Here is a 144,179-nt window from a genome sequence, read left to right on the forward strand (position 1 = left end):
TTTAACACTTCGTTGAGCTTTCTGTAATTCTGCTCTCTAATTGCCACCAGTTCATGTCCGCTGTTGCTGAAGCAGCGAATACCAAGTAATAAATGTGCGTCATTGACAATGGGCTTACATGGGAATGTTGCTGATGAGACGTTGTACTGGTGACCTCTGTCTGACAACGACGGGGGAAACACAATGACTTTTACTGTTTGGCAAACGACAAGCTGACCTCTGCTGATGTTGGTCTTTGAGTTAACTTGACCTGAACCTGAAACTATCCTAAACTTTTGTATAGCATGGTAGGACCACCCCCGGAGGCTTTGTAGTTTGGGTCACCAAATTGCCACCCCATACCCTGTCCAAGCAGGACACAGTCTAAAACAATCCTGGCACAAATAACTCTCAGTTAACATTGTTGGATTCAGTGCAAAATGAAAAACATTTAAGCTGTTTATAAACATACAGAACCATCACCATGCTCATAAACAGAAATTTTGCAAAATGTTTGCATGCTTATCCGTGATATTTGCAATAAAACAGAATCATTTCCACTTTGCGCCTCATTTTTTGAATCTGAAAGATCTCACCAGCTCTCGTCTTAGCCATGCCAACGCACTCTCAATGTCTAGACGCCCGGCACGATTGCGGGTCACACTCTCGTCTCGGCACGTTTCCTCCGCTGGTGGCTGCTTTCTGAACACCACGGCTGCTTTGTAGTCTTCAAAGCTGGCTTCCTTACATGAGAAATCTCTCAGTCTGGTCAGGACGACTTCCATCCTCCTAAGAGTACTTCTTGAATATGTTTTTTTTTAAAAGTAGCCTGGATATTGCTCTACGACCTAAAGCACTTTCTCAGCTGGACAGCTTTGTCTACTTTAAGAACTCTGAACACTAGAGCTAAACTCTTGTTAGTAAAGGGTCTCGTGCACCCGTATTACTGACGAATCTGCGTCCCTTTCCTCTTGTGTAGGTTAATAAGAGCTAGGAGCGCTGTGTGTGAGCTGTGTGTGTGAGCGTGACGTAGAAACAGGGACGTCACCTCTAGCGATTGTGAGACCCTGGTGACGTTCTTGTTTACTCTTGTTGCATGTCTTTACGGGGTATGTGTGGGGACGGTGTTGTCATGGTTATCCGAGCTGTTGGTCTGGGGAATGTCTTTCCTTAGTCGAGTCAAGAGACACAAAATGGAGCAAAGATGGAATGGACAGAATTCACACAATTGAGAATTATTATAAACTTCTCCTAAAGTCATAAAGAAGCTTTAGATACAGATTGGAAATCTGTTGGGTTGACCATAAACTCACTTACTCACACATCATCTATACTGCTTTATCCTGTATTCAGGGTCACGGGGGGCCTGGAGCCTATCCCACCTACCTGGACAGGGTGCCAATCCATCGCAGGGCACACACACATACACACACAGTCTCTCTCACACACTATGGACAATCTTGGGAACGCTAATTAGCCTAATCTGCATGTCTTTGGTCTGTAGGAGGAACCTGGAGGAACCCACAAAGCACAAGGAGAACATGCAAACTCCATGTACACAGAGACGGGAATTGAACCTGGGGTCTGGAGGTGCAGAGCGAAGCCACTGTGGAACCTATTAACCATAAACATGAATAAAAAATCAATAATGTATGGAACTTTTATTGCCCATTTATTAAAAAAGAAAAAAAGAAACCTCGGATTGCAAGTAACGGTTTGCGAGTGTTCAGCAAGACGAGCAAAGATTTTTAATAAATAAAAAAAAACGAACAAGTGGTTTACGAGTACTGAGTATCATGTATCACGCATGCGCTTCTTGTTCTGACGCTAAGCGTCACGTGATCACAACTGAGTCAACGGTTTTTCTCTCTCTTGTGCTGTGGAATTATGGGTAATCGTCTCCCCTGCTGGGTCTTAGTGCGCGTCTTTTACTGGTATAATCAACATCCGTGCACAGCGTGTACTGTTTACTCTAACACTGTGACCACATGTGTGTGTGTGTAAAACATATTTTATTTTGTGTCTGCATGTGTGTACAGTGCGCGTGTAAAGCATTTTTAGCAAGCAAGTCAGATTAGAGAGGTTAAAGATCCATTTTCTCTCTCTGCTCCAGACTCAGCCTGCTCTGTGTCTATTCTGTGTCTCTGTAACCCCCCTGCCCCACACACACACAGACTCCTACTTTCGCCTTAACGGACACACACACACTCTTTCTCTCTGCTCTACACAGAAACACTGCTCTGTCATGATTCTTTTCAAAGGTAAAGTGCAGGTTAATTTGTTTTATTTTTACTTTACAGTAGTGATTCTCTTAGTGTGTCGCTCAATCGAGTGTCATTAGAGAGGTTTCTTGTTTATTTTTCTGTGGAACAAATAATTAAGAGTTTCCATTATTTCTTATGAGAAAATTCGATTTGGTTTACGAGTGTTTTAAAATACGAGCCCAGTTCTGGAACATAATCCAAGGTAATCCACTGTATATGTAACGTGTTGTAAAATCTCTCTTAAATAAAGTTTGAAGATTAAACCGCCAATTTCCTGCAACGTGCAAGTGGTGCGGAGGTTGTGCATTGTCCTGCAGAAACCGAATGCTTGGACTCGGTAAGTGCATTAGTGTAGCAGAAGATTATATTATTTAGATAAATAAAAGTAGATTTTAACTCTCATATGTTATACTGTGCAATCAAAAGTCCTGGTTTGACTCGAATGCCCTTTTCTGATCTATAAGTGCTCCGTCTGGGTGCATGGTTGCACGTCCTGCCTGTGTTGCTCATGGCAACTTACACAAATGAGCAGAGCACAGGACAAAAAAAATAGCCATGACACAACTAGAGCTATAATTAAAGCTGAGTTACTCAGACCAACAAAGAGCTACATCACTTCTGACGCAACAGAGCCGCTTTTGATTAGCCACTTTCTTCTTCTGAATAGTGAAACACTAGGATCAGTTGCACAGTCTTGCTTCAGGTTTATTTGCATTAGAGCAAAGTTGCATTTCACAGTTACAAGTGCAGACACACACTGCAGTATTTCAACATTCCAGGTGTGATCCTGTTTGTTAATGTAATGAGCCTCACTCTTCTTCGAAGGCTGTACACTAGGTTTTGGAACGCATCCGGTCAGTTTTGTGAGCATTCGCTCTCAAGATTATTAGTGGACCCAAGACTGGTGCATGTCACATTTCATTAAGTTCATCCTAAAGGTGTTCAGTTGGGACGGCCCTATGCAGGTTACTCAAGATTTTAAGATTTTTTTTTTTTTAGCACTGCTGCTGGAACAGGTTTGTGGGTTGTGTTAGTGACGTGAAATTGTAATGCTGCAGTTTTCTCTGAGGTCTAGACATCCTAGACTTAAACACTCATTCTTATGGCAACCCAAAGAGATATCAGACATTAGAATATTTTTTATTATGCACAAAACTGACACTGGGTTTAGAAACTAAAACTGGACATACAGCTATCAGCAGAAAAGATTTTAAGTGATGGAGCAGAACCTTTACAGTGACCTTTATCTCCACCTTGTGGTGGTCACGAGACTGCAGGTTACAAAGTCAAACATCGCAATACAATGGTTTTATCGTCTGCTCACACTGGTGGCTCTAGTGATGTGTGTGTTTATAATAAAAAGCCTTACTTTCATATTTTAACATGATATTTCTCATCTACTGAAGGTATTTAAATGCATCCATGAACTTCACAAAGCCATCCAGCAACGCAGACAACCTGTTAATTGATGTACTGACTAAAGATTTATTAAAAAATTCGAGTAATGAACAAGAGGGAGACTCTTTTAAGCTGCAAGTCATGACTGAGCACCAGAAGCGTTCGGGGCCACACCGACAGACGCTCCAGCAGCGCTCCTCTTCCGGTGCCTGCTCCTTTTCTTCTTCTCTCCGTCTGTCCTTTTCGGCTGCTGTGGCATCATCTTCTTCTTCTTTTTTAGACAGCTGAGAGGGTTGGGGTTGCCTGACTTCCTCTTGCGTTTTTTGCCCTGCTGCTCCTCGCCGTCCTTACCGAGGCCCTGTTCGACTTTCAGGCTCTGGATGCTCTGCTGCTGATGAGGACTCACAAGCTCGCCCAGCTGCACAGCCTCCACGTGCTTCGTTGAACACGCTGACGGTTTGTCTAACACCATGGTGTTGAGGATAATGTAAATCAGGGGCACGCCAGGGATCTCCATCAGGGCTGTAGTCAACTCTCTGTCCTGCAATACATATGTGATGTAAATAATTAACAACAAATTAACTAGTATCGTTGTTACACTCACTTATTCTCCATATCAGGTGTACCGAATTAAAATATAAGAAGGTTTGATTAATAAAATCTTCTTCGAGCCGAGGTCCGAATTTCATGTTTCTGTTAGGATTCAGATCTCTACACTGTATATGCAGTCATTGTAAGTCTTGACAGCTTGAACTTGTCATATATATATATATATATATATATATATATATATATATATATACTTTTTTTCTTCTACAGTGATGTGAAAAACTATTTGCCCCCTTCCTGATTTCTCATTCTTTTGCATGTTTGTCACACTTAAATGTTTCTGCTCATCAAAAACCGTTAACTATTAGTCAAAGATAACATAATTGAACACAAAATGCAGTTTTCAAATGAAGGTTTACATTATTAAGGGGAAAAAAAAAACTCCAAATCTACATGGCCCTGTGTGAAAAAGTGATTGCCCCCCTTGTTAAAAAATACCTTAACTGTGGTTTATCACACCTGAGTTCTATTTCTGTAGTCACCCCCAGGCCTGATTACTGCCACACCTGTTTCAATCAAGAAATCACTTAAATAGGAGCTACCTGACACAGAGAAGTAGACCAAAAGCACCTCAAAAGCTAGACATCATGCCAAGATCCAAAGAAATTCAGGAACAAATGAGAACAAAAGTAATTGAGATCTATCAGTCTGGTAAAGGTTATTAAGCCATTTCTAAAGCTTTGGGACTCCAGCGAACCACAGTGAGAGCCATTTACCACAAATGGCAAAAACATGGAACAGTGGTGAACCTTCCCAGGAGTGGCCGGCCGACCGAAATTACCCCAAGAGCGCAGAGACAACTCATCCGAGAGGCCACAAAAGACCCCAGGACAACATCTAAAGAACTGCAGGCCTCACTTGCCTCAATTAAGGTCAGTGTTCACGTCTCCACCATAAGAAAGAGACTGGGCAAAAACGGCCTTCATGGCAGATTTCCAAGGCGCAAACCACTTTTAAGCAAAAAGAACATTAAGGCTCGTCTCAATTTTGCTAAAAAAACATCTCAATGTTTGCCAAGACTTTTGGGAAAATTCCTTGTGGACCGACGAGACAAAAGTTGAACTTTTTGGAAGGTGCGTGTCCCGTTACATCTGGCGTAAAAGTAACACAGCATTTCAGAAAAAGAACATCATACCAACAGTAAAATATGGTGGTGGTAGTGTGATGGTCTGGGGTTGTTTTGCTGCTTCAGGACCTGGAAGGCTTGCTGTGATAGATGGAACCATGAATTCTACTGTCTACCAAAAAATCCTGAAGGAGAATGTCCGGCCATCTGTTCGTCAACTCAAGCTGAAGCGATCTTGGGTGCTGCAGCAGGACAATGACCCAAAACACACCAGCAAATCCACCTCTGAATGGCTGAAGAAAAACAAAATGAAGACTTTGGAGTGGCCTAGTCAAAGTCCTGACCTGAAACCTATTGAGATGTTGTGGTTCGACCTTAAAAAGGCGGGCCAAAATGAGTGGGCCAAAATTCCTCCAGAGCGCTGTAAAAGACTCGTTGCAAGTTATCGCAAACGCTTGATTGCAGTTATTGCTGCTAAGGGTGGCCCAACCAGTTATTAGGTTTAGGAGGAAATTACTTTTTCACACAGGGCCATGTAGGTTTGGATTTTTTTTCTCCCTAAATAATAAAAACCATCATTTAAAAACTGCATTTTGTGTTTACTTGTTATCTTTGACTAATAGTTAAATGTGTTTTATGATCAGAAACATTTTGTGTGACAAACATGCAAAAGAATAAGAAATCAGGAAGGGGGCAAATAGTTTTTCACACCACTGTATATTTTGTAATATTTTTATTATGCCCTTGTTTGTAAAGTTTATTTTACTAGTTAAATTTATTTTCTTTAGAATTTCTCTTTATCCATATTTATTTCTTACGTATACTTTTTTTTTTTTTTAAGGTCAATGGCGGTGGTATAAGCATTTCACTGCATATCGTACTGTGTATGACTGTGTATGACTGTGTATGTGACAAATAAAATTTTAATTAGAAATTTGAATATTTCCTTGTATTTGTGTGGACTACAAACAATCTTTAATCAAGCTTTATTTGCGCAATGCTGGGATGTTAATTAATGTAAAAGGATCATGGTTGCTCTGGCCTCTCATTTCAGGAATTGTACACGCCCTCACCTCACACTGCTGCAGATATGTTTGCGCTAATGGCCCGTGTTTTATCTTGTACTCGCGCTTCACATTACTGCTTTTTACTAGCGTCACGGTTTCTGAACATACGGGACATAGTGGTTTTAAACTTCCTACCATTTGTCTATTGATCCGCCCGTTTATCTTTAAAGGGTCAATTTTCATAGTCTACTTTCTTTTTCTTGGAGTAAGCCATGGTTTGTCATGCTTTCGTTTCTGTTTCTTCCACACACTTTTGAGCGACATGTATAGCCACACCAGGAAAAAAGCGCTAGATTACTGGTATATTAAGCGACATGTATAGCCACACCAGGAAAAAAGCGCTAGATTACTGGTATATTAATTTATCTAATTTATCAGAAAAGCATCATGGTCATCAGCAGTCCAGCATTTTAATGATGTCGGGTCTGGACTGTTTATCCTGTAGAGAGGGTCTACAGGAGGCCTGGAGCCTATACCAGGGCACACACACTCACTCGGAAATGGCAGTAAGCCAAATTGGCATGTCTTTGGACATTAGAAGGTAACTGACTAAACATGGGGAGAACATGCAAACCACACACACAGACCCGAGGCAGGAATCGAACCCATGACCCTGGAGGTGTGAGGCCACTATTATGAGCACTGTTATGGCTTTTGGTATTATGCCTTTTATGCACAATAAAAGGCAGAATGCCTATATGCCTAATTATGCCTTTTGGTAAATTAATATGTAAAATAATCCCATCAGCATTTAAACACAAGGATCAAATTTCATCTTCGGCCTGTGTGCTTATGTGTTTTGTCGGTTTCCTCCTATCATCTTAAAACAAGCGCCCTAGGCTGACCGGGGTTCGAAATTGCCCGTAGTTTGATCAGGTCTGTGTGTGTGTGTCTACATGTGCCTGACACCTCACCAAAGTTGTACCCCGCTTTCTCCTCTCCACAGGACAACCAGATAACCAATTTCATCTTACCTGTGTGGCGATGAAATAGTGGTGTGGATTCTTCTCTCCCAGCATGGACAGCAGGCATTGAGAGGCAGACACAGGCTCCTTGTGTCTACAATTCCGCACCTGGAACCTCTGCAGGATTAATTTAGCTCCATACAGGTCTTTGGAAAGAGTCTCGAGTTCCTTCAAAGCACATCTGAAAAACAGTAGATCAAAAGATTAAGAGGTGATGAAACAATCCAGACTCCAGGAACTTCATGAACTCTCATTAAACTGAACTTACTTGGTGGTACAAAGCTGAACCTCCCCCATGAAGTATTTAGGCAGCTGCTCCTTGATTTGGATCTTATTCTTTAACGCTGCCTGACAGAAAGTGCCATCGATCAGGATTTGAAAGGGTTCCCGAAATCCAAAGTTGTACTTGTAGAAGCTGATGGTCTTCTTGGCATGCTTCTGTCTTTTTATCTTCATCCTGACAAACTTTACCTCGGTACTTTAATCCTGTCTGGGTGTGGAAGATGTCAAAGAAATAGGCTGATCAGACAACCTAAATTTATAAGGAATTTTTCGATATTTATTACAGAAATAGAACTAGGTTAGTTTAAAGATCAAAACAAGCATGGTTCTCGCGTTGTTACAATCAAATCGTTTCGTGCGGAAACACGATACAAGTACGTAAACAATTAAATTAATATAGGAACTAAATAAACTCTAAATATTTTTTTCTCTTTCAGAATAAAACATTAAATTAATTATATAATGTAGAATAAAAATAAAATTAATAATAATAATAATAATAATAATAATACAGCCACTCAACCAGAACCATTTATTGCACCGTTGTTCCTAACCGTGCTTAATCTCCAGCTGCATTTATAGCGGAAGTCGCTTGCCAGCTTCCGGTCTTCTATCGCGCGTGTTTGGAAAGATGGCGGCTCGCAGAGAAACCTCGTCACCCGGGACCAGCTTGGAGTCTTCTGTTAAACAAGTCCAGATTGAAGGGCTGGTAAGGGACCGCGCACACATCTAAAGTGTCACCTCAACACCTTAGGTGGACATTAAACCTGCAGTTATTTGTGCTTGTTAGCGAGAAAAATAGTGTAGCATCACCAGCCATGACACTGCATGCTAATTCATTAACTAGCAGCTTGTTTTGTACAGGATGTGCTTTTCATTAATTCACCCCTAAATTATTCTCTTGTACTGTTTTTGTTTATCCTTAAATATAAATGCGACACAAGCGGATGTACAGCCTGTTTAATGCACTGTATGTTTTGTAAAGGGATCAGCCATGTGTCTAGATTGAGACATAGATAAGTGAAAGACAGTTGTTCTGGTTTAATCCATAAATCTAGTAAAGCTGTGAGCTTTATGGAAAGGCTTAGTCACATGTATTTTCTTCCATCTATCTGTACATCTATATATCTAATATTCTGTACAGTACTGTGATGGCTCAGGAGATGTTGTTTCTGGTACTTTACTACTTAAACCAGAAATTCATTCCAAATTGAACTGACCAGACTTGTACTGTGTTTTGTTTATTTTTATATATAATATTTATATATTCACACTTAAATAATTCAGATCATCAAACTAGTTTTAACATTGCAGCGAGACGAGCCCTTACAGAAATAATTAGCGTATGCCAAATCCCACCCTCTGACCTCAAACCACTGATAAATCAATATATATCAAATAAATGGGAACAGTACCAAAACAACAAATTATTCTAAATAAAACCAGTGGTAGGAAAAAGAAGCTATCACCCACTTGAATCAAGACACGACCAGGTCGTATATCTGAGGTGCATACAGAATGCATATATTTTTTTTTGTAAATAGGCATAAACATGTATATTTTTAGATTAAAAAAATTGCTTTTAAATGCATTTTCATGCCCTTATGTTGTCGGTTACTTTTTTTTTTTTTTTTTTAAACAGTCATTCAGATGAATCTTGGTCAGTTTAAATTTCACATGAAAAGACATTAATCTGAAAGTGTTATTCTAAAATTGCAAAAATGTAAGATATTGTATCATGAGTTTGACATGGTTATGGAAACTACAGATTGTGTGTTTAAGCTTTTACCAACAACAGCAAAAAAAAACTATCTAAGCAACGATCTTTACAGGTCATATGCTTCTAGGAGCTTACACCAGTTTGTGTCACCACTTGTGACACCACTTTCACCAGTGTTAGTCATACAGAAATATTAATAATTGAAAAATGGCTTATAATAATGACATATAAAATCGTCTCTCTAAAACAGCTGAAGTTAGCAGCTTGAAATTTTTAAGGAAGTCAGACTGGTCCCCTCATGTTGCATAAACTTCAGAAATAGCTTTTTTGGCCACAGACATTTTCAGTGTTGTATGTATAACATTAGAAAACAAACATAAAATCAGCACCAATACTTTTGGCTCTGGTGTTTCAGTCTGGGTAAAATAGTTGGCTAAGTCACATATATGGACTGACGAGATGGTAAAAGTTTAACTTTTTGGAAAATGTGCATCTAACACAGCGTTTCGTAAAAAGAGCATCATACCAACAGTCAAACATGGTGGTGGTAGAGGTGATGGTCTCGAGCTGTTTTGCACCTTCAGGACCTGAATGATTAGAAGGAACCATGAATTCTGCGCTCGGCTGGACATTCAAGATTTTTTCGCAATCGGTTCATGAGCTCAAGCATAATCGTGTTCGATCTAAAACACACCAGTGAGTCCACCTCTGAATGGTTTAAAAAAAACTGGCACACCAAGTTTAGTATTCGGGGGACAATTACTTTCACATTTTTTAAATTTTTTTTTATTTTATTGGCCCTTTTTTCCCCCTTAATAAATGAAATCATCATTTAAAAACTGCATTTTGTATTCATTTAGGTTTTCTGAGGAAGGAGCAAATACTTTCACAGCACTAATGTTTTTTTTCCTGTTTTAATTATCTGTCCCAAAAAAAACTTGACGACTCATAGACCGGCGCATAGCTTGCATGGTTTCTTTATTCAGGCCGACTGTTTAGTAAACTAAGTTTTTAACCTACGTGAACTTTACAGGACGAGAGCTAAATTGAAATAGTACATCTACATTAAAAATACATGATTTGGTTAAAAAAAAAATGCAAGTACACTTTGGCGTAGAAAAACATTTGGCCGTCACTTCTGGCGGGTTTCCCAGGCCTCCACAAGTCTATAGCTAGTCGGTGTTGTATACATGCGATGCACAGAGCCGTAGTGTGGAACCTTTGTGTAAAAATAGAGGCAACGTGGGAGAAATCACGGCCAGGAACGTACAGAGTGGTGCGTTAACCTCAGTTTGAAATGATCTTTGGGTTACAGCAACAAACCGTTAAGTATTTAAGGAAGTTTAGTTCTGGCTTTTCAGTATAACACTTTTTTTTTTTTTTTTTGTGATTAACAGTATGGTTGTTTGAGTTGACATTTTTCGTACCTTTGTTAGTACAGCTTGTGTTGACTTGCACCACGTCGTTAACTAGCACACTGTAGATTGGTTTGTGCACTAGTTTGTTTGATCAGATGTTCTCAAAAAAAAAAAAAACTGGGGGGCGTTAAGTCAAACTGGGACTTGATTGGGCAAAATACGAGAACATTAAGTTTGTTACATACACTGTATGACATGAAGTGAAATGCTTGTATGACCGCAGCATGACCTAAAATAAAAGTCTTCAAATAAATATGTAATAAAAAAAATGAAGAAAAAAATAAAGTATAAAAAAAAGTATATTTAAGATTATAAAATATAAAATAATAAGTAATAAAAAAGTAATAAGTAAAGTAATAAGTACTAGTAAAAGTAATAAGTAAAAAAATAATAAAAATTTAGAATAAAAACAGTATAAAAGAGAAATATTTTCTTTTTAATATTTAAATATTAAGATTATAAAATATGAAAATATAATAAAAAAGAAAAAATATTCAAATATAAAATGGGAATAGAAGAGTATAAAGAGAGAACACATTCAATAAAAATGAAATATAATGGAGTATAAAGAAAACACTTAGGAATATGAAATAAGAATATAATAAAAGGAAATTAAATGAATATTTTCAAAATATTCAAATATATAAGAGGATAAGGAACTTTAAATAATATAATAAATTATATAAACATTTGCTTTTTAATACAATTTCATGGCTAGTCTTGGTTTTTCTTATTTTATTTTTTTTATTTAAATCTTTCAACGATCTTAACAGTCATTCAGATGAACCTTGGTCAGTTTAAATTTCACCTGAAAAGGCAAACCTGAAAGTGTATTATTCTAAAATGTAAGATACTGTAACATGAGTTTGACATGGTTATAGACACTACATATTTTTTTCTTAAGCTTTTACAAAAAAAAAAAATCAACACAACTTTTACAGGTCATGTACCTCTACCAGCTTACACCAATTTTAGTATTAATACTCAAAGGAATATGACTAATTAGCAATCCTTCCAAGATTTTAAGAGGACTTTTTTCTTTTTTGTCGCTTTACAAGATGGGTTTAAGGACTTCGGATGACTTCATGTAGTCACGAGGTGTTACGCAGGTGGATTAGTCTTCACTGCATAGTGGTAGGTCCCTGACTTCATCAGAGGCTCACAAAAAATCCTTGCTCTTTGCTGCCTTTTTTCCTGCTCTGTAAAACTTTTTTTTTTTTTGTTTTTGACCTTTTTCATTTTGTAAAAACCAACAAATCCCAAGTCATTTAGATGTAAAAAATGCAGTGCCAACATTTTTTGCTTATGCTAGAGGGCTTTGCGGGTTCACAGGCTCCCTAATTTTCACCCGAGATTGCGCATTCTCTCTCTTTATTTTGCGAAACCTGCACAAAATGAACTCGCAGCAGCCGCTTGATGGTCTTTAGGCGTGCCCTGGTGTCTAGACAGGCTTTTGAGAAGGCTAATTGATAAAACTGTACCACAGGCCTCAGTTAAAGAATAGGAGGAGGCAGCGGTAGGTATATTTTTGGATCACTGTACTTCACGTTCAAACCACGTGTCATTAGCAGGCAGCAACAAAATTCCCTCATTTCCTTTTTTTCCCCACGCAGTTTGAAAGACGTTATCTGGCCCGAGGCACTCGCGGCACAAAGGAATACGATGAGGCTTTTCGCGCACCTTGTTTGGAAAAAAAATAAAAAAAGGGACAGCTTTGTGCCCATGCAGGTTGAGTAAACCTCCAGCAGGGGGCACAGTCGCTCCACTGACAGTGTTTGTTTTGTGGAGGAGGTTTTGCTCAAGCCTGTCATTTTAAACACCAGGATTTGATTATTATATCATTATTATACACGCACAGCAACACGACGGTCCGATTCCACACAGCAATTCCATCAAATACATATATATATATATATATATATATATATATATATATATATATATATATAAATGAATAAATAAATAAAATCGTCAAACGGCACCGGTGGAAATTAGCTGAACAGGAAGCGTGAAAGGGAAAGGCGTGGAAAACGTGTTGGCAGGGGCCGAGCTGGAGCGATTAGCAGTTCAGCAGAGAGCGCGGGTCGGGCTAACAGGTGTAAAACAATGGCGTTTTAGCTCATTAAAGGGCCAGCTGTTTGTGTTTTTCTGCGGCCCTCCAGAGACTTAACTGCACCGTGAGCCGAAAGGACCGGGCGTCATCCACGTCCGGGTCGGACGCGATGCCTTTGGTTGTGATTAATTTACAGGACAATTAGCTTGGCCATTCATGTCTCTTGTGTCTTTAATGTGCTTCAGCGTGATGTACGTAGCTATTGATGTCAACAAAGACTTTTATTTAGTTTATTATTAAGGAAAATGCTAAAAATTAATACAGATTTTAATTTCTGATCAGACACCAGAACCATGGGTTTTATTTAGATTGTTCAACATGACCTAGTGTTGTTTTTGTAAAAAAGTTTTGTTTCATGAAGTAAAACAATGTTTGTATAAAAAGAAAAAAGTTAGTGGTGTGAATTATAAAATCAGTCTGACCTGTTCCTGACTCAAACATTAACAATATAAAAGCGTAAAGGTTATAATAAATAGGAAAAGTCTCATCTGGGTTTCCCCTCTAAGGCCCTCTAGTGGCTAGATGGAGTACATGTATTAGCCCCGCCCACTCCTATGTAAGTGAATGCACAACAAGAAAATTCTTTTCAATTATATATATTTTTTGCGTGCGACTTTTTAAGAATCAAGTTAGAGCTAGTATGAGAATTTAAAATTCATAGACTCCGCCCTCCCTTTCCGCTATGCTTTAAGCTCCACTCAGTCCTTTAACTATAGACTATTGTATAGTATTGACTGTATACGAAGTCAATCAGAAATTGTCATGCGTATGGAAAATCCTCTCCTTTCTCAGCTTCTCTGTGTCTGCTGAAAGCGGCACTGGAGGGGAAAAAAAGTCGAAAAATTTTTTTTTTACTATTTTGATTCAGGTTGAGAATTTATAAAGCTTTTTTTTTTTTTTTGCCTCCTGGAATATTTTATATATATTTCTATTTTTTATTCTGCCATTTTATTCCAGTATTTTTTTTTTTATTGCTTGTGCATTCTGTAAAAGTCCTTTACATCTAAAGTTATTTGCATATTTCTTGTATTTCACAAAAACTTTCCTTTTGAGATTTGAGGTCATCAGCATTCATATAAGCATTCCACTTCATATCATACTGTGAATGACTGTATGTGAAGAATAAAATTATTTGAATCTGACGCTTTGTAGCCTGTTAGACAGACAGAGCTGAACAGGGTTGCCAGATCACTGACAATTCCGCTTAGACAGACCTAAAAACCCGCTCACTGATAAAAAACCGAGCTAAATAAGAACACTGCACTATAACTTGTACTGTAGCCGTTATTCTCTATACAAAAACTGTTTCACTAAAAGTCTATTTTTCTTTTCTTGCTGCTCAAAAAATGGTCCACGATAAGACCGGTAAGGGACTCCTCCCCTGACTCTGGAGTTCTCTGATTGGTTGGAATGGTGAAGAATAATCTAGCGCTTTCAACCCCTGGCTTACAGAAGTTTTAACATTTAGAAAGGTAAATACTTTTGCATATATAAATAAAAGCATGCGAAGCCCGAAGCTTTCAACCATTCTCATTCTAAATGCGCTTAAACAAAGGTCTTCGCTCATTAAAAAAAATTGCATCTTATGAAGTGAGCGGTGACCTTAAACGCTCTCGAGTGTTTGTGAAGTTGGGAATAAGGATGCCGTCACTGAGTCAGCAGCTGTGCTCGGCGTCCTGAGCGAGAAACCGAAGGACAGACGATATTCAGCTGATTAAATCACCCAGGGAAGCCACCACCCAGTCCTTTACTCACACAGATGTTTTACACATGCAGGACAAGAGTATGAGCAGGTGAAAGATGGATCGAGAGAACAGCAGCGTCTACACACACACGGTGTGTTCACAGCCTGCAGGAGTAAAGAAGATTGATGGCTGTATAGCAGCGTGTGTGCTGAAAAGGAAACAGGCGAGCATATGGATAAAGTAAAGCAAGAGCCAGGTGCTGACCGTCCTTGAGCGATGGCCGTCTGCCCCGGCATCTCGCCGATTCTTTCACTTATCACATCCCGATTCGAAATTACATTTTGTTAAGCACGATGGTGGAAAATGTCTGTCCTGATGGTGAATAAACCTAATTCTTATTACGGAAAATCCTCAACAAGAGTTCAGTCCAATACAATGGAAAACAGCTCTGAGATAAGTCTGTTCATGCTTTACATTGTATATTCGTGTCAAAGGTATATCTTCGGACTTGCGAACCCATCCGATTTACGATCGTGGTCCAGGAAAGGAACTTGTTCGTAAGTCGAGGACTACCTGTGCTTCAATTTTGGCTTGAAGTTTTTTGACCTGCACCATAAGTAAAATAAAAAGAGTAAAACCGATGTTATGTGCCGAATTTAATCTACTTTAAAGTAATTAAGACTGAGTTAAATATAATTTGTGTTCTAATTTTCTTAAGTCTTAATCCCGTCTCCTCCTTATAGATTATCTGAATATTCAGGGTTTGACTTTGTAGAAACAAATAAAATTATAAATTCAGCGGGACTGAAATCCATTATGCTTTCTTGTTCAATCAGAAAGTGAACAGGTTAACAACATTAAGTTTCTTTGCCTGTGTTAAAAGCGATTTAGTATTAAGACGGGTCTCTCTTCCCCCTGCGGTATTGAAAGAAGGATTGAGCGTGTCTGACAGAGAAGGGGTCTTGGAGACTTGCGCTCAACCCTCCACCACGCTCGGTCTTCATTTGTCCTGTGGGCTCCTCGTGACAAGCAGCTTAGCCCCTTGTCGATTGCACCTTCATTCAGGGTCGTTTGTTTTCACGTTTCTAAAAGAGGATCACAGAATAAGTGTACGGGATGTACCGTATTCCTGTGCCTTTTTTATTTATTTATTTTTTTTTTCATATCACCGTTAACTTTTGGCTTTAATAGCGATCAGCGGTGGGCAAATCATTGTCATTAAATAGCTCAGCTGGGTAAGTCAAAGCGCCTGGGTGCTCGCCAGGAGCTTTAGTTGCTTTAGTTGGCTGGAAACTGACACGGGTTAAACGCTGAAATAATATAATAGCAATAAGGGCAGTCAGGCTGGTCTGCTACTTAAGTGGACTGAAAGATGAAAATATCAGTTTAACTGCACAGCACAGTTGAGGGGGAACCTGACGTATCATAAAAAAAAAAAAAAATTAATTTGAGGTACAATTACGTTTTTTGGCCACACATTATATATTTGTGTCAAATGCGAATAAAACTCACTTTATCTGGGTTAAGAACAAATCGGACTTACGAACGTTTTGTCGGAGACTACTTGTATTACCATAGGTTTTGTTCGCCCTGATCTGCACACTGATGAGTTCATTACCTGGTTCTCGAGGTCAATATAAGTAATCGGGGGCCAAATTCCACAACCCTCTATTACGCTAAGCTAAATGGAGTTCGTATTGTTAAGGTGTAATTTATTACAAATCTAATCTTTAGATAAAGCACATTTAAGCGCCATGGTCAGAGTTCACATATCTTTGAAAATGTAGTAAAAACTTTTTTATTTATTTTTCTGGCTGTTAAATCGACTTGACCATTAGCCACTGTAATGATGACAGAAGGTTGCTGGACCTCTACAGCGTTTTGCTAGTTCCACTGCATACAATTCCCCCCTCCTCTCCTTTTCTTATTTTTAACCTGACTGTTTTCCCTGGATGCACAGAATCTGGGCCTCCTGTTGTGTTCTTCGCTGTAATAAGTCTGACATGTTCTGGTGTCATCTCCGTGCTAATTACCCATGTAAACAGACCTCCTGCCACTGTAGACCTGTACGCTCTTGACGAAAGCTGTAAGCTTTTGATGAAAGTTCTCCCTGCTGTGAAGTAGCCAATGAAACCAGCGTGATACCAGAAGGGTTGTGGGTATTTATTGAAGATTCCGTGTAGTAATTTCTGCCAAATTTGTGCTTTCTATTCTTAGTTTGTTGAAATATTTACTGTTTCATTATTAGAGTCGGCCTGTAATTATTATAAACTGCTCCAGACATTAGCTGCAGCTTTATACTATCATTCTTATTGTGACCACGTGTTTGTGGTTTCAAATTTTTCAGTGTTGATTTAATTCTCTCAATGGACAGCTATTGGTTTTTGAAATGTTGTTTTCGTAAAAAGCGGTTGTTTATGGTCTCCTAAATTTCTTTCTTTCTCACTGACCAATAACAACGAAATGATGTATTTAGGTCCCGCCTTCATGCTTTGGCATTAGCTTCCATTTCTTTTAATTAACCAGGAACAAATCATAACACAGAAGGCAGCATGTCCTGCTTAATCACGTATGGTCAAAGGTAAGTTTCACAAATGATTGTAGACTATGTCTGCATTTTTTTTCTTTTTTCTCCAAAATATTACCAATGACTAATTTCTTAGCCGATTCTTTCTAACTTTTTTCTTGACATTTTTTCCTGTCTTGTCTTTAAACACAAATTCAGTTGCATGTACATATTACCACATCATTTTTTAAAAACATTTTTTTTAAATTAAATAAGTTACCATAGCTTTTGCAAGAATGTAGAACTCACTTTTTTTTTATTTATTTATTTATTTATTTTAAGTATTGCTTCTTCTTTCGAGTTTATGGACAGTTGGTGCAATACCACCACCTACTGAACTGGAGATTGTACATGAACAATCAACACAAGTTGCACAACATTTCATTGTTTATTAAATACTCAGTATACTTTTAAAAAGTAAGATACATGCATACATGCATGTGGTTAATTTAAAGTAATAAATCGCCATATCCAAAATGCCTAAGGTTTAATACATAAGGTCTTTTATTTAATTATATATATATTTTTCAGACCTCAAGGTAAAACATCGAGACATATTATGACATAAACCTTAGACTGAATAAAAAAAAAAAAGTTTTTTTTTTTTTTTACTTGAAATCACCAGCCCCCCCACATTGCTCCAACTCAGACGGATCATGCCGGTCGGAGTGGACAGGTGAAGACTCCGGTCCTCAGAGGTCACGGAGCCTCGGTGAGGTCTGGAGCTCATCCTGGCTTGTCTTTTGAATTCTCGCCTAATAGACCCTGTGCCTTCTCTCCAGCCTGTCAATTTTTATTGATCATCAGACAACAGGCTTTTTCTGGTTCAAGCCAGCGCTCTAAGAGCACAGAAACCGTGCCAACTCGGATTGTGTAGCTCTTTCCGTACGGGTTCATACTCAAGCGTATGGGGTTTAGGATCTGTTATCTGTCATCTGCAAATCCCCCCCCCCACCCACTGGAAGTCAACAAGCATCAGATCCATCCATTGATGGATGAGTGAAATGGTCTTCGCAGAAGTTATTAGGCCGAATTCATCAGCTTATTGATGCGCTCCAGGCTTTCAAGGAAGGGGATTTGCTAGACCGATTCGTCCCCGTGGATCTCTTGGCTAACCCAAGGAAAGGGTTTGCCGTAATCGGATTCAATGTAGATGCTCATCACAGCATACGAATGCAGCATACGAATCCTGTCAGTTTTTCTTAAACAAAACAAAAAAAGATAAGTTGACTGTCCACCTTAATATCTTCTGAGAGCTTTTAGCTTTACGCTCCTTTCACTTTCCAGTCACTTTTTTTTTTCTTCAGTCGAGTCTCCAGGCTCGCTCTTTTACCGGTACGGCTCTTTACCTCAGGGGCGATAAATTATCCAAGGCCTGTTTTCAGCTCCTAATTACTTTCCCCCCCAAAAATCCCCAAACAAACAAAAAGACTATTAACCGTACTGCACTCTGAATGAGTTATGAAATTGTCACAGGATTATGAAGGAGAATTTCTTGCTGGAAATTTTTTTTTTCACCGCTTTCATAAGGGACCGTGATTTACGGTCGCGCCTTTTCTCTGCCGTTTGTAAAGTAAAACCCTCCTTAGTCAACGTTATGAGGTGAATCAAAGTTTGTAAAGAAAAATCTTTTTTTTTTTTTTTTTCTTCAACTGATACACCATTGTCCAGTTGAACTGTAAGCTACAGGGAAACATAAATGTCTAAAAGAATGGACTACTCATTGTAAGTACATGAATTTGTTAGCTTATGAAATATTAAGTTCTCTACCAGCGAGATAAAATCAGTATGAATCTTGAGGTTTTTTTATTGATTGGTACCTCGGAATACGAATGCCTTACCTCACATTTTTGCCTCGAGAAATTTTGTGCTGGCTAGGTCGTGCACACGTCTGGGCGCCATTCAAAACTTTTGTTAGCTAGTTGCTGTCTGCTGGATAAAGCCTCATATGATATCGTCAGAGATTTAAAGTGTTTCTGTAAAGGTCGGGAACTCGCCACGTCCTAAAAGTATAAAGCAGACAAATTCTTCCTTCTCATTGATGTATAAAGTTTTAGAAAATGGCATAGCATGAAGACTACATCTGTTCCACATGTTGTTTAAGGCCATCTCGTTTACTTTAACCCCCTCTTGTTTAGGTAGTAAGTATTGGCCCTCATTTATCTATAACTTACTAAAGTTACTGATGTACTAACGTTCCTATTTTGAGGATAGGATACATTAATTGGTAAGTGCTTGTTTGCACATTTGCATGTGCACTTTGTCTCTTTTGTATAGAACTTGAATAGTTTTGTTAGTTTAAAAATGTCAATCGGTCTTGTCTTAGCTAGTCGGCTAATCAGGTTTCTTAGTTAGCTGGTTACAGTGGTTACTTAAGGGGAATGTCTATGACTGCCACGCACTCTGTCGCGGCAAACGGCAACAGCCAAAATAAATCGCAATTCAAAGTAATTTGTGAAATGACCGCCAGGTGGCGCAAAGGGACATTTTGCAAATGGCTGCAATTAATTTTGTTTAGACAGACTCTGTTTCTATCTGTCTATTGTTATTATTAAAGAAAACCGCACAAATAGCTCAAGGGCTTGTAAATTTTTATTTTTTATTTTTAACGGTAATGTCAATTTTGGAGTCAGTGGTCCGAGCACAACGTAATAATCTTTGTATGATAAAATGACTCGTGGCATGAATCTACACGAGGCGCTTTAGTTTTAAATAATCATTTAACGCTGAAGCCAAACAGCAAAAGAACATGATGATAACAATCTAAAGAATACCATTCATCTTGATTTTAGCTGTTTATGTCCAGCATTAAATAATTGTTTAATTATTAATAATTAAAGCTGCTCACATCGCACGCGCTTTTACTTATTTAGACTAGCTAATTAAGTTCACTAGCTAACGATTTTATTTGTACAAAGAATAAACTGTTACATAGCTTCTGTTTGTAACGGTTTATTGTTTTTATAAAAAAATTAATTTTATAAAATTTATATATATATATATATATATATATATATATATATATATATATATATATATAAAAATTTATAATTAATATATAAAAAAAACTGGGAAAATAGACCTACAGAATAGAACATTAAAATAACTTAAATATACACTTCTATCTTTGGTATAATGTGGTTATAGTATATCGCGGCTGGAATTTTGTTTTATTAAATATTTATGCAGTATAATCATGGCCTCTTATTTCTATTTACTTTAGGTTGTTCTTGCAGTGTGTGCTATGAAATGTCAGACAAATCTTCTGGATTCTACATTCTAAAATTGACATTGCTACCGTTTTTAATCCCTGGAATAAGATTTTTCTTATCATAACATGCATGTTATTAATCACTCTATACTGTTTTTAATTACTCTACAATGTTTTAATTTAAGAATTTATTTAAAAATAAATAAACCAAATAAATATATTCCATTTGTATTTTCCTTTTGTAAAATAGCATTTTAACCGATGGGTTGTGTATCGAGCGATTAAAAACAAGGCGTGGTAGGATAAGGAAATTTTCTATCTCTTCCATTACAGTGATTATAAAACGGTAAAAATGTCACTTTTGGAATCCAGACGCTTAGTGTTCCGAGCACAATGTAATAATCTTTGTATAATAAAATGACTCGTGGCATGAATCTACACGGAGCGCTTCAGTTTCAAATATTCATTTAATAACATAATAATAATCAAAAATAAAATATTCTTTTTGCTGTTTGTCTACCATTTAATGATAATTAAATAATCATAATTAAAGCTGCTCACATCGCGCGCACTTTCAACTTAAAATAAAATTGCAGTGTTTAATCAGCAAGTATATGTCGCCTCTCTTTATGCTAGAGGAATATTCTGACTGAAACAAACCTGCTCGTGTCGGCTCATATCGGGAGCATTTTGATTAGGGAAGATTAGAAGAGGAAAAGTAAGTACAAACAACATAGCACAATGCATGTGTGTGAATCACCGAAACGTGGTTGTGAATAAATCTTTTAGTGAATGTAAAATGTTCGCGTAAACCCCCCGCACTCGTGTGTTAGATGAACGCGCGCACCGATATGAGAGATTTCTGGGAAAGAGAAATCTCTTATAAATCTAACAAACACACATTTATACGTGTTAAATATGCACTGTCTTCGCGGCGCTGTGCGAAACGCATGCCGATGCCTTGTCTCAGTCATAATACATGTTACAAATATATGAAAAAAAAATATTTTTTTGGTGAATTTTTTTTCTCAGGCGGCTCTGTGGCCATGCAGCTCCAAGGTGCAAAAGTTTTTTTGCCCCGGGTCTTTTGAAAAGTTGTCCTCCCTGTACTTGGTGGGTTTCCTCCGAATAATCCGGTTTCCTCCAAGAGTCATGCAGATTATCATGGACACGTTTTACGAACTATCACATTACTCATCAGTGAAACACTTCCTGCCACACGGCAACATTTTTTTTGAACCTGCACCAGGACGGGCTACTGTCATTCGAACTAAGATTGTAAATATTCAATTCAGCCAGTGCAAACAGATAAACCTCAGCCAACCTCAGGTCAGCATGGGAGCACCACGCAGTCATCTTGCTCTGGCGGGTTTTGTTTGAAAGGAACAGAGGTAGAAACGCTTACTCAAAGACTGGATTTATAGGCAGCTCAGTTAATCATTTCATCGGTGAGAAATGAGGGTGAACCTGGAATGAAGCGAGTGATTTTTAAATTCCAGATTCAACAATCGGTTCACCCCCGCCTCGAGGTTTGCACAAAGTTTCCTTAATTCGTTTTACAAAACATTTACGCTGGCTTTAGCGCTGCAGGCTTTAACTGTTCATAGATTATTTTCAGCTCGCATTCAGGGATGCTTTAAAGTTTATAGAGTCGTAGATAATTATACACTTTCAAGTCTACCTAAATTTTTTTTTTAAACAGATTTCCAATAGTGCCGTGCACTGGATTTGGATTTGGCTCATTTTATTAAAAAATATTTTTTTAGCTCGCATCTGGAGCAGAGCCAATCAACATTGTCGTCTCTCTTTTTTCGTAAGGTTACTCTATCGTCTTTAAACCGAGGAATATACCGAGCTGGAGGGAAGGGCACGACTCGTCTGTGTTTTTATCGCAGTTACATTTTTTGCCTCGCAGGCTGCATCGACTCGTCCTTTTGTCAGCGATCTCTTAAAACGGCAAATAAACAGAGGTAGCTACAGGGTTAACCCGTGGGGTGCTTTGTATGCAGACGGGGTTCAACGGGGGATCGGGGGACGTTTATCATAGGGGAGGAATCTCTGGTTTGAGTTCTTCAGACGTTCATGGATGAAATGCTCTAAGGGGTTGTTAAATTGGCTCTCTGGGTCGAACAGATGTCGTTGGTCACCTTTACTGTCAGTCCGAGAGACGTTAGCCAGTGGTGTGAAGTCATATTTGTGGAAGAGGGAAGTGCATGTTTTTTTCCGCCGGTTCAGTTGTACCGTGATGCAGTGGCTGGGTTCATCTGATCGGAAGGTCAGCGGTTCGAGCCAGAGTGCCATCAGGATGCCGTTGTTGTGCCTTTTAAACGAGAAGCTTAACCCGATCTCCTCCAAGGGGCACTCTGATCCTGAAAAATCTGGGATATGCAAAGAGATAATTAATCGTGAATAATACTGGCTTGGCTTATTTAACTTGTAAATGAAAACTAGTGAGGTTTAACGGGTAAAAAAAAATGGAGAATCTGTAAACTAAGCAGCTAATATATATATATATATATATATATATATATATATATATATATATATATATATATATATATATATATATATAAATAATAATGAGATTGTTTAGCTGTACTGGTGCAGGAATAACCCTCGAACACTATTATGGGTTTTGAAGCAATTTGAGAAAGTGAAGTCACCGTTTCAGCATCTTTTTTTTTTTTTTTTTTTTTTTTCCCCTTCCTTCCCCCCTTACCAAGGTTGTACTTTTTTTCCTCAACGCAAGATTTCTCGGCCTTGTCATAGATTGCCTTCAATGCTTTCCACGGAAAGCACTTGTTGGCTTCGGTGAGAAATTACCTCTAAATACTGGCTCAAGGTGAGTGTGTGTGGGTGGCGGCGGTTCAGATTAATGGAACGTGTGCGTGGTATCGATCCACCACCCCTCCAACGGCCCCCTAATCCCTGTCAAGCTCTTGGAGCCTGAGCCGATGTCAGAGGTGTTCTTGGGCTTTTTTTTTTTTTTTTTTTTTTTTTAAAAAGGGTCTTTACCACGGCTTTTTTGTTTTGCCTCACTACCACAAAGTGCATTCTTAAGTCCTGTTTTTTTTTTTTTTTTTAACATTAAGATTCAAATGAGGTCGAATCTTGTGGTCATGTTAAATCTGTCACGTGAGTGAGGGCAGGTCTCCTGGACATGAGAGATCGATGGTGCATTGTTGGCAAGACGGAGGTTCGCTCGGCTGGCGTCCTTATCTTCACCCCAGGGTCCTCGCTTCTGCAGCTGGCTCTCATAATCCTCTGCGATCGCTTAAAGGGTTATACGGGGCACGCGTTCAGCTTTGTTTTTTTCAAATGACACGGTTTGCCTCTCTGCTTATGGTACTTTTAATTACCCACTTGAAAAGGGCAGATTAATTCTGCCCTATTAGCCCCGGCTCTGTTGTGTGTAGAATGGGGTTACACATGTTGGTTAATCACAATCCGAGCTCAGGAGCTGTGTCTGGCGCCATCAGGGTCGTGCCTTCTGCTTTAATTCTAATATTAAAGCAGAAGGCATTAATATTAGGGACGGGAATCACCAGAGACTTCCCGATACGATGTCATCACGATACCTGGGTGCCGATTCAATACAAATCGACATTTTAGCACTAGTTTATATACACAATACAGCTAGTCTCCGACTTAGGAATGTCCGAGTTATAAATTTCCGTAGAATGGCCTGCGGTTTTACGAACAAATCATGTAACTAGCTCCCACATATTGTAAAAAAAAAATGTATATATACATTTCAATGCACCAGATACCAATATTTACAATTATGTACAGTATTTTCAGTGTAAGTGAATGTATAAAGTGTCTAAAGTCCGGTATAGTGTGTGTGTGTGTGAGGGGGACAGCTGTGAGTCACACCCGTTTCAATGAATCAGTCTGGGTACACAATGAGAGAAAATGTCTGTCTTGTAAAGCTGTCCGTACTTATAGTAAATAATACTAATAAAAAAATTAAAAAAAACTTAATTTTTCTTCAGTCCAATGCATTGGAAAACAGCTCTGAGATTCGGGATTTCCATGCGCGATCTAAAGGCGTGGAGACAAGACTGAGAAATTAATTTCCTTAGGTGCAGTTATGGGTTTTGTGTGCGGAAAGGGGACGGATTTAGTCAAGTGCTTTACGTTGTATATTCGTGTCAAAGGCATACAAGACTCACTTTGCCAGACTGAAGAACAATTTTTTTTTTTTTTTATTTTATTTTTTTTTATAGTATTATTTACTTTCAGGACGGACAGCTTTACAGGACAGACATTTGCTCCTGGAACGAAACTTGTTTGTAAGTCAGGGACTACTTTTAGTCTGTAAAAGTAAAAAGTATCATTTTAATAAAACTACTCCAAGTAAATTACAGATACGTGAAATATGTATTAAAATGCAGTAACAATGCATGTACCGAGTTACCTCTCACCTCTACCGATGGCCGACGCTGCACTCTGAAATATCCAATTAAAAGTATTTACATTTAGGCATTTGGCAGACGCTCTTATCCAGAGCGACTTACATTTTTATCTCATTACACATCTGAGCAATTGAGGGTTAAGGGCCTTGCTCAAGGGCCCAACAGTGGCAACTTGGTGGTTGTGGGGTTTGAACCTGGGATCTTCTGAACCGTAGTCCAATGCCTTAACCACTGAGCTACCCCTGGCCCCGGGGTATCATTATTTGTAATGATAAATTGTGCTGTTACGGTATATAGCCCGAGAAAGTATAGAAAGTATCATCAGATAGAGTTGAGTTCTGACATTAATTGCAGTGATTAATTGGTCAGGTGATGGATGCGGAGAGGAGGTCTAAGTGAGTGCACCATCGACTCCTCTGCTTTACTCTTAGTTTGAGAAAGCAATAAAAATTCTCACGCCAGTTCTATTTTAGATGATTGACTCGAACCCTAAGACGGGACGTGGCAAGCTTAAAATGCGTTACTTTGCTAACTTCTTTTAAACGACTTTTCCGAGCGTCGATTGAATTGTGATTTAGTCCTATCCTAACACAAACTACAGTTATCCTCATTCCGTATTACTTTCCGAAATTATTCATTCATACATTTATAAAGATTTATTTACCTAGCATTGTCAAACCTCTGTCAGAGCAGGAGACACCGCTTTCATTACCCGCATGAGGGGAGTACACTGGAAGTAAACACACGGCTCAGGAAATAGCTCAGACTGGTTTCATTGTCCTGTAATGCAGCGTGACACGATGTCGATTCTCGAGCCTTGTAGAACGTCAGCCATTTCTCTCGTGTTTTTATATGTTTAAAGACCCGCTGTTTGTCTCTCTGTAGGTAGTGCTGAAGATTATTAAACACTACCAGGAGGAAGGCCAGGGCAGCGAGGTGGTGCAGGGAGTTCTCCTGGGCCTGGTGGTAGACGACCGGCTGGAGATCACCAACTGCTTCCCGTTTCCTCAGCACACCGAGGACGATGCTGATTTTGATGAAGGTGAGTGGAGGAGAGGCTGGGGGTGGACTCTCGGGGAGCTTAAACTAAACTAAGACCTGACAAATATCGTTACATGACACTTTGACACGTTACATGACTGCTTTAAAAAAAAAATTTAGTAATTTAAACAGATATTGATAGCAATACCTCGGCATACAAATTTCTTCCGGAGGAGAGTTCCTAAGGCGAAATTCCGCCTTTTCCCATAGGAAATAATGTAAATGCAGATAATCCGTTCCAGCGGATTTAACCAATTTCCAACACTATAATCATATTTTTGCATATAGACACAAAACATTTGGAAAAGACATTTAAATGAAGTAAAACATTAAATCGACAGTTAAACCTCATTTAACTTAATACTTTTACTTCAAGAGAAGAGGTGAGGAACATCCTGGTGAGAAAATGAGTGTTTATAAGATCTGCAGTAATGTCTGTGTCGACAGAAAGGAACTTGCAGTTGTTTCACAACATAAAATATAATTATAATTACTTTAAAATGTGTAAAATTCTTTAACATGGTTACGTCATCAATTAATAAATTATTAATGGTTAATTATTGATTATAGATTAAAAAAAATTTCACAATGATTTTTTTCCCCTAGATTTTTACATTATATTTTTGAAAAGCACAATAAAACAAATGTCCCCTGTATTTATACTCGTACTCAACATAGACACCTTTTCTTTTTCAAGTTTATTTTTTTTTTGTTTTTGGCACAATCCCAACAAATTGTGTGAGACAAACTAATGAAGCCCAAAACTTGACAAATACAAAAACGTAATTCAACAAAATGTCTTTCTAACATTTAATTCTTCTTTCTTGGTTGTCTTCTAAAAAAAAAAAAACGCCTGCTTAACGTATTGTGCAAAACATTGAGTTCATACATTTCTAATTTCTAAATATTTGGTGGTAATTAATGTTTATAATTAGATTTATATATTTGATTAACCAACAGCGATATTAATCAAGTGTAAAAAAAAAACACCTCAGATTGTGCTGGTATTTCTAAAGGTAAATACATGACTCTTATGAAATGTTGCAGATGTATGGTGTGCACATCATGTTACTAGAACGCAGTAATGAATAAAACGGAATAGCTTGGCTTGTTTCTATTACGGAGCTCCTCTGTCCAGGGTCCTATTTTAGTCCTTCATGTTACACCAGTAAGACTGTGACTTTTTTTTTTTTTTTTTTGCGCTGCAGATGTTCGAGGCTGCTTCAGACAAAAGTATCTGACTTCAGCAAATCAAAGCCATATTATTCTGCCTCGCACTCAGCAACAGTTATGTCCTTGCAGTCTTGAACATCTTTTCAGTTAGATAGAAACCAAGTGATCAAGCTTGATGGAACACAGTTCTGAAAGGAAAATCAGATTCAACTTCAAGTGGATCTTACCAATTGTCAGCTCCAAGTTTGACGTTCTAGGCCACTTTCTACCCCCCCCTTTATCTTTTCTTACAAAATAGACGAGGTTAGCATCATATGTTCTCTGAGCTGCAGGTAAAAAATGGACCTCATCATCTGGGTTATAGAGACAAAGAAGTGTGGGACCGAGGGAAGGACGGAGACAGATTAGGGCACTTTGTAATCTGAGCGCACACGCGCAGGCAGAGTGGAAACAGATTCCTTGCTGCTGTTATGCAAAAATAACTTTGAAAGGGTTTGGAATCTTGAGACATGGCAGGACGAGAATAGGACGGTGATGAACCTTCAGGCATTAATAAGTTAAGTACAAATTTCATTAAGGGTAAATGTGAAGTCAGAAACAAGACTTTCCTCTCGGGACTTTAGCTTACAATGTGTGTGTATGATGGCAAAATCTTTTCCTGTTCCTTGGAGACCTTTTCATTCTACTCACTTTTCCACTTTGCTATGAATGGATTAACGTAAGTAAATGAGGCCAGGTGTCCAAGCCTTTCTTTGTGTGCTGTAATAACTAGGACACTTCCTGTATCGTGGAACAGAATTCGTGTTTGGATTGAGATCGTCTGGCATTGCAGTTCATCCCAAAGTTGTTTAGTGTGGGGGGGGTTTGGTTAAGGTCAAGGATCTGTGAACTTCGTAGTGTTGGAACAGGTTCTGTTTTTTTAGTAGGGCTGGACTGTATCACGATATCAGTGTTTCATATTTATTTTATTTTATCTTTATTTATCCAGGTAAACTGTTTGAGAACCACTTCTCATCCACTTCTCATTTACAAACATGACCTGGTATATCGGTCGATATCATATCGGTCGATATCGATAATTATTGATATTTATGACCTTAAAATAAGGAGCAGGAGAAAAAATATTACTTTTAAACTTAACCTTCCTCTGATCATAGTTCCCTCAGTTATTAAGACAGAAATGTCAATAACCACGGAAAATGATTAAAATGTAAACATAAGTCTAAAGTCACGATGTTAACAATTATTTCTTAACATTTAAGGTGCAAAATGAAAGAAAATGTAAGAAATGCTTAATAAAGTGTAATAAAATAGTGCAAAGTGCATTTTCTGCTTATGAAGAGGAATCCCCCAGACCAGCACGAGACAACAATATGGCGCAACCAAACATGATACTGTTACATGATTGGCGTTTGCGTATCTCTCCCTACATTGCTAGGTTAGCAGAGAGCAAATTGCCTTTGTTAATGCAACTGTCACGGGTAGAGATGCTCCGATCAGCATTTTTGGGACTGATCACCAAGATCATGATCTGCCGATTGCCAATCACTGCCGATCACAATGGCAGGGGAATGGAAATCTATAATCTAGCAGAGTTTGCACCATTTGTAGAAATGAAACTAACTCTAAATTAACTATATTGAAAAAAGAAAACTGTAGAAATAGGCTACAGTCAAGATCTTGAAGAACCACCAAGTGTTTATTTTAGAAAATTAGAACTTAAAGCTACTGTAGACCATCTTTCCCAAATATGGCAGAGTAACTTAAAATTATTCCAAAGAAAGAGGGGTCAGGCAGACCAACACACATCAGATCAGCTTAATGAGATGTAGCCTCTTAATACACATTACATTTTATAATTGGCAGCAAAATGTAAAACCAAAACTGGCTACTGCCACAAAGGACAAAACTATGGCATGTGCTTTTTTCTGTTATTATGAACATCTGATGTAGTTGAGGAACAACTACATCAGATCCAAAAAATAAAATGCAAGTCTGTATTTTATTGAATTAGGTTAGTTTCCAATAAACTTACCAATTAAGTATTTCTAATCAATTAAGTATTTTTAATACTTAATTAAATTAAATGCATAAATAAGTAATTAAATAATCACCGAAGACACGTCGTATAAAAGAAATGATGCACGCGCGTGCAGACAGTTGAGCGCGCACAGAATCGAGAAGCCGCGCATGCGCTGAGAATTCAATTCAATTTTATTTGTATAGCGCTTTTAACGATTTACATCATCACAAAGCAGCTTTACACAATCAAAAGAATTAGGTTTGTATGAAATGTGAATGTGTATGAATCAAAATTATATGATTGTCCCTGATGAGCAAGCCTAGGATGACGGCGACAGTGGCAAGGAAAAACTCCGAGATGGTAACAGGAAGAAACCTTGAGAGGAACCAGACTTAACAGGGAACCCATCCTCATCTGGGTGAAAACAGATAGCAGGGATTGATGTGCATAATAATATGCGAGACTGGAAGTTCAGTATAAGAGGAGATGTGTAAGATTAAAGTCCAGTTTGTTCCTGGAGGCTCAGGTAGACTGTGAAAAATTCCAGTCCTGAACTATTGAGCGACTGAAGTCACAGGTCCTCAGAGAACAGCTGTCTGCATCAGTCAGGACGGGATCACCTTCATGGAAAAGTGGAACCAACCCCAGTCACCACACGCATTCCAGGCAGACCACACGGGGGCATCCATGTGATGAGATCTCCAACCAGAAGCAGGACTCCAGGATGAGTTAGAGAGGTCCAGCAGGCAGAGGGGGTCTGGCTCACTGGCAGCTCAGGAGCGACATGTATAGCTCGACAGAGAGATAGGTAGAGGAAAAAGGAGAGAGCAGAAAAGGAGAGAGCAAAGAGATGGAGAAATAACAGTTAGGTATGGTCACAGTCGAACAATGTAAAAAGTGAATGTATATTTAGTGCAGAGTGCAAGCAGAGACTCTGGCAGGACTAACTATGACAGCATAACTAAAAAGGGAGAGCCAGAAGGAAACACGAACATGAGGGCTTCCAGAGATGTAAGGCAACCAATCACCTCACCGTCAACAAACCTGAGTGATCAATGAGAGTGGGGAAGACAGCATCCAAACATACCAGTTCACCTAATACTCTACGTCCATGAGTCCCCCAGATCTGCTCCTTTACCTAAGGCTAATCTATTTATAAAAATGCTTGGCTAAATAAATAGGTTTTTAGCCTGGACTTAAACACTGAGACTGTGTCTGAGCCCCGAACACTATTTGGAAGACTATTCCATAACTTTGGGGCTTTGTAAGAAAAAGCTCTGCCCCCTGCTGTAGTTTTAATAATACGCGGTACTGACAAGCAGCCTGCATCCTTTGATCGAAGTAGGCGTGGCGGATTGTAAGACACTAGCAGTTCACTCAGATACTGCGGCACGAGACCATTTAATGCTTTATACGTCGAGTAGTATTTTAAAATCGATGCGAAATTTCACAGGTAGCCAATGCAATGTGGATAAGATAGGGGTGATGTGCTCATATCTTCTGGTTCGAGTGAGGACTCTCGCTGCTGCATTCTGGACTAATTGAAGCTTGTTTAAGCACCTAGTTGAACAACCAGACAGTAAAGTGTTACAATAATCCAACCTAGACGTGATAAAAGCATGAACTAGTTTTTCTGCATCGTTTAGTGACGATATATTTCTTATCTTGGGAATATTTCTAAGGTGAAAGAATGCTATCCTGGTAATATTATCTACATGTGCTTCAAATGAAAGGCTTGAATCTATAATCACACCGAGGTCTTTTACTGTTGCACTTGATGGAACAGAAAGGCCATTTAAAATCAGTGTGATATTGAAAAGCTTACTTCTAGCTGCTTGTGGTCCTATGACTAGAACTTCTATCTTATCAGGATTAAGCAGAAGGAAATTAATAAACATCCAATCTTTTATGTCCTGCACACATTGCTCAACTTTAGTAAGCTGGTTTTTCTCATCTGGTTTTGCTGAAACGTATACTTGTGTGTCATCAGCATAACAATGAAAACTAATACCATGTTTACGAATTATGTTGCCTAGAGGAAGCATGTAAAGGGAAAAAAGCAGTGGGCCTAAAACAGAACCCTGTGGAACACCAAACTCAACTTGAGAACATGAGGAATGGTCACCATCTAAATCTACAAACTGATAACGATCAGTCAAATAGGATCTGAGGGTCCATAAGAGGGCCGTTCCCTTAATTCCTACTACATTTTCTAATCTGTGAAGGAGAATACCATGATCAATAGTGTCAAAAGCTGCACTGAGGTCGAGTAACACAAGTATAGTGACACAACCCTGATCAGAGGCCACTAGGTCATTTACTACTTTAACGAGTGCTGTCTGTGCTGTGATGAGGCCTAAATCCTGACTGATACAGTTCATGTATGCTATTCCTATGTAGATATGAACATAGCTGTTGTGATACTACCTTTTCCAGAATTTGAGATAAACGGGAGGTTTGATAATTGGAAAGCTGACAGGGGTCAAGGTCAGGTTTTTTGATTAGTGGTTTAATAACTGCTAATTTAAGGGATTTAGGAACATACCCACTGCTGAGTGAACAGTTAATTACTTTTAACAGGGGTTCAGTTATTGCTGGAACTATCTGCTTGAGAAAATGTGTCGGTATAGGCTCTAATTCACAGGTTGACTATTTTGAAGAGGAGATGAGTGAAATTAGTTCACTCGCTTCAAGGGGAGTAAAGTATTCTAGGTTCTGATGTGATGTGATTAATTTATCATCTGTATCACTTAAATTGTCTGGTTTTAAAGCCTGAATTTTTATAAAGCTCTGTGTGGTATTTGATGTGAATGTACGTTTAAGGCAGTAGCGCGGTGCTGTGCGTACATTATTACTATGAGACACTTTAATCGAGACAAGACAGTGATCTGATATAACTTCAGACTGTGGAATTGTAGCTATGTTTCTTATACTCAATCTGAAGGATAATATTAAGTCCAAAGTGTGACCTGCTTTATGAGTGGGTCCTACTACACACTGATTTACTCCTACTGAGTCCAGTATGGACATAAATGCCGTTCTCAGAGAACACGTTGAGCGAGCAGAGGAGTAGCGTGGACGGTAAACCGAAACGCGGAAATAGCGCGAAAAGGCAGGATAACCACGAGAGATATTGTAAGAACTCTCACACTGAGAGCAAGAGTTTACACAATCCTGCGTTCTAACAACTCGCACTCAATCAGGAATTGGACCCAAAATTGTGAGTACTCTTATAAGATTCGGCGAAGCGTCGGAAACGGCATGGGCAGACGGAGCGATGTGAAGCGCCATCTTCTCTCCTTTTATGCTTCCTGAATCGCGACGGTACTACTTTAGGGTCCTAGTGCCGGTCGCGAAGCGAGTGCGCATGACAGCAACCAAACTTGCTTCTCGACCTCTGTTTTCTTCCAACAAAGAATAAAAATTATTGAACGTTTTATCAAACACATTTTTTATTGATATTGATCACGTGTCTATCGCGATGCATATAGTTATCGTTTTACTGCCCAGGCCTATTTTTTTTTTAGTCCCAGTAAATTGGAAATCTAAATCGTAAGGCATACATGGGCATCATGATCAGCCATAACATCAACACCGGTCATCAGTAAACCTGTAACAGGATCATCGGCACCCAAGACTCGTTTTAAGCCTGAGGGGGAACCATCTGGTCCAATTCCACAGAAAAAAACCAATGTAGAACAAAAAAAAAATGGAAATCCAAACACTTGGCCTCCATGGGATTAGCAGGAAGAGTTTGTGTGAGGTTCTTAAGCCGGGATTCAAATTCTACAGATCTCAATCCGATCAAGCGTCCTTGGAATGATCTGCACAAGCAGGTCTGATCCATGGTGGACCCACCTTACACCTTACAGCACTTAACGCATCTGCTAAGATCCTGGTGCCAGACACAAAAGCACAGCACACCTTCAGGTCTTGTGGAATAATGTCTTCCACATTAATAAAGGGCTCAGAGCTGTTGTATTAACTGACTTAATGCTTCAAAATAGTAATGTTTTTGTGGATCTATATGTGCAGTACTGTGCAAAAATTTTAAGCCACCCCTCATTTCTTCAAGTTGTTGTCTTCCTTCCATCAAGGGGACACCATCTGATCCACACACAACTTGGCACAGGCTTTGTCGGATGCCCTTCCTGGTTCAAACCTCCTGTTTTGTCTGAGCTTGGGACTGGCACTGCAGTGGCTGGGCCCTCATTCCTTCAGATTTAAGAAAATTGACTTATGTCAGATAAATGAAAGTAACGGGAACAAATGTTTTATTGCGACAGGTTGCAAAGTGCCTGAAGATGCATTTAAAAAATTGGTTATGTAACAATTTCAGCAGCGACCTCATTTCCTCTCTTGTCTGTGCCATCATCTGCACCCGTTTCTTACTGGTTCATGCCTGAAGTTAGATGATTTTTATTCTCGACTAATTCATAGGTCACTGTTCAGGTACAGGGACTGGTCTGAAAATGCCTGGACAACTATTTCTTAAGATTACATTGCAAATGCAAGAAATTCTGAGTCTGAGCAAAATATGTCTAAAGACTTTAGCACAGTATCGTACATTGTGATGTTCTGTGGGTGTGGTGGTCAGATAAATCAATATACATTTGGCCATATGGTATAGTTTTCAATATAAGAACGTACTGTAATGTTTTCAAAAGACATTTTTAAAAGTTAATAAAAATTCACTATTATAGCATACCTTTTTAGCCTCATACTGCTGCATGCATAGGACGTCTTGACCTAAACAAATGTTAAATAAAAAGGAAATCATTCAAAGTGCCATAATTTCCAGCTAAGCTCACCTTTTTATATAAATTTCCTACAGTGCCAAAAACATTCTCTTTAGACCATAACACTCAGCGTTAAGCGATCGAGCAGGTACCAGGCGCTTTCTACAAGTATATAATAATTAGCCGCTCACTCACATTCCAGCTTTACACAAGACTGCCAGTTTAACTTTAATTCGCTCAGCAATTAATTTTACAGGCTACAGATTTAACAAGGAACTGAAAACATGCTTTCTGCAAACACATTGCAAGTCCCGTCTTAGGGAAACCAGTGTCTCATCATTTGCAAAGTCATTATTGTGCTGTAAGGCGTTGCGATATGAACAAGAAGAAAATGATTCACATGCCAACAGTCAGTGTGAAATTGGTTAATTAGCATCGTTCGATGGCGTTCGGAACGACACCATGATCTAGTCCAAATCTAGTACTATCCAGGTTCTTTCTGTTAAAAATGTACTGTAGCTTTTGGGTTTTGCTTTGTTCTCTTGTATCTATCACAGGATACTGGATACGTCATGAATTGTAGTTCTTTTTTTGATTGTTTAAAGTTTGCTAGAAAGTGCTTTAGCAGCAAAGCTGTTTGAACCCTTCTAGAAGTCCAATTGTGGTCCAGCCACTCCATATTTTGAGCCTTATAATTAAATAATTTTCTTCAAGGCTGCATGTCATGGTTATTGTGCAGTCTTCGGGGGCAAACTAACTCTTCCTGAAAAGAATTCTTAACCCAGCAGGAGTTAAGATGGGGAGAAAGAAAGGGGAAAGACTCCTGCTGCCTTTATTTACATCTTTCAGCAATTTGTTGTCTCTCTCCAACACTTTGTGAGTTCCACTTTTAGAGCCCCGCTGCTCTTGAACAGTCTAGCGCCTCGTCTCGTTCGGCACCGCAGCACATCTCATTCGGCTTCTCACCTACTTACCCGAGGCCCTTGCGATTTTGAAGCACTTTTGTTACAGCAAGGAAAACCCCCTCCTAAACTTAAGAAAGCAGGACTCGCTTGTGAAGAAACTCTTCAGACCTGATTCACAAGAACACGAGTCCTGTGTTTGATATCCTGTGCTCAAGTCAAGATAATCGCCCTTGTTCTTTCGCATAAACGCTTATTATTTTATGCACACTTGGGCATTGACCTGTTATAGCAGCTTGGCATACGCTCTAGGTTAAATTGGCGTTGGAAACGAGCTTCTGAAGTCACAGTATGAGTCAAAAACGTTCTTGCCAGCTCAATTGGAGACGTTTGCCACCAATGCCCTGCAACCTTATAAACCACGCTTTCCTACGGTTTTGAGATTGGGATAGGATTGAGTGTGGGCAATATGAGATCATATAAAAAGAAAAACTTGAGTTATTTTGTCCAGAAAGCCACAGCAATATGGTAAGCCACAAATTATCATAAGCAGAACCAATTTAGAGTTAATCTGACTTCTGTGTAATGTTTGTTTATTTCTCCCCCCACCAAATTACATTTCACTTTTTCCTATTCCTCAGATTTTCCCTGATTTAGTTTATGTAATTGGAAAGTTTGTAACGTCTGTCTCACATCTCAATATTCTGTCTCACATCTCATACTTATCACATAATTAGAAGTAGCAGATTCCATCATGTTTAAGTTATACATAAACATACATGCATCCCTGTATACATAGTATTTCCAGTATACTCTCCTCTAATCTACTGTCAACACATTTTGAAAACTGGAATGATTGCATTGAGCCTTCAAAATCATTAAAGAAAATCTAGAAAAAAAAACATACATGGAGATGACTGGCGACCCCTGAGTGGCGTAGTAGTGAAGTGCTCGCCCTATCATCTGAAGAATGGAGATCACTTAAATATTTGGTCAAGTTGCATTATATAACATTGCTCTGTAACAAAAATAATTTTAACACAGTTATGGCACAACAATTTGAACATAATTGCTAAAAGCGCTATACAAATAATTTTATTGAATTATCATTGCCGCAAAGCAGCTTTACACAATCAAAAGAATTAAGTTTGTATGAAATGTGAATGTGTATGAATCAAAATGGTCAGTTGTCCCTGGTGAGCAAGCCCAGGGGGACAGTGGCAAGTAAGAAACCTTGAGAGGAACCAGACTCAACAGGAACCCATCCTCATTTGGGTGAAACAGAAAGCAGTAAATGATCTGCATTTATACAGTGTGTTAGGTGGCGGGCAGTTCAGCTATAATAGCTGATGTTAATATGGAGTCCAAGTAGTTATTGAAGACTCAGGTAGACTTAAAAGGAAGTTCCAGTCCTGAACTATCGAACTGTCAAGTCCTCAGAGAAACAGTTGCCAACACCAGTCGAGGCCAGAACATAAGCCCATGCTTGCCAAAAAGGGGAGACAACAGAAGAGTAAATCGGCCAAAGTGTAACACCACTACAACGTCATGAAGAAAAGTGGGGCAAAAAATAAAAAAACCTATATAAACGTCTATCAGAAAATACATGTGTCCACATGCCAAATTATATGGCTGTTTTTAATAGTAACAGTGAGACGAGAATTCGCAGAATTGGGATAAAAAAATAAAAGCTGTGTCCATAGGAAAACCAATTGAGACTTATAGGAAGATAGAGATTGCCCTTTGGAGCAATGAAAAAAGGTCATGTGGTCTGAGTCCAGATTGAGCCTATTCCAAAGTGAAGGGTGGGTCAGGGTAAAAAGGGAAGTGCCTGAAGCCACTGTACAAGCTTCTGGAAGCAATGTTGTGATCTGGAGTTGCTTTAGTTGCTTAGGTCTAGGCTCAGTGGCAATAAAATGAAGTCAGCTGAATGTACTGAATGACCAGGTCTTCCCATCTAATCTAAATGTGCGACCTTTTTAAAAAAAAAAAAAAAAAAAAAAGTTGAAAAGGTTTTTTTTAAATGTAGCTTTCTTAAAGATCTGGGCCCGTATTCACAAAGCTTTTTAAGCTTGCTCCTAGTGACAATTCTAAGAAAATTCTTAGAATTATAACATTTTTCTTAGAATTTCATCTTAAATTTAAGCATTAAATCTTAGTAAAGATGAAAAATTATTCACGAAACATCTTATCCCTAAGGTAAAAATTAAGAGTATAGAGGAGGACTTTTAAGAGGCTTAAGTTTCTATAGCAGAGAACAAAATGGCGGAAAGAAGAAATTCTCTAAACATACAGCTTAAAGTAAACACTGCTCTTCTGTCCAATTTGATTTTCTTGTTTTACTATTTTCCAGAAGATTGTTGGCTACATACCATCCAAAAGCGCAACTTAAATAGACTGTCCTACAATCATGTAAATTGGTAAAACGGTGAGCCATTTTGCTCCCTTCAATCTGAAAAGGATCAAGTAATAAAATCAGTATGGTAAATAAATGTAAGAACTTAACTACTGTGTGGAAATAGGGAGGTTCAAAAGTAGACACATTTTCAACATTTGGCTGTTTTAATTAACTTTAAGATTTAGCCTACAACAGTAACTTTGCATAAGTGGCCTGTAGTCATGATTATACAATTTCTTCATATACAAACATTGATTTTGTCTATTCTATTATCATGTATTCTATTTTTACCAAGAATGCATTTAAAGACCTTTACAGAGGTCAGTAATTTTTTTTTTATCCAATCAGTCCTTAAATTGTTGCATCATCCTTGGCAATGGGGTCAACCATACCTCACTAAGATAAAGGTTTTTACTCAATTGCTTTAAAATTTTTCTAAAAGAAAAGTTTTTTAAATCACTTTTAATCTAAGACTCCCAGCTAGGGTTTTATAGTCAAGATAGGAGCTTTCTAAGAGAATTCTAAGAAGCTTTGTGAATACGGGCCATGGTGTGAAGGTAGCCTAGAGAGTATAAAAGTAAATTGCGCAAAGCCTTTAACTTTGCTTTGTTTTGTAATACACTTGTCTTTAATCTCAGAAATTCACTTTACGTTTTGTGCATGTTTATTAATTTTATTAATTAGTTTTAGATCCCTAATTTCATGAATTTAGGGATCTAAAACTAATTAATAAAATAAACATGCACAAAACGTAAAGTGAATTTCTGAGATTAAAGACAAGTGTATTTAGGAAACACAGGCTGCACTCAAGCAGGCGTCAGTTATTGCTTTTGCTTTCGGCGTCACCTTTTTATATGGTAAAGTTCAGTGTAGTGAAATATGGCAGCCGTGACTGCTCGTATGTTGTCTTTTACCGTTTTTTTTTGTGTTTTACCACATTCACTGACTTTTGTCTGCCATTTCCATGTTTGCAGCCTGCCAACTTTTCGATGATCACTAAAGTAAAAAAATGTCATTGTCCATGGAGCCAATAAAAAGCATGAAGAATTGCGGTGTAATTCAGCTGAACTCCTGTATTGGACTTCATTTTTTTTTTTTTTTTTTTTTTATCGAGCTTATCCAGAGAGTAGTGCCTCATCAGCTTCCGAACGGATGATGGGAAGAAAGGGCTTGTTAAGAGAGAGGGAAGAGAGATGGAGCGTGAGAGCGTGCTCTATTTGCTTGGGTTTTATGGCGTGTGAACATGCAGGTATAGCCAGGGAGACGGGCCGTGCCTCAGGCTGGAGAGAGAGCAAAGCGATGGGGCATTATTAAAAATATAATGGGCTGAGGCCACGCTGCTTCTGAGGGAGAAAAAACACAGAGAGGAGGGGAAATCATTGCGATAATGCACTATGTGCTATAGAGCTGTGCAGTCATTGCGTTTAGTTCATATTTTTATGTAGACGGCACCCTGCTGTAAATCCCCACATTCAAGTGTATAATTTGTAAAAATTTTATACGATAGTTTAGTCGATACAGCAAAAACAAGCAGTGTCTGAATAAAAGATTTATTAAAATATTATAAAAAATATATAAATGTACACCAAGTCCCCGATTTAAACACGATCGAGTTACGAACTTTTTAGATACGATTGGACCTCGCATTATGTACATTCGTAGATGCGAATAAATAGAATTTTAGGATTTAAAAATTTTTTGTGCAAGATTTAGTGACAACGCAGCACCATGGGTCCCAAGAAAATTAGCAGGGATGGTATCAAGAAGAAAATGAAGCCACTCTCGGGCAAAATTAAGAAAGAAGTAAAGAGGAATCATAAATTAAGGTTAAGAGAGGATTAATGTCTATTTTATTTTACTTCATTTACTCACACTCAGCTTCTATACTGCTTTATCCTGTATTCAGAGTCTCAGGTACCTGAAACCTATCCCAGAAGGCGTAGGGCACGAGGCAGGGTACACCCTGGACACGGTGTACCCTGCAGTCCATCGCAGGGCATAAACACAATCATGCACTTATTCACACACACAATCATGCACTTATTCACACACACAATCATGCACTTATTCACACACACTACAGTCAATTTGAGAACGCCAATTAGTCTAACCTGCATATCTTTTGGACGGTGGGAGGAAACTGGAGTACCCGGAGGAAACCCACAAATTACAGGGAGAACATGCAAACTCTATGCATGCAGAGACTGGAATTAAACCCGGACCTTGGAGGTGCAAGGCGACAGTGCTAACCACTACTTTATCGTATTTTTTTTTTTTTTCCTGTATATTTTCTAGTACACAGTCCAGTTCAGTAGGTGGTGATGTTGCGCTAACCACTATAAACTGGAAGAAGAAGCAATACCCTTGTAAAACACAAAAAGTATTTACTGAAGATTCAAGCAGTTTGTTCTTAAGGATATACATTTTTGGGATTTTTTAATTTTTAGGTTTACCTAAATAATTTATCAAGTGTAAATTGATTCTGAATAATAAAAAAAAAAAAACCTGACTCATTGATTTTAGTTATTTTAATTCACCCCACCCCCCACTCCAAGCTAACAGCATGTTAGCCACTCAGTTAAGGAAGAGTGTGTTATTTTGCTAATCTCGGATTTAAGATAGTTACTTTTTCAGTACAGCTTTTGATGCAACTTGATTTTATATGATTTATTGCCAAACATATTCATAATACAGCGTATCGTATTCGATGGTTCTATACTCCACTCTTGATTCTATAAGAATTATATATTTAATAATGCATTCAGGCAAAGCAGCACATTCTAAAGTAATTCTTCACTGTTCAATAGAGTATTATTATTCGAGTGGTTTGATTGATGTTTCTGTCAAGCTCGTATTTAGGACCGGAGGTACACACACGGAGCAAATCCATATATAGCACACACCCGATGAACCTGGCTCTAGGCAAGATGGAGGACGTCTCAAGACTCTTATTAACACTCCGAGTTTCTCATGCTCCTGTGCTTTGACACATCTCTCCACTGGAGCTGCTGTAAAAAGGCTGTGAATGTCTATAGGTGGATGTTGGACTATAGAAAACGTAATTAAATTTTAATCGCCGTTGATTAACGAGATGTTTAACAATATGGTTCTCCAACTCCCGTCGTTCGTTAGTGCTCTTTTGGCGTCCGTTTGCATTTAAGCCTGAGCTGTGCCTGGACAAATGATGGAGCCTGATAAGTATTTAAACAGCCCTCGTAAGCGCCGAGAGAGTCCTTGAACTATACAAGCTGAAAAAAAAAAGTTATAGACTTGTATCATAATGAGCGAACAGATCGCCTCCACCCTCACCGGTCGCTTGGAAACCGCCGCATTTATTAATGCCCCTCGGAACGGCGGACCGGAGCCCGTCAAGTCTTCTCCTTCACCTCGTCCCTTTCCCAGAGCAAGCGCTTTCATTTTGATGAGTTGCAGCTGACCCGTAGAGACTGTGGCCTGTGGGGGCGGCAAGCTAGAGGGGGGAATACGACCAACTGAGGCAGCGGAGATTGTTTATCTAACTCGATAGAAGGCATATACGCTGCTAACAGGCACAGTGGAGAGAAAAAAAGTTCAGGCAACATCTAGGCCTCGTCATAAGTTTCGACTCGACCCATGGGCTCGTATTGCTGACAAATAATATAAAAATATTCATCTGGTTAGAAGGAAAACTCAGATCAGTTTACTCCATCTGCAGCACTGCGCATGTGCAGCTAAGTTCAGTTAACACTCCTAATTCTTATGTACTTATATATGCAAAATAACTCTGGTTAGTCATGCTATTTCTAACGTTTTGCGAATAACAGTAGAATATTACATTTAGTGATTGTTGTGGTTTTCAGCGAATGCAAATAACAGTATATTTGTGACTATTAGCTTTTTGCATTTCTACAGTTTTTTTTATAGTCCACTACAAAGTTAACTTGTAATTTACTGTGGTTTTACTTATACATACATTTTATCATACAAAATTACATTATTTTAGCTGTTTATATCTTATCAACTGAATACATCAGTGTATTTATATAACTATACTGTATATGTTATATACTACATTTCATTTAAGGTTTAAAATGTCAAAATTAAAGATTATTAAACTCTATGTGGCTTTTGCATTTTTAAAAGTTTATTTTTATACATAAATACCCTGGTTTATGTTTTTTAAAATTTTTTATAGTTATAAGCAAAATATCAAATTAAAGAAGCGTTTAGGTTTTATCCGATTAATCGAAAACATAATCGCCCAACTAATCGATTATCAAAATAATCGTTAGTTGCCGCTCTAATTCAGTGTTGTGATCCTTCTATGTGGCAATTTATGTACAGTGATGCCTAGCGCCCTAACGAATGTAACTTAACCATGTAGTCTGTCAGTCTTTAATGGTTTTGTAATCGTTACCTTTTTAAAACGTTGAGCAAATGTAAAGAGACGTTCAAGTTTTGTCAAATTAAAAGTAGTTTACTAAGAAACTTTTGTAAACCATAAATGTTTGTAACAACTACAGATATAGTTGCTTCCTTGGCAAGCATCTAGCATCAAAATATTTATATTTTCCTTTCTTACTGTTAAAATAAAAATGGACAACACATGCATTATTCACTGTCACCTTCTGTCTACCTGCAGTTAATTTTATTTTTTATTTTTTCAAATTTTTCATATATTTTATTTCCTGTAGTATGGATGTGATGTTTGACCATATACATAGAATGACTGCCTGGTTGGTTATTTTACACGATGTACATCTTTGTACTGGTGGCAGTAAGGAACTCATCTCATAGCACCTCACGCCACGTTTCCTGATTGGGTGGAAATAAAAAAAAAAAAAAAAAAACTTGTTTTGAAGTCTTGCTCTGAAGTCTTGGCTAAGTGAAAAAAAAAATCATGGAAATTTATTGATCAAAAAGTGTGTGAACTCTGATAGCAAGTCTGGTGCTGAAAGTAGGTCAAGATCAGAGAGGCATCAAGTTTCACTTGATAACCAGAACTTAAATTTAAGTGGGAAAAGGGAATACCTACTGAATCCGTCAGCAGACTGTTAGTGTTGCACTTAAGAAATGCACTTGAATCGCAACTCTGTTAAAATGAAACCTCATATTTACAGACACAAATATAACAAGTGTATAAATTAAATAATTTACAGATTTCGACAATCTGAGCAGGATCAGTGGGCCTGGTGTCACCTAGTCTTAAAAAGAAATGAAATCTTGGCAAAACACTTAAATTAATATTACAGCAAACCAAAGATAAGATTATATTATAAATATATAATTTTTTTTTTATATAATCTCACATTATTTTGGATTATATTTGATATTATTCTGTTAATATTTTTTCATTATAATATTGGATGTTATGAGACATGTTTTATATATATATTGTATAATTTAAAATTATATTACATATACAGTGGAACCTCGGATTACGAGCATAATTCGTTCCGGAAGCGGGCTCGTAAACCAAATTTAATTTTCCCATAGGAAATAATGGAAACTTAAATTATTTGTTCTACAGCGCAAAAAAAATAATACATAAATATAATTAATACACAATATAAAGTAAAAATAAAACAAATTAACCTGTACTTTACCTTAAAAAAATGTAAAAATAAATCCGACAAGTGTTTTCGTTTGTGCACGCAGGGTGGGTGTGTGTGTGTAAAATGTGCGTACACACACACACACACACACACACACACACACACACACACACACACACACACACACACACACTCAAATTAACGGGTAGACCGTTTAAAAATTAGCAAGGAACATCCCTAGTCACACTCATGTGAGCGCATACTAACAGGATCACTGCTGTAAAACAACAACAAAAAATTTATCAGCTCCTCACCTTTGAAAACAATTGCGACAGAGAGGAGTCTGTGTGTTTGTTTGGCAACCTGAGAGGAGGGGGGCTGAAGGGGGGCTCGCTCGCGTTTACAGCCCCTTTCTCTCAGGTTGCCAAACAAACACACACATTCTCTGCCTTACACAGACACAAACACGCACACTCAAAAACACTGCAAGCACTAAGACCCAGCAGGGGAAACGATAGGTCTCGGCTTTACAGCTCCCCTTCTCTCAGGTTGCCAAATAAACACAGAAACTCTTCTCTGTCGCAACTGTTTTCTGTCTCTGTCGCAACAAAGGTGAGGAGCTGTTTAATTTGTTTTTCGTTGTTTTACTTTACAGTAGTGATCCCGTTAGTATTCGGTGTCAAAACAAGAAGCGCATGTGTGAAACATGATACTCGGTGCTCGTAAATTAAGACAAAGTTCGTTTTTCAAGTCAAAAATTATTAAAAATCGTTGCTCGTCTTGCGGAACACTCGTAAACCGCGTTACTCGTAATCCGAGATTCCACTGTATCTAAGATGTAGAGGATTATTGTATAGAAAATTAGATTATAATTAACATAGATTATATTATACAGAATTATATTATTTGTAAGATATATAACATTATATATATATAATTATGTTGGGTTATGTTATATCAAATGTCATATCAGATTTATAACATGGTTCATATTGTATTATAGCTAATATAATATAGCTAATATTATAATTAATATATTTGTAGTATATCATTTTATCATTATTAATTAAAACATTATAAAATGTGATACTACATTCTATTAGATATATACTGTTATGTTTAGATGTTCTATGTAATGTATAGATAAGATTATATATAAGATTAAGATTATTAATAATCAAGTCAAAACTTTTAAGGAAAAATTTTATTCTCTAAATTTCCTTTTTTAACTAAAATGTGAAAAATTCTAAGCCAATAGAACAAAGTTTTGCTTTAAATTCCTCTAAAAATGCGCTAACAATCTTAGTAATCCTATTTTAAGAAATTGTAGATAATTTTACTAGATTAAAGATCACTTCCTTGGATCTCATTTTTGCAGTGTTCCTGCCCTACTTTTCCCGCAGAGATCTCTCCTCGCCCTGCTCTTTCTCATCACTCTTCTCATTTCTTGCCTCCTTTTCTCCGTTATCTCCTGCTCATGCCGTCGCGTCAGGTTAAAAGATTAACTACCTGATATTCAATACTGTGTGCTTCTTGGTTTTTAATATTGTGAGCAGAAATATCAGATCTACTCTAGATTTTTTTTAAATTCGATTTACGTCTGCATCATGCACACAGTGACCACGCACAAAACGTTTGACGTGTTTTTGCGCCCTGAGAAAGCAAAACTTCTTGATGTCAGAGCTCTGATAACAGAAATCAGTTCAGCAAGGTTAAAATCCGTAAAAAGTTGCAAATCAAAACTGCACCAATTTCACAATAACTGTTGTATTCACCAAAAGTTAAAGGTCTTAGGATAAGAAAAACGTGAACGATGTCTTACAAAGCTGTTCCCATGCCATCTCCTTCAACGTTCCAGCGCTTCTAACTGTACTCTGCAATGTTTTGTTGCTGTTCACGCTTGATCAGGCAGAAAACCGACGCACTTGTTTACTTTCAGCTCTGAGTTTTGAACAGATTTTATCATACCCCCCCCCCCCCCCCCCCTCCTTAAGGAAGCTAGTTTTTGTGCCTTTTTTTTAAATTTTTTTTTTATAATCCTCGTACAGGGAAACATTGAACCTATTCTCCATAGTAATCAAATATGCTGCAGATGAAGCGGATAGGGACACCTGAGCATTCTCTAAAGCTTGCTGTACTCTATATATATATATATATATATATATATATATATATATATATATATATATATATATAATATAATATAATTTTTTTTTTCTTCGTTTCAGTTCTATAGTTTTTATGTGTGATTTATGTTGAAAGTCAAAAATGATCTGCACTCTTGAGTGTAGAATATATTTTTAAGCTTTACAAAACATGAATACATAAATTTTCTGACATAATCTTCTTGCTATTCAATACACCTTGTCGACAAGCTTCGTATTCCCTCATTGAAAAATGTTTTATTCTGAGCTGTGAGCCATGAATGCATTGCTGTCTTCACTTCATTTAAAGTGAATCTTCGTCCTCGTACAGCTGCTTGCAGGGGACCAAAAAGGTAATAGTCTGATGGATTGAGATTAGTGGGGAGTCCATTCTTGCTCGCACCGCAATTACAAATTAACTGATGTAAGGCGTTCTGGGAAGATGGTAGCCTTGAGCGGAAAACGTTGTGATGTTGCGACCAACAGAAACTTTAATATAAATGGAGTGCGGATAATTATTTTACTTAAGTGTAACTTTTGTCTCAAAATCCAGATTTCACATTTTTTCTAGTGTATTTTTTACAGGAAAAGCACATTGAAAAAGATCAGCGGTGGACAAAGTACACACTTGAGGGATACCCTAGATCAAATATCACTCCATTAGAAGTTGAATAAAAGTACTTGCTTTCAAATGTGTTGAATGTATGAGCTTGTATTATTTCTCAGTAGCCAGAAAATCATGGCAAAATTTGTTTTCCTTCTTTTTCTTGAGTCATGACAACTGGGATATCTTTCTTGTTGGGTCGAAACGTTTCTCTGATCATCAGTCTGAGGACAGTCGGTAGGATTCCATACATTTGTATCTTCCAGGGTCATGATCCCCTTCCTTAATGGGCTCATTAGGTGAATAGTGGAGAAGGTGAGAGTAGAAGAGAGTCATTAGAGTGTAGGAAAGGGAGAGAGAGTTGTTAAACCAGTAATAGATGGAGATTAGGGAGAGTCGTTAAAATGTAACGACCAGAGAATGTACGAGTACTGGCTTAGGTATGGCTTTTCATGGTGGATCTGTGAAAGTCTCGATCTTCCTGAAGATGAATTAAAGGATGGCATTAAAAATAGCATACAGGATGTGCCAAAGATCTTCACCTATGCTGAGGGAAGGATTTTCCACTTAAAACTAAGCAAAGCTAACATGATTGAACTTTCAGATAACAACACCTGGATGACTGAAAGTCTTCAAGGAAATGTCAATGAGGACTTCTGAATCCCTTGTGAATTTTTTTTTTTTTGCCATTATGAAAAAACATTTATGAAAAGCTCTTAATTTGACATTTGTAGTCAGGCTGTTGGTGGTCGTCAGTGGTGGCAGTGGAGGTGCTGGTTTCAGTTTGGCCGCCGTCAGCAGCTTTATCCACTTTTGATTTTAGTCACCTGGCGCATGATCAGGTGTGTCGGTGGGAAAGCAAACAATCTCTCCCTAATCAGTTATAGAAATGGGAATCAAGTCACCGCCCGATACGATATCACGATACCTAGGTGTCGATTTGATTTGCATTGCGATTTTGTATCACGATTTTATAAATATCCTGATTAGTTACAGTTTTATGACCTTGAACCTTAAAAGTTTATACCACATAAGATTTATACCTTAGTTTCGTTCAACAGCTTTTACCACTGATTGTACATGAACATAGTTTTCCCACCCAAAGTGATGAGGCTGAAAAATAGCCAATTCTGGTTCAAAATCGATTATGAAGTCAATGTCGCGATACGCGGATCATATTAGAATCATAACCAAAATTTTATTTATTTTTTTTATTATATTTTATTTAGGTGGGATAGCTGGCAGACGGTGATGTTGCTGCTTCTGTATCAGTTTTTAAGAAGAAAGACTTGATATGCCAAGTTTAGTTTAAACGTGCAAAATGTAACGTGTAACAATCGCTTTCAATGGAAATATATTTGAGGTAAACAGTACGCAACTTTTCTAGTTGTAGCTGAGTAAAAGGAAGAAGTTACCAATACTGTTCATACTTAGTTGACAAGGTTTTTAAAACAATATTTAAGTAATTGTTTTAAAGCTGTACATTCTACTGATTACCATCAGGAAATTGTACCATAAGGATTGGACGTTCTGTGTGCATTAGTATGACCAAATGTGACTGTAAAAATTGCTAGTTTCTCTCCACATGATTAACTGGTCCCATATGTTTCAGAGTGATTCATGGATTCAAACATATGACGATGGTCTTTGGTTGTAAAGGAGTTTATATGGGTATGAATGGGCCATAATTTTAGTATGGCAGTATAAAACGTTTTATGAAATGTTATTACGGAGGCAGTGGTTAGCACTTTTGCTTTGCACCTTCTTGGTCAGGTCCTTGAATCTTGGGTCTGTTTTGTGTGTCTGGAGTCTAGTTTTCATAGGGTTCTCCAGTTTCTTTCTCCAGTCCACAGAAAGGTAGAGAAGATCGATTGGTGTTTGCAGATTGCCCATAGTGTATAATTGGGTGTGAGGCTTCTTGTCCATGGTTTATAGTGGAAGCTAAAGCTGTATTTGATATCACTTGGAGCATTTGGGTTTGAGGAGATCTTCCAAGGTTTCCTGGTGCTATATATAAACAAATTATCACAAAAGTCTTCATATGTAGGGAACAAAAAACAATGATTTTTACCAGAACAAACTTTAAAAAACTTATTTTGCAAGATGAAACCAGAAAAAACTTTTGCAATTTCTAGCAAAAGTGCATCTAAAGAACCCTGTATAAAATCTTGTACTTCTGGCCAAGGCCATGTTATATAATGCAGGGCTCGAAATTGCGACCATTTTGGTCGCATATGCTCCCGAAATTTCATCTATGCGACCTCAAAATATATTTGGGAGCATTGGTGCGAGTGCATGTAATTGTTGCCGTGCGACCTATTTTAATTTCTCTACAAATTAAACAGATTAATATGTTAACAGTATGTATGTGTTCTGTGCGCTGAATGCTGATACGATGACGTTCTGCCGTTGAGATTTTAGATTGGTTAATAATACAGTAGCTGTCAATCATTCAGTCAGGTGATGGCGCTAACTACAGCGGGGAAATTTCAATTTAAAGAGGTGAAGAAGAGGGAAAATGAAAAGAACACTGACTGATTTATTTTGCAAACCACATAACGTTACAAATAATGGCGCTGGTGATAGTGATGTAGTAAATGTTGTTTTTTTTTTATTTTTTTTTATAAATTTAGTCCTGTCCAATTCTTTTTTCCCCGATTTTCTCCCCAATCTAGTCGTGGCCAATTACTCCCCGTCACTAGGGGGCTCCCACACACATCAAGGCTACTACAACCACTCAGTCGGGAGGACGAAAGCTATCCTGTGTTTCCTCCGAACCACGTGACGCGAGCCGACCGCATCTTTTCGAACTGCTCGCTCACGCACCGTTAGGGGCAAAGTAACACACTCGGAGGAAAGCGCTAGCCGCTCCTTCCGTGTGCGCGAGCTCACAGACGCCCCTGATTGGCTGTAGCGCCGTGACTAATGTGGGAGCGCAAGTACCTCTCATCCCTCCCCCCTGAGAGAGCTCGGCCAATCAGCTCTCTCTGTGCCTCCGGCTGTGAGAGGAAAACAGCATCACCCGGGGTTCGAACCAGCGACCTCCGGATGATAGGGCGAGCGCTTTACCACTGCGCCACTCGGAGGCCTGATGTAGTGAATGTTGATTCACCAGCCGAAAAGGAGTTGTACAGTTTTCGGAGGGAATGGCTGAAAGACCTCGAGTGGCTCCGCTATGAAAATGGCTCTATGCACTGCATTCACTATAAAACCTGTGGGACGGAGTTTGCAGGTAATACAGCGTTCACCACTGAATCTACGCACTTTAAGCTCGAGAGCTTGGTCAAACACGGTGAGAGTGTCAAACACAAGAAATGTAGGGACAAGTGTGTAGCAAAAAGTTTAGTTTCAACAGGTTCGATCGTTGAGGCTTTTAATCGTCAGGATACTGCCAGGCGTTCCGCGCAGTTAGCAGAACTGATTTAACACGGCATACACTATCGCCAAAAAAGAGCTTGCCTTTACAAAATTTAAACCCATGTTGCATGAAAAGAACGTTATTGCCAGGGGTGTAGATTTAGGGTGGACGGAGGGGATGTGTCCCCACCAATATCCTCCGACCATTAAAATGTCCCCACCAATAATTTAATCCACTTTAAAAAAAAAAAATCGTGCATTAACCTAGACACGCAGAAAGGGATATATCACATTCTCTCCTTGAGTCCTCCCACCCCCAAAACACACATGAACATTATGATTGGCTGTGCCTTTCTCTGCTATCATGTGAGAGCCTATGGCTGTGTTCAGATACAAGCAGCGCCAAATAAAGTGCACTTTTCCTTGCAAGAAGGTGTGTTGGGTGACGTACATGTGAGGATGGCGGCAGCAATAAAAGAAAAAAAAGCTGGACATATAAGGAGCTTTTTTTTTTAAAAAGAAAAGTGTAAGTCACTTTAAGTTCGCTAGTAAATCTATCAAAGTCCATCAAAGTAACGACAACAGTTAACGTTAATGCTAGTTTTATTATTTTTATTTTTTTACCGCTTTGACGCACATTCATTATAGCAGGACAGGCTATAGTCTGTGAATACAGACTTAAAACTAACAGCAGATTAAACAGCTAAATGTAAAAGTATAAATATCATCCCTGTCAGTTCTCCTAATCTAATGACGACTATTTGTCAGAAATCAGTCTTGTGAAAGAAATTGATGTGCTACATAGTAATATTGCCATGGCTAGAATTTTGTTGACAGTTCACCAATAGACAATCCGCTTCGCACAAATAATTTTTAAAATGCATTCACTGACTTGGCAAACATTAATGATTTGATTCGAGATTTGCACACTAAGACTCAGAAAAAGTGAAATAAAATGATTGCTGTTTAAATGGCATGTGTTTATCCTGTTTTGTCAGGTGACAGAACCTAAACAACTGTGCTTTATATCAGACAGCGATCTTTTTGGCTCCTTTATATAGGAGCAATAGGCATTGAGCTGTTGTGTGATACCCAACAGTAGTTCATGTTTAGATTCAAATTAAAGAAATCTGTTTTTGTATATAAAATATACAATTTATAGTTGTGGTGCTCATTAATTTTTGGTGGGTGCTCCTAAATTTTTGAAGTTGGGAGCACCAGTGCTACCAAATAAAGTTAATTTCGAGCCCTGTAATGTGATCTGTATTTATTTATCTTTATTTTATTTTAAAACTTTATTTTACTTACTTTTAGATCCCTTACATTACATTTATAACTTAATATTATATTGGTTGAATGTTTAATGTATCTGCCATGAAATAGCCTGTGAAGCTGATATGGCAAATGTAGGGAACGGATAAACAAAACAAAACTGGTATGTTAACACAAGTTAGTCATAATGAGGTGGCAGTTAAGTAGAGAATGTTTTGTGAATAATGTTTGATTCAATAAAAATCTAAGTGTTTGGATGCTTTTGGAGTGTATGGACATTTTCAGTACACTATGTGGATACAATGAAACATATTTAATTTAGCAATAGGGCTTATTTTGATTTACAGAATGCTGTATAATCTGCCATGGATGGTCTACTTAACGTTTCCATTGTTCGGTTTAAAAAAGATTAATTTCAAGTTCAGTCTTTGTCACTTATGTTACTGCACAGTAAAATTCTTTGTTCTTTGCATATCCCAGCTTTTTGTTAGAAGGCTGGGGTCAGAGGGCAGGGTCAACTATTATGCCGCGCCCCTGGAGCAGATGGGTTTAAGGGCCTTGCTCAAGGGTCCAACAGTGTCCGCCTGGCAAAGCTGGGACTCGAACCACCGACCTTCCGATCAGTAACTCGCACTGAGCCACCACTGTCCCGCTGAATAGGGTATTAGTGCTGGATTCACAGTGATATTACAGCCCTTACTGGTTGCACAATACACAAGTGGTCACACAAAAAGAATAAAAAGGCGAAACTCGCAGGTCCCATGATTTCAAAATCCTGCTTGACATATGACTCGTCTGACTTTGCCACCAGTAGCACTCTTCCTTTTCTCCGTCTCTCCCTTGAGCTTCTGGCCTGGCTCTTTTTCATTAACCGGATTTATCAGCAGTAGTAATTACAGTACACTCTTAAGCCTCGCATGCTTGCGGCTTGGCCTCTGCGGAAAACAGTGCGTTTATTGCCGGCGTTCGGTTTGCAAGAACCTAATTAGCAGCTTTGTTGTTGGAGCTTAGGAAAAGGGGACAGGAGGCAGACAAACAAATGAGGTTTGCTCCGTGATGTCAGTCTGCTTTTATTAATGGCTTTGATTGACAGACGCAGCCTCTCACACCGGAAGGATCTGTTTGTACGTCTCTATAATGACCAGCGGTGGGTTAAAAAAAAAAGTCACATGACATGAAATTGGATTTCGCTTCTCAGTCCGTGCACTTTTACTAGAGTGCTTGGGAGAACAGACAGAGATAATGGAGACATGAATAAATGTCTTGAAACGGTCAAAGTGGGTGGTGTTTGTTCTGATGCTGGGAATTAAACGAGGGTTAAAAGCCGTTGTATACTGCAACATTATAGCCATGCTCCAGAAGGTGGCAGTGTGGCACCATCGAGGAGAATGTCATCTTTGTTTTCAGGGAGGGAGAGCGTGAGAGAGAGACCTGAAGATGGGGGTGTTTTTTTTTTTTTTTTTTTTTTTATAAACACAAGTATGTATGTGTTGGTTAAAGCTGTCTGAAACGAGCCCAGACTCATATTTCCTTTCTTGACAATTCGATTAGACATGGTGTAAATACTGTGATCGTAATTAACACTGGATCAGTGTTTGGTTATTTAAATCCAGGCTGTTTATTTCATTCGTACTTCATTCACAGACTCCATCGAGACATCCTGTGCTGGCAGATTTTTGCCCGATGATTGATTTGATTATTATTATTTTTTTTTTTTAGAGATTTATTTATTTATTTATTTTTTGCTGGGGTTGAGAGAATAAACACCAGTTAGAGATGAGATGCCAAACCAAAAAAAGGACATGCTCTGTCAAGTGCAGCTTAAAAGAAAAAAAAGAAAACGTAGAAGCTGTCCCCTGATTTATGAGTCTTCCTCTGTCGTAAAAAGCTTGACTGCTGCATTCGTGTCTTATTGATTATTTAAATGCAAAGCTGCCCATCTTGAATGCTGCTACATATTCGGCTTCCCGGAACCCAGACTCCAGGTTAACCGTCACCTATAGTCAGGATCACTTTTGGACAAAGGAAAGGCCCTGAGGGGACCGTCTGCAGTTGGGTCACCACGTTTCTTCACCCACCGAGACAAATGGTGCTAAGTGGGAACATGCCATTCTCAGAGACTGCGCCTTGTAAAACGCCTGCTGTTAAACGCTGAGGAATTGCCTCTGCCATAGGCACAAGTCACTAAAAAGCTTTATCCTCAATGACTCTACTGCTTTTCATCATTTGCATTCATATTTCCTCTTTCCATTGTTGTCAGAGAACAGACGTTGCTGGCGTCCTAATGATCGTGGCGTGTGTATAAGCTATGCCCCAGTCTAACCCTTTTGTTCAGTGGATAATCATGTCTGTATGACTTGTACATGAGAACTGTAGCACAGACTATACTGCTCATACTGAACACACTCAGTAGTGTTAGATTATCATAGTATACAAAGATTGTTGAATGATTTATAGTCCCAGCTATCTTTTGATGTTGATCGGTTTCTTTTTTTTCCCCTTAATTCTTACTTATGATGTCTTGGAGTTTTTCCTCGTCGCCATCACCTATTGACTTGAGTCTAAGGGCGTTTTCACCTTCACAAAGCTTTGTGAACACTTGTCTGGTTCATTTTGATCAGTGAGAACGCAATTGTTCCATGTTTGGGACCCTGGCACAGATCGAATTGGATACAGAGACAATCGTGCCTGTGAAGTCATTTTAACCATATATAGTTACAGTTCAGTGAAACGGTGTTCGTTTCCATAAAGCAGTCGATTTGATTAGCAAAACTGTTTAGGTAGGTAGTATGTGTCAAAGTAACATCCATGTGAATGGCACGACTCAAGGTTTCCCAACAAAACATTACCCAGAGCATCACACTACCTCCCATAGTGCATCCTGACGATATCTTTACCCCAGATAAATAAAGCAAAAACACATGATGTAAAAAAAAAATTCAACCTATTCAACCAGACCACCTTCTTGCTATCAATGCTTTGTGGTCTCGTTCTGATGCTCACCTGCCAATTCTTAAGCTCTCTATGGGTTTATTTCTCTGCATACACTGCGAGATGCAAGGGACTGTGTGTTCTGAGATTTTTCTATTTCAGTCAGCACCTTGTTAGTTGCAGCTATGCATTATCCCTGTGTATTTGGCTGTATGTCGTCCTACATACTCTATCCCTTTACCAAGCAACCCTTGGTTGAGTTTAAGTAAAGTTTTTGTGCAGAAGAGGATGGATTTTTTTTTTTTTTTTTTTTTTTTGCAAGCTGGCAGTAATGACTGGCACTTTTTGGAGGAGTTTTACCATCAGTGTCTGCTCAAGGATGCAATTTAGTCATCACATAACTTCATGGTTTCTCTATTGCAAAGATAATTTCATGAAGTGACGCACTATTTATCTAACTGTAATTTGTTAGATATACATTATGGCCAAAATTGACCATTATATCCATATACTGAATGTTGCTAAACGTCCCCCTTGCAAAATTCGTTCTCCTTGTCCCATCATAATAGCTTCCACTCTTTTAGGAAGGGTTCCAGCTAGATTTTTTTTTGCTCATTCAGCCAGGAAGGTATTACTGAGGTCAGGCACTGGTGCCAGGCAAAGAAGCCCGGTGCTCAGTCAGCATTTTAATTCATCTCGAACGTGTTCAGCGAGATGAGGTCAGGGATCGGGTCACTTGAGTTCCTCCGATCCAAGATGTCTTCATGGCTCTCGCTTTTCCCATAGGGGCATCGTCATGCTGGAGCAAACAGGTTCCAGACCTCTTAGTTCCAGTGAGGAGAAAATGTGTCGCTGCAGCATACAAAGACATTCAAGATTCTAATTCTGTCCTTTCGGCTTTGTGGCAACAATGCAGGGAAGAGACATGGGAGAATAAGGCTGATGTTCAGATGCTGTGGACCTCTCAGTAATTTATCATTATAGCCAATGGCAGAGCCTGCCCATTACTTCAGGAACCCACATCTCATTAATATGGGCAAGTGTACGGACGAAGACGATGACATTCTCTACAGTTCTCCTTATTTAGCTAATATGAAATGGCTCCAAGTTTGGTTAAACTCAGCAGGGGGCGCCCAAGCACTATAGGGTGCGCAGAACCCTCTTGTTTTAATTTGTAATTCCTCTTGGCACCAGCTTCTTTGAAAACCAATCTAAGAGTGGCTCTTGTTTTCATCATGCTGTGATGTATCATATGATGATATGTCTTCAATGTCTGCAAAAATGCAAAAAACCCCACAAAACAAATATGTAAACTTGGTTTGCGTGGCTTTCCACTGATAGGTTTTGAAAGGCTCCCAGGCATACGCACAACTTAACCAGTGTTCGGGTTTGGTTGTTCGCACGCCGAGGTACCACTGTTCTTTTACCCTAAGTTCCTATTTTGAAGGGAAAACATTAATGTTAATGATTTAAAACCCTCAGCTGATACATTTATCCAGGCATATTATTTATAAAATGGTCATAGAAGATGGGAAAGAATTATTAATAGAAATGTTCTAAATCTGACTGAAATGCCGAGTTGGTTGATCCAGATTGTGAAACATTTGCTAACGAGTTTGTGCCATGAGTGCAAACAGTTGCCAATAATGACCAAATGCCCCCTGTCCATTTTATGTCGGTATTCATTGTGGGATGTCATTAAATGATAAATTGTTCCAGCTCCGAGATCATTTTTACAGACAGACATGTTATATTAGACATGTTGATTTTATTTAATTTAATTTTTCCTTGACAGTTTGTTCCACTGACATCTGTTTGTTAAAAGCACGCGTGGGAGTCTTTGTGCGAACATCATAGTTCAGGTCTTGGGGATATAGGACTCCGATGTTTTGGGCTGTGGATGCCATTAGAGTCTGTAATTAGATACAGGCTGTCTGGTGGGCCTTCTGACAGTATTTATCTCACCATTAGCAATGATGTTAACTTCTCTTGATTAAGCTCCCTCCCATGTCATATGGGATGCTTTTGTTTAATATAATCGCTGTCTGTATGTCAGCTCGTCAGATACGCAGATCTCGCACTAGTAGGAAAATATCTTTCTTGATTTCGGAATTGTTTTGTTTTAGATCCAGAACGCAATAGTTTAAAGACTTTTTTTTTGTTTTTGTAATTTATTTCTCGTTCCTTTATTTTGCTGGATGATTGACGGCTGTGATTTACATCATTTTGTTTAATCATTTTACATACCACTCCACATGACACTTATTACCAAATGCACAATATCAAAAAGCCAACATATATGTGCGTGCACACAAGTCAAAATTTTGGACAAGCCTTTTAATTAAATTTTTTTATTTTTAAATTTTTATTTCCTTCTACACTGAAGAATAATGCTAAAGGCTTTTATCCAAAATACACGATATTGAGATCCGCTACTTATAAGCTTCATAACGGCTTTAATCCGAGGTGCTGTTTGTTAATTGGTGATTTTCTGAGCCCAGTAACCCTAAATAAACTTCTCTGCAGCAGAGGTAAGTGTTGGTCCTTGCTTTCCTGGGAAGGTTTTAACGAGAGCCAGTTTTATTATGGTGCTTGATGGGTTTTGCAAACGCACTTGACGATATTGTTCTTGCAAGAACTAATCCAGATCAGCTGATAGTCATGTCTTAAAATGACAACTGACTGTTTTTGTTGTTTGAACTTAATTACCTTTGTCATTTTCATATTTTTTGTTAGAGTCGTGAACATTCAGAAATTCCTGGTAATGAGCAAGCAGACAAGTACAAAAATGCCAAATAAGGATAATTTAAGTAATAATAAAAAAAAATGAAACGATCAAATGCTCTATACCTTTCACAGATCTGAAATCAATTTTAAATTTGAAGTATCAAGTAAATGGCAATTAGAATTGCATCAATTCTGATGTTGGAAGAAAACATACATTTTTGTTTAATTAATGGAATCAAGTAATTTATGCAGGAAGTTCAAAAGTTACACACATTTTTACTATCTAGAGAAAATTCACCACAATGTCAATCATGTACAGTAAAAACCCTCTGTGCATCAAACATTTTAATTACTGTAATTTTTTGACTCTTCTGATGAACTTGTTTTATTCTTGACAACTTTTTTTAGCCAACTAAACTAAAACTAATGCTCGCCATTAATAAAGCCATAGAATTTGGCATGGCTTCAGAAAGAAAGAAACTAATTACTTAATGCCATGTTATTTTATATACCCAAAACACCCATGGCCCATGTGGCCTGTCTAGTCCGACCCCACAAAAAAAACCAATATAGCACAAACTGCCAAAGTGTTAATGCTGACTATAATATAAAGGATCCAGAATACCCAGTGCACCATAGCCTGCCAGGCACAGGGCCTGGCAGCCAAAGAGCCCAGAGACCGCTGAACTGGTCTCCAGACTCCCCAGATCCCATATCGATGAGCACCCTTGGGAAGCGCCCGACACGCAAGTCAGATGAACAAAGCCCCCATCCACAACCCAGACTACCAAAAGGATCCCTTGCCAACTTCCTGCTGCCAGACACCACAGAACAGCCCCAGAGACCCTGCAGAGCCATTCCCCAAGGAGCCAGAGCTGCCCTGGTGGCACAAACCTTTTATTATTTAGTGTGTATGTATTTTTATGAATGGAAGCAATAGGTAATTGGAATTGAATTTCCATTTTATAAAAAAATTGATGCATTGAACATTTTGAGGATGGCACTATTTATGCAATGGCACCATATTCAGGACATGCAGAGTTACCCAAGTATAAAAAGGTGTTTCTGTATGCCTTTCAATAAAAAGGGCGTGTCCTCCGGAACCTGTTTGAATGACTTCCTCCTTCTTGTTAAAACGCGCGTACACAAGATGCAAACAGCTCGACGAACCACAAAGTGGACTCATATTGCAGCACCGAACACGGCAAAAAGCTCGCATCTAGCAGGTCCTCTAGGCTGTTATTTTTCTCTGCACTCGGCTATGGAAAAGCAATCCAATTCCGACATCCCGTCAGAGATCTATACCACTGGCATTTGCATGATAAATGCTGCGCAGTCGAAGGTGGATCGGCAAAAGTGTGCAAGCCTAGTCTTTTTTTTCTTTCCATACCGATATGTGTAACATAATGAAAATTGCTTCAACACAGTTATTGTAAGAGTTTATAAAGAGTAATACAGTGTTTAAAGAGATGATGGAATATTGCTGTACTTGATAGATTTTCTGTTTGGGTTGCACAAAAGTTCTATATTGGGTTTAAACTTGCTCAGCTAAATGATTTCTAGGCTAACTTTCCACAAAGCTGTTGAATACACTCTTGTACCTGTTGGCGAGTTTTTTTTTTTTTTTTTTTTTTTTTTTTTCTTTCCTCCCATTGAGTGGCCTGTCGACACTTCTGTCATCATCTTGCTTTGGAAAGCAAAAAAATAAGGCCGCATATGACATGTCCTCCTGATAGCCGTCTGGACAGTCATCTTTTTTTCCACAGATTTTTTTTTTTTTTTTTGTCCCTAGTCAGCTAATGAAAATGTGACGTGTGGTTTTGATACTTAGTGATATCATGAAAGTTGTGCAAAACGTCCAAGTAAAATAAACAGACGGTAATTCAATCACTACATCTAATATGAAATTATTCATGTTTGTCCTTCACACATTAAGCATTATACACACCACACATTGTTTAAATCCTGTTCTGTATTTTTTCATTCCGTTTTTTTATTTTGTCCAGGAGACAGCTGTTTTTATTTTTTTGCAAAATGCTACATGTTTTTTCTTTTCATTTTTCTACACTAGTGACCTGACAACATGAAATGCAAAGTTGTGAAGAAGACCATGCCTAATGAGTGGATGCTCAAGAAACTGCCAGCACGTGGCTTTTTCTTTCCCTTTAACATGTGTGCAGCAATTCCCCAGTCATGTCTTGCAGCACACATTCGAACCACAGTTAGTCTCCTGTTGGATCAGATCATCCCAGGGCCATTCTTCTTGGATCCCTCTGTGACCAGATTTCAAATATTAGTTTTGAAATGTTGTACCTGCTTGTCTTGTCTGCTCCCTCACAACCAAATATTTTCTCCCCCCTTTCTCCACTCATCCCATCCACCTCCAGGCTGTTTGTCTTGCTTTTTTTGCTTATGCCATTTCAACTCCCTACCCCCAACCCTCCCTTCCATGCATGCTAGTCTAGGCTTGGAGGATGTCTCTGGGTTGGTAATAAGTGTCCACAATGCTGGTTGATCCAGGGTTGCCTCCAGCCCTGAGGCGAGTCTATTCCAGGCCAGGGCTAGAGCAGCAAAGTGTATGTCTGCCCGTGGTTGTATATTAAAGGTGTAGGGTTTGACTAATCATTAAATTCCTAAGCGTTAAATGACAGTTGTTTTTGATATTTTCCCTATCGTGGAATCAAAAGACTGACACTTTTCTGAGCCCCTGCTTGCATATCAGTGTCTTGCATTAGCTCAGAATTATTCATTGATCCGTGTTTATCTCCTCTGGTTTGTTTTGAAGAAACGAGTGCCATCTGAGAAATTACTCCCGCTTTCCTCATAGGATTGCTGATTTAGATCAGATCAGCAGAAGTAGAGCCCTGGTGTAAGCTTTTGTGTGCTGTATTTGTTAGAAAACTTTACCGCTCAGTATGTGTCCTGGCCCAGATTTTGGAGGCTCTTGTACACAGCCGTTCCCACACTGCTTTAATTGTCATGGCACTTCTTGCAAAAAAAGAAGGGGTTTTAGTTGAAGCCTGAGCTGCTGAGAGAGGCAAAGGTTACATGGTAGGATTGGGACATGAGCCTTCGAGTGTGTTTGCGACGTCTGTGTTTTGCGATAAACTAATCTGTGTGCAGCATGCACAGAGTGCCGCGGTCCCCATCGCTCACTCGAGTCGTTCGGCCGAGCGCTAAGGCAAGAGCAGCATGCAAGTCTGCCTAAAAGGATTTGTTTTGCACCCCGACGACAAAAAGGATGAAGGGACTAATGCCGCTAATGACCGGCTTCCAAGCCAATGCTACCCCCGCCTCCACTGCTTCCGCTGCTCACAGCTAATCAGGCAAAGGTGTTTTGAGCGAGGGGATAAAAAGGCTGGGAACGACAGTGGGGGACACACACCATGATTCAGCATTCTTCCAGCAGATTTAGGATAAGGATGTTTTAAAAAAAAAAAAAAAAAAAAAAGCCCTGTGTTGGGAAGAGAAAAAGGACTGCCAGATTCTCTAATCAAGTCATGTCATAGCTGCGTACGCCATGGATGTTTTGATGCTTTTCTTATCTTGTGGCCAAGACAGCTTCTAGACAGATGTCTAAAATCAAAAAGCTGTCTTGAGCCTGTTTGTGAATAGCAAAGAGGAATCATCTTGCGAGAACAGCTTTGCGTCATTATAGTACGGATGCACCTACGGATTGAAACCACCCTTACTAGTCCTTCGATCCAGTGGTGGCAATCCTTCAATATATAATATAAAGCACTAACAGACAGAACTCTAGTACCCATTCTAGTTTTAGTCAGACAGCATATCACATGGTGTGGGCGGGTGGTGTTGGGGGAAACTTGGAGCCCCTACAAAGTGTGCTTGTTGATGCTCCAGTTGAAATACTCTCAAATAACTTTATTTCATAGCCCAGACTTTTTTAGTCCTCCTTTAAATCTGCAATTTCAGTGCCTGCAGAGCCAGACCCCTCCAGAGATTGGCCAACAAAGTTGACCAACAAGCTGAAGAGGGCATCTTGTATGATGTCACAATTGGGGAAAATCGATTTGGCCGCTACAAAAAATGAAAAAACATTTAAGACCCATCTAAATATCTTTGTTCCTACATTCATCGTCTATACGGCTTATCCTGTATGATGGGTCGTGGGAGCCTGGAGCTTATCCCTAGAGACTTTGGGCAAGAGGCGAGGTACATCCGGGCCAGGGTGCCAATCCAACACTACAGATGATGTGGGAATACCAGTTATCCTACTCTGCAAGTGTTTGGACTGTTGGGAGGAAACTGGAGTACCCAGGGGAAACGCACCAAGGGATAACATGCAAACTACATGCACAAAGACCCAAGGCAGGAATAAAATTCGGACCGTTAAGGTGCGAGGCCACAGTGCTAAGCAATAAGCAATCATGCAGCTTCTGAATATCTAAAATTGATTCAATTATCAATGGCGCAACATTTTTGGGTGCACTTTAAACTGCAATTGTTATTTTAAAAATCTAATGATCCACTAATAATAGTCACATTTCCATGGACCAAAGATCTCGACGACCGTTACATTAAATATGCATTGTTTTATAATGAATCTTGCAGAGCTGTAAATGTTTGCCCCACTGCACCACCAGGGACTTGTTTGTGTGAATGCTGGATTTTCTTGGTCCATGTGTTTCAGCTTTTGTGGAGTTAAAGCTGCTAGAACAAAGCTCGAGTGAACATTAGCACATAGACAGAGACTGAATCAGTCTGCGCCTTGTGCCTGGGGATCTGGATGCTTAACTGAAGTTTTTCCATCCATTTGGGGAAACATGCAGAAAGTCCTGTGCTCATCAGGCGTTGTTTGGTTTCTTTAACTTTTCTTGCTACTCAAAGGGTCCGATCCTGAGCCCCGTCACCACTGTTAACATGCCATGCTCGTTGGGATTTTGCACATTATATGAATGTGCTAGGACACATGATTTATTATGGCTGCTGGCTAGGTTTCCTTCTAAATACAGCGTTCTGCTGAGATAAACCATAATGCGGATGGAGGGAACGTGTACAACTCAAGCGACATTAAGTAGTAGTTCCATATTATTATGAGGCCACACACAAATTCTTGCTAGTCATTGTTTGTTTTAGAGTTTATCCAACTGCTACCCTCAAAAGGACAAAAAAATAAATGAAGTAACTTTGGTGTTTTTCAACATTTTTGCTTTTTCTTCCACTCCAATCCCATGCCACAGTTATTCTCTGTGCCTTTGACCAGACAGTTTGCAATTTACTTTTTCCACTAATTGGCATAATGTGAGCAGTTTTTTAGACCAAGATGAATACAAGTGGGAATATTTGTATATTTACGGACAATGTAAATATACAAATAAATACGGACAAATATTTACCCCCCAGAAGCCATGCTTTCCTTCACCCAAGCCTCTTTCCTGGTGTCCTCTTCCTCACTGCAAACAGAGTGCTGAAACATTACTGTGGTGTGTTTCGGTTGCAGGGGCCCCTGAGGGCGTCTACAGAAACGGGGCATGTCCTCTTTAGCCTGACAGAAAACAGAACTCAATGACTGATGTAAGCTGTTTACCCAAGCTTGCTTTGGTTAGACTCAATGAGATGGCTGCTTTGGGTCAGCCCTGCAACCCTGAAGTCCTTTTCATTTATTTGTCTCAGCCAATTTGTCGTTAAGGCTACGTTTATATTGCATGACCAACATGACAAATCAGTGATGTCAATGGACACGCTTTGTATTGTCAGGGTTGCATAGACTCATTGACTAATAGTTAGCGCTGTGGGAAGCTGTTGATTAGTCTGGGTGGTAGTAAAAAAAAAAAAAAAAAAAAAAGTGATGCAGATGGTAAAGAAAGCAGGCTAAATATACTTACTGTTAGTCAGAAAGTGTTTCAGAATCCAAGCTGGTTTTAAAGTGAAATGTCGGGAAATGCATGTCTGTTTTTATATATTTATTTATACATTAAGTTTATTTCAGTTTTTACAGAAATATGAAATTTTTATTTTCTAGTTTAGCAACTTCAGTTGTGATCGTTGTGTGAGAGCGTTTTTGGAGGCATGGGTCTCGAATCATGATCCAGTTCTGCTCAGATAGGGGCATTTTCACAATACACATGACTGATTTGTATCTTGACTGATTGTATTTTTTTTTTTGGTCTTTGTTCTTGGGTAAAATTGCATGTTTACACTCTCCAATACAGCAGGTGGCAGTATGCACTTACTTGGTTTGTGAGCCGCAATTAAACACATGAAAAGAAGATAAGGAAGTAAACTTTAACGCTAGGCCTAATATTGTTACTATTTTGGAGAAAATATCAAGAATGTCACTCTTGCGTGCGTTTCTGCTGTATGTGCTTAAGCTTTGACTGTGTAGGACAGAGAATGAGATTTATGTCTGCTACGTGCACATAGAGCTTTTGGAGGAGACGACGGCACTGACGTCAGGTCTAAACAGCGATCTTCTGTTCTCTGGTACGATTGGCTTTCATACCCGATTTGATCTGTGCCAGAGTACGCTTTATTTTTCTTGAGACCGCCTCTTCAAGCCGAGTTGGGCACTGTTCCAAAGTGCGAAACAATTGTTCTCACTGATTAAGATTAAGCAGAATTTGGGGTCTAGTGTTCTCAGAAACGATCCCTAGTGTGAAATGCACTTAGTCCAGCTACCTCAGAGATGATGATCCAGACTTGCACTCTTGTACTGGATTTCTACTTTGCTGACCCTGCTGTAGACATTAGATTGTCCTTTTGTCATGCCACACCATGCTTTTTGGCCACAGTTTCTGCGAGTCCACTGGTTCATTCATGAGTCTATTTTACATTATTTGCTACATCTCTTAACTGTGTAAGATGAGTATTTTCTAAGGACATTGCAGAATTTGCAAGCTGGTTAGGTTTTCTTCGAAAGCCATTTAAAGATTAGAATTTTACCCAAATATTTTAAAATATTGTGAACCCATCGATTCGATTTAATGATCTAGCAAAAGATTGATTAAATTGCATAATTGATTTAATCGCATATATTGAATCGCAGTGTTTTGTATAAATTTGCTAAATGTGTAACACAAAATCTTAAACTTGGGTCATGCATGTAGACTTTTTCATAAATTCAACAAATTGCTGCTGAATTTAAAACTTAACCCAGGACAAAATGTATATAATGTATAGATAACTGTAAGGCACACATCTCTTTAAATTGTTTACTTTTGTACATCCTTCCCAATGTTTAAGTTGTTGCCTAATGCCTCACAGAATATCAGTCAAGATGGCGTTTGTCACCTTGTTTGTTTGCCATTTGTTGTTTTCTCGTTGTGCTGCTGACTCAGGAGAGGAAGTGACAAGGACGCCCGTCAGTTTGGCGCTTGCTAGGCAGGGTGTAAAGGCAGGGTGTTTCTCACTTACAGTGCTTCCTTTGCTTTGAACATACTGTGAATGTTTTCACACTTGTTTTCCAATTCTTTACCATAAACGTTTGCAGTATCGCAATTACCTGTGACTGCTTGGAAAGTGTCAAGAAAGCAAGTCCTGGCTCTCTTGTAAAAACGGTTTTCTTGCACTGTGTGGTCCAGAGTCTCCCTGTCCCAGTCCTTTTTTCTAACCAATTGTGTTATTTATATTTATTTCTTCAGTGCTCTTGCTTGGACATGCCTGATCGATGTGTAATGAGTGTGAACCTGTTCAGAGCGTACCTGCTCATCACTGTTCCCTGCTTTGTATTTGCCCACACTTGTTCTTTTTCGTTTGGGATTTAAGGCACAGTACTGAGTTAGATAAATTGCAATGTTGCAAGCCTAGTCGTACACGGTGTATTAAAAAAAAAAAAAAAAAAAAAAAAGAAACAAGCAGCATTTATATTGGACTAACGGGGGTGGGGTGGGATAAACAATAGACCCAAACACTTCTGGGTATCTGTAGTAGTCAGGACTGCTCAGAGCTGAAGTGTATTCTCTCTCTATACACCCACACACCTCTGCTACACCAACAAACCCAAGACACCGGGGAGGTACGGTTTGAATCATTCTTTTCCTCCTCTTCTTCCTCCTCCTCGGGCGAAGACACAGCTTGTCGCTCTATGGACACTTGATTGACAGTCAGGCAGGAGCTTTGTGATGTGTTATTAGGAAGCAGGAAGCATGGAGAAGGGGAAGAGGAAATAAACTGCCGTTTTCTTCTCCAGACGTGTTGCTGTGTCTCAGCTCAAGCTGTAGCATGATTATACCCCGTGTCCTGGGATGAACTGTTGGTTATAAAGGTGCAGACACAATAATGACATGATGTGAACGATCTCTTCTCTGAGGATCAGCACTACAACAGCTGCAATCAGGTCTTTAGACTTCCAGAGCACAGGAAGTTTCCTGTTTGTTCCCTTTCAACGATAAGAAAACCTCTGTCACTAGATGGAGCTGTAACTCTTTAGTTTTTTTGGGGCCAGTGCTGCCTCATGAATCCTGCCTCCTATGGTGTTACTGATCTTATTTAAAACAGACACATGATGGCGAGCACGAGGATCTCAAGTCTTATTCCTCTTCCTTTATGTGGATGTGTGTGAACTAACGCAGTCGATTTGTACAACCAGAAACGAAATGCTTCTGCGCTGATGTGGTGAACATTAATGACCCTTTTAAACAGAGGTTTAAATCCTTAAGTGAAAATTTTTACTTCTTCAGCTTTTAACTTTTTGATCACCTGTATTTCTCTTCCTTTATTACAAGCAAGTGCTAAGTGTATAAGGAGCTAGTTATGGTGTAGCATTTGGTATATCAAATCAGTCAGTGGTAGCATTGGTTATTGGACAAAGGTCCCAGGTTCAAACTCCAGCACCACCAAGTTGCTCTTGTGGGGGTCCTTGAGCAAGGCCCCCTAACGCCTCACCTGCTCAGATATATAATAAGATAAAAATGTACATTGTTCTGGATAAGGGTGTTTGCTGTAAAGTGCTGCAAGTGTAAAATCATCTTTTCCTTCTAACGAATGTGCGTCTTCAGTAATTGCCAACACATTGGATTCTCAGTTATGCACTGGTAATTGGCGATGGTATATATTTTTGCCGAACTGGCCTGCTTTCAGTGAAGCAGGTTTCAACATGCATGGCAGGGCAGAAGGTGCCCAATTCCAGAAACCTAACAAGCTGTCTGTGATTGAATATCTGTCTCTTAAAACAGCTCTCTGAAACTGTGGGCTCGCCAGGAAAGGGAGCAAGGTGAGAGTATTCAGAAAGAAAATAAGCCCAGATTGGTATGGCAAGTAAAGCAGAAGCTTATTAGTCCTCGCATAAGTCATGGAGAGTCTCTGCTAAAAGTTTGCGCACCTGAAAGGAAAGAAGGAAAACTTTGAGGCTTTGGTCCATCCTACTGTTTACCCGGAGAAGAAAAGCCATTTTGTTTCTTCATCATAGCCAGTATTATTGTTTTGCTTTGTAGTTTGCGAGCTTATGGGATTGCTTTATAATAGATGCTTTACAGCTTTAGAATCTTGGTCTTTTGTGTATTTTTGTATATTCTGAGAGGGTCCATGTGGATTTCTTTTTTGTTTTCCCCAAAACATCATTATGGTAGCTGGAATGCCTAAGCTGCTGAAGGTATGAACAAGCTTGGAAATGTGGTGTATTTTAATGGATTTCATGGACGCGAGCCTGACTGGAATGAAGCAGCTCCTGGAAATGAATATATGAATGATACATGCCATGTTTATATACACTTAGTCTTGAACAAACAACAGATTAGCAAAGCCGATGTTATTGTGCCATCATGTATGTTTTTAATAGATGTCTTTATAGCTAGATTGGTATGTACAGTATGTTTATGTACGTTTCCTCATTCTGCCCTTTATTTGGTGAAGAACTGTATGTTAATGGTTATTAGCTTCCAGTTAAACTGCTGTTGCTTTCTGAGTGTAAGCTAGCATGTATTTTTGTATTATTTCTCATTTTAGGGGATTATTACAGCAAACATGCCTTTATGCTTTGACCCCGTCATTGCACCAAAGGATCCGAAAAATGTTTGAATTTAGTTTGGAAGAAGCAACACAAATATAAACAGGGTTAAGTAGCCTTGTATAGTAGTGGTTATTACAGGTCATTATATTTGTATATTATGGCAAGGGGGAGGAAATCGGGTAAGCACTTTACCACTGCGCCACTCTGAGGCACCTAAATAAATAATTTAATCATCGAATCAGAAGCTTGTTTCAGGTACAACAGACCACTTCCTGAATCTTTTTCTTTTAAATATTGATTCATACAAATTACATAATGAATAAGAATCTTAAAAATGACAAGTGATACTGATAATGTCTTGGCCTTGCACGTGTAGCTATAAATATTTTTGTTTTGTGCACCCTGTACTATTGGTATGCTAATTAGAACCAACCTCCCTTCCGTGGCACTAAGATCATGCTTGGGAAAACTGCAACAAATCTCTTCGTCTTGACTAATTTTATTTATCGGGGAGTCCCCCCCTGATTTAGGTCGTGTCCAATTCCTTCCCGTCACTAGGGGGCTCCCACTTTAAGGCTACTGCTACCACTCAGTCAGGAGGCCCAGAGAGCGCGGCCAATCAGCTCTCTCATTAGACTTCCGGCTGGGAGAGGTTACAGCATCACCCAGGGATCGATCTCGCGATCTCCGGATAATCGGATGAGCACTTTACCACTGCGCGTGACTCAGAAGAACAGGTAGTGATTCGTTCATTTTCTACTGGGCGCACATGCACAAAGCATCACAAAATCTCTGTAGGTCATAAACAGGAAACAGAAATGGGTAGTTACCTTTGAGTCTTCTAGTCAGTCATTCGTTCTTTTCTCACAAGACCCCCATAGATGCTATGCAGTGCAATAGATTCATGAAAAGAACCGTTCAATTCTGTTTCCTGTGTAATGCACTGCATAGCGTCTAAGAGTCACATGACAAAAGAACGAACAATTTGGACCAGAAGATATGAGGTGAGCTGCTCTTTTATTAATATGTTCTTAGCTGCATTGTAATATTTTCTTTACTGGAACTATGGACAAAATTTGTGTATGTAGGTATGCTAAGGGTCTGTTTATTAAAAATGTTAATTTTATTTCTGATCAAATGACTAAATGATATAAAAAAATTATTTGTTTATTTATATTACCAAACATATGACAACCATACTTCTCATTTTCTTAACCTCCTAAACAACTTTAATCATTATTCTTAAGCAGGAAGACATTTGGCAACAGAATTAACACCCAACAGTCCTCATGTGAGAATCCTACCAAAAAGTTGAAAGTGACCGCAAATGGCAACGTATCCAAAGGCTGGGTCGTTCTGCCACACTGTTGGACCGCCTTCAGAGTGCGCCACACCTTGGTCTAAATTCCCAGTGTTAGTATTATACACATGTGGGCATGTCTACGTTTAAAGCAAAATAAACCCTGAGCACACGGCATTCACCCGCAAGTATCGCAAGTGTATTGCAAATCTCTTCTGCCTGTGTGTTTGTAATGGAAAAATGGATCCGGTCTGCTGTTATGCAGTTTCACTGTTAGTCCCACGCTGAGTACGTGTACATAAGAGAGAGAGAGGAAGTTGAGAAAGAAGAAAGTAAGACGAGAAGAGTACAGTCCACAAGGTATTGGAGGATGATGGAAAGGGGTTGCGTAGAAACCGGTACGTTTGATTCAGCGATGAGGTGAAAGTGTGGCTTTAACCCTATAAATAAAACTCACATGGAGAAATCATCCTTTTTTTTTTTTTTCTTTTTTTTCCCCCTACCTTGTTTCCCTGTGTTTTCACAGTTCATGTTAATATAACCTAAAGCCTGAGCGAAAAAAACCGACCAGGTGATCGGTCAACTCATCTTCGTAATACTAACCAAAATCTGATCCTAACCTGCATTAGCATTGTACCCAAGCAAGTTACTTGCCAATCCCATCCGCGGTCACGTCGTTAATAAAACTGCATGAGTCAGACGCACTGGCAGGCGCACACGCCCCTTCGGCACAGCATTTTCCCAGACGGGGTGGCATTCGTGCCTCACAGAGTCAGCAAACTTGGCTCGTCTGCCGTACACACTTGTCTGTCCCACTTTGCCTCGAACAGATGCAACACACCATAAACCATTTTTTTTTTTTTCTCTTTACAATCGATGGCGTACAGTAATCCGATGTCAAACACAGTTACAACTTATTGCGCTTACAGTCCCGAGACTTGGCGAGCGCTAGACGCGGCCCCCGGATCTGCTCGAGCGCCCTCTGGGTCTGCTCGTATCATCACTCGGTGCCATGTTTTTCCCTCGATTCTCCTCAAAAACCGTGGCATTAAACATGTCCACACTACAAGTTAAGAGAGGCATTTGTAATTTTTGTCCAGAAAAGCCCACTTTTTCTTTCATGCTCTGATCTGGTGGCTTTGGCCCTGCTTTTATATTTCTGTCGGGTTGTGTTTTTCCGCCCGCCGAAAAGCCTTTTAATTACAGGACAGCTTCAGTAAGACTCTCATTATCTTGTTTTTTTTTTTTCTTTTGTCCCCCATGGTTGACCTTTTTTGTTTGTTTATTTATTTATTTTCCATTTCGCATGCATCTCGTTTGTCTGACAAAGATCTGACTCGCGGTCAACATCAGTACCACGTATTGGAATGTGTGTCCGCACGCACACCCAACCGCCACTTTTGATGTCTCTGTGTATTCTCTAAAAGAAAAGTGAAAATATAAAACCCAAGCCACATTGTTTTTCCTTTGCTCTCCACGACTCGGCATAGACTTCCCTTTAAAGTCGAGCTTGTGTGAGCCGTACGAACAAGCGGTGGTTTTGCTCGGCGGTTTTGCTCGGCGATTCCACTTTACCAGTTCCGATTTGCCACTGTTTGGAAGAAGGCGTGAGACGGAAGGCCCCCCCCTTCTTCCACTTTTTTCTTTCAAAACGCTTTCGTAAATAAAAAATGCCGGCCCATAACTGAAGTGTTCAGCTCGTGTTTCTAAAGCGAGATTATAAGAAGAAAAAGAACGGCGTTCCGGATAAAACGGCACCGGAAGCTCTCTTCAGGCCTCGTTCGAGGCATTGCAAACCGTAATTTCGGCCCCGGTATGACTCTCGCATCACGAGCAGTCACTGCCAGAAATTCATGGCCTGAGATATTCCAGTTGTGTGTGTGTGAGGTGTGGGAGTGTGTTTGCACTCTGTGGTTGCCGTTTGCCGTGTCGCCAGTCCAATGGTGAAGCAAAATGGCAGAGTGGGACAAGGCCGCATCTTAAAATACCATCATTTGTCTGACCGGAGAGAGGAACTGTCCTGCACACACACACACACACACTTGTGCGTGCGCGCACATTCACCGGTGACCACTTAGCCATCATACACACCCATATAAATATCTACATGCTCTCGTATGTACGACACACACATGGTAGTCATTTAAATAATTTTTTTTTTCCAACTTGCGCTATATGGACTGGCCTTCTGAGCTTTCTGACACACACGCACAGTGATGCCCAGCATGCACTCCTCCGCTCAGTGGTTGTTTACAGAGCTGGAAGCTGAGATTTTCAGGGTTCCACTATGCACCTGTCCCTGGAAGCTTCCGGCTTTCTACTAAGCCTTATGCCTTTTCCTGGCCAACCCTATACACACATACACCTACATACATACACGAACAAAACACAAACCCCTACACACACCGATCATGTCATCATTTTGTCAGACATTTGATTTGCCTTTAAGTTCAGAGAGACTCTAATCATTGATGAGCTAATCATTTTTTTTTTAACCCCTCTATCACTCTCGTTCCTTCTTTTCTCCCTCAGTCTATGGGATGTGACATTTTGGACATTTGGATGACCACACACAACCTCGGAGCACTAATAAGCTTCGTATCAGTGAATTAATTTGCACAACTTTTAATGTAATCTTTCAAGCAAAAAAAACAAAACCTCTAAACTCATGTGGTTCATCAGCGTGATGGGACCTGGCATTAAACGGACAAACTTTTATTTTCCAGAGTGAGTGTGGGTTTTCTCTGCAAAACTTAAAGCTACCCTTTGTTGTGTTTATTGAAACCTCCATAGTTTAAGTGTAGATGCCGGGTTTTTTTTTTTTTTTAGGAATAAATTATTTGGAATAAATCATTGTTACAGATGGGCCTTTTTCACATAAAGGATGTGACATGCCTGAATCAGTCCTCTACAAACTGTATAAGGAACATACTTTAACACACTGTGCCTTCTGTCAGCTATAAATGTTTTTTTTTTTTTTTAATCAGATCTGTCGCACGTTAAGGTAAAAGTCACTTCAGCCTGTTCATGTGAACGCAGCCATATCCTTAGTGCTTCAGTCCTGCTTACTGAACCTTCAAACTTTAGTTTATTACAATATATTTAATCTATTAGTTGTACTGAATATATAAAGCCAGTGTTATCTGATTTTAGCTACAGTATTAACATTAACGCCAGAACTTTAATACATCACAAGATCAGCAAAGACAATCAAGCTTTGTCCCGCCTTTCCTCCCCCCCCCCTTCTTTTTTTAAATATATACTATATATTGTATTGATATTGATTGGCTGCGATCATTCTGGATGAGAATTATTATATACAGTTAATGTATTTTATTCATATTTATAAATGTCTGTACTCTTGTTATATACATTTATTTATTACTCTTTCTATATTTTTATATATATATATATATATATATATATATATATATATATTAACTATCTACACCTGTTTCCTTTTGAATATTAATTTTCCTGTGACTTATTTCTAAGCTTTGGTAATACGACTGTAAATATTAGTCATGCCAGTAAAGCATCTCCGAATCTTTATGCATTCTATATCTATAAAAAATGCATGGATATCTATTTATCTATATAATTGAAGTTTAACTCAAAAATGATTCAGTGTAACAGCTAACACTTGTGTTAAGTGCCGTATATGAAAACAAAGCGTGAACAAAAGTTATAAATCCAGAGCGCGCAGTGGAACCTGTTGCAAGTTCAAACCTACATGATTTACGGATTTATGCACTTTACATAGCAAAGTCAGTAATAATTCATATCTAATGTCGCCGTACTGTATTGTAATAAAATTACAACAAATATTGCAATGAGTGTTTCTCATCGCAGTCAAAGAAGCAAAAGAAAAATATGAAACTGCAGCTAGTTATGCAGTCTGAGAACATCTAACTAAACGTACGTGTGTGCGTGTTCTGCTCCACAGTTCAGTATCAGATGGAGATGATGAGAAGTCTTCGTCACGTCAACATCGACCATCTGCACGTGGGTTGGTACCAGTCCACCGTCTTCGGCTCGTTCATGAGCCGAGCCCTGTTGGACTCTCAGTTCAGCTACCAGCACGCCATCGAGGAGTCTGTGGTGCTAATCTACGGTACAGTGTCCCTCTTCTATCCATCTGCCTGTTTCTCTCTCATAATGAGTTTGGCTGGCACTAATGAGATTTGTCCAGCTTTGGGGTTCTGTCCTGTGTATCTCACTTTTTCATTGCTCATGTTCTCTCGTGGCCTCGTCCATGTCCCTGTGCACCAGCTGGACAGAAGACACCCTGTTTATTTATTCTCTCTCTCAGGTGTGTTTCTTTTTGTGTTTTTGTTCTTTCTCTCTTGAATTAAGCATCTTCAATATATAAGTATTAAGTCTTTTTTTATTTTTTTTTAAAGACCCTGCAATAGATTGGCACCATGTCTAGGGTGTACCCCGCGTTGTGCCCCAAGTTCCCTAAGTTCCCTTTCGTTGTGTCTCTCGCTCACTTGCTCACTCTTTTTTTTTTTTTTTTTTTTTTCTTTCTCCCAGGTGTGTACAGTTTTTGGATATTGCGTCCTGTCTGCCACAATTTATTCATCTCTCTCACTATATATATTTCTCAGTCATGCCTTATAGCTCTTTTCTCACTTTAGCTTCTATCCTTTCTTTGATTTTTTTCTCTTTCTTTCAGGTGTTTACAATTTTTAGATATTGATTACTGTCAGGCAATATCTGTCTATCTACCTATCTAACTTCTCTCTCTCTATTTTTCAGTCCTGTCTTTCAGCCCTTTTCTTTCTTTGGCAGCCCCCCCCCACTTGGATAAACAGTAGCTCAGTGTGTGTGTGTGTGTGTGTAGCTGGCCAGCAGCGATTCTGTCTAGACAGGGTTTCCTCCTCTGTGTTTGTTTTGCCTGCTATCGGAGTGCTGATGTGTACCTTCAGGAATGCTGGAAGGCTCTGCGCACTGGACGACCCCCCCCCCCCCTTCTAGTACGAGTGTTCCCAGTATAGTCCTTTGCACCATGTGGTTATACGCCGATGTCTGTCTGGGGGAGGGGCTGACGGGGCAGCGACGCGTGGAGCCGCATTTATGACAGACTTCCATGTCACGCAGACATGGAAGTCTGTTCCCCCCCCCCCCACCCCCCCCAACACACACACACGCACACATCCCTCGCACAGCTGAGCGCCCAGTGCAGTCCGGCTCTCTGATTACAGCTGTGATTGAGCGGGTGAGATGGAGGGAGGGTCAACGACACACATACGCACAAAACCCCGAGTGTTCTCGGCACCATCCGCCCCTCCCAGTATAACTCACTGTCAGTCAGTAAGTTTCCTCAGTCACTCCCCTCATGCCAGATGTGGCTCCCTATCAGGACGCAGGCCTGCGGTGCAAAATCTACATCAGACACTTAGCAGCTGCCAGAACCTGCACCACCACATGCCTCATACAGACAATGAGGCCTTTCAGAGCAGCCACGGGTGCCGTGACTGAGGTGCGCGCTGGCATGATCTTCTGAGTCGTAGCCGTTATACAACATAATTTTTTTTTACTTTTTTTAAGTCCGCTTTTATTCCACCTCTTTAACATCTGGTTACAAAACAGTTTTTTTTTTTTTTTTTTTTTTTTTTTTCTTTCCTGTAACATGTTTCTTATTAGCACAGGCAAATGAGTTCCAGTCTTTAAACAGTGGAAATTAAATTAGAGGTTAAATTTAACATATGCATGGATATGAGTGAGCTGAAATGTAATTCTGTAGGTCAGAATAGCTCACCTTTTAATGACATTTCATTAAATCATTAAGATATCCAGGATGCTAGCCCACACATACTTGGCTCACATCTTAAGACACTATTAGGTTTAATTGAACAGCATGTTATATTAGATCACAAAAGGTATGAAACACCTTTCTTCAGCCTTATATCACATCAGGTCAAGCCTTTTGCCTTAAATTTGTTTTTTAATTTCATAAAACTTGTGCTGTCAATCATTTATTATTTTTTTTTATGTAGTAAATCAAAGTCATAGTCTGTGATTAATCACAATTTTTAAAATATTTAGATTTACTTGTATTTAGTACTGTCAGTCAATTAAAAATGTATCTAGTTAATCATAGTCTGAGATTAATCACTATTAATTTAACATTTTAAATGCTTGTATTTACTAGATTAATTTTTAATTGATTGACCGTACTAATCAGTTATAGTCTTATGATTAATCGCTATTATAAAATACTCAGGTTAACTGGTATTCACTCCCACCTCTTATATTTTGTGTATTTTTGTAACAATGGTTCCTCTTGAAGGTAGCTTGAGCACACAACTATTGCTTTTATTCAAACTTCCAGCTAGAAGATTTTTGATAATGAAACTTGGCGTTCAGCACATCTGGTGATGTTTCCCCAAGTCATCTTATTATCCGTGTTAAACGTATCATTGTTACACAGACGGGTAACCGCCCTGTGATTATGGGAAGCTGTTTGGCTCAAAATTGGTCACAGGATTCATTTGCATTAATGCATTTAAAATTTCTAGATTATTCACATTTGTTAACATGCTAATATTGACAGCTCTAGTTAAAACTAATAAAACAAAATGAAGGCTTATGTAAGGACAGTGTGGTGGTGTTACTGCACTGTAATTGCCTTTGATTGATTGACACATTTCTGGTGAATGATCTCCGGATTGTCTGAAGGCCTGCTTTGCCTTTGCTTTCCCACATCATCAATACTAGAAGCCTGAGCATGGATTAGATCTGCCCTCGCTTTTTTTTCCCACTGGCTCTCTTTGGTCTCTGTACCATTTTTGCACGGCTTCTCGTAGACTGATGCTCGAAGTGGGTGATTATTGATTCTACAAGGTGAAGGTCATGAGAATATTAAACGCCCAATAGGCTCAGGCATGGATGTTGACTCCACATTACTCAGTACCAGTGAAATGTTTTGTTTTATTCTCTACATTCCAGAACAGTACTGAAGTTTCAAAAGGATGAAATGACGCACACGGCATTAAGTAACAACAAGAAACAGTCAGTTGTTATATTAAGACATGAAGGTCAGCTGTTCAAATTCAAATTTTATTTGTCACATACACAGTCATTCATACATGTAGTTCTGGAACAGTCCTTGCGATAACAGTATTGTCAAGTGCATTTGCAAAAACCCAGGAAAGCAAGACCAAAACTGCCCTCTGCCGCGGAGTTCATTTAGAGTCGCCAGCCTCAGAAATCACCAATTAACAGACAGCACCTCAGATTAGAGCCGTTATGAAGCTTTACAAGAGCATATACATCTCTATCAACTGTTCAAAGGAGATTATTTTAGATAAACGCCTTCAGTATTGTTATACAGTGTAGAAAAAGAGAAACTTCAGGAAAGACCACGGACAACATAATCAAGCTTTCATATTCCCTCATTAGAAAATGTTTACAGCTGGCCACGAATGTACCGGTGTCATTTCTTCATCAGAAGTAAATCTTTATACTCATAGGGCTGCTTTCAGGGGACCAAACAGTGGAAAGGCTGATGGAGCTAGATCAGGACTATTTTGAAACACTTTTAATTTGATTACCCATTCATTTTTCTACTATTAATTTATTTCTCTGATCTGTCACTCATGATTTAAAAAATAAATAAATAAAAAATTAGTCACATTCCTTTTATGAAAAACATTGGCATCAGCTGTCGGATAAAACATTTTAATCACGGTTATTAGTATCGGCTCAATAAAATATCAGAATCGGTCCATTCCTAGCGCACACAAGAACACTACTAAGAACACTAGCATGTTTTAAGGCTGTGGCATTTCCCTCAGTAAGTTCGGCACACAGATCTTGCTTTTGCTTATGTCTGTGTTCCTAAGTTCATTCTCAGTGTGTGTGTGTGGAGTGTCTGTTTTAGTTTATTTTGTATTATACCACACCTGACACTTGTATAATGCGCCTCTTCTTCTTCTTTTTTTTTTTTTTTTGCTTTTGCTACCATCTTTGTTAAATGCAACCTTTGTTTTCTACTCTCCTAAAATAGAAACTCAAAGAGAAGTCAGACAATTGAGTTGCCAGGGTGCAGGTAAAGGAGGATAGAATTATGCTACTTCACCCCCCCCGTCAAAACGTCCGAGTGACTGGCATGCTCAAGCAAGGCTCAGAGGAAAACTAATAAAGCCTTTCTGACACGGGATGTCCGCCTTGTGACAGTCGAATTAATACGCTATGACTAGTTTATAAATTCCCCTCCTTCAAACATTACTATTGGCCAGAGTGTGGAAGACCTCAGAGAAGAAATTTGGCCCAGTGGTGCCTCTCAAATGCTATAATCTTGATATCTAAACTGCCAAATGGTTGGTTGCATCTGCTGTGGACAAGAAACGATTCCTTGTAGGAAAAATTTGGAGGTTTTGCCAAACAATACCATTAACCTTTTAATGTAATTGCTCAACCTTTTGGTATATTATACATTTAAAATGATTTTAGTCATTTTCTTTTAATTTTGTAAAATTGCTTTGGGACAATGACTAGTGGCTGAATTGAATTGAATCTATCTATATATCCACTACCCTAACCATAAACCTGCCCAAGTTTTAATACCATAAAACAATTTCTACCAGAACAAGATAAAAAAAAAAAACACGCACATTCTGCAAAATAAAACCAGAAAAAAATTACAACTTTTTAGCAAAAGTGCACCCAAAGAACCTTGTATGTAAAGTCTTGTTCTTCTGGTCAAGATTGTTATAATGTGATGTTTTTTTTTTTTTAATTAGTATTTTTATTTACCTTTTCCACAACCCTTTTAATCCCTTACGTTATAACACATTATATTAGTTTAAATAAATCAGTAGAGAAGCTGATGTGGCAATAAATCCTAATACAAACAAATCTATACATCACTATATATGTCTTGGAAAAAAATTTTTTACTTTACCTGATTGAGTCATATCTAACACTTAGTCAAGTTATGCTGGGCTAAACAACTAGATGTCTGTCTTAAATTAAATAGTATGCATTTTCAGAGGATTTGTAGCATACAGTAAGTAATACAGTAGATCGAAGAAGAATTTTATGCTTTTAATGGCACCACATTAAAAAAAAAATAAATTATGTAAATGTCGACACTTTTACCATATGGACATCTCAACCATTTGGTAGAGGCATATATTTGGGTTTGCAAAAAGAAAATCATCAATGTTATCGTGCATTTTTACCTTTTTTTTTTTTCCCCTTGTAGATCCTGTTAAGACAGCTCAGGGCTCGCTGTCCCTTAAGGCCTATAGGCTGACCCCTAAACTGATGGAGATTTGCAAAGAAAAAGACTTTTCCTCTGAAAGGTATGATACACGCAGCTACAATCGTACAGACACAACACACACACAAATACAGCTGACTTCAATCATAAACTTTTAATACAACACACACACATACATGCTAAACTCCAATTCCAAATCCCCCTGCTATTTTCTTCTTATTTGCCCATATTGTACCTCTTATTCTAATTGAAATCACGGTAAGCTTTCAGGGTTTTTATTATTATTATTAACTGAATAGCTAGGAGACTCGCCAACACATTTATTTCATCAGGAGTGTGTCAGGTTTAACCTTGATTGCTCTTGATAATGGACAGATTAGCTTTGGCCTGAAAACACGACAGCATGAGTGTGGACAACCTCCTCATGTAGGTCCACCTTCCAGACCACCATGTTGAGAGAACGAGATCTGTATCAGTGATCTAAGGAGAAAGAGAGTGCAAACAGACTCTATGACCCACTGATTATTACACATAATAATGCTAATACCGGGCAGGGCCTCACTTTGCTCTCAAAACATGGTTTGGATTACACAAGTTGTCGGGAACATTCCTTAGAGCTCCTGATTTATCTAGATGTGATTGCATCATGCAGATTTTTAGGTGCTTTTCCATGCCACGAATCTTGCATTTCTCCCTCTTCCCAAAGGTGAGGGAGGAAACTTTTATAGGCTGAGAAGACAAGTGAAGGACATTTAAACTCAAGGTCATGTTCCAGTATGAGATGAAGTTGTGCAGTATTAGTCATATTGGAAAGGTCAGCAATGAGACGATGGCTAAATCAGTCTAGGAACACGGTGATAGAGTTCACAGTCCAATACAGTGGAAAACGGCTCTGAGACAAAATGGCATCCGGGATTTCTCTCGCGATTTAAAGGCGCAAAGACGACAGGCTTACAAATTCGACATATGACTGTGTTCCCGCAACAGCACTCGTGCGCAAGTCGGGGACTACCTGTACACGAAGCAAACATTTTCCACACTATTACACAACCTCCACCAGACAGGCTGTTCTCTTTTGGCCACTCCCATTAACAAGGAGTTTTATCTGCTATTCATGGGATTTCTTTTCTTTACTATTTTCTTTATTATTACCTTAAGCCCAATCAAGACACTAGCCCCCCCCTTTTTAAAAGTAATTTACTTTAAAAGTAACCATGAACACTCCGAAGATCTGCTTACCTAGAACAGACAGAAGATTGTTCCTCAATGCCTCTGAGCAGGAAGTGTGAACCATTAAGCAATGTGCTAGAGACAAGTGTTAATGCGGTACAACAGCTTGTCAATGAGAAACGGTGTTTGTGTGTGCCCCCCTACAGTTTGAAGAAGGCCAATATGGGCTATGAGAGCATGTTCGAGGAAGTTCCTATTGTCATCAAGAACTCTCACCTCATCAATGTGCTGCTGTGGGAGCTGGAGGAGAAGTCAACTGTGGTGGAGAAGCATGAGCTGCTCAGCCTTTCCAGCAGGTTAGATATGCCTTTAAAACTTTATAAACCAGGTCCTTCAAGTCTAGTTGAAGGAATGATGCATTATGGTGATGCGTTGAACTTTATCATTGAACACACTGAACTCGGGTCAGGCAAATGCATTCTGGGTTTGTGCTAGCAATTACTAGATTACGCAAGAACATCAGCAAAGGACCGCAAGATGACCAGAGGTCGAACAAGAACCTGAATTATTGGGGAAAGTTTAAGATGTACAGAATGTTTTGTAAAAAATCAACTTTACAGCATGTGCTAAGGACAACAACCTCTTCTTATGACCCAATTTGTGCTTTCCTAATCAAACCACGTCATTGATTTACTGGATCATGTTTTTGGTGTTAGTCCCAGTGGAAGCAAACTTCAATTCCCCAGCATACACAGAAATTTTAAACAATTTAGTTTTTTAAATTACTTTTGGCCATGTAGTATAAGGCCTTTTATCTATAGCAATATTTATCATCTTAAATTCACCCATGACCTAAAAAAAAAAAGTATTAAATAATAAAGAAATGAGAATATAAATAAAAAAATAGAGTATAAAGAAAATATTTAAATAAAGAATATGAAACAAGAATATAATAAATTATACAAATCTAGAACATATGAAACTTTTAGCTTAAACTATCTACAACTTAGAGTTAAAATGTAATTATCGAGTCTGAGAAAATGTCAAACATCGTCAAGTTTAAAGCTAGCATAAAACAGGAATAAACTATTTAAATGGGTGGTACTGTTAAGATTGAAAAATGAAGTGTTAACATGGTAACTTCGTGTTTTTAGAAGTTAGTAGAGCTTCCCTATACAATTTAATTGAATTTAATTATGTTGTATTTATATAGCACATAATGTCCAAGGTCACAAAGCAGCTTTGCAGAAATAGAAATTCTGGATCTAAGTTAAATAAAAATAAAGTTTATCCTTATTGAACAACCCAGAAACGATGGTGGCAAGGAAAAACCCACTGAGATGACATGAAGAAAGGGACCTTGAGAGAAATCAGAATCAAAAAGGGAAACTATTTTCATTCAGGTAGTACCAGATAGCATGACCATAAATTTGTGCTATAAGGTTAAAGGTGCTGGTAAATCTCTGGCTGTGTGTTTAAAGCCCACATTGTTGAGGTTACAAAGTGTTTACTGGAGACATGTGTACGAACCTGTTTGTGGTACTTTCAGTCCTTAAACGCCACCATAAGCCACCATGGTAAAGCTGTTTGTGCAGTCTGTTCAACGCAATCTTAGCCATCTTTGAGCGTATTAAGTGAAATTCTCCTCAGTTATCACGTAAAGTTATCACTGCTCTTTAAGCAGACCATATGGGGGCCCATCCTCATCTCCATGTGACATACACAAAGTTGATATACTAAGGTAAGTGAACTGTTAACTTGCACCGTTATTAGCTCAGATGTGCTGGCAGTGTGATCTAATTCCTAAACTGCCAGTCTGATTGTCTTTAAAGTTGATCCAACCATATAGGAAGTGACACACATGCTGTACTAATGATAAATCAATGACTTCAGCTAAGTCAGGTTATTGTTATTATTTCCAGATACAGCAGCTTAGTCATGCTGGGGTTGTTTATTTTGTTATAGCAGGCTAAGTGTCATCAGCATAAGGAAAAGCACAAAATATACTGTATAGCATCAGCAAGAGAACTGCTATATTAAAGTGAGCAGCTGCTGTACTACCGAGCCTTAAGGGACACCAGCAGGACAGAGATATGGATCCTGTAAAACTGATATATTGTGTAGTAGTTAACAGGAACTACTGATCAGAAGGTTGTGATTTTAAATCCTAGCACCGCCATGTCATCGTTGCTGGACCCTTGGGCAAGGCCCTTAACTGCTCAAATGTATAAATAAGATAAATGTTAAGTCGCACTGGATGTAAATGTTAATGTAAGTGTACATCCAGGCAGGAAGGAAATGTCTAATGTTAAAGCTGGTAATAATGGGAAGTTGATCACTGAGGGTATGACTTTAGAGATTCAGGATGTTTATAGTTATGTCACTATGTCTCTTTTACAAGTAACCACAAAACAGAATGTCAAATTTTTTTAATGATGCGTTGGTAAAACCCCCTGGTACACCCTTGCAGAACTATCAGAGACCGATGGTGTCAGTCAGCAAGTTTCCAAGCTTGTGTTGAGATTAATGTACGTGTTCCTCATTAACTGTCTGGTCACTCAAAGCGTTCAACCCAAGCTCTTTTTGTATTCAAGGCACGAAAAACTTCAAAAGTCTCAGGCAGGTTTGATGCGAGTTGTCAATAGGCGACAGGATCAGGTAAATGGCTACTGCAAGACAGAACAGGAAATCTTGATGCAGGGAGAAATATTAAGTTATCTACCGTACATGTTTATGATTACTTAAAAGAAACGCCACAAGTTACTACCAGAGACTGGGAGAGAAAAGACTGGCGAAGGCGCTTTAAGAAATTGTCAATAAGTGATGAGACTCTTAGCTGCAGTAAAACATTTGAATGATGCACGTTTTAGAGACGTCTGTAAACGACAATCCCGACTGAGGAGGTTTGAAGCCCACTGCCATTGTTCTCGTGAATATTTAGCGAATGGAACGCCTGATTCTTAAAATTGATGGGTAACTTGTGAAAGAGACGCATTTATCTGTGTGAACTGTACACACAATTATTCACCAACACCACTTGCACATTACAGGAACTCGACTTGCAGTTATTGCCACATCCCCAGTAAAATCCTGACCTCGCTGGAAACCATTTCCACAAGTTTGGGCCATTAAAGGAATTCAACCTTGATGGTGTCCAAGCACTAGTGAAACAGTGGGATAAGTGTAGATTGGTGTAGCATGATTGTTCCCATTGTATGACCAGTGTTTGGTTAATGATCTGGTTATGGATTATCAAAGAAAGAGGAGACAAATAGTTTGCTCTCCATTTTAATACAAGTCTTATTTTTTGAGAGCATTAATGGTCACTTCCCAATTTTGTTTTATTTATATTATGTTATATTTTTTTATTGGTTACTTTGTATTTATATCTAGTGTGTAAAACCGCCGAATCACACTGATTTACACTTTTTTTTTTTTTTTTCCATCATTAGTCATGATACTTAAATTTTTTGTAAAGTGGCTGTTTAGATGAGTGTTGATTTGGCTGATACATTCTGACCATGCTCAGGATAATAAAAACCTCTTTCATAGTATCAAGTGACAAAAGAAACAAAAAGGTAAAATATACTCTTCACTGATTTATTGAGTGTGTAGACAATGATTTGTTATATTGTTTAGTTTCTTTTTCTGTCTAATTTAAAAAAAACAAAATCCCAATCTGCTTAAACTGTACACTGTTGAAGTGAGTGATTGGTTTCATAATAATAAATTCAGAATTTATATTTTTAAATAGATAAATCTACTCATTTATTCTCTTATTCCTCTTTCGAGTTGAATGGAAACGTCCCGACAGACCTGCTGATAAATCAGATACCGCATATTGTTCATCCGCTTATTTTATTTTTTATCTATTTTTTTAAGCAATGCCCTCATGGAAGGTTTTTGGTTTCCACTTAGCATTTTAATTATATTAATTACGTTCTGTGCAGCCATGTTGAGTATTTTTTCTTTTCTTTTTTTAAGTCACTTTTATTTCTTTTTTTTTTATTTTTATTTTATTTATCTTTTTTTGTTTTGCTTTGTCAAAAGTCCTAGTGGATTTGAAGGTCTCTCTCCCAGTAGACTAGAAAGGGAATTTTATCTTTTTAATTTGTCTCTCCTAATTCGGACCCGTCAAAGGTTTTGTCTCAGATAAAAGGCAGAGCCCAGGCAGCTCTGTTTAGCACTTGAAAGAATACACTGCCCATTACTTGCCCTTCTCTAAGGAGGTTGTGTATGAGGGTTGCGGGGGGAGCACAGCGAAACTCACCCATGCATACATATACACAGCCTCAAAAGTGATGTCTTTTTTTTTAAATTTATTTTTTTTATTAAGTCTAATTGCCAGATGAATTGGTGACGAATTTATTAAAATGATGGGAATTAAGCATTGTAAGGTCGGGTATTATCTACCTGCTGGTTCAGCTCCTTTAGATTTGCATGTAAAATAAACATTCCAACATGCATATTTCTATGTAAAATACAGAAGTGTAGGTATAAGCTCAAGCCTTGCATTACTTTAAATGACTTTATCTATCAAGGCGTATGGGCACTCCTGCTTTTGTTTCTGTCTCCATTTTTCTATCTTTAGCAGTGTTCCCTCTTCCCCCTCTTTTAATGACTGGAATACTAAAAAAGCGTGCAGGCATGGCAGATTTATCAGCGGCTTTCGCTCTGGCATTCTCTTTTCTCCGTCTCTCTCTCGCTCTCTCCACATCTGTTTAAGTTATCTCTTTGCAGTCTGCTGTTTCCGTAGAAACTAAAGCAAACACTGGACCACTGCAGCATAGCTAGTACAATACCTCCCTGTCTTTCTCTTTTTTTTTTTTTTTGCTTTTCTCCCCTGCCTTCCTCTCTAACCCTCCTTCCTTCTTCCCAGAGGGTTCACATCAAATCAGCTCTCTTCATCTGTGAGGCTAAATTGAATTCCTTTTTTTTTTCCTGCGTGGAGTGAAAAAAAGAATTATGAGTTTTACAGTGTGTGGAGGAGGAGGGGAGGGATCGGGTGGTGCTGGGAGAATCCAAGTTTTGGCTTGGCTGAAAAAAAATTAATAAATAAAAATGGGGCATTTGGAGGGGCCTGCCACTCTCCTCGTGTAGTCCATCCCGCCTTCCACTTCTTAAACTTAAACCAGTCCGATTATAATTCGGCCGCTCTCATAGTGCCTTTCCAGCTAAGCGTCTCATAGCTGGCGTGTACAAGCGTCACCATTACAGGAACCAGACGTATATTTTGCAGAACCTCCCACACACCATGTTCAACCTCCTGTAATTTTTTTTAAATGATGGTGTATAGCCTCTTACCTCATGCGAAAATCAACTTGGCTCGCGCACCCGAACCGCACGACTGTCTTCTTTCTCTGTGTTGTGGTGGAATCAGAGTTAGATCTTCGTCTGGTCGCATCACATCCCTTTCCTAAACCACTAATCTATCATGGCCCGCTAGCTCAGACGGTCTTATCCCCTAACCAAGGGGTCAAACATGCGGCTTAGATTTAAAAAAGAAAAAAAAAAAAAGCAGACCAAGTTCCGATGCTGCCTCCGTTCGTCCGGCAGGCTTCAAATAGTCAGGCTTAAATAAATTCAACCCCACTTGCTTGCACAACATTGCCGCTCTTGTAAATTGTTTGTTTGCCCTTTGTTTCGTTTGAAGTTGCCCCCCTTTCGCTCCACCAGTGCTCTGAGCAGTGTATTTTTATTTATTTTTTTTTTTATGTATTTTTTCTCATTACAGAGCGAGTTCAGCTTGGACTGGGTGGTCATCTCTCTTTCTGTATCTTGTAAAAGCTTACACAGTAATCGTTTGCCACGGACGAACTGCTGCCACAAACAACAAGCACCTAGTTTTCTGAGTGCTTGTCTGAGTTGTTGGCCCTTCGTTCTGCTAATGTATACCTCATGGGTTTTGGCAGATTTTGCTTCTAGGTTAGTTATGCTAGGCCATACAGGCTAACATGTCCTGACATCCTGAGGTTAACATTGTGCAATGCATTGACAAAAAAATGAAAAAAATTATGAAATAGATGAAATCTAAGATGCATTCTGCCAGTTGAATGGCAAATTTCTTCTGGGAAATAAACCAGAAACCCATTTGTTTAATTTGCTCTCAACAAGTGACTGCTTGCAAACTGTCTATAAATATTCTTTTTTTTTTTTTGGGTGGTGGGGGCACAATCGTGATTAAACCTGTGATTATCACCAGTTTACTGGTTACTTTAACATGTCTATTGGCCAATTAGTAATCAGATTTATTATCTCTGCCACTTAATTATGATATTTTAACCAATGTGGCTGCAAAAGATGTAGCACTGTGCATGTTTATACCATTCATTTGTGAATAGGGTGTTCAGTTTGGTGTGTGTTGTGAAAGTGAATGAATACAGTCTAGCTAAGTGATTTTCTCAGTTAAGTCATATAATGAGATCGTCAAATCTTTCTAATTAGGATTGTGCTTTTTCATTTTTAAGTTAAAACATTCCTGAATGCTATAAATGCGCATAAACATTTTATGCTGAGAATAACAAGCCAAGGTAAAGAGGCAGCACTTTTCTTACCTGGACTTATACAGTTTTTTGTGCAGTTGTGAAAAGTCAGATAAAATAAACTTAACATTCAATTCTCTAATTAATTAGCTGGGCGGAATTGCATCATTTTAGATTTAGCCATGTTCAACAGACTAAGTGGGACGTCGCCATGTTAATGTCGTCTTAGCGAACTATTTAATCGACATTTTAGATTTAACAAATGCATATGTTGATGATCTAAAACTAGCACTTGCGTATATATACCGATCAGCCATCACATAAACACCAGGTGAAGTAAATAACTATCAATTATAAGTCACTTTTTAAAAGTGATGTATAGATATCTATATATGCATGACAGGATAATGGGAACCCGAGGCTCATCTTTGCCTGTGGGGGACCAAAGGGCAGTCTGTCCTGTCTGACTCCACAGAAAAGTCAGTATTGCTGGGAAAAATTGAATGCTGGCCACGATAGACATCGAAACACCCAGTGCACCACAGCCTGACAAAGAGCTCAAGGTTGTTGATCATCAGTCCTCCAGATCTCCCAGATCCTTGGATCTATGGATTTCTCCAGACAAACAAGTACGGTCTGTGGATGCGCAACCCACAGCTCTAGAAGAATCTATTACCTTAATTGCAGTTGTCTGATGTTTGGTTCAACGATTTTAATCCTGTGTGGACTACAAGGATGACGACCACCTCCTAATTAATGCACACACTAACATGGTACATGTGCATGGTACATGTATTTGTATCACACTGTACATACTGCATAAACGAGATTGTCCATATCTTACACCCATGGTAGTTGAGTTATTCATATTTATTCGTATATATTTTTATATTATTGCACATCCTGTAAATTCAACCATATATAGTTTCTGTATATCTTTATTCCATATACTTATATTTAGACATATCTCTATATCTACACTTATTTAGTCAATTAATTCATCCATCTCTGCTCACTTTACACTGTATATTCATTTAAATATATACATACTGTATATTCTTCTGTAATTCATACATAGCCTTTATTTTTATTTATTAATTTATGTATAGTGTGTATATATATATATATATATATAGATCTGTATATATGTTTATACCCCACTGCTAACTTACATTTCTGGTTAGATGCTAACTGCATTTCGTTGCCTTGTAACTATGTGCAATGACAAAGTTGAATCTAATCTAATTTAGATATCCCTTTATGTAAAAGATCCATCGTTTGTACTATTTTTTTTTTTTTTTCTAGTGCTGTAACTATTCTCACATGTGGATACCTAGACGTAGGTATGCGTCATGTGTATTCCCGAATGTGTTTGGAAATTATGGGCAAGTTAAATCCGTAACGAATAAAAATGTCATGTTTTCACTTCACTGTACCGAAAAGCTACCGGACCCAGGATGCATACCAGACCATGACTTTTGTGTATCGTTACACCACTGTAGTGTGGTCACAGATCCTGATGAGTTTGCCACTTGTATTACTACTATCTTTGTGGCATTTCCACTCGCAAGTTACAGTATTACTCTGGCTAAATCATCCAATTTTGATACCTGTTCTTATACCGAACTCTTACCTCTGAACTTAAGAAACCTTTTAACTTGGGGGGGGAGGGGGGAAATGAAATAAAAACAAAGGATTACAGAAATCAGCCTGCCAACATGCCATGGGATGATCCAAACCTTCCACCAAGTCGAATGTTAAAATAAGGCAGTTTGTCTGACTGAGTCACCTTTTTCCTGTGGCAGCCCTTTATTGGGACACCGTGTTCCTTAGTCAGACCTTCTGCAGATCCAACTGCGTCACCAAACGGCCTCAGTTACGGTAAAGAAAGAGGATGGCGCCGCCCTCCTTTTTTTTTTTTTCTTTCTTTCTTTTCCATTTTTATTTCATTCACAATTAGAAAATTTGCCGGTTGGAGCTGATAGAACGCGAGCGCTGTTGATTCGAACGCGAGCGCCGCATGCATTTTTTTAAAAAAAAATTTTTTTATATTTTTGTTTATTCTGTGAGATTTATAAGCGATGTTGAATGTGTGTTTGTGCCCACGCAAATATACGTGACAAATTTTTTTCAATTACAGAGACCGTGTACCGTAGGACAATGTGTGTACGTGGGTGTGTGTAATCCGGCTAGTGTGGGAGAAAGAATTCTGAGCTCATTGGAGGCTGAATAATGAGGTGCATGGGAAAAGATGGAGGTCATATTGGGATCTCTGCCCTCATTCATCAGAGCTGGCACACCACGACAGAAAGCCTCTTCAGAAACATTAAAAACTCCTTCCAGGGCCACACACACGTACACACACCAACACACATACACGCACTTGCTTACTTTCCTGCCAAACCTGCAGAGCCAGCAAACTCTGTAATTTGCTGGGTAGGGGTAGTTAAAGGGGAAAATATCCTCTTTTTTTTCTCTCATGTCCAGCATCCAAGTTTACATGCATTTTTCATTGGCTGGCTCTTTTCAAAAGTAAATTTTAAATTAAATAAAGTAAATTTAGATTCAATGCCAAGCGGAGGTATGATCGAACACCTTTGAGTATCGCTTTGTGTTTTCAACATGAACACAGTCATCTGAACTGCCAAATCATCTTCTGTGGATGAGCCTGAATTATTTTATTGCTTGGAACACCAGGTGTCCTATTAGCTTAGTTTTCTGTTTTGTTCCCCCCCCAAAACAATTCTTTTCCTTTCTTTCCCAATGCATACCTTAATGGAAAGGTCTCTTCTGCCTAATGTCAATATTTGACTGTTGTAATTGGACTCAATACATGGACTTTGAGTTAACTATTTAATTTATCTGCTATAACCACAACTCGTTTACATACTGCACAACTCACTTTTTAAGTTAAATTTATTAATATGCATCAGTCTATCACCTTTATTTCACCTTATTCTACTTATCTACTGCTACTTTTGTTTTGGCTGTTAAGTAGTATCTTATTATTATTATTATTATTATTTTTCTCCACAGTTCATATTTATTTACAGATTTTCTATGCAGATTCAACCAAGGCTACGGCTTCTGGTGGCACAGGGGTGTAGTGGTCAACACTGTGGCTTCACATCTCCAGGGCCTTGTTCAAGGGTCCAACAGTTGCAACCTGTAGCAACAGTGGCAATGGGGCTTGAACCGGGGATCTCCTGGTCAGCAGTCCAACACCTTAACCAACGAGCCACCTCACAGCGGGAAAATTTCTAAATAAATGAAGGCCTAATCCATGACTTGCTTTATATCAGTTGTCTGTCAAGACATTTAATGAAGTTGTACCGAACGTTATTGGAAATGTTTAATGAGCTTTATATGCTTCATCTACCTGCTCCAAAAACCTCTTGCTCATGACTTTTTGTATTGTCTCATCTTGAAAAAACAAATACATAACAGAATACACAGATAGCGGACTAGGTATTGGACGTCCCTAGTATTTAGACACGTATTAATACATCAATAATACAGTGTCTTCAACTGTTGATTCAATGATCGCTATTGTTGAACGCAATCCCTAAAACATGTTCAATTTCTTTAACTCGTTACTCTTCTCTTGTTGATGGTATAAAGAGTGTACAGCATGTGTGAGAAAGTGAATGAGTTAAACTTTTTCCTCAGCTCCAGGTTGTGTCTCATCTGTCTTCCCAGCAGATTTAAGGAATTTTCCTGGGAGATTAATGGAACTTGCTGTTGTAACTAATTGGCTGCTAATGTAGATTAATGCTATACTAGAAATAAAAAGGCTAGGCATGGAGTTTAGAAGGAATTTAAAAGTATCCCACACCGTTATCCTTTCACTTTTTGACTTTGATCTTCGACACCAGGCATAGCAGCGGCGTAGAGGATTTGAATATCGCATGAAACATGCAGGTTTTCGAGTGATATATATTTCCCTCCTTTCTCCGGATGTGATGAATCATTTATTTGTTTCTTAATGAACTCCACCATATTGATGTATCCGAGTAGTTAATAACGTATGCTTTAATGCGAAGATTTATACTCTCTGGAAAATTCAGAGCTGCCTTGATGGTATGGAATTTCTAATATCCAAGTGTTTTCTTTTTGACATAACACTGACTGAACATGAAACAACATTCAGAAAAGAATGATTTGTGGTTTTCATTCTAATGCTAACCCCCCCCCCCCCCAAAAAAAAAATTCTTCCATAATCTGAAATAAAGTTTGCCTAGAAAATTTGGAAGCGCGCTTGCTTCATGATCTCCAGTGTCATCACAGAACAGTTTTGCGGGTTTTGGCAGGAACTTGCTCGTCTGTCGTCCGACCTAGGAAAGTATTCGATTGCCTCATCGGATTTACTTAATGATGAGGGAGTAACAGTGACAAGAAAATACATCACACAACAGTAAATATCAATGACTTGAAATCATGTTTGGCACGTTATATTTTATGCAGACATAAGCTATTGGTTTTTCAGAATGTGAAGGCTACAAATTGAGTACTTAAAGCAGTATAGAGAAAACGTTGCCTCGGTTTCTGGTTTTAATATTGACTTTGGATGGATCTTGGTTTATGTATTGTGTAAGTAGCTTTAAGATGAAAAATCAGATTAAGAACCTGAAATTGGACGAAGCCCAAAAGAAGATATCTCTGGTACAGCTACGGACACATGACAAACTAAATTAAAAAAAGTACAGTGTGGGGTATTTTGTTGGAACAGATCAGGATCAGGTCCACTTACAGGGAAGAGCCTTGAGATTTGACCCAATCTCAAATATTATGGAATATTTGTGGAACCCCCCACATTTTTTAAAATCTATATTGGTTTTGTGGTTATCTATATTTATGTATTTGTTTTTCTATATTGGGGTCTGTGGTTCATGCATTGGTTTAAACCCCACCAAGTTGCCACTGTTGGGCCCTTGAGCAAGGCGCTTAACCCTCAACTGCTCAGATGTTTAATGAGATGAACATTTAAGTCACTCTGGATAAGGGCTTCTGCCATAAATGTGATGTTATCTTTAGATTTTAAGTTAAACACATTATCTTAATCTTATTTGTTGACTTTGATACCAGCAATGCTAAGGGGCGACATTTTAAAACTAGAAAAACATTTAGAAAAAAAAAATAACACAAAAAAAAAAAACAGTTTTGCACAGATTGCATTGGCTATGTAGCATCCTGTGAACTGGCTTTACTCGCGTTTGAGAGTTTATGGGTCTGCTAAACCATTACTGTAAGGACTGGAAATGTTGCGCCGTTTAAAAACTTGTACAAAATACATCTTCACAAAAAGAAAACCACAAGTGTATGTATGTATATATGTGTGTATATGTATGTATATAAATATAAATATATAAAAAACACAGTTTAGTCAAAGTTTTAACAGTCTAGCTGATTTAACTTCTGAACTCAAAACATCATGCTACCACCACCATGCTCAGGATAAGGTCCATCGTTCTTGGTGATTATTCCTTCAAACACCCATAGTCTAATCTTTCCTCCAGTTTGGACGACTACAAACCTTAGTCGAGTTTGAAGTTGTTGTGTTTTGAAGATGGTGCTTCTCTCCGTCTCTTGGACAGCAGCCTTTTCAGTCCATGTTAAACTTGCTTAAGTGTAGACTGTGATACTGGTATTCCAGCAGCTTCCAGTTTATAACAGGCCTGTGTGTTGATGGTTTGTATGTTGTTTTCAGCTGAGAGTGACAGTTTAGACAGTTGGCAAAGCGGCTACGCTTGTGAACAATCGTTTGGACTGATCTTGGTATCTGCAGTTGTTTAAAATTGGTCTCGGGAGACATTCCTGTTATTTCTCAGAGCTGTACTGAGCTCCCTGGAGTTTCCCAATTGCATGGTCTCTTAGTCACTTTTGATGAGTGACAAGTTTTAACGAATCATGATCACTAACAGGAAGGTGAAAGTTCTTGGGCTTGGCAAATTATGGACATTTCTCGACTTTCAGCACCACCATAATTCAAGTAGACAAAGACTGTTAAACCTGTATCATTGATTCAAAAACCCCAAAATAAATTAATCACTGTGCTCAGATTTCTCGGGGTTTTCTTTTATTAATGATGCATATGTTGTACAATCGTTCTACCCTTGCAAAAGACCAGTTCAAAGACTTTGAGTCCAATGTTGCCGTGACACTGATGGTCATAATGACTGTATGTAAATCTCTCACTGTATTTGAACATGAAGACACGTTGAACCCATTCTGGCAGCTTGTTAAAGGCCCTTTACATGTTTCGTGTTTGTGTTTGTTGCTGTCTGGGGTTTTTTCCTAAAAAAAATCACGTACAACTGTAGTCTAAAAATATGCCCGTCTGTCTGACTCCAAACTTTCCCCCCTCACAAACCCGAAGTGATTTTTGTATCGATTTTAAAAGTAAGTCTTCGGTAAATATTTGCTGTTTTTCTGGGAAAAGCCTTACAGCATGAATGAACTCGGTGTGCTCTGGCTTTTCTTTTTGCTCCAGCTCTCATCTCGAGAAAAGCCTGCAGATGCTGATGGACAGAGTGGACGACATGTGCCAAGACATCAGCAAGTACAACAACTACAGCCGGAGCCTGAGCAAACAGCAGCAGCAGAAACATCAGGTAACACGCATCCTTTCGATTTCTAAACACTTTCCTGCACCTGCTCGTTACCTCCGTTAGACACAATTATTAATGTTTAGTCTTTCACAGATTAGATTAGATTAGATCCTGATTTTTATGTTTTACTTTGTTTGCGTATACTGTTTGAATTGTCGAGCTGTTTTTAATTTGGACAAGACGTTACGAGTGACATCTGTTCTACAACCAAACAGAAACATCCTTGAATTCTGGCCTTTGTAGTAAATACTATTGTTTAGTTTTTTTTCTTTTGTTTTTTTTCCCCCAGTGCTGACCTAAAATAAAAGTGCTGAGCTACTTGTTTTGTTTTCGATTTTGGTCTAATTTGCTTAAGTCTGTACTACCAAGAAGCCCCAACATCTTGTATTCCGCATAAACCGCATCATAAATATTTATTCAGTTCTGTGTGTGTGGTGTTTGGCCATATTCCCAACGAGATGCACTGCTTGTGAATTTTAACAACACTCTCTAACCCTGGAAGATCAGTCCTTTCGAGATGTCTTACCTTCCCATACTGTAAACAGATCCTTAAAAAAAAAAAAAAATCACTACGTCTGAACGAAGTTTTCACTGCCTACGTTCTTGCATGTCAGGTTTCCGAGGCCCGACTAAACCACCTGCTGTTTGATTCAGTCATCGTTTTTTTTTTTACTAATTGTTTTTGCTGTCTGAGTTGGACTGGCGTGCCGCCCGGTGCCCTCCAGCTACTTCTTCCTCCATCTCCGTCTGCTGGAGGAATCTTCTCGCAAGTCATTCTGCTGTAGACCAGCCCTGCTTTAAAAAAAAAAAAAAAAAAAAAATCAATATTTATCACAGGACTCTGTGGCAGTGTTGTGCTGCCTGTTACATCAGAGGCGCACTGCATTTAGCTTTGGTGCTGATAAGAAGGAGTTCCTTTTTTTTTCCCTTCTTCTTCTTTTCCTTTTTGACTCAGAGCTTGGCGCTGACTTTGCACCCCTGCTTTCCAACCCAATTCTGTCTTTCGGCATAGTAAAGGTTACAGAACGTCCCCTTCAGAGGTATCCATTGTTTCGCTCGCGGTGCAAAGAGTCAAAGCCAGCGCTCACAAAACACAAAGCCCTTCCAAATTGGGTCTGTGAAGCAAGCGGCGCTGGAAGGAAATCGATTGAGTCGCCATCTGTGTCAAGTTCAAGGATGAAGCCAAAACAGCTTTAGTGCCCTGTGCTCTACTTGTGATTGAGACACGTGCACATCTTCCTCGTCTGACTGACGCGTTTATCCACCCCCCGCCTCCCCCGTGCTCTGTATAGAATTAAATAAGATTAAAGTGAGTCTACATTTTTTTTTTTTATAAAACTGCTGTTTATGCTTGTTTTATTGTGGCCTTATACGGTAGATATTTTTTTTACATCTAAAGCTCTTTGATCTGGTGATATTTTATATATTTATGTAACATATTGATCTGTTGCTTCCATTCTCACAATCTGCTTATTTTTCAAAGATAAATTAAGTCTAAAAAGCATTTTATAAAAAGCTCTCAAAGATATGGAGAAAAGGTATGAATGTCTTCCTGGGTAATTGCACATGTATGATTTTTTTGCATTTTCATCAGAAGTGAATCTTCGTCCTCGTAGGGCTGCTTTCAGGGTACCAAACAAATCAGGACTTTAGGGGAGACGCTTTATCACCTCAGAACAAAGTTTTTGCAAAGTCGACAAGTGTGGGTGGAAGTGTATGTATTGTCATGCGAGATCACGACGGCCTCAGATATCAGTCCTCTGTGTTTAGTCAAAAATTTAGTCTTCAGCTCTTCAATAAATGTCTCACTGTAACGGGCACTGTTGATCGTTGAACATTTCTCCGATAATGTTCCAGTACTTCTGGCCTTTGAGAATCCCAGAGAACTGTAAGCGTTGATGAATTTTCTAGCTGATGGTTGACTTTTGAACACACCTGTTGACTGGGGAGACAGGATCCTTAACCAGAAAGAGCAGAAATTCCATGGTCTTAGTTGAGTTTTCTTTCTTGCTACACTGTAAAACCATTGCTAAAGGCATCAAATAATAATCTACTTTGAACAGTTAGTAAGGTTGCATTACAGATAGAGAGAGAATATTGACGTTATATATCATCACTACCTTTAGATGGCTACAAATGTCCAAATAAGTCTTTGGAAAAATATGGTGGAACGACGACAGACCTCGGTTGAACTGTGACAGCATGTACTAAAACTTGTAGTCCATGCTGACAAGCTGCGAATCACAACGAATCACCTCAAGACACCGTAGTAACCTTCTGATCCCCCTTTACTCATCAGTGAATGTGAGTTCATAGTGATTCATACCAAAAAGAAACGTAAAAGTGGGAACTCTGATTTAGTCTGCAAGTTATAAGGGTGCTTAAAGACCTTAACAAGCTCTTTCATCTTTTCTAGTTGAAAGGAAACATGGTGCTAAGAAGAAAGTGGAAAGGATTATAAGCCTTCTTCAGGAAGGATATTCAGGGCAGAGTGTGACAAAAGATGTTGGTTGTTCCCAGTCAGCTGTGTCTAAAAGAAACAAAATGGGAAGTGTATAAAAGGAAAACATATGGGAAGATGTCAGAGCATCAGGACAGAAAACTCAAAGCAATATGTCTTGGGTGGGGGAAAAAACCCGAATGGGCGTGACCAGGAGTCGACGTTTGTAATGAGGGAACACCAGCACAGAGACCTAATCTGAAGAAAACAAGGTCACAGTGGGATAAAGAGAAGCAACACTGGATGGTGATTTGCGTTGGCCAAGGAGGAGATGATTGGGATACTTGCACAACAAAAAAAGATTTCCATACTCATCTATATGTACATTTTTTTTTTTTTTTTTTTTTTTTTTAGTCATCAGTCAATGCACTGGTATACTATGAAACTTGGGCTTGTGGCCTTTTTTTTTTTTTTTAAAGCATGATGATTTGTCTTGCCACAGAGCAGGGCGTTACAGCTTTCCTTCAGATCAACTCAACAACGTGGGTAACAGTCTGGCTCTCAATCTGAGTAAAAATATCTGGTGGAAACCTAAAAAAAAAAAAAAAATCCATGACAAGGTGTCATTCTGCAAAGCAGATCTAGTCCAAAAAGTTGGAACCAGCTTGATGAATGTTGTTTCTCATTAGCGAAGTCTGTTGCTCATAGAATTCAGGCAGAGGAGGAGCAGCAAAGCACTAATTATAATTTTTTTTTTTTCTGTTGATGAGGATTTAATATTTTTTCCTCAACGTTGAGGAAATCAAATGAACAATCCATGACTTCCGCTTGATCGGAATAAAAATTAACATGCATCAGAATAGTTTTATTCCACTTGATGTTTTATGAAGCACAAATATTCAGCTATTAAACAATTTTTTTTGCTGCAAGGTTATAAAGTCCATACTCGAAGTTTTGCGATTTCATAATTTCTTGGGGTGTTTAAGTAAATATATAAGCATGGGTTTTCGGCTGCGTGACTAACAGAGCTGAACTATAGCACACACACCTCAGACCACATCACAACTGCACTTCTGAAAAGTGTGGAGTCAGAGTATGGTATATACATTAGAGGGAAAAAAAATAAATAAAATAAAAAAAACCTCCAAGGTGGTGGATGCACACCATATATCAACTTCACTATTCTTTTTTTTTTTTTTTTTTTTCCCCCCTCCTACAGCCTTTTATTCCACTCGTCATCCTGTCCTGCCTTCTGACAGAGCCTTCTCGCCCCTTCTTTCTGTCACGCACTACTTGCGGTTTGAAAGATTCACCCTTACGTTTTTGGTTTCATTGGAAGACAATCGAATCAGCTCAGACCATCTGGCATTAACATGGCAGGATCTCCGAATATCAAGGTCATATTAACAGATTGTTTTCCTCTTTCTGTTTATTTTTCTTTTCTCTCCAGTACGTCCAGAGGCGTCAACAGGAGAACGCTCAGAGGCAGAGTCGAGGTGAGCCTCCTCTTCCTGAAGAAGACATCAGCAAGCTGTTCAAGCCTCCTCAGCCTCCTGCACGCATGGATTCCCTGCTTATAGCTGGTCAGTTCAGACACCAACCAGACACTTGGAGCTTTTTATTTTTTCATTTTAACATCTTCACTGAAAGAAAATAACCCTGCCCAAGTTAAAGGCCAGTTGATGTTTTGGTCATACAGTTTCATACACTAGTGAGGGGGAAAAAATTGTCTTTTAGTTTGATATTGATCCAAAACTCATAGATTTAAACACATTGTGCTTTTAGATTTTACAATAATAAACTGATGTTAAGTGGTGGTATATATATATATTTTATCAATCGTCATTGTCACAAAGCAATTTTACACAATCAAAAGATTATATATTTTATTGTTAAAAGCGCTATAAAAATACTATTTAATTGAATATATTATGCATATTAAGGATTTAATTTATTAATGCATTAAGCAACCTTTATCGCGTTTAATCTAATTAAATGCAGTCTGTTATTTACAACATTAGTTTTCTCACTTATTTAACTTCAAAATAAATTATTTTCTTTTTACGAAGAAAGCAAGTATCTCGTCATCTGCTGTAATTATTTCTAACATACTTCTTACCATACATAATGAAAAAATGTACTATAAAGAAATGGTGAAATTTTAATGCCTCTATAGTCTAAAGTGCGCCTTCTAACGTGGACAAGCGGGGCTTCCAACCCATCGAGTTTCGACTAACTTGTACTCGCGTTGTTTTGAGACGTGTTTAAGGAGTGGGTTTGAGTCTAAATCTTAGAAAAAAGGCAGATTGGAGGCCATTACCATTGCATGATTTTTTTTAAGTAATGTAATGTCTTTATGTTGCACTAGGAGACTTCTGCACAGAACCATTTATATCTGAAGCTGATCACCGGTCAAATTGAAAACCACACAATTCTGGTCCCTGGCCGATCGAACGGTTTATGTCTGTTATAAATGTAAAAATTGTTTTTAAAAAAATCTATTTTGGGTTCAGTTGGGTGATACATGAATCAACACAAAAGAATCACGAAACGTAACTGAATCAATCCCCCCCATCTCCAGTAGGGAAAGGAATCACCATGGATCACCCAATACAATTTCAAAATACCTGTGTGCCAATTGTGATTTGTTGGATTGGATTGGCCTTGGTCGGTCATGACTTTGGTTTGTCCTGACCCATGCGGACCGGGAACAATCTCACAAGAGCTGCAGTTGCTCCGACCCAGTCGTCTAGCTATCAATCACAGTTTGGACACAGTAGCTAGAGTCACAATATCTTGTCATAATGGCGCCTAGAGGTGGGTGGGATATATTAGGCAGCCACCCTTTTTCTTTTTTTTTTTTTCCTGAACTTGATGTAATGGAAGCAGAAAAAATGGGCAAACGTAGGAATTAGATTAACTTCGACAAGAGATTAATTGTGATGGCTTCACGGCTCGATCAAAGCAGCTCTCACACCTGTGCGTCACCGTTTTTGCCATCATAAAGGAGGGCGGGGTGTAGTTATAATGTTATGACTGAAATATATATAATTATGCACCCATTATTTATGCCTCCTTTCCATTTATTATATCAGCCAATCATAATATAAGCTGGAAACACGCAGGAATAAAAGATACCATCGGTTATTTGCGAGACTGTGCAGCGAGTGCCCGTTCAGTAAAGCAGGCCAGACGTGGGACAGACTGTGAGAACTCAACCAGTTAATGATTCATTTCCTTATTTAGTCTTGAGTAATCTGGGGTTCGTAAAGCTCTGGACCGAGCCTTGCTGCCGCTCCGAGGAGTCAGTCAGCAGACACGGCGAGCAAATTTGCTGCGCCTGTTTAAAGAGCGTCCGCTTCAAGATAAAGACGGACGAGAAGAAAATGTTTTTCTTCTTCTTCTTTCCTCTGTTTATTTAAGCGCCACGCTCTACATGAGCCGCTCGAAGAACCTAATCAGACCCGCCACGGTGTGACCGACTGTGCAGGATGAGTAGCCCGGAGATGCGAATTACTCCCTCCGAGCGTCTTTATCCCGTTAACGGCGGAGCGTGTGCAGATTTGTAGATCTGTAGAATTTCGTATGCGTAATGAGTAGGTGTGAGAGACTCGTGTAGATAATAGCAGTCGAGGTTATGCCGGGTCTGTAGAGTTGATTACATTTCGTGTTGCAGCCTTCACAACCTCTGTCTGCCTGTCACCGTGTCTGTGGCAGTGAGGTTTAATTACACTCTCACACACTCGCATGTCTAGCATTGACTACGTCAAATTCAGCCATCACGCTTTCTCATGCTAATGAGCACTAAAGATCATTAGCATTCACCACATCTTTAGCATCTAATCCTTCTAATTTAGTAGTTTTTTTTGTTTGTTTTTGTTTGTTTTTCTGTTTTATTCTCTCTAACTCTTCCATCTTCATGTTTCTATTTTTCACATCGTCTCCGAGAGCAGAGACACCCCGGGCAGACACACGTTCGCCTTTGAATTATTAACATTCCTGATTTACTCTAGCTCGACTTGCAGCGGAATACATTCGCCTGTGGGGCTTTATGCGCGATGTCGGTTATTGAGTTGTGAGTAATTAGATTTGGAGTTGTCACCGCGTACAGGTTGTGTGGAATATTCTTTTTTTTTTTTCCTCAAGCTTCCTGGGCTTCAGCTCCATCTTAGGCGATCCGAGCTATTGTTGTTTAGCGCTTCGTTCGTATCTATCGAGCGTTCGGAGCAGACTTGGAGTGAATAAACTCAATTTACTTTCTAAATCATGCCAGCGATATCAAGTCTTCTTTACAATCACTATTTTTTTTCCTTTCAGTTGTTTGAATATAAAAAGCAACAGTGACCTAAAAGAAACTGCTTTCTGTTAGTAGACAGAATGATAAAAGATTCTAATGGTGTCCTTTAGCCATTTTGTAGCTCCTAAAGTGATTTATTTTCTTTTTCCACGTTGAATGTAAGAAATCGTGCATTATACAGATATGTTAACCTGTCTCAGGCGATTTCTTTGATGTCGCCATGAGGTTGAGAATAGAATCAATAAATACATGTATGACATGAGGACATTAAGTATGTTTTAATGCTTTTATTCATTTATTTAATTATCTATCTTTCTATTTACCTCTTTATCTTGATTTACCTATCTGTCTGTCTGTTTATTCGTCTGTCTGTTTACTTATTGGTATTTTGATCTGTCTATTTATATGTACAGTATATCGATCTGTCCATCTATTATTCTGTCTCTGTCCATCTACTGTATTTATCCTGGTCAGGGATAGATAAACACTAAGCCTATCCAAAGACAGGACTAGACCCTGAGCTTGACGTCAGTCCATGCAAAGGCATCATATGCGCGCACGCAAAAAGTAAAGTTTCAGAGTGACTTTTATTTATTTATTTTTTAAATAATAAAACAAATGATTTTTCTTCTTATCGTGATCAAAGCTACAGTACGAGTCGAGCATGTCACGTGGAATATTTGGAAAAAAAATTACTTTTTAGGCAGTGCGTATACGGGCGGGTAAGAAAAGAAAAAACAATATACATTACCTATAAAAAAATTAATAAATTATATCCCTTATTGCCCAGGGCATTAAACAAGTAAGTTACTAGATTTTTTTCCCCACTTTCCCCCCTTTTGTGACATCACACGAGAAGATACCCCTCCCCTGGCTTGTTGCTCTCAGCACTGATGTTTTCTGGACATGCGTGTTTTTGCAGTAGCTCATTTACATAAATACTGAAATGGCACATTTAAGGGGGGGGGGGGGAGTGAAATAAAGGGTTTGACGTGTATATATATATATATATATATATATATATATATATATATATATATATATATATATATATATATATAAAAAAAAAAGTGTTCAAATCTCAACAGGAAAATGAGACCCGTGTTAAATATGGAACCTTTAAAAAAAAAATCTCTTACCTTTCATATATTTTTAAAAGAACATGCTTTTTAAATAATTTTATGAGTATAAGTGAAGTCAGAGTGGCTGGGACAGGCGAAAATGCTGGCGTCCAAATGCTATCGATTATTTTTCATGCTTAAATTGCTTCAAATTAAATGACCATTTCTTACTGTACCAGAAGTGATGTTTTTTTCCACATAGAGATAATTTCCTCCTACATATGTGAAATCTGACCTGTTCGGTTTCTGATTTTCATATAAAGAAGCATGCCATGTGTTTGTAAATGTAATGGCACCCCTGTCATGGCGTCAAAACACCATGCCTCGTCTGCATCAACAGTCAGGGTAGGACCAGGGAGAGCCACATGTAAGTGATCCTGAAGCTTGTACTTGTAAGTTTTGTGTGTGTGAGTGTAGGAGTGTTTTTGAGATGTGAGCTGTTGTTGCAGGTGATGGAGTGTTTGTGGGAGCTAGAGGAGGCCACACTTCATTTTTCAGCCTCTTAAGGGCTTTTAGAAAAACTCTCAAGCCCTGCCTGGCAAGATGTGTGTTCCCCTCCAACATAGCCGAGCAGAAAGCCAATCACTTAGTGCTGCAGTCTGGCCTTACAACATAATGGAGGACATTAAGAGCACCAGCCAGTGCTGTCATTACTTTCTACCTCTACACCTCTTCTGCTATTTCTGTCGCCTTTCCCCCCCTCCCTGTTCCTCCATCTCGCTCTTTATCTCCTTTTTCAAAGATCTTTTATAAATCAGCAAGTCTTGAGATTGTCGCACTAATTATACCTTTTATATATATTTTTTGTTTTTTCTTTCTTGTCCTCAGGGCAAATCAACACCTACTGCCAGACGGTGAAGGAGTTTACTTCTCAGAACCTGGGTAAGCTTTTCATGGCCGAGGCTCTCCAGGGTCAGGGCAGCTAGAGGACAGCACACGCGATGGTCCTCCCGAGGCGAATCCTGTAATTGGTTTAAAGTAAATCTTTGGAAGGTTGGAAGAAGAAGAGAGAATTTTTTACAAGGATCTTTTTGCATAATGTACCCAGTATGAAACTGTTGCATGAATATTTGTAATTGTTCATTTATGGAAATAGATACCAACATTTATGCATAAGTATGCATTTTTTTTTTTATTTATATAAAATGTTTTAGTCACATTATGTAACTTGGACCAGAGAAGAGAAAAGCAGGATAAACTCTCTTTAGGATTTGTAACAGGAGATTTGCCTAAATTTGATGATTAAATGGATTGTGCCCAACCTTCAAGGGTTGTCAGTGATTTTTTATTTATTTATTTATTTATTTTTATGGTTCCTTCAGGACCAAATTGCAACATAAATGTTCGAAATAAATTTACAGAAAACTAACTAGCTAAGAAGCCTAATTAGTTGAGACAAGACAGATTGACATGACAACATAAGAATAAAAAAAAAAAAATGAACAACATAAATCAACAAAAAAACTATCTAGCTAAGTTGGGAACTATCAACAGTACATATTATACAGAAGAGGCAAATGTATGTCTTAAATAGAGGAGAAAGAGACCCAGATGATCTTCTCCGCTGTCCTCACTAACCGCTGTAGGGTCTTGCAGTCCGAAATGGCACAATTCCCAAACCAGACAGTGATGCTGCCACTCAGGATGCTCTCGCTAGTCCCCCTATCGATGGTGGTCAGGATCAGGATGGAAGCTGGGCCCTTTCCAGCTGCCTTAGGAAGGAGTTACATTGTTGGGCTTTCTTGTGCAGAGAGCAGGTGTGGACACCCAGGAATTTGTTGCTGTCGACGATCTCCATAGAGGAGTCGTTGATGCCCAGTGGAGAATGGTCGCTTTGTATCCTAAAGTCAACAACCATATTACGATCTTATTGTCCAAGTGTTTGAAGAAAAGCTGGAGTGTGGTGGAGACAGCGTCGTTTAAGGGACAGTACGCAAACTGCAGTGGGTCTAGTGAGGCGGGGTGTAGGGTAGGGCAGCAGGGTCCCCAGTGGCTTCGCCTCCTACAGTCTAAAGATGGAATCATTCTTGGAAGGTTAAGGTTATGCAAACCTACATTTGTGAATACAGACTATTTAAAAAAAAAAAAACAATTTACTTGAAAATTACATTTTGTAACACCTCAAGATTTGACCCTGTATTGTTAAAAAAAGAAAAAAAAAATGGTTTGAACTTGACTTCCTTTACTTTGAAAAAGAACATTTTCCTTTTCCTTAACCTAATACACTGCTATAGTTTTTTTTTCCCCCTTCCATTTCGCTCTCTCCTGCAATTTCCCTGTAGATTAAACTTTATTCCCATTTCATTTACAAGAACAAATTTCAGCTGCTATTACCAATGAAGTGAATTGTCAGAAGAAATTTTTACATTTGTCCACATATGATGTTTTGACCTTAACTTGTTCAATTTGGGTTTATAAACTGTTTGTGTTAACCTCATGACCCGTACTATCCTTACACTCCCCGCTCTCTTGCCTGTATACCATTTTAAACAAGTGTTAGTCTTTGTGATGTAGTTTGTTTAGGTACGTTCTCCTAATAATTAATTAATAAATAAATAATAAAATTACCCAGCACAGCTGTTCCCACAAACAAGATGCCATCATGTTCAAGAGAAAGAAAAACAGCAATTATTTGATCAGGGAGCCAAAAAGAATATATATAATAAGTAAAAGAAACCTGTATAAATAAAAAAAAAAAAATTTCCTCCTCTAAAACCAGGCGTTTGTTTCATTGTTCAACCTGTAACTCAACAAATTGTGTACAAGTCAAAAAGGGGGGGATTAATACTTGCGCAAGGCTCTGTTTATGCTTTGATAAAGAACTTTTGAAGCGGGCGTTAGTAATGTAGTGCGTCTCTATTAAAGCGACTCTACATCCTGTAAAATCCAGCGTTTATTAAAGCTTCACTCTGTATGAATGAGTCAAACCCTGAGTTCCTGCAGCGTCTTTTTGCGCGCCCCCGCCCACCAGCCGTGCGCCGTCATCGTTATCCTGACGGGAACACGGCTCTAATTCATTTCTGCTCGACTCGAGGTGATTAAAGCTGAAGAGTTCTAGTTTCTTTTAGAGCAACGGCTCAGAGGTGAGTTGTGCCTTTGCACCTGTTCATTAAGACCTCTGTTACAGTGCGGCTCTCGCAGCTGATAATCTGATTCGCTGTTTGTGTCTACAAGCATGGAGGAATGAATTTCTCCCTAAAGGCCTATCGATCCGAGCGTGTATGAGCGAGACTCCAAGGGCATCGATCACACAGCTGCCGGATTCGGGTCAGCCTCATTAGACTCTACTTCTTTCAGCATTGTGCCTTTGTGTTTGTTTCGACACGACACGGCACCGTCAACACACTCCTGCTTTTATTCGAGTATTGATGGGGAAAGAAAACCCTGATACTTTGCACCTCAACTCAAGAAGGAAGCTTCACTTTTTTGGTGAAAGAATAGACTAAAATAATCCGCCACTTTGCGACTCTCGTCTCCAAAGCATCAGTGCTTGCAAAATCCATTTTCAGACCGAAACATTCAAACACACTTCACAGCATCACGGCTTCCTGACCAAATAATTTTTTTTTTTTTCTTTATCTCTTGAACATTAGCTCTACAAGGTGGCGGCTTGTTTGTGGAAATGGCACTGCTGATGGTAATTATCTGTCCTTTGTTTTTTCCGAGAAGCAAATTCAGGTCAACTCATCATTATAGAGCAGCTGTTTGTTTTCCCCCAAACTCCAAACCCCCTTGGCTGAAACCATAAAAACACCCGGTCAGTTCGGCTTCCTGTTGACGCGTCTTACCACAATAATACATACTCGCTTAGTACTCCGTTCTTTTGTATGCTTGAGGGGATAAGCGGAGGGTGTTGGGGGGGGGGGGGGTATCAGGTTTAAGTTCTTGAGAACTTTCACTTTTACGCTTCCTGTTGTGCTCACATTCGACCACTTCCTTTGAATCGTGCATACAAGAAAATCTTTTTTTTTTTTTTTTTTTTTGTCTTTATACCCTAAATTTTCAGAGGTGTAAATGGTAAAGGTCAAAGAAACTTAAAATAACTTAGTAGTCTTAAATAATCTTCAGTAGCCTTCCATAGTGTTAGATCGCCAATTTTTTATAATTCATTAATCCCAAGTTCTGTCGCCAATAAATGCTTTTCTTTGAAGTCTTTTTCTTATTCCAGATCAAGTTTTATGATATGGCAAGAGAGAAATAAAGTACTTTTTTACTTAAAAAAAAAAAAAAACAGATGAGTAAATTCGAATTCTCTGCAGAATCCACTCATTCACCGAGAGCTATACAGCGCTCACAGATCCAAACGAAATTCAAATATAAAAACACGCCTTGGTTTCTCTCGAGATGCCAGAAATGAAGTGTGGGCTGAAATTAAGATTTGACTCATAATTTTGTGCATCCAGCAAGAAATTACATTTTCATTACCCTTGATTCACTTTCATCCGTCACTTTCCCCGCCGCTCTCTTGGCTCCTTTGTGACAGTTTATGGGAATAATGTAGTGTTAAGATCACCTTCATTTCAGTATATTCAAAGTGACATGTGCTGTACAGTCTAATTCCAGTCATTACGCATGATTTTGGCCTGCCATGTTGTAGAAATGACTCAAGCTCAGAAAACCCTCTCTGACAGGGAAGCTCTGGTGACTTGTTATTATTAGTAGACTTTAGGCGGATAACTGGAACGACCCTTATGATTTTTGAAAGGATGAAAGGATGCAGGTAAAATGACTGCTCACTGATTTTGCATCTGCGTTCAGATAATCCGAAAATGATTGACGCTGAAAAATGGGCTGGATCAAATCGAGTGTCTAGAACGTTTACTGTATTTATACATATTTTAAACCACAGTAAGTTCAACAACCCTTCATCATTTAGACAAATTACATCTACAGGTATAACATGGTTTTAATTTGTATGGTATGTAGATACATACTGTTGCTTGCACTAGCTAAAGCATCATAATGTGACGTGACTTGACCTTGCTCCCTGCACTAGAAAACTAGCTCAACATATGTTAATTCTGTCTATTAATGTTACCATGTTTTAGCCTGGTCAGCTTTCTGGCATCCAAAACACGGCACTGTAAAGCACATGGAGCCTTGACTTACCTGGTGGGATGAACGGCTCAAACACAAACCAGTCCAGCTGCATATGGACGAGCAAGGAAAGAGAAACAGCACACACAGGCAACAATGCAACCTGCTCACTGATACACAACTTTATTATATTTACTTTTTCATTATTTGTAAATAATAAATAATAAAATAAAAAATAATGTAGAGATTACAGTGTGGATGTAATCTTCCCCAGTTTTTACACTTCATTCACTAGGGCACTTAAAGTAATAAAAACTTATAATTCATCTTCTGATCATAATGTAAATTTCAACAGCATACTCTGATGCATTGGAATTAGAAAAATCTAAATTCAGAACAAATGTAACTTAACGATGGTGTTATAATCAACCAATCAATAACTTATTTACAGTATATAGCACTTATGAAAAACTTCAAGTTGACCAAAGTGCTTTACAAAACGAAATAAAGACAATAAGGTAAATAAAAATATGAAATCAACAAAAGTTGTTAAAGACAAACATGTAAAATTAAGAAATCAAGAAAATTAATAAACATTAACACAGAAAGCCTAAAAAAATATTAAGAATATAGCTTATATTTTATTTTGGTTTATATTCATAATTTAGTTTAAGGTATATTCTTAATGTTCTTTTTTAGGCCATCTGTGTTAGAGGTCAATAAAGGATATAAAGAATATTAAGAATATATCATTTATAAGCTTCTATTGTATGCATCACTTTTTATAAGATATAGCATTTAGCTCCATCTTAAAGTATTTTTAAGTTGGGGCAGTGGCGAAAAAGCTCTGGGTTACTGATCAGAAGGTCTGGGGTTCGAGCCCCAGCACCGGCAAGTTGCCACTTTTGACCCCCTTAAAGCAAGGCCCTTAACCCTATCTACCCCCCCCCCCACCCCCCCCCCCCCCCCCCAAAAAAAAAAATTTAGGAGAAGGGTCAAATGATTAGCCTTTATTAAGCAAAGAAAACAACTTACTGGAATTACATAGCTGAGTTAAGAACTGTCCGACACATTTATACCAGGAACGGATGGTTCTGTGGTCGGGACAAATCATAAATGAGTCAATAGAAATCATAGCTATGTTTAATAGTGAAAAGAACATTTCCACAAACGCACAATGTGAAGAACTAAACAGCTATGTGGTCATAAGAAAACCACTTGTTAGTGAGAAAAAAGGGTTAGTTTTTACTAGTGAGCATAAATATTTGACTTTGGAGTGATGGGAAAAGTTCAATTTGGTCTGATGAGTCCTGATTGAGTGTTTTCATCATGCAGGCCTCTGGAGACTGTGTTATGATCCAGCAACGTTATGTGGCAATAAAATAAACTCATCTGATGACCTGAATGAACTGAATCACCAGATTATCACATCTATGGAGTTTTTCTTTGATGATCACACGGATATATTCCAGGACTCAGATTGTGAAAGAGTGGTTTTGGGAGGACGAATCATTTCCACACATGAGCTGGACAGCAGATTGCGTGCCGTCAAATCAAAACTTAAGCTGAAGGAATGAAATATAATCTGTTTATATTCATGCTGTTATACTAAATATCCGGCTGGTGCACACCAGTAACGCACAACTGTGCTGGTTATTAGTATAAGCAATGCGGAAGTGATATGATATTATTTAATGATAACATTGTTTTGAAAAATTTAAGTAGAATTAATCTGTTTTTGGAGTTAAATGCTGAGACCGAACAATTACTATTTGCCTGTTAATTTAGTGTTACTAATTAATATATTAATCTTTGTAATTAGCATATTCATCCTCATTGGCTCATCTACATGTGTATTATATCGTAAAGAAATTAGAAGTTGACCTTTTCCATAGTTTTCATTTCTTAGAGGTGTAGTGGTTAGTGCTGTTGCATTGCACCTCCATGGTCCAGGTTCGATTGCCTCCTCGGGGTCTGTTTGCATGGAATTTGCATGTTCTCCCTGTGCTTGGTGGGTTTCCTCCCACAGTCTAAAGACATGCAGATAAGACTAATTGCTGTTCCCAAATGGCCCTGTAGTGGGTGAATGAGCGTGTGCCCTGCAATGGATGGGTACCTTGTCCAGGGGGGTACCCTTCCTCATGCCCTAAGTCTCCAGGGATAGGCTCCAGGCCCCCCCGCACACCTTGAATACAGGATAAAGTGGTATATTTACGATGAGTGAGTGAATATGTTGATCTATTTTCAAGTCAACGGTTTCCTGCATTCGTCATGAAGCCCTTCATCCACCTGCTGTTGTAGCCACCAGTAGAAACTATCCTTTAAGATGTAGTGTACATCAGATTTCAACCCGATCCTTCTCATCATTTCGTACAATGCAGCGCTAACCTACTGACCCGAGTCTCTACTGTGACTCAAAGTAGCACGACATGTTTTCGGATGGCTGCATGGCTTTCTGGGGCTTTAGGTCAACTTTAAGTATTTCTTACTATGTCTGCATTGGATTTCTCATTAATGTGATCTCGAACGTTGCTGGAAAATAACGAACTAAACCTAACCCACACGTATTTGAGATCATCACCATTGTAACTGCACTAGCAGTTTTTTACATAAATAATAAAAATACAACAACCAAGAACAACAATTCCGTAACCGTGAAGCTCATTGGTAAAATTACAATATTAAATAATGACCTGCATTTCAAGATGGTGTTTTGATTCAAATGTATTACATATGTAAGGCTTTGACATCTAATATGGACTTCACTCCTCGTTGCCTGCGTCCACCACTAGTTGGCAGTCCTGCACGGCTGTCTTTGATACATGCTTGTCCTTGCGGCTCTGTCCTCCTGTGAATTGCATTCGTACTGTATCGCCTCTGCCACCACTCTCTCTCTCACATGGCTATTCTTTAGTGACAGCAGTGCTCATTCTGTCTCTCTCTTTCTCTGTACAGTTTTCTCTTTGGTTCCACTGACTGATCTCTCTAGTCTGTCTTCTTGCATGCTGTCTGGCCTTCAGTAAGCGCCACGCCACCGCAGTGTCAGTAGTGTGTATAAGCCAAACGCTACTCGCGTGGGCCGAGTTCAAGTTGGTGTTGAATACCGCCCCAATTGTCTCGGGAATTGTGTCCATTTCCCTAAAACATCCAATTACTGAAAATCTGAAAGTTCCCATGTAGTGCGGTGAAATTATTCCCAAAAGAAACAAATTAATAATTAACAGCTTGACTAAGCCATGACTGAGCACTTCATGTTAAATAAGCATGACTCATCATCATCATCACGCTCTATTGGAGGTATTTTGTGTTTTTCTCAGCACAGTAATCATTTCAGCATTTTGTCCGCTTAATATCTGCACAAAGGACTGCTAGTTGCGAGATGGCATAATGTGTCTAATATTTAAAAGTCCCTCCTCCACCTGTTCATTTATGCGGCTTTACAAGCACGTCAGTCAGAGTAGTTCTCAATTAGCTTTTATCTTCGGCCTTATTAAAACATGTTCGGTATTATAAAGTTTCTTTCAGTGACTGCACTTTTTTTTTCTTAAATACAAAAAGCACTTTTTTTTTTCAAAGAAAGAGAAAGAAAAAAAGAAGTTGCTTCCAAAAATCAGAGTTTTAATGTTGCTAATTCGAACCTGCACAAAACTTTATTCTTTACAAGAACAATTGAACTTCTATATTAAGGCATGAAAGAATACAGCGCAAAAAGGGTTCTTTTAAGGTTTCATTCGACGCTGGAGGGCTCTTAGCGTCCTGCAGGGGTTTTACTTGGAGCGCGCTGAAAGGAGAACAATCAGTTCTAGGGTTAGACATCCTTCAAAAGACAAAAATCTGAAGGATTTTTCAGATTTTTTTCTTTCTTTCTTTTTTATACTGTATGTAAATTTGGCTTTTGTGCACTTTATGGATTTTTGCCTTTGTGTATTGTTTCAAACTAATCCACTGAGCTCTGTTACAAATTACTGACATCTCTAAAGCTGTAAAAACGTCAGGTTGATAAAGATGACCGCTAATGGACATGTTGTTTTTGGAATTAAAATAGAAATATTTGTGGCAAAGTTTACTCCTCTGTAGAGTTGTGTATGGGACTGAGCTATTCGACACTGGTTTTAAATTAAATTATCCCTTCCTTTATTCATTCATTTATTTGTTCATTCATTATCAGTAAACCGGTTATCCTGGCCTTGGTCGCGGCTGATCCGGAGCTCGTTCCAGGAACACTGATTGCGAGCTGTAAAGACGGCCTCATTAGGATGCTGGTTCACCGCATACACATTCTCACACACCATAATGAAATTAGCTGGTTTTATTAAACGAATATAATTAAATTTACAGCAAACCTACTGTATGTTCAGTGAACAAAAATGTTTGTTACGCGTTAGTTGACGTGACTTGTTCATTATACAGTGTAGGTGAAAAATAACTATGTTAAAAGTTGTTTATGATGTTGCTGAGACACTCTTGAATCCATGTCCTTCAGTGTGCGAGGGTTTGTCCTGTACACCTCCTCGTGTGTGTGGTGGTTTTCCCTTATTTTTATGAAAAATAAATAAATTACATGGAGTGTGATCTGGACTTCTTAGGACTGCTTATGAGGTCTGCATCGTCCCAGCCAACGTCCTGGAAAATGCCGGAGGACACACTGGTGGACTTGGAGTCAGGATGTTCTCAGCAAAATCCCAAATCGCTTCCTTCAGAAGAAGGAAACTGTCTGTTTGAGGAAACTGGTTGACGCCATCAGTGCCTACGTTCAAATTTAAAGATTTGCTTCTATTTTCCTATGTAAAAAAGTATGTGTACAATTTGTTTCAATAAGTTTGTATTAGAAAAATGGACTTTATGACCAATTCTAATGTTTAGTTACTTTTCATCCACCCTGTTTACTATCTGTTCACGCCATTGTAATATAGGAAAAGATCATTTTAAGCAAATTGAAGACTAAGTTTTGAGATCGATTAAATTACAGTAACTTGACAAGATTTTTTTTTTTTTTCTGTAGAATACATACTCATATGAATATGAGAATATAGGGCCATGGGAGGTCTACAGCTTCTTCACTATGTTCATATGTGGTACAAAAGTACAGTAAATAAGAGACCTGACTAGCTGTTGTAACTCTCTTGTAGTGCCTTGCAAAATTATTCATATACCTTGAACGTTTCCACATTTTGTCACATTACAACCACAAACATACTATACATTTATTTTATTGGGATGCATTCACGTTTGTGGTTGTAACATGAAAAATTTAAGGGGTATAGGCACTGTATATTGCTTGACAAGTTCTGCATGCGGAGAAGAAAAGAAATTATAAATGATATAATAACTGAATAATTTATTTAGACTGAGAACCTAAACCTTATGTATTTTAAATGAATGTTCAAGCAGGTGCAGAATCTTTATTAGTACCTTAAATAATGACAAATACAGCAGGGGAAGAGTAATTATCGTATAAACCGTGGTTGATACCTGTTCTTATATTTTAATTTATACTGACCCTCTACCCTCTTATCCAAATGCACAGGTTTGTTTGACGGTGTTCCAGGTGGTTCTATGGATGTGCTATATTTTGGCTAAATTTACCCTGTCATGGCTAGACCTGCCTTCTTTCTACAACACTTCCATATATGGCCTTGAATTCATTCTGTATTAAAATGCCAGATGCATATAGTAAATTAATTGTCTGAATGTTCAAGCACTCTAACGTGCTTTTAAAAGCTGTCCTTCATTGTTGCTTACTCACCTACCAACTTTTTTTTTAAATAAGAGATTAAGGGCATCTTTAACAGGATTGCATCCGGATCCATCTCTAATGAAAGTGCATCAGGACTAAGAGTGTTCAGTCTGTCCAGAACGGTATTGTGATTTGTGACGGAGGTAAGATTAAGGCCAGACAGAGGGAAGAAAAGCTGTGCCTCGCCTTTGGCAAGAAGAAGGATATTAATGAAGGCTTGGTGTGTATCGACAACATGTTAGTGTTAAGTCAGGAGTTTTGGCTAATGAAGACTTATGTAGCAAGGTGAAGAAAGCATCAGTTCAAATCAATTCTGTCTAAAACCTAGTACTTGATAACGCTGATGTAGAATTAGTTAGAGAGTCGTAAATTCTGAGTCAGGCCAGACAAAAAAAAAACCTCCTTACATTCAGTGAAGGATATTAAATAATACTGAGTACTCTGTTGTAAAAGGACAATATGGATGAGCAAGAAGGAATCAATGAAAGAAATCTCCTGTGTGCAAACATTTCCATGAGATTTGTGGGCAAAAGAATCGTCCTCACATTGTGAAAGCTCAGCAACTTTGGCCAAGTCCCTCTGAGGGGCTGATACAGAGGACTGGGATCTTCTGTGGTCTGTCAGTTCTGTGAGTTAGCTTTGATGAGGAAGGGATAAGAGCGAGGAGGAGCGTTTCTCCGGGTCTGACATGACCTCCAAGATGTTACATGCTGCTTTTTTTCCCCTCCTTCTGCCTTTCTGCCTTCTTTGTGCTTCTCCAACCTTGTGTCTGACATTCTCTCTGTCGCACACATACCTTCTCCCACACAGCTCTGTCTTCTTCGTGCTCCTGCTCTGTCTTGCATTGCCATGGAAACTGAAACAATCTTTGCTTTGAAGGTTTTGTGCTGAATATTGTGAACCCTGTGCCCTTCGTACAGATACTCTCTGCAAACCAAATTTCCACAAATGTGCATGTGATTAATTGTTAGATCTGAGAATCCTGGTGATCTACAGTACTTGAAAAGGAATATGCATGCACCTAAAATACAGTATGTGTTTATGACAAATGCGTGTATGCAAAACTATAAATCGCATCACCAGTGACAATAATCAAGGCATTGCTATAATCATTAAAGCACAGATTTAGAAGATCATCACTGAATTGTATGTAAATTGGCTCTGAGCTCTCAGGGGATTATGGTTAAGTACAGTATGTGCAGGTCTTCTGATTACTTTAGCCATTAGTAAGCACTTTAGTGACCATAAAAGCCTCTCCTTACAGTATCAGACTTCCATTTTTAGAACGAAAGTGTAATCAATTAGTAAATTGCACTTATCATGTTTACAAGTGATTAACTGAGGAGCGATTCCTGACTCCAGTCTCTAGTTTAAAGCCTCAATAAAATTACTTGAGGGATGTGATTTGACACTGTATATTGACACATTTATTTTTGGAACAGGAAGTCGGAGTGATGGCGTGGTATGACTATGAATGTTTGACTGACTCACGCATTGGAAAGCCATGCAGTGGAAAGCTCTCAATTAGTAAAACACTCCTTTGAAAAGTGCTTAGCACATAAATGCTTCTTTAAAATGAATAAGCACGAATACATCCATTTTCTCGAACAAGTGAATTGACTAATTAAAAAAATAACTAATTATGCATGTTTGCTGGTAACAAGCTAATTACATTATTTGGATGAACACATGACCAGTAGTCAATGTATCATTAAATAACCATGATGCAACACTTTATAGGAAACAAGACTACAAGAATTGTAAATACAGTGTCAGTCAAGAGCTAGACAGTGAACACACAGAACAATTGTACACAGTACAATAATGTGCACAAAAGCTATTACACAGTGAATTGTAACCAGAAAGTAATGATTCAGACTAATTATAAAATAAGACCTAATGGCCTGTGAAGTAGTGAATGGTCTAACACAACAGATTTCCCTACCAATAAAAAGGTGCAGGACCTTTATTATTACCTAAAATAATGACAAATACAGCAAGGCAGAGTTATTATCCTACAAACCATAGTCAATACCGGTTCTTATATTTTAATTTATACTGATCCTCTCCCTTTTCATTCAAATGCACGGGCTTGTTTGACGGTGTTTCTACGCGGTTCTATGGATGTTCTATATTGTGGCTAATTTTACCGTCATAGCTAGACCTGCCTTCATTCTGCGGCAATTTCCATACATGAGTTTGAACATTCATTATTTAACATTCATGGACCATCCGGTGTAATATATTAACACGATACCTATAGTAGGTCCTAATCCAATTTCTGTGGTGATTCTGTAAGTCATAATCTTATAAATATACCGATTTATTATTACCTTTTTCTTTCTTTCGGATTTTGTTACAATTTTAAACAAACTTAGCAATTGATTTGCTCTGACCACACAGGATGATGTGCTGCAGTTTAAAGTCCACCACCTGTAGGGTTATCGAGGAACAGCCTTATAGAGGCTACAAATTAATTTAGCAGTTTTAGTGCTAAATCGTGGTTAAGACATCGGACTATGGTTTGGAAGGTCACAGATTCAAATCCCCACACCACCAAGTTGCCCTGTTGGACCCTTGAGCAAGGCCCTTAACCATTAACTACTTAAATGTATGGAGTAAACAATTTAAGTCACTCAGGATGGGGTCGTCTTCCAAATGGTGTAAATATTTTGCTTTTAATGATGTACCAGTTCCTGAGAATGGGAGCTCTGAAGAAACTTTGCATTCTGAACCTGTGAGCACATGGCGCAGATGCTCCTTCTAGCCAAATGATAGAGGATAGAGGATGTAATGTTTACAGAAACATCTTGGAAGGTTTTCCACCATATCTTTTTTTTAATGGCATACGTATACTGTACCACTCATTTGACTCTAACCCACTGTAGGAGTGGGTTTGGACAGTGACATGCAGCCTGTACTCTTCCGCACGTTGTTGTTTACAACAGAATTCGTTATGTGACGGTGCATGGATTTTATTTGTATTTTAGCTTTAAAGAACGACACAAGAAAGAAGTGTGGGCTTCCTTTAAGCACGGAAATAGTGCTCTTATACATACCTCTCCTCTTCATACAAAGTGATATCAAGGTGGTCCATTCAAGCACAGCAGCATCAGTCATGTACTGAATAAATCAACTATTCTATTCAATCTCTAGTATGCCGACAGAACTCCTTCTCCATATGTGCTACTATTTTTGGATTTTTGGCAGTTCTTTTTTGCAGGACACCTGCCATATCTCGTGCATGCTGACCATCAGTGCTATTCAGAGTTGAACAGAAGGAAGCTGATAGTCCATAAAATGGACTGTGACATTCAGACCCCACGCTAGGATCTGAGATGCAGATCAGATAACAATGGTGAGGTTGAGCGACAAGAGCAGGATGACCTCCCAAATTTTGGGTGATAAAGATAAAAATTCTAAACCATTTGAAAAGACGGTGAGTCAGTTCAGGATGCCTTGAGATGTAGAACGTGAAAGAGAGGTGTGTCTCCTCGTAGAGATATGAAAGTGACTGTCAGCTGCCCACAGATCTTATAAAGAGTAAGAGAGAGATCCTAGTTTTATTATTCTCTTTTCTCAATTTCCTTTCATTTCACCTTTAAAGTTGTAATTTCTCTGTAACCTACAGTAGTGTTATCTCATCGATCTGGTCTAATTGGATTCCGACTTCATGAGACCATCAGGAAGAAGATGTGTCACGGTATGCATTTAACTTTCTGCCACTGTTTTTATATCTTTTCCTGTAAACACACACTAGTGTGCTACTAGAGAATGATGTGGCCTCTTGAAACTGTCACACCGAGACATTCAGCATATCTGCAGTCCATTTCAGCAGTTCCCAGCGTCACAGATGGTGAAGTATGATCGCTCTGTAATGCAAAGCCCTAACCAGGCCTCCTAAAAAAATCCTGGAGGAGGGCTTCCAAAACTTATTTGTAACTCTTTCCCTTTTCTGTCTCCACACTGAAGGTGATCATGACTTCTATAGAATTCAGTCTGTCCTTTCTCCTGCGTCTGGTCTTTATCTCCATAATCCATATCCACGTAGTATACATATGCATTTATTCCACAGTATTTCCACATGCCAAATGTGGATTACCCCATGCCAAGCTGCAGTGGAAACTATTTTATCAGACATTTCGATCAATCATAGGCCCTTGGTAGGTCTTTTATTTTTTTTGCACCTCCCGGGCCGTGTGCCTAAGCTGAGATGAGGGCTTTAGAAGCCGAGAAAGACTAAGTTCTCTTGGAGACACAGTGGTACAGACGAGCCATTTCAGATGAGTGTTATTACTTGTTTTTCATCATGACAGCACAGCTGTGCGGGTCTTTAACCCGGTGCATTTTGAGCGCAATTTAAATGTCATTTTGTGTGCATGACTCGCTAAACATAACCGTTTAAAAGCATGCCAAGGACCTCCACATGATGTCTGGGTGTTAAAATAAAGTGTTTCATCAAATATATAAAGCTTATATGCACAGTACAGTTGAAATGTCTTGAGCCATCTCTTATTCCTTTATATCAAGTTTAATTAAATGTTGTAGATTGAAGAGAATTTTTTTTTCACTGTAACAGGCTTAAAAGTGGCTAAAAAATGGCTGTTTATATAACTGCAGCAACCTCGTTTCCCCTCTTGTCTGTTCCAACCACTCAGCATTCAGCATCACCAGTATACTCATCACCAGCCTGATCATCTGTCATCATCTGCACCTGTTTCTAGTCAGGACTTAGTTAGATGCTTTTTTTCAATGCTTAAAACTGCTCAGGTACAGGAACTGGATTTTTTTCTCAAGACTACATAAAAAATACAAGGAGGTCTGTCTTTTTGGGATGAAAATATGAGGAAATGAGTGGGGGTTCTGCAGGTCTTTTGCACAGTACTGTATACAGTAGTAAAAAAACAACAACAGTGTCTTCCATGTGTGGGATATAAAACTATGTAAATATGAATAAAAAAATATTTCTTAAAATATTTCCTGGATTTTATTGCATGCCACCATTTTAAAGCAGCGATCCTAAATCCAACCAAAAGTCAATCCAATGTTCTTGAGCTTAACTTGGGCTTGGGCTGTCACCTGCAGGTAACGTCATGCCCACTTCAAGGCCAGCAAACAGTAAATCCTATTTAACAACTGGGAGACTGATAAATTCCTATACATTCCTTGACACTGAGCTTAACCAGTTGGCCTTCACTCCATGGCTCTCCATAATTCTGTTCATAATTCCTGTCCCAGTTACTGCATGTGGTTTACTGGAAATCTTTAAACCTGTAGGTGACGCCTTTAAATGAAGGCTTTATGGGTTCTCCATGTTTTGCTCTGCTGCTTTATCTCCTTCAACCTGCTTCATGAGTAATAGCCTTGGACGGGATTATCTGTAAAAACTCTTCCTATGAAACATTTATGTGTTTGTTGACCATGTAGCCATTCATAATTACCCCAAATAATAATATTGCAGAGATGGCATTTTTTCTTGTTGCTTTTTCAGATGTCCAAAGCTGTGCTGAGATTTACTGTTTCAGCCTGCATCTGTTGTATTGTTTGCTTGGTGAATGCTCGCTCCCTCTGTTGAATGTGTTAATTCCATTTCAAACTTCTATTAAATTTCCTTCATATCCCTGTGTTTCAGTCTACTGGTTATTCTTTATGATATGACTGGGTGGCTTTTAGGTTGCTGCATAGAGAGAAGGTGACATTAATGTCACATCGTGTGGAATTTTGGGTAATTATTTCCCGTTGACGTCACGTCGTGTGGAATTTTGGGTAATGTGTTTACGCAACATGTCGTGAGGATTATATTTCAATTTTATATTATATTTAGATTTTCAGAATCTGTGATCCAGAAAAACGTTACTATATCAGTGCTTAGCCACCACCTTTAAGAATGACCAAAGTGCCTTGCAAAAGTATTCCTACCCCTTGAACGTAAATGTATTTTATTGGGATTTTATGTGATAGACCAATACAGACTAGTTTTCCCTCCTTCACTTCATTTTAAAGTGGAAGGAAATTAATGGTTTTCCAAATCTTTTACAATTAAAAATTTTAAAAGTGTAGTGCACATTTGTATACAGCCCATTTTTATCTGATCCCCCTAAGTAAAATCCAGTCGAACCAACTGCTTTTAGAAATCACCTTATTAGTAAATAGTGTCCACCTGTGTGTAATTTAATCTCAGTATAAATACAGCTGTTCTGTGATGCCCTTAGAGGTTTGTTAGAGAACATTACTGAACAAACAGCATCATGGAAAACACCAACCAGACAGGTCAGGGATAAAGTTGTGGAGAAGTTTAAAGCAGGGTTAGGTTATAAAACAAATATATGTATGTATATATATTTATATATTTATATATTTATATCCCAAGCGGATATGAACATCTGACGCAGCCCTGTTCAATCCATCATCTGAAAATGAAAAGAGTATGGCCGCAACCGCAAACCTACCAAGACATGGACATCCACCGATAATGACAAGTCGGGAGATGCAAGGAGAGCATTAATCAGAGAAGCAGCCAAGAGGCCCATGGTACTGTAACTCTGGAGGAGCTGCAGAGATTCACAGCTCAGGTGGGAGAACCTGTCCAGAGGACAACTATTAGTTGTGCACACACATATATTTCTGAACATTTTTGAGTAGTTTTTTTTTATTTTTTGTTTTGTTTGATAATTGAGCCAAATTATTGCAGTGCCACCTTCTTACCCTACGAGTGTGACTGCACTCTCACCGACTTTTCTGGCTTGTAAATGTGCAGAACTCGCACCCAGCAACTGCAAAACTGTTCTTGAGCTTCTAGGGGTTTATCACCTTGAAATGCACTTAAAATGAACATACTTGGTCCAATAAAGTGAGATAATTTACACATGTGTGAGTAGCGCCAGCGCATCAGGGTTCATAATCCGGTTCTGGGCTGCTGCGTTATATGGCTTTATTTATCACTGTTAGTTTGTCTAAAGTAAGCCGTTGCTCGGCGATGTGATATGATTTCTCCTGATCGCATAAATGTACATCATGAGACGCGCCCTTGTCCCAAAATACTGTACAAAAAACACGGCTTTTGTATTGGGAATTGATGCTCGTTGGCTTGTTACGTTTTTGCTTAATGTTAAAATTCACATTGATGTCAAAAAGTCCAATTTTTAGATTTCATCTTCCACTTTATTTGTAGCTTTGCTTATCAGGTACACAGTCTGTTCTGACTATATATATATATTTTTTTTATTTTTTTTTCTCATTTTTATCACTGTTGCATTATGCTTTGACCTTAGACAACACTTAAGCTTGACTCATAGTTCTGGCCTTCTCTACTGTAGATCACTGCTAAAATGAACATGCTGCTAATTTGTCACTGTCAATGTCATTTTGTTCTCAGAGCATGCAGCTTAAAGTTCTTCACACAGGCAGTTTTAGCTGCATGAGACTTGGCCGGATGCTCGGAGGCCAGATTGTGGTGGGCAGTTGGAACAATGTAGGAGCAGGGTGCCAGAGGCGGGCCTTGTGTACAGAAAGGCCAACGTTATTGTAACTTTTCATTATGATGCGATAATTAGACACCAGCTCAGGACTGTACTGTGAGATGGAAAAATGATCTCAGCCCTCATCCCCCACTGCTGTTACCCACAGCATGAAACGAGCACTGAGAATGATGGCATTGCAGACCTGGCACGGCTTTACCCTGTGTGTGCTGACATCTGTGGGTTGCAGGCTGGTGGAATTTATTTTAATATATTTTGTTTGTAAATCTTCAACATTTGATTACAATAATATTAAAGGATTAGTGTAATTTCTCAAATCAGTTTGAATTTCATAAAGTAACATAGATTCCTGTTTACAGGGTTTCTGATATAATCTAGCTTGTAAATGCAATCAGTTTAAGACTATAAATTCTACAATACCTACAGTATAACTATACATAGTTTAATATCAGATAAAAAACAGCCCTTTTTTTAATTACTTACAAATTGTTCTGTGTACATGCTTGGAGTCGCCTACCAGCAGTTATAAAGGCTTTCCACACGGACTGATCGCTGCAACCATGGCAGCGCAACAGAAGCCACAAAACAGCTTCTCAATTTTACCCAGCATTTTGAAATGAGACAGGAATGGAAAGCTTTTTATATAGCATGTTTGTTTATAATCATCTCCCTTGGCGTGCCTGCACTGGCTTGCTCATACTGCCTCTTTGTTCTGGCTTTGTGGCCATAATGATTTGTGACTGAACAGCAAATCCATAAAGCTGGACAACCCGATGACCAGTCATTTGCTCTGGCATGTGGCGCTTTTTATTTTTCCTTATTTGATTCCGGATTCCTGTTGGGTTTTTCATCATTTACTCCAGCTTTCCTCTTGTGGGGGGTAACATAACCTTTTTTTTTTTTTTTGCATATAAAATATGGTTTAACTAGACAGAAATGACTTGTGGGAGTGTAAAAGCTGCTTTATCAATTCTACCTGCACCTGCATGCGTGTGTGTATATATATATATATATATATATATATATATATATATATATATATATATACACACACACAAGGAAGGAGGTTGCTTGCAATTACTGTAACAAATGGTGGGTTGAATTGAACACAGACCGAGTCCAAAAAGTTGTACTGAATATTCTAGGTCAATTTACCTCAAGTCTGGTCTGCCGTTTAAAACTATTTAATATAACTCGTTTGCTGAAAACAGCTCAATGACATCATGACACGGAACACTTGATCCTTCGATGTAGAAATAACAGACACAATGTAATTGTTTAAGAAGCAGCATGTATACACACCCAGAAACACACACACATGTGCAAAAAGTCCTGGCTGGGCCAGACGAGAGCAATTTACTCCATCTGTGAGCGACTTTACAGCGTGGTCTGTCATGGTCGTGTGGAGAACAGCAGCAGAGGGTCATGGGCTTTCTAATTCCTGGAACTTTGCTGACGTCAACTGTTCTGTCTTCCTCATTCATAGATTACAGTGTATTTTCTCTCACACACACACTAATGGGTAAATGAAAAACGTTAAATTATATATATATATATATACGAAGGTTTCATCTTTACATTGGTCTGAACTTGCTTTTACAAAGATATCTTTGTTATACAGTACATTGGAGGACCTGAAACCAGTCTCGGTCAATTTTCTCTCCATCTTTCCAGCCAGATTTTGTCACAGCATCACACAAAACTGGCTGGACAGAATCAAATGAAACTTGGGCAGTACTTTAGTATTTGCCTAAAGTTAAACCTGCACCATAAATGAAATCAAAATGTTAAGTAGAAGTGAACTAATGAACAGCTTACAAACAGCTTAAATCCACTGCCTTACCAAATTTAATGAAACGTTTGCAGTACTTGGATATCTCTGCCTTAGGTTTAACCTTCACCATAAGTGAAATTGGTTATGTTTTACCGGATTTAATAATCCTCTTTAAAATAAGCTACTAATGCGCTACCGTCTTAATGGATAGATATCTAATAGATATCTAATATATATATTAATATATAAATTAAATAGAAAAGATAAAGTGAATATTTTTCTGGGATTAGTTCATATTTTCACTTTGGCTGTAATAACAGCGCTGAAGTGGTATAAGTGAATTTTAACACGAGTCGTTTTAAGACAAAACTTCTCTTTATCCGATCTACTTTTTCCATTTCTCATCTGTGATTCACTCTCCGATTACCGAACAGGGAGTGTATTTGTCTCACCACCAAAGAAGGACAACTTAGTGTAAACAAGGCGTCAAATACTCAACCTTACAGAATGTGATTTCTTTGTATTAATAAGTTAGACAGAGAGTTCTGCTGTACAGAAAGACACACAGACATGTACGTGGGCTTCAACCTCAAATAATAATAATAATAATAATAATAATAATAATAATAATATTACTGATTACATTAAAGATCAGCAGATTATTTTTAGCTTTAACCTTTTTTAACCATTTCTACAAACTATTTTCCCATTAATGATGGGTACTTACGACTTTATACGTTAGTATATATGTAATACACAGTCCAGTTCACAGAATGAAATCAATATTCCACCCTTTGCCTTTTAAACTGCTCCAGTTCTTTTAGAACAGCACAGTTTATTCCATAAAAATTTAAAACTTGCCATAGATCTGCAGTGTGACTTGTTTCTGTCTCTGCGTGGGTTCTTAGCCCCCATGACATCGTCTTGCACCTTCGGGTTTGAGGATTAGAATCATCACTCTGCTCTTTACAGTATGTGTAGAGTTTGCACATTCTTTGAAGGCTTCGTGGGTTTCCTTCAGGTACTCTGGTTTCACCCATAGTCTAAAGTCGTGGTGCTCACTGTGTATGAGTGTTTGAGTATTTGTGAATGTTTGAGTGTGAGCCTGTCTGAATGTCGGGGTCCTCATTGATATTAAGTCTCCTTACTGCCATGACTGATGGCAAAAAAAAATTGTTGCAAGGACTGCTTGAATGAATGCATGTTCCAAGTTAAATGGAAAAAAAACTTCAAATTAAATAAATTTATTATATAAATTATTTTTTATAAAAAGAATTATTTTATAAATAAGTATATAAAAGATAAATACAAAAAAGGATAAAATGACATTTGTCAGAACAAATGACTAATATTAATGAAAAAAAGAAATAGTACATAATTCATTAAAAAAATACATTAAATGTTTGTATAATAAGTAAAAATAGCGACTTGGATCAAAGATTATTATTATTATTATTGATGTTGCTGTTGCTGAACTGGCTAACCTGCATTCCCGCGCCCAATACTAAATATTCTTCGTGGAAAAGTGCAATATTTTTCCGCCCTCTCCATTCCGTCCAGCCGCTCTTCCTGTTTTCCTCAGTCGCATCCTGCTTACCCCTGAGCAGACCTTGAAGAGTTCTGTGTGAGGTTGCCTTCTGTACTCTCAGCTCCCCCTGGGCCTAATGACCCAATTTGCACTGTCCACCACAGCCGAATCAGCTTTTCTTCCCGCTCAGGTTTGGGAAGGAAAAACAACAGAGTGCCAGGTTCACCCTCGGAAAATGTGAGCGCTGCCAAAACAGCACAGACTTGGCCGTGTACAGGAGCACCTTTGTGAGGGCTTTAAAAAAAATTGCACCTGGATGGAAAGAACGAGAAAGATGAAGGAAGACACACACACAACGTGGGTGCAGTCAGTAGAGCCGCCATGAGGGCTAGCGTCCTGCCAGTTCGGGGTTGTTTTTTTTCTTTTTTCCTGTCTCCCTACAGAGTCAAAGTGGCCTGTAGTCTTTTAAAACATATTAATTTTATTAGGGATTGCGTCCTAATTGCTACTTTTATCACTTTTTAAAAGTAAGAACTTTTTAGAGATAAAATACCGCTACTACTGTATCTACCACGTTACCGCCGTAAACACGCCAGTCCTATTTTATCATACTGTCTAATGTGGATGGACATCTCTAAGCTAATCTGTCACTGAACATTACCAGTAGAGGTCTTTTAGCCACTGGAAGTACGTGAGCGGAGCTTAATGCCGAAACAAAATCAGCATAAATGCCTCAGGTAATTTCCTCCCGGTCTCACAGAGGCGGTATGGTATGTTTTCGGCCAACAAACGTGGTTCTCATTATCAAAAAAAAAAAAAACTACAAAAACAAACCATATGTCAAAACAAGCAGGATTTCACTCGTTTAAACGGGTCTGACACTTCAGAGGATGCTCGATGGAAAGGCTAATCGAGATAAGCTTCACCTCAGCTTTTAGTGAATATTAGGCTTATTATTCTGTAGGGAGACGAACAGATAGACTTACCTACAGCAGCTAAAACAGCCGCGGTTAAAAAATGCCTTTAAACCACTTTGATCTTGGCCTATTTGAATGTTTAAAGGCTTTGAGGTTTTCGCTGCTAACTCTATTGAAGGCGTAATACAGATTTGGCATGGCCTAAACAACATTTGGGAATGTTTGCAAAGAGAAATTTTATTTAAGTGCATTCGAGGAGCCATCTGCTCGGAATCATTTTTAAATTTATGAGTTTAATTTCAGTCCGACAGTGACTCGGTGCCAACAGTGGGGCATCTATGAAGCCAAATGTCCAGCGTTGTCTGGCTGGACTTAAATAAACACTGCTTTTTAAGTATTATTGGTCACCAGATCACGTCAACACGTGCTGCACAATATTTTAAACGAATCCCGCAAAGTCTAATATATTATCTTCTCCATTTTAAAATGGAACATTTGCTGTTTGAAAGCGGGTTTGTCGACTTGTTCTGCGTGTATAAAAGTTAACTTGTGAGTCATGTACAGCATTTTTCTTTCATATATATGCAGCAGATTATTATTATTTTTTAAAATTACAAATAGTGATAAAGCAATCTTTGAAATCATAGACAATGTCTGCATAATTTATGAACAACTAAAGCTTGCGTTCTCTCATGGTCTGCTCAGTTACTCTCCCAAATGCAGACTCGGTTTCATTGTCAATTTCATGCTGTTCTTTACACAATTAATAGGCCTACTATATGAACTGTTGTCTCTTTGTGCTGCAGTTAACTTCATTTCACTTATTATTTCCATTTTTTAACTTTTTTATATGTTTTATTTATATGCTTCATATATATCTAGTAGTTTTTTTTATTCCTAGCATTGCACTAGTAACTTGTCAGTTCTTGTCACACACGTTCCTGATTTTAATTCCTTTCTACACTGTAAAACAATGCAGAAGGCGTTTATCCAAAATACACATTAATCTCATTTGAACAGTTGATATTGAGATGTATATCTGCTACTTCTGCTCTGTAAAGCTTCATAACAGCTCTAATCTGAGGTGCTGGTTGTTAATTGGTGATTTCTGAGGCTGGTGACTCTAAATGAACGTCTCCTCTGCAGCAGAGCTCAGTTTTGGTCCTTGCTTCCCTGGGAAGGTCTTCATCAGAGACAGTTTCATCATTGAGCTTGATGGGTTTTACAAACGCACTTGCGATTCTGTTCTAGCAAAAACTGTTCCAGAACAGCTGACCTTCATGTCTTAAAATAACACCTGACTGGCTTTGTTGTTGTTATATAACTACCTACTGTAATTTGGTATGTTTTATTTCATAGTTTTTAAAATTTATTTATTTAAGTTTTTATTGTATTCGTTCGGTACATGAAAAGAAAAAAAAAAGCACCGGTTTCAACTCCATACAAATACTGTATGTTAGGTCAAAATATACACAGTGGCTATGGTAAATAAAGATGGACAGATACAAAGGCAGAACAAAGTTCCCAAAGTCTTCCCAGATCGGAGTTTCTTTAGAAAGTCCTGCACTATTCTTATGTAGTTTGTTAAGCAGACGGTCGTCTCCCAGATACTGTACAATAATTAAACGTACCTCTGTTCATTTGACATGGCCAACAGCCATCATTGTGTGTCAAACCCATTCTGTTGAGTCTAAGAGATGTCAGATAAAACCCATGTGTGATTTTATACTGTGTAAATTGCCCTTTAGCTTCTCTTACAAATGTACCTGTGTTTGACAAATTCTTTTCCACTCTTCATTCCCTATTACAATCCCCATATCCTTTTTCCATGTTTGATGCAGTCACTGCTGAGCACATGGCTGACCATCCTGTAGAATACGGAGGCTTTTTGTTGGGGGTGAGGCAGTTTTAGAAAGTCCAGATCATGATTTCCGTCTATTTGCTGAATTTTTGTGGAGAGACTGTTTCTATTTTGAAGATATTTCCAGAAATGTTTTTTTCCATTTAAATTATACTTCTGTTCAAGATTATTATAAGACATAAATACACCCTGGTTAAACAAATCCGACACAGTACACAAGCCATTCATATGCCATTTCTTCCAATATATGGGTGACTTCCCAATACAAATAATGGAATTACACCATAGGGAAGAGTATGGTTGTTTACATTGTGATAATTTATGCATCTTGTAAATCTTCGCCCACACATCTCTTGAGTGCTTTATGATAGGGTTTGTGGTTATATTTAAACATTGAGACAAATACATAGAGATATATAGTCATGACAAGGTTTTCTCAATAGCAACCCAGTCTAATTGAGCATCATTCTTCCAGTGTTTGGCCAATTTTGCAGTCTCAAAGGATATCTAATAATCCCAACCCTCCCTTATCCCGAGATGTATGTAGTCTTTTAAACTTTATCCTGGGCCTTTTCTCATTCCATAGGAAACGTTTCACCATTAAATCATATTGATTAAAGATCAACTGTGGTATGGTGAGTGGTAGCATCACAAGCGTGTAATTAAGCTGAGGGTTAAACCACCATCTTAATTATATTCACCTTCCCCCATAAAGTTATCTGAATTTCCCCCCATTTCTCCAAGTTATTTCTTATGTTTTGTTCTGTAGAAGTGGTCCTAAATTTAGCGTACAGTAAAGGTCTCTTCTAATTCCCTGCTTATCGTGATGCCCAAATATTTTATCCCTTTTGAGCTCTACCCAAAGCTAAATCTAGCTACAGTACCATATTTGCATTGCATATTTACATATGCAAACTTAAATAATTATTTTGATTGTGTAAAGCTACTTTGCGACAATGACAATTGTTAAAAGCGCTTTACAAATAAAATTGAATATTCCAACTTCGTCCAATTAACTTTATATCCAGAAACTTTTGAGTAGCATTAGACTACAGTATCTCTATTAAGTGAGGTAAGTACTTATCCGGATCTTTTACCAGGCCAGGATGTCATCAGCATATAAAAAAAAAAATGTATTTCATAGTTTTGAAATCTCCAGTATTGTTGTAGAATGTAGAAAATCAATCACTAAACAAAAACAAAAAAAAATTGCAAGTGATGTATGCATGCAACAGATTTTTTTTTATTATGAACAGTGATAATCTGAAATCATATATGAATATATTTATACACGTATATCCTATGTACACTAATTAGATGTAAGAGATACAGATTAGAAGCATCTATCTATCTATCTATCTATCTATCTATCTATCTATCTATCTATCTATCTATCTATCATAAGTTAAGTTCTAGGTCATAATTTCATATAAAAATACTGTCTATATATATAAATAAGTCCTCTGACTTTTAACTGTTTTTACTTTCAGTAAACTTAATGTGTAAATATTTGTATGAACATTAAAGAGTCAACACCATAAGACATAAACTAAAAATGTTTCACAATGTGTCCCTGAATGAAGGGAGGCTCAAAATCAAAAGTACCAGTCAGTATCTGTGTGGCCACCAGCTGCTTGAAGTACTGCAGTACATCTCCTCCTCATGGACTGCCTATTGCGGACATCTGAGCACTGATGGAGGGATTGTGTGTTCATGGTGTGACTCGGGCAGTTGTTGTGGCCATCCTGTACCTGTCACGCAGGTGTGATATTCGGATGTACCGATCCTGTGCAGGTGTTGTTACACGTGGTCTTCCACTGCGAGGATGATCAGCTGTCCTTCCTGTCTCCCTGTAGCGCTGTCTTAGGCGTCTCACAGTGCGGACATGGCGATTTATTGACCTAGCCACATCAGCAGTCCTCATGCCTCCCTGCAGCATGCCTAATGCACGTTCACGCAGATGAGCAGGGACCCTGGGCATCTTTCTTTGGGTGTTTTTCACAGTCGGTAGACAAGTCTCTTTAGTGCCTACTTTCTGTAAGCTGTTAAGGTCTTAACGACCATTCCACAGGTGCATGTTAATTAATTGATTATGGTTAATTAAACATGCATGGAAGACATTGTTTAAACTATTTACAATGAAGATCTGTAAAGTTATTTGGATTTTTACAACATTATTGTTGAAATACACAGTCCTGAAAAAAGGACGTTTCTTTTTTTGCTGAGTATATATATATATATATATATATATATATATATATATATATATATATATATATATATGTATATATATGTATATATATATATATATGTATATATATATATATATGTATATATATGTATATATATGTATATATATATATATATGTATATATATGTATATATATGTATATATATGTATGTATATATATATATATATATATATATATATATATATATATATATATATGTGTATATATATGTATATATATGTGTGTGTGTGTGTGTGTGTGTGTGTGTGCTTTTTTTTAAAAACATTACAGGAATAGTGATAAAACAATCTTTGAAATTATAGACAATGTCTGTATAATACATAAACAATTAAAGCTTTTCAACCTTTCTATGTATTTAGTCACCTAAAACTACATGTTAAACCAAGCGCCACACTTATTCCATTGAAACTCGCATCTAATCTCACAGCTGATCTAAAGCAGGCCCCCACTTACAGCTTGTCACATGACCCCAGGAGACCCCACGCTTATGCAGAGCTTATAAACAAGTTCTCAGCTTCTCCTTCATCAGACTCTTTATACCACTGTCTCTGCACTGATCTCAATCTAAATTTAAACTCTAATAATCCACAAGATTGTATTTAATCTTTTGCTTTAATGTTTAATCTTAAATCTGTCCTTACGTAACAGCTTGTTATCCAAAAGTTGAAAAAAAGTACCAAAGGGGAATAATTGGCTGCTTAACAAATAAACGGGGCGAGCGAAGCCACGAAGGCCGTAAACTAAATTGACTGGAGTAAATAGCATTTTGCTTTTCCGCTCCTTGTGATAAAGTATATGGATTTGCAATTTCCACAGCCACAGACAAGCCCAATAAAGCTCATGATAAAGTGTGCAGGTTAACAGAGGGGTTATTTTCACCTAGCTGACAATAACCGTAAATATCAGGACTAACTAGCTAACTCCTGTCAGGGAAAGAGCGTATTTATTGCCCACACTGCTCCGGATAATGAGACGTGTCTTTAGCTGATGTTGTGACTTTGTATTTGTTTTACGGCTGTATTTTGAACTTATGACGCTTAACATTATTGGGAATCGATATTGAAAAATGCAATGATAACGCACATTGAAAATGTCATTAGGATAACTTCAGGCCACTATCAGCATAAACATGGTATCGGTGCTAAAAAGTGTCTCATCAAAAACTGAATTTTTGGATAAGATCATAAAACACCATTTTTCATAATACTTAATGATTCTTATCTATGATCAACGCTTCTTCCTTGTCATGGTAATATGCATATTCATTTATATTTTTATTAGATAAAAAGTAACACATTTAATAAATACAGTTTTGTGCCCTTTTATGTACCGTCCGTAACTTTTTTAAAAAGTCAAATCTTCCAATGATCTTAAGTCATTCAAATGAAACTTGGCCAATTTATGGTATTTCACATGAAAAGACATCAACCTGAAAAGGTGTATTATTTTAAAATGCAAAATTGTTAAGATATTGCAACATAAATTTTACATGGTTACGGACACTACAGATTTTATAGCTTTTACCAAAGTACTGAAGTCGGAACATTGGAATTTTAATGGTATATGTGTTAACAGTATTTATAAGGCAGATTACAAAAAAAGCTATGTCAACTGAATAAACTCTAGTTTATGTTGTATATGTTTTATGGCCACATGACATAAGGTGTGTGTCTAATTTGGAGCATTTAAACAAAAAACTGAAAAATTCCTAACTTTACATGGAATGCTTCGATTTAGGCAACAATTTTTACAGGTCATATGCTTCTAGACGTTTACGCCAATTTTAGTATCAATACTCATAAAGAAATCTGAATAATTTGCATTTTAAATTATTATTGTTTGAAGAGAGAAAGTGTGACACTGAAAAATGTCTATTTTTGCGGCACATATAAAATCATCTCTCCAAAATGGCTGAAGTTAGCAACTTGACATTTTTAGGGAAGTGACATCAGTCACTTCCATGTTGCATAAACTTCTGAAGTAGCTTCTTTGGCCATGCACATTTTTTGTGTATTATATGTATAACATAAAAAGATTTAATCAGCAGCAATGTTTTGGTTGTGTATATATATATATATATATATATATATATATATATATATATATATTTTTTTTTTTTTTTTTTTTTTTTTCTCAATAATGCTTGACAGCATGTATGTGTGTGATGGCTGTGTTAGTGACAGGGAATATTAAAATTGGTCTTGTTTTGACAAATTATCATAAGGATTTCATAAAATGTGAGATTAGAGACATCACGATTTTGTTATTTATCTTTAATGATGAGATATCCAAGAGTGTGTTTATTTATGTCTTTTTTTTTTATCTTCACAGCACCAGCACACTCTTAGATGTCCAGTGTTTCAGAGAGAACGAATAGGATGTGGCGCCAGAATTACATGCAAACAGAAACGAGGGACAGACGGAACAGAACAGGGTCAGAGAGGTGAGGATAGTCGGGCGTGCTGGAATGCCTCTGGCCTTGGAGACTTGTTTTCTTGCACAGGCCAGCATCGGGGTTTTGCCCCGACAGAGCGTGCCGCGAACAAGTGACTGTTCTCCAGGCTGCTGTGGGGACGGGTTAAGCTTCCTCTCTCTCCTGTGGTTCTGCTGATAAGAATAGACTAAAACACAGGCCGTGAAAACGGCGGAAAAAAAGCCAGGCGAAGCAGGTAAAATCCTGCAGCTACACCACTGCAAAGTGGAATGTCAGGCCACAATAAATAATGCACACACTTCTGTCAGTATATATTTTTTTAGGATGCAGTGACATGTTCACTGAATCATGCTCAGCCTGCTTCTTATTATTATTTCACCATTTCTTTATTCATTCCTAAATAGTGGTTAAAAATGAGTAAAATTGTAATGTTTTATCGTTTATTATATTATGACAATACTAAAATAGCAATGTTCAAATCAAACTGGGACTCGTGATGAAATTCCATATGAATAAAGGCATTGAGATTTTACAGAAGACTTGAGACACATGAGACTCCGGGGCGCATTAAAAAATTTGAACAGTGCAAACGTTTTAAAGACAACCGTACATCCGTGAATTAAGATCCTGGCCAGGGTGGCTCGGAGCCCACTGCAGTCGTTTCTGTGAACGTTCAGCATTCGGTGGAACATCTGATCCTTGAATAAAAAAATCGATTGTTAACTTGTTACCAACATGCTCAAGAGATGTATCTGTCTGTGTGAACTGTACACACAATCAGTCACCAACACCACTTGCACATTACAGCAACTCGGGTAGGAGTCATTGCCGGATTTTTCGTACAGTCCTGTACATTTCCACATGTTTGGGCCATTAAAGGAGTTTCTGGGAGGCCAGCGGTTCAGATGTAAAGCATTTAAGCCGGCATTTCAGATGCGAGATAATTTTCTACATTGATGGTATCTAAGGTATCTTTGTTAAAATTATATAGAGAAATAAATTGAATTTTTACTCTTAAAACTGTCTCGGGTTGACTCGACCACTCCTTGTAATCGCGGCAGCATAATACACAGTTCTAATAATAATAATAATAATAATAATGCAGAGGGTATCGATGGGTTATCTCTATATATAGCAGAAATATATATTTATTTATTTTAACACAAAACATTGCAAGAGCATTCAGCGAGTTCATCATGAGTGGATTCCTCTACCGTATGTGTGGAGACTTTGGAGTTACCCTACAGGGTATATCATCAATACTGAGTAATAATGTTCATTTCATTGTTGTTAACAAGATGGTAAACTAGTGAAGTAATACTACTGCATCTTATACAAAATCCTTGCTTTACCATCATAACGCACTAAGTTTTACTTATGCCTGTATGGCTTCAAAGCATGCAGGTGTTACTACCTCAAAAACATTTCTAATAAAACCATGGAAAGATAAATGTGGTATCTGAATGTATAATACTAAACGTCCTGCTGAAGTGTTGCAGTAAACACAGTAACGGTCTGCGATTACTAGATGGTTATGAAGCGATAAAATGTAAACAAGGAACTATGAAATGCAAACTTACTTTCCATCTTCTTTCTCCCATCAGCTGATCGCATCAGTGACTTAAAAAAAAACATGAGTATTTTCCCTGAAAATATGTCCATTTAGTACAGCGTGGCACTGTGGAAATGAGCTCATTTCAACATAAAGGCAGGAGGAATAAGGATTCTGTTATGCAATGCATATACTGCACATCTACAGTACCTCATGTCATTTGTCTTGCAATTAATTTGACCTCAGGATCTCTGACTAATGATAAAAAACAAGAGCGGTTACACAGATAACAATAAGCAATGAACTTCACCACAATTATCTCTCTTTGTCCACTGCATGCAAAACTGCTGAAAAACAACAACAACATAAAACCATGTGGACCTAAAATCTGCAAACAAAACAAAACATGAAATAAACACTCTCTGGGAATCATTTAGCTCGTCATGTTTGGTGAAAGAAGCGAGGCTTGTATGATCATGAGAACATTTTGACTGTAGAACCATCATGATAAAGGGATGCATTATATATTTCATGTATTTGGTATCGGGGAATAACACATCATATACAGGGTGGGTGAAAATTAACAAGGCCATTTTTAATAGCTCTAGAACTTGTAGCATCTCTGGAACACCACCCTATGGTGCATCATCACATTTAACTCCCATCAAGCCCTTGTAAAGGTCCTCCAAAAAGTCCAGATTTCACTCCATGTGATTTATTTATTTTTTTCCTGTGGGATTACGCCAAGGAGGAGGGGTACAGAACAAAGCCTCACACACTGGAGGACTTGGATTCAGCAGGTTCTCAGCAATTTCCCAGACAATTTCCTTCAGGAGAACGTACTTTCCATCCCTGGCCTTTTGAGGAAACTTGTACATGCAACCGGTGCTTATGTTGAAACTGAAAGATTTGCTTTCATTTTCCTGCTTAATAAAGTACAGTTTGTTTCAATAAATTTGCTTTAGAAATGTGGACTTTATTACCAATTTTAATGCCTAGTTACTTTTCACCCACCCTGTAGAGCACGAAGGGACCGAGATTTTGAAGTTGTGAGTATACCACTCGTAACTTTAGGGATTTGAATATGATTTGCCACAACTATGGGCCAAAATGAAACCACAATACTGCACAGCGTTATTTGCTTCTGACTCTAGACATCTTGAAGTTGTAATTGCCACAAAGTATTACAGTAGTGCTGCTCATTTGTGGTGTCTGAGTACTTTTTTGGATTCATTTTTGTAAACGCTTTGTCTTTTAAATCTCTTATAAATACATACTTTTGTTTTATGTATTTATTAGTTCAAAGTCCAAATACAGTATATTATCGGTGTTAAGTTATAGTGGAAATATTGTACATACGCACTGGTGGGGTAGTACAGTGTATAATTATTTATGTCCAATTAAACATACGTTCTTTAATGCAAACTTGTCTTGGTATCTTGATTTAAAAGGTCAGTAAAATAAAATAATATCCGGTGAAGTTTATCTGATGTTCATGAAACCATGACGTTTAATAATCCTAAATATTTAAATTATAATTATAATACATTTTTAGTAATAATAATAAAAACGTAGCTCACAACTGGTTTCCATGCTGCAATCACAGATTGATCATTATCCACGTATTGCTTTTTTTGTGTGTGTGGAATTACTCACTAATTATATTAATACATCGTGTTAACTTCCAATTAGACCCTTTGAACATCTTTTTCTCTCCATATTTTGTATCTCAGGTACTCAGTACAAGGCCCAGGCTGTGGTGATGATTTTATTAATGCACCAAAACTGGAGTTAGACAAACCTGTTGGCCATATGTTTCACGTCCAGTGGCTTGTCCTTCAAATCGAAACCAGCAGCCAGAGAATAATAAAAGTCCTGTACTTGTGAATAATAGCACAGTTGTCTGTGCTGGATAAAATAATATGTTTATTACACTGGCAATGGAGTGCCATTGCCAGGAAATACATAATATTTACAGCAATGTATAGGAATATATTAGTCATCCCACATGTGGCGCCGGCCTGTGTGCAGGTAATGGATCCGGCACATGGGTTTGGATGGGTTCCTGCGGCCCGCCATCGCTGACCTGATTGAGTGTCGAAGCTGTGCCTGTAAGTGAATTACAAGCAGACATGTCTCTCTCTCTCTCTCACTCACTCACACACACACATACGCGTATATAACATATACATACATATTGTATATACTGTAGTGTGTGTTTTTAGATAGATAGATAGACAGATAGATAAATGTGGAATATAATCCTGCCTCAGAGTGCGTTTTATTTTCGGCACAGAACTCGACTATTCATGAGTCTTGTCTTAAAGGGAATTGCAGTCACAAGCCAGTGAGCAATGTGACTAGGGTCAGTTGAACCTAGTGATTGTTATTTTTGTGCACGGGCCAGGCCAAAAAAGCACACATCTTACGTTACGCGATATGGCAGAATTTAGTACAGCGTATTTGGCAGGGAGAAAAATGCAGATAAGTATTGGTTATGGTGTGTTGCGTCTCCTGGTCCAAATTTTCTCTCTCTCTCTCTCTCTCTCTCTCTCTCTCTTTCCTCTGTGAACTTCTCAGCCAAGATAGTGCAATTCATTCCTTCTGATAATTAAATTAAACAACGTCCTTTTTGTTTTTCGTGCATATTTGAGCCATAACTCTTTAGTCATGTATAGGCCCTTTTCTTTTTGCTTTGATTTTCTTGCTTTTATTTATTTATTTATTTATTTATTTATTTATTAATATATATTAATGTAAAAACACATTCACTCTTATTTAAACTGTATTTCTTTTTAGCATTCATTCATTATTAGATAATAGTTATGAACCTAATACTGGACAAACATTATATTTCTTGAAATACCAAAAACAATAATGTTTTTGCAGTTCCGTTTTTTTCTTTTTAATAATTACTGAGAAACAAGGAATAATATTGATCTACGCCTGTAAGGTGTGGTGAAGTGAAAATTACTGAACAAACACTGTTCGAACTAACTAAATAAACCAGAGTGCTAAGGATTTCTAAATAGTTCAGAAACTTTAAACCGTGCGTAATTCATAAATAAATCACAGACCTACATAAGCTACAAAGCTCATTTCACCAGGACTGATTAGGCAGCAATCAGGAGCAATCAGATTGTTTACTCAGGTGGGTTTTGACACATTGGTGCAGAAAAACCAGAGATTGGCCTAAGCAGTACATTAGAATTATATATATATATATATATAGCACTTTTTGGCATGCCAGTCATCCTAAATAGTAGCACAAAATATACTGTTAATTGTTGATAATACACTATAAAATTTTTAATAATGAGTGGCCCTTCCATCAATCTAAAATTGTTTAAAATGACCAACACCAATTATGGGTTTAGTGAATAATCACACCGCAGCACATCCTCATAAATCATATACACACAGATTTATTTTTGTTTTGTTTTGTTATTTTGCAAAAGTTGCTCTACACATGCTCAGGTCAGAGAGAGAGAGAGTCTACTATGTGAATTTCCATGAGCTTTAGATGCAGTTTCTCAAAGAGAAGTGTGTGTGCGTGTGTGTGCTTGGGAGTGAAATTGGTTTCCTGAATGTAAAATGACATTGAATTCCAGCTGTGAAGGAGACTATTACTGTATCTGTCCTGGTTGATATTACGGACCGTAAATACAAATAAATACAACACATCACTTTCCCTTTCCATTATTGTTAAATAATAATAATAATAATAATAACAACAATAATAATAATAACAATAATAATAATAGGTAGGTAGGTAGAAAGACAGCACTAAGATGAGAACTAAGAACATGTTGAGATTAAGGGCAGGGATCCAGCAGCAGCATGCAGAATAAATAAGCTCTCCAGAGTTAGACCCAGTGCTCTGATGAGTTTTTACCACTAGGAGGCAGTATGTGGACTTTCAACTTACAGGATGAAAGTGATTCAGAAGGGGATTGTGGGATTTGTTGTGTGTTTAACTACAACTCACAGGTATGTTCAACTGACAGATTCCAGAGCTATCTTTAAAAAGATGTTTTTTTCTCTCTTTATCCTGCATCCTCTATGTGCTTTATACTGCATGATAACAACAACAACAATAATAATAATAATAATAATAATAATAATAATAATAATCCTGCAGGACTAAAATGTAATAATAATAAAATAATTTTATTATTTAAATAATAATAAAATAATAATTATTTGTCACATATACATTACAGCACAGTGAAATTATATAAAATAATAATATAATATTATATAATATTATGTTATGTGATATCATTAAAGCCCATCTTTAGTCCCTTTTTTTTAAACAATCACCTTGTTAATTTTTGTCCTATAAAGGTTCTATGTAGAATCTACAGTACAACCAAGGTTTTTTTTCCCCAGAGAAGATTCATCTCTAAAAGCAATTCTGAGGAAAGAAAAAAAAGCCCTGAGTATCTCAGCAGAACAAAGAATCCTTTCAAAATCACAATATATAAAAGCATTGTGACATTGTGCAGGTGTTTAAATAATAGTAAATATATATAGTACAATACTGTGCAAAAGTCTTAAACACATGCAAATAAACAACAACTACTGTATAAAGCTCAGTAAACAATAATTAATGCATTAAGGTCAGTATTTGGTGTGATGCTTTAGGTTCAGGTATTATCAGGAAATTAGCTACTACTTTTTACTGAACATCCTGCAGAACCGTCAACAGCCGTTCTGGGGACTGTGACTTCTGACACCTGCTTCTTTATTGCATGCAAAAAAGTCTTTGGAAAGTCAACAATAAAGTTCTAAAATAATAATATTAATAATGATGATTATGATGATGATAATAATAAATAAATAATTCAAAATCCCTAGGAAAAAAACAAAGACTAAGACTTTTTTTCAAATGAAAATAAAAACTATATAAAATCTGGTGCACAGATCACATGTTACCTATAAGAACATTTAAATACTTAATATGTTTCTTTACTTTAATATGCTGATACTTTAATATGCATTAGCATGTTCTTTAAAACTTTTTAAACTTGTTTTTTTACTGAAATATTTTCATGTGTTGTATATGTGGAATTGCTGTTGTTTAGTGTGTTAAGGCTCTAAGTTACTGATCGGGGAGTTATTTGAGCAAATCCCTTGACGCTTTCTACTCCATGGGCACCGTATAACGGCTGATCTCGTGCTCTGATACAAGTTTACTAACAAAAAGCTGGGATATACGAAGAATAAAAAATTTCACTGTGTAGTTATGTATATGTAATGAATAAAGGTCAAATTTATTATTATTATTATTGTTAGTATTAGTAGTAGTAGTAGTTGTTGCTGTTGTATAGCATTTCTTTTCCTCTTTCCCTGTTTTTAAAGTTAGAATAGGTTGTTTTATTGAAAAAGAAGGTTATTATTTAAGGTATATTGGGTATATGATGATATTCATGATATTGATAGTGATGATGATAAGCAAATTATTATTTGTATTATATATATTATGCATAATACTTTGTTTTACAGCTTTATTAATCATTAATATTTTCTCCTTCAGCTGTTAAAAAAACTTTGGTTATATTAGGGATAAGGCAGCTGAAAATGAGAAATGCTAAAACTCGGAAACGCCCCCTGTGTCTTCAGTTTTAGACACTAATAATTAAAAATGATTTCACCTAGAACCCTATCTCACCCCTTTAAAACTGTATAATAATGTATAAACATTGTTTGTTTTAATTAAAGATTTTGTCTTGAAGGGGTGAAAATTAAGTAGCGTTTTGCGAAAAAAAACCCTCAGTGTCTGAACCACTTTTTGGTGTAATTGTTCTTTTTGCAGACAATTAAAACTGCGCTCAATAATGTGCACTCGACATTCCTCTGGCTTCCTTTGTACACCGAGCCCCAGTGTCTGTGTTTGCAAATTCCCTTTTTTTTTGAGAAACCAAAATAGCCTGACATTTCCTTCAGTTAACTCCTAAATCTCTCTCTCTCTCTCTCTGCCTCACACTTGGTGCAGAGAAGATTTATTTATCTTTCTATGCTGTGCATTGCAGGTCCTTGTTTACCGAAGAGATATCCGCTCTATTGAACAAGTTTCCACTGTTGGGGCTGATTCTACCTCTATTTGGTTTTTAGAGGAGTGTCTGTGCACGAATGCCACACGAATGTCATAATAGTGCATGAATGCTAATGATATGATATACTGGATAAACTCTGTCTTGTTATATAGATTAACAATCAAACAATAATTAAAATTAAACATAGGTCACACTGTTCCTCTGTACTGTTCCTGTTTAGAAGAAGTTTGAACCCGTTACTCTCCCTAGCAATCTGGATTTCCACCGTGTCAGAATTCGAACGTGTCAGAACTCCTGTGGATAAAATGATCATGTGATGATATGGATGCTGTGCTGGTGAGCACACACCAGAGGGATGCTTTCTGTACTTACACTGTTATGGGTGCATGTGAGAAATGGGCTTTTACACCCCACACACAGGCCACCAACAATTTAACACTCTCGTCCATTTAGTCCTAAGCTTGAGATCCGGACACATTTAGTATAAGGCTGTACATTAGTGGGACTCAGACTGATGTCGGTAGTCACTCTCACTTAACACACAGTGCAGGAAGGGTTTGGTCGTGTCCCGTGTTTGAGAGTGTATTGATAGAAGTAGAAGTGGAACAATTTTGCATGGGCACGGTTTTGCTGAAATGGCCCGGCACGTGAAATTGTGAAGGGAGGAAACAAATGTTTAAGGGCTCTCCTTGCAGAAATGTGTCTGTCAACATTTCAGGATGGTTAAAAAAAAAAAAAGGTATCGATTTTTCTTTGAAGATGAATAACATCAGCTGCTGCTGCACAGTGTGATGAGAAAAGAGAAAGAAAGTCAATTTTTACATTGGCTCATCCTCCAAGACCTTGTTGATTAAGATGACCTCTTTTTCTAGCTATAACTACCCCTAGCCTTAGAACGAGATCGGATCTGTTCACCTCTTTTTGGTGTTTGTGTTCCTGCGTTTATTATTTACTGTTTGAATTTATCAAATTGGAGAAACATGTGATGAAGCCAACAGCTGGGAGTTGATTTTTGAAAAAAAAAAAAAATTGTAGAAACCAAGATTTATTGTATTCGGAATGTTCCGGTTATTGTCCTGCTAGAGCTTGTTGAAAATGATTGTATTATAAACAGATGCAAGAAGACCAAGCAAAGCACGCAAGATAGATATTTACTTCAAAAGCATTTTTTAAACAAACAGAACCAACAGACAAAAAATATTAACGTCAGAAAGGTTCTGCTCCTTGCACTTAAAGTTTTTTTTTTAGCAAAGTATAAATATTGCCAGTCAGCCACTTTAAAAAATTTAATAATACTAAAGAAATCTAGAGAGTAATTGTTTGCTTGAAACTTTTCCATAAAAAAAAATCTTCTACCAGAGCTTTTCTACATGAAAAAGGTTAATATACAGTACAAATATTCACAGACAGGTCTGAATTCTGTTTATGCTGCTTCCTTTCATGTAGAAACAAACAAACAAAAAAAACAAACAAACAAAACAAAGAAAGAAAGTTCAGTTTGAGAAATGAGGTGGATTTTATTCATTTTGAGCATTGAGAAGATGAGAATTGCCTTGATTTAAATTATTTTATTTTACAATTAGAAGCCATTAGAGAAGTATTTCTTTGGTATTATCATGTTTATAACAATCAGCCTTTACTTCTCAGTGTAAACACCAGAGATGGAGTGTGGTGTCCAACCAGCAGTCAGGTGGAACTGCAGCTACAGTACCTGCATACTGAAAACACATAGTTGAGAGAAAACAGCAAAGTTGAATGGATTTAATATACTTAATTTTCATGACATCATTTAATGAGTTGATATTTTTCACGGTCACAAATTTGTTCATTATAATTATATTGTATTATATTATATTAAGTTCAATAAATCTTTCTGTGCTGTGAATTATGGTTTTAGTCACTAAATAGACTGCCCAGGCTACAAAGCAGTATAAAAACAATTAGACTGTCGCACACCCGATCATTAGAGACGTGAGAAGGTTAAAGTCAGTTTTGCTGCTGTGTTAAAATAATACATTTTTGTAAATAATAAATTATAAATGTTCAATATAGATTATTATGTTCAATATAGCTTATTCATGTTTCTAATACAATAGACTTGCACTGAAAATTCTCAAATTGTGTGAAAATAAAATATGGATGCTGCATAAAAGCATGTTTTGTTCTGCTAGCTAGTGATGTTGTTGTTAGCAACATGCTAGCTAAGTATGTACTAGCTACATGACCAGACACATGCTTTTTAAAAATGCAAGTACAGTACATCATTAGCTAGCATGTTGATAGCAACAACATACTAGCTTATTGATGTTGTTAGCAAAATGCTAGCTAATGATGTACTAGCTACATGACAGCTGTTCATCATACATGCTTTTTTGAAAATGCAAGTACATAATTAGCTAGCATGTTGCTAGCAAAAACGTACTAGCTAACGTTGAACTTGCATGATGTACTTGCTAACAACAACATACTAGCTAATTATGATGATGTTAGCAACATGCTAACTATATGACCAGACAGCTGTTCATCATATGTACATGCTTTTTGAAAATGCAAGTACATTACAGCATGTATGATGAAAAGGTAATAGCTTCTCTTCTCTTATTTTGTACAAAATGTTCAGTTTGATGCATAATCACATGCTTGTAAAGGTAGTAAAGTCACAAACGTACCAGTGGTAATGGCTGTTATTGCTTTTTGATGTTATGATGTAATGATAATAATTATAAATTATGGCAATTGGAGACTCAGCAGCAGGCTTCCCATCTGCCATACAGAAGGCCCAAGTTTGTTATCCAGGTACTGGGGTTACAGCGTACCCTTAATGCTGGTCCCAAGATTGAATAAATATGGGAGGGTTGCATCAGGAAGGGTATCTGATGTAAAGCCTGAGCCAAAAGCAGCTCAGATCTACTAATGTGGTGACCTCCAATAGGTGCAGCCTACATAATTATTTTATACTGTAAGTGTAGTTATTTGATTATTTTGCTGTTAAGAAGCTTGGTCTGGTGAAAGACATCAACTAACTCATCATTGCAGTCACTCAGATTTCAGAAATAAGTGACAGTTTACATCTGGATACCTAAGAATCTTTTTTAATTTTTTAATTTTAGTATTTCTACACTATATGAACAAAAGTATTTGGTTAATCCTGTTAATGATTGAATTCAGGTACAGTATTTCGATCAGGCCCTTATACCCAGTGAAGGCCAATCTTAATGCTTCAGCATACCAAGGTGCTGTATCTTGGACAATGCTTTGCTTCCAAGTTTGTGGCAACAGTTTGGTGAAGGCCCTTTTCCAACATGACTGTGTATGACTTCAGTGCCCAAAGCAAGGACTATAAAGACATTTGATGGGTTTGGGGTGGAAGAACTCGACTGGCCCTAACACAGAGCCCTGACTTCAACCCCAACAAGCACCTCTGGAATGGAAATTTTGGGCCAGGCCTTCTCGTCCAACATCAGTGTCTGACCTCATAAACACTTTACAGAATGAATTCCCACAGGAACACTCTAAAATCTTGTAAAGAGTGAAAACTGTTAGAGCTGCAAAAGAAAAGACTTCATATTGCAGGTTTGGCCAATTACTGTTGTCCATATAGTGTACTTGATCATGCAAGCTACCCTTATGAACAAATGTAATGTCGTCTCGTGTTAATTTCCTTTAGATATTCTTCATGCTTAGGAGCTGGATGGAGATTGCTATTGCTTTATGGTCAAAACACATATTTTCCCCAGTTAAGGGAACTGCTACTGTATCTGCACACATAATACCAGTTTTCTTGTTGGTGGTCTTTCTGCTACTCCTGGCAAGGGGTCGCCACAGCGGACCATCAGGGGCAGGAATCAGACCTGGCCGGGAATCGAACCCAGACTCTGGAGATGCAAGGCGACAGTGCTAACCACTAAGCCACCGTACTGCCTACAGTATGTGCTTTTCTGTATCTTTATATTTTCATTAGGAGTCAAGCAGAGATATTACAATCTGATATACAACTGCGTCCTAGCAGCAGTGTGTAAGGCATGAATAACCATTCTCATCTCACGGAGAATGACTTTAATAAATGTTTAATTTACTAATAGCTTCAGAATTTTTGTTTTAAAAGTGTCTTTACCATCAATGTTTAACTCACTCCTTTTTAAGACAAGACTATCAAGTTATTTTATAAGATTCTATGATCTATGTTGCAAATAAATTAATATGAAACATTTTAATTTTAGATGTCTAACCCATGCAAATGGATTCTATCAGCTGGAAATTCTACTGTACACTTTTAAACTGAGTCTATCCATTTAACCAAATAATAAAGTCTGTCCTTGTTGATTGATCTAAAGTTAATTCTACTGTGAACTGCTTCAAATTGATGAAGTGAAATTTCATTTCCTGTTGACGGTGTACACAGGCGTATTGCTTAGCCACATTGACGTCAAATTCTGAACATGGGGTTGAGGAAACCTTCCAGACTTTCAGAGGAGGAATTTTAAAGTTGAGGAGGCATTTTCTTTGGTTGGAAATTCCAAGTCATAAGCTGTATTTGACTCTAGCAGTAGTGACACTGGGCTAGATACCACTGCAAAAAATAATAAGGCTTAGCAAATAAGACTGAACCCCACCCAATAAGTTCAAATGGGAGCAAGACTTTTGCTGGATGCACCACATGCTAGGGTGAGTCGACCAAAACACAGTATTGGTGCAGAATTTTATTTATTTTGTTATACATATTCTGTAATACAGAAAATGTGTGTGAGCCAAAGAAGCTACTCCTAAAGTTTATGCAACATTAAAGTGACCAATCTTGCTTCTGTAAAAAATTCAAGTTGCTAAGTTCAGCTGTTTTGGAGAGATGATTTTAAATGTGCCTCAAAAATGCCCATTTTTCATCATTGTACTGTCTCACTTCAAACAATAATTATTTAAAATGCAACTTGTTCATATTTCCTAATGAGTATTGATACTAAAATTGGTGTAAGCTGTAATATGACCTGTAAAAATTGTTGCTTAAAAAATCTGTAGTGTCCGTAACTATGTCAAGTTCATGTTGCAATATTTTAACAGTTTTGCATTTTAGAATAATACACTTTTTCAGGTTTGTGTCTTTTCATGTGAAATCTAAATTGGCCAAGTTTTATCTGAGTGAGTGTTAAGATATTGAAATATATAAATAAATAAAAAGTTACAGACACTACAGGGGGAAAAAAAGTTAGACATTACAGACATAAATAGGCATGAAATTGTATTTACTGTAGCAAATACCTTTCTTTTTATCTGATATATATATATATATATATATATATATATATATATATATATATATATATGCATCTTTACAAAAACTAAGCACGGATTGTGAGAAGTATTATAAAAAATGAAGCCTTAACAAAAATAGTGTTATGATTCACTTTTTCACCTACATGTAGGTTGGGAGAGTTTATAGCACCGATGCCATGTTTTGTCTGTGTCCAATACACATAGAAATGCACAACAAGCATTTACTACATCATGGGATAAAAATCTTCTAGGCTACAAAGGACAATATCGGTTGATTGATTTGTCTTTAGTCAAGGTTGTGGTGGATCTAAAGTAATACAGAGGAGTGGGGTGGGTATGGGTGTGGGATGAGAATGCACCCTAAATTAGAGGATAATCATGTGCATGACATGCTTTACACACGCAACTGCAAATTTACTGTCCATCATCTATCTCAATAGAGATAACCTAGAAGAACAAGAGAAACTTCACACGTGCGCGCACACACACAGTAATAATAAAGTAGTAGTAAAAAGTTGCTCTGGAGCTGTGGGATCAGCAATGCTACAGTACATGTTGTACCAATGTGCCATTTAGGACAAGATTCATGAATCATAAAAACCACATGATAAAAGATGAAAAAAAAGATAAAAGAAGTTATGCACAGTGTAAAAACTGGCATTAAATGTTATAAATATGGAGACTGGAAAAAAAGCTATTAAAAATCTGAATCGTAACGATATGTAGAGAGAGGGAGAGAGAGAGAGAAAAGCCCTCTCTGATGGATGGTTGTTATGTAGATGGTTGTTTATCTGGTTCAGTGTGATCTCTGGGGTGAGTTTGGGCACGGATGTGGTCTTAGTGGTGAAGATCAGCCTCTGCTCTTAAAAGCTTGGAGCTGATGATGATTGAGGCAGCTGGAGACAAAGTTGCAAACATTTCTTTTGTTTCTTCCATGAGCAGAGTGTAAAACTTGGTAGTAAACAGAGAAGCGGCCAAGCGTGGGTTTTCCACTCTCTTTAACTCCTCTGATGCCTGAGGGCCCAGCCCTTTGGCTGGGGTTAAAAGAGGAAAGGGCCTAAGCTAAACTGACTTAAACGGGCTAAATGCGATGCCGAGGTCAGCCAGTTTCAGCCGAGCAACAAGAAAGTGATGGATATAGCATGCAGTATTCTCACACAAACACGTCCACTTTCATATACAAAGAGCGTTTGAAAGTGGGATCTGGATACAGATGGGTGGAACAACAGCTCTTTTAGTTAGCCAGGGTGTGTAGATGACGGAAAGTGTGTGTGTGTATGTGTAGTGTAAAAAACGCAGCACGGTGTTTCTCTGTGGCCGGGTACAGTCTTGGCAGAGAGATTGCGGTGTGACTGATGAGATGTGTGCCATCCCTGACACCCAGCCCAGTCTGACGCTACGAGTAAGCGAAGGAGGGAGGGGGATTTATGGGAAAGGCAGATCAGTTCTGTTGCGCTTGTGCCAGCTGTAAGGCGAATCTCTCCCTTAAGAGGCACAGCAGCCAGACCCCGGGCAGCCGTGCTTACAGCTCCGGAGTCGGCGAAGTCGTCCTCGTCTTTGTTGTCGAGATCCCACGCTAATTCTGGCGCAAATGTCTCCTTATATTACAAATTTTCAACTTCCTTTCTTCTCGCATTTGTTGAAGGCTACTGTGTCACAGTGCTCTTTCAGTCCCCCCCCCGCCCCCCTTATCTCCTTGTGGTCTGCTGCTCTCCAGACAGACTTTTATTTCCCTCATCAGTGGTGCATCATTATTTGGTGCCAGTGTTTGAACTGGGGAAAAAATGTGTTCTGTATTGAAAATGCTGCTTGTTACTGCATGTCACCCCCTTAGCTCCAGCCTCTTAACTCAGTGTTGGGGTACAAAAGGGGTGAGTGGTTTGTATAATGATAATAACAATAATAAAAAAAAATTATAATAATAGCAAAGAAAAATCTCTAATGGACTGTTTATGATCTTGTACATATTTAGCTGTTTATTTTTGTAAGTGGTTTAGATTTGCATGCCAGTTTATTTCTGATACTAATGAATATGTTTTTGATTTAAGTTCAACAAAATGGAAAGAACGTCCGCGTTCTGATGGGAGTCTTTCTCTTTTGAGCAGCTTAATTACTTCCAGAAGAAAGATCAGAGCAGATCTGATGTCCTCCGGTAACCTCTAATCAGTTTAACGAACCTCACAGTCTTGGAAAGTGTCCGGGTCCTTTTTTTAAGCATCCTTTTGTGAAAAGTTGCTGTGTGTCTGTTTCTATACAGTATTTGATTATATTTATAGATTCAAGCATAACCTTACTTAACCACAAAGGAAAATTGAAAATAAAGATTATTGTTTCTAATTTAACATGGTAATTGGGAAAGTATTTTCTTCTTTTTTTTTTTTTTTGGTAATTGGATGACATTTGAAATGCTGGGTCATGAATGTATAATTTCCCCATCAATGAGGAAACATCTGCACAAAGATGAGGTTGTTCCAAGATTCCTGTATAAACCAAGCTGGTATTTGCATTTGAATGCCTTTTTATCCTTCATGAACAACGTGTTAATGTGGTACTACTTTTGAGAATGAGTATAGTTTTCAAACTAATTTGGCTAACACCTGACATCTGACATCGAGGATTCCAGAAGTTGAATATTAATGAAGCAGAATTTATAATGCAGCTTATGGTACATTATAGGAACCTCTGTGGTTCAACTAGGGCCTTTGGAGGCCACTAGTGACCATTGGTGACCAAGCATGGGAAGAATCTGCAAACTCTATGCACACAGACTCGACGCGGGAATTAAACCCAGGACCTGGAGATGCAAGGCTGCATTAACCTCTGATAGTTTATTTGCACTCAAGTCTCCATCAGTGTTCAGTCGACACGGTGGCCTCCATGGATAAGACTTGTTTGGTACATCCCATGGATGCTCGATCAGATTAGGATCTGTTGAATTTAATGGCCAGATCAACAAGCTTGAATTCTTTGCTTGCAAATCCCCATACACAGCAGGACAAGTCATGGACAGTGTTTCCTTTTTTTCTCAGCAAATTGTGCTACAGTAAATTGGCTTTTCTCTGGGATCAAGCCAAGTGGGCTAGCTTTTACTCCCCACAGGTATAGATGAGCCTTGGTGCCCATTATCTTATCACCTATTTCCATCCAAACATCTAGGAACCTCTGTAGTCCAACTAGGGACCATGGAGACCAATGTGACCACTGTACCATTTTTACGAGCCTGGTATAATCTTCAGTGAATACTCACATTCACATTTACACACTACTGGGAATTTTGGCAATTTGTGTGTATTTGGACTGTGGGAGGAAACTGGAGTACCCGAAGGAAACCTACCAAGCATGGGGAGAACATGTAAACCAAACCACCGTGCCGCCTATCACCAGTTATCTGGTATACAGTACAATTAAAAATCAATGTTATTCAATTCACCTAGCAATGGTGATAATGTTATGGCTGAGTGCGGTAACAATTTAACTAATATATAACTAATTTATAAATCTCACTATTAAATGTCACTCAAACGAGGATGGGTTCCTTTTTTAAAGTCTGGTTCCTGTTAAGGTTTCTTCCTCATATCATCTCAGTTTTTTTTCTTGTTGCTATCGCCGCCAGCTTGCTCATTAGGGATATATATAGTGTTTAAAAAAGTATATCAAAAAAATTTTACAAAGCTGTAAGGCGGTAGTTTGCACTGTTGCAAAATTTAATCTTTCTTGTTCTGTCTGTTGGAGTTTGTATATTCCTCTAATGGTTGGTGGGTTTCCTCTCACAATCTAAGGATATGTGGTGCAGGCATTTCCAAATTGCCTGCAGTGTGTGATTGTGTATGGGTGTGTGTGCCCTGTGATGGATTGGCACCCCATCCTGGCTGTATCCTGCCTTTACCTCAAATGACCCTACATAGGATAAGTGGAATAAATAAATTCAATTACATTTTTCTCTTCTATATACAGTAAATAAAAGAGTTTTATTCGTACATTGGTTAGAACTTGTTTTTTTTTTTAATGATATCCTTATGTTTCATATATTGGAGGACCTAAAACCAGTCTCAGAAAATGTTCTGTCTGTCTGTATATCTGTATGTCTGTCCAGACACAGCTTTTTTTTTTTTGTCACAG

At 38.2% G+C, this 144,179-nt stretch overlaps 2 protein-coding genes and 1 long non-coding RNA gene across 3 annotated transcripts; 1 reads left to right on the forward strand and 2 right to left on the reverse strand.

The window, feature by feature from the left end:
• Positions 1-3,362: 3,362 nt before the first annotated feature.
• Positions 3,363-7,958, reverse strand: utp23 (UTP23 small subunit processome component). The gene is made up of 3 exons (XM_053492813.1): positions 7,617-7,958; positions 7,358-7,529; positions 3,363-4,182 (listed from the first exon to the last, which is right to left on the reverse strand). Exons 1-3 carry the CDS (start codon positions 7,802-7,804, stop codon positions 3,781-3,783), a joined length of 762 nt encoding a protein of 253 aa, XP_053348788.1. The 5' UTR covers positions 7,805-7,958; the 3' UTR covers positions 3,363-3,780.
• A 272-nt stretch (positions 7,959-8,230) lies between these two features.
• On the forward strand, positions 8,231-99,431 carry eif3hb (eukaryotic translation initiation factor 3, subunit H, b). Its single transcript, XM_053492498.1, has 8 exons — positions 8,231-8,339; positions 25,647-25,803; positions 70,760-70,927; positions 76,028-76,127; positions 77,422-77,571; positions 90,188-90,308; positions 94,196-94,328; positions 98,992-99,431. The coding sequence occupies exons 1-8, from the start codon at positions 8,262-8,264 to the stop codon at positions 99,087-99,089; spliced, it is 1,005 nt and encodes a 334-aa protein (XP_053348473.1). The 5' UTR covers positions 8,231-8,261; the 3' UTR covers positions 99,090-99,431.
• Positions 33,083-40,751, reverse strand: LOC128519010 (uncharacterized). Its single transcript, XR_008357805.1, has 3 exons — positions 40,347-40,751; positions 33,707-33,747; positions 33,083-33,213 (listed from the first exon to the last, which is right to left on the reverse strand). It is a non-coding gene; the product is annotated as an uncharacterized LOC128519010 (long non-coding RNA).
• Positions 99,432-144,179: the final 44,748 nt, after the last annotated feature.

The sequence above is a fragment of the Clarias gariepinus genome, chromosome 3, assembly GCF_024256425.1.
Source record: "Clarias gariepinus isolate MV-2021 ecotype Netherlands chromosome 3, CGAR_prim_01v2, whole genome shotgun sequence".
NCBI classification, from domain to species: domain Eukaryota; kingdom Metazoa; phylum Chordata; class Actinopteri; order Siluriformes; family Clariidae; genus Clarias; species Clarias gariepinus.

Excerpts from the sequence above, each read along its gene's own strand:
- utp23 (XM_053492813.1), bottom strand. The coding sequence starts at position 7,804 with ATGAAGATAAAAAGACAGAAGCATGCCAAGAAGACCATCAGCTTCTAC. Across the intron at positions 7,530-7,616 it reads GTTCAGCTTTGTACCACCAA|ATGTGCTTTGAAGGAACTCG; the intron begins GTAAGTTCAGTT and ends ACTGTTTTTCAG. Across the intron at positions 4,183-7,357 it reads ACTATTTCATCGCCACACAG|GACAGAGAGTTGACTACAGC; the intron begins GTAAGATGAAAT and ends TATGTATTGCAG.
- eif3hb (XM_053492498.1), top strand. The coding sequence starts at position 8,262 with ATGGCGGCTCGCAGAGAAACCTCGTCACCCGGGACCAGCTTGGAGTCT. Across the intron at positions 76,128-77,421 it reads AAAGACTTTTCCTCTGAAAG|TTTGAAGAAGGCCAATATGG; the intron begins GTATGATACACG and ends GCCCCCCTACAG. Across the intron at positions 94,329-98,991 it reads GGATTCCCTGCTTATAGCTG|GGCAAATCAACACCTACTGC; the intron begins GTCAGTTCAGAC and ends TCTTGTCCTCAG.